Source organism: Sceloporus occidentalis, unplaced genomic scaffold (assembly GCF_023333645.1).
Source record: "Sceloporus occidentalis isolate IW3139 unplaced genomic scaffold, rSceOcc1.0.p SCAF_26, whole genome shotgun sequence".
Classification (NCBI taxonomy): domain Eukaryota; kingdom Metazoa; phylum Chordata; class Lepidosauria; order Squamata; family Phrynosomatidae; genus Sceloporus; species Sceloporus occidentalis.
In genome coordinates this window covers 14,209,319-14,322,500 of record NW_028317006.1, presented here as the reverse complement: position 1 = coordinate 14,322,500, position 113,182 = coordinate 14,209,319, and the positions used below count along the sequence as shown (strand labels likewise).

The 113,182-nt window shown below is 44.1% G+C and overlaps 6 protein-coding genes and 4 non-coding genes across 12 annotated transcripts in view; all 10 read left to right on the top strand.

The window, feature by feature from the left end:
• LOC149300230 (2-oxoglutarate dehydrogenase complex component E1) overlaps positions 1–5,238 on the top strand; it is a 27,610-nt gene extending 22,372 nt beyond the window's left edge. For both annotated transcript variants that reach the window (XM_089485622.1, XM_089485620.1), the window contains 8 exons: positions 561–688; positions 1,056–1,234; positions 1,366–1,437; positions 2,940–3,065; positions 3,333–3,405; positions 3,715–3,878; positions 4,530–4,684; positions 5,118–5,238. In XM_089485622.1, the coding sequence (XP_089341748.1) occupies positions 561–688; positions 1,056–1,234; positions 1,366–1,437; positions 2,940–3,065; positions 3,333–3,405; positions 3,715–3,878; positions 4,530–4,684; positions 5,118–5,238 (1,018 nt within the window). The remainder of the gene's footprint in view (positions 1–560; positions 689–1,055; positions 1,235–1,365; positions 1,438–2,939; positions 3,066–3,332; positions 3,406–3,714; positions 3,879–4,529; positions 4,685–5,117) is intronic.
• A 26,988-nt stretch (positions 5,239–32,226) lies between these two features.
• Positions 32,227–41,143, top strand: LOC149300229 (zinc finger MIZ domain-containing protein 2-like). 2 transcript variants are annotated; one of them, XM_089485692.1, is made up of 18 exons: positions 32,227–32,276; positions 32,421–32,535; positions 32,694–32,896; positions 34,057–34,243; positions 34,330–34,593; positions 34,716–34,889; positions 36,269–36,343; positions 36,586–36,757; positions 36,876–37,017; positions 37,127–37,337; positions 37,589–37,694; positions 37,845–38,002; positions 38,624–38,691; positions 39,082–39,150; positions 39,453–39,694; positions 39,818–39,996; positions 40,527–40,718; positions 41,036–41,143. In XM_089485692.1, the coding sequence occupies exons 1-18, from the start codon at positions 32,227–32,229 to the stop codon at positions 41,141–41,143; spliced, it is 2,715 nt and encodes a 904-aa protein (XP_089341818.1). The 2 variants fall into 2 exon arrangements, with proteins under 2 accessions (XP_089341818.1, XP_089341819.1); XM_089485693.1 differs by lacking the exon at positions 36,269–36,343.
• Positions 41,144–51,206: 10,063 nt separating this feature from the next.
• On the top strand, positions 51,207–51,279 carry TRNAK-UUU (transfer RNA lysine (anticodon UUU)). Its single transcript has one exon. It is a non-coding gene; the product is annotated as a tRNA-Lys (tRNA).
• A 1,882-nt stretch (positions 51,280–53,161) lies between these two features.
• On the top strand, positions 53,162–53,234 carry TRNAK-UUU (transfer RNA lysine (anticodon UUU)). The gene has a single exon. It is a non-coding gene; the product is annotated as a tRNA-Lys (tRNA).
• A 1,519-nt stretch (positions 53,235–54,753) lies between these two features.
• Positions 54,754–54,826, top strand: TRNAK-UUU (transfer RNA lysine (anticodon UUU)). Its single transcript has one exon. It is a non-coding gene; the product is annotated as a tRNA-Lys (tRNA).
• A 617-nt stretch (positions 54,827–55,443) lies between these two features.
• TRNAK-UUU (transfer RNA lysine (anticodon UUU)) lies at positions 55,444–55,516 on the top strand. The gene has a single exon. It is a non-coding gene; the product is annotated as a tRNA-Lys (tRNA).
• Positions 55,517–70,613: 15,097 nt separating this feature from the next.
• Positions 70,614–75,632, top strand: LOC149300224 (peptidyl-prolyl cis-trans isomerase-like). Its single transcript, XM_089485591.1, has 5 exons — positions 70,614–70,682; positions 73,959–73,989; positions 74,278–74,366; positions 74,861–75,033; positions 75,277–75,632. Exons 1-5 carry the CDS (start codon positions 70,614–70,616, stop codon positions 75,407–75,409), a joined length of 495 nt encoding a protein of 164 aa, XP_089341717.1. The 3' UTR covers positions 75,410–75,632.
• A 3,110-nt stretch (positions 75,633–78,742) lies between these two features.
• LOC149300223 (peptidyl-prolyl cis-trans isomerase-like) lies at positions 78,743–89,407 on the top strand. Its single transcript, XM_089485665.1, has 6 exons — positions 78,743–78,916; positions 81,202–81,285; positions 87,268–87,298; positions 87,592–87,680; positions 88,482–88,654; positions 89,257–89,407. The coding sequence occupies exons 1-6, from the start codon at positions 78,743–78,745 to the stop codon at positions 89,405–89,407; spliced, it is 702 nt and encodes a 233-aa protein (XP_089341791.1).
• Positions 89,408–93,109: 3,702 nt separating this feature from the next.
• LOC149300222 (phosphoglycerate mutase 2-like) lies at positions 93,110–97,255 on the top strand. The gene is made up of 3 exons (XM_089485714.1): positions 93,110–93,520; positions 94,628–94,808; positions 97,086–97,255. The coding sequence occupies exons 1-3, from the start codon at positions 93,110–93,112 to the stop codon at positions 97,253–97,255; spliced, it is 762 nt and encodes a 253-aa protein (XP_089341840.1).
• A 4,971-nt stretch (positions 97,256–102,226) lies between these two features.
• Positions 102,227–112,703, top strand: LOC149300221 (melanin-concentrating hormone receptor 1-like). Its single transcript, XM_089485709.1, has 3 exons — positions 102,227–102,585; positions 110,148–110,699; positions 112,487–112,703. The coding sequence occupies exons 1-3, from the start codon at positions 102,227–102,229 to the stop codon at positions 112,701–112,703; spliced, it is 1,128 nt and encodes a 375-aa protein (XP_089341835.1).
• The last annotated feature ends 479 nt before the right edge of the window (positions 112,704–113,182 follow it).

Genomic DNA, 113,182 nt, shown 5'->3' with positions numbered 1-113,182 from the left:
GCGTTCTACACTGACAGTGGACTCAAAGGGCAAAGTGAGCTGTCCTAGAGGTTTGGTGTGCTCCTCTAGAGCCACCACCTGGCTCTTTGCATCCAAGGCCTTTAGCCACTGCCATGGAACATGATTCTGTCTGCCCTCCGGGGGGGGGGGGGGGGGCTCTTGAATTTGATCAGGATAGGTAACAGCCAGATGATTTTCTCCCATCTCCCCAACCAAAAGCTCATATCTTGATGAGCTGAACAAAAAAATCACTAGGCCCTAACTCTGCTTCCAGTAAAGCGAAAAATGTGAATGTGACGAGCTCGGGTACATGGCCAGGACGGGGGGGGGGGGTTGAATGATCTGTGCTTGTTCACCTAGTTAGGATCACTCCTGGGAGCTCAGGTTAAGCCCCAGTCTTCAGCTCCTATCTGCCTTCTGGCCAGATAACGAAGTATTATGCAACGACTAAATGAATTTTAACGATTTGTTTGACGTAATACACAAAGGGGTACAGATCTGTGTGCACTAGTTTTAAACAAGTTGTCTTCTACTCACCCTGGTTGTTTTTTCTCTATTAGCCATCGTCACCACGTGTTGCATGACCAGAACGTGGATAAGAGGACTTGTATCCCTATGAACCACCTGTGGCCAAACCAGGCTCCTTACACCGTTTGTAACAGTTCTCTGTCTGAATACGGGGTCCTGGGTGAGTTTGGGAAACGGGTGTCGCAGGATGTATGTGTTGTGGATGGGGGTGTTTGATAAATAGTAGTTTTACGGAGATGATTGAATGGTTTAGATATGTGTCAGGAGATCTATGGGTGCCTGGAGATGGAGCTTTTGAAAGTGACCGTTGGGTACTGGGGATAAACTCATCGGAGAGCAGACTGAAACAGTGTTTTTAATAGGAAGGAGCGTTTAGTAAGCTGAAGTTCTAGGTCAGAATGTGGCTAGAGTATTTTATCCAAGTTGCGGGGGAGGGGGGTTATACTTGTCCCTATTCTTCAATTGCCTTCTGTATGCTTGCTACACCGGCCCACCTCTTCAATGTCTATGGCCTTCTCTGTTATCAGGTTTTGAGTTGGGCTTTGCCATGGCCAGCCCAAATGCCTTGGTTCTGTGGGAGGCCCAGTTTGGAGATTTCCATAACACGGCTCAGTGCATCATCGATCAGTTCATCTGCCCGGGACAAGCTAAGTGGGTGCGGCAGAACGGAATCGTATTGCTCCTGCCCCACGGCATGGAGGGCATGGTAAGCAGAGACTGCGTTCATTAATAGAGTAAAGTGACGGTAGTTTGTGTAATTCTCCAGTGTTCAGCCATGTGTTGTGTGCGGTTTATCCGCTATGGGAATTCACGCACCTCCTTGTTCTCTTTTCTCAGGGTCCTGAACATTCCTCTGCCAGACCTGAACGCTTCCTGCAGATGTGCAACGATGACCCCGATGAGTGGCCTGTAAGATTATTTTTGTAATTATTTGTGTCTTATGGTTTTGGACCAAGGCAGCAAATATTTTAAACGCGCCTCTGTATTTTATTTTATTTTTTGTCGATGTATTGGGCTGTAGCGTTGGGGGAGGTGTTGGAGAGTTCAAATTGGTAGACCTCGACTACAGAGTGAATTAGACAGGGGAATTCACAAAATAGACATGGCTTTCCATCATTATACCGTATTTGCTCGATTATAAGACGACCCCCCAAAATCTATATATTAATTAGGGAAAAAACAAAGCCTGAATATAAGACTACCCTATAGGAAAAAAAGTTTTACTAGTAAATATTAATTCATGTAAACAATTTTTTCATATTTAATAAAAGCTATGATTGAGAAATTTTTTTATTTCCTTTTATTTGCCAGCCTGCCCCCCCCCCCCCCCGTTATGCACATCTGCCCCCAGGGTTGCCACTCTGCCCCCAGAAATGCCTTATACCCCCTATTTGCCACTCTGCCCCATGATGTGCCTTTTAACCCTCTATATGCCACTCTGCCTCCAGAAATGTCTTATACCCTCCTATATGCCACTCTGCCCCATGATATGCCTTTTAACCTCCTATATGCCAGAGTGGCATATAGGGGGTTAAAAGGCATATCATGAGGCAGAGTGGCATATAGGGGGTTAAAAGGCATTTCTGGAGATATATATATCTATCTAACAGCAATCACACTCCTATCAAGCCAAGGCAGCCAGTACATTCTGGAACCTGGGGATGATGGGAGTGTGAGTACAGCCTCCCTATGCCATGCTACCACCACCACCCCCCTTACACATCCATGCTATCACACACACACTCAAACATTTAAATACTCATTCATTCCATACTTGGTCAAAAACCCTCCCCCGCCCCCTTACCTGAACTGCAGATCTCTCACTCGAAGACTTCTGCAGGGGCCCGGCTGTGCGAGCAACTTCTCTGGCCCCGCCCCCAGAGGAAGGGGGGGGGGCAGAATTATGTGACACTCTACTAGCTTCCTGTTCTGCTGCTGCTAGCAGAAGAAACGCTGCTAGCGACCAAAGCACCGGTAAGCAGCCTGGCCCCAGCGGACATTTTTTTGAGGTCTGATTAGAAGACAACCTCGATTATAAGACGAGGGGTACTTTTCAGAGCATTTGCTCTGAAAAAAACCTTGTCTTATAATCGAGCAAATACGGTATTTGTGCCCGTTAGTTATGTATAGCCTCTATTTCTAATATTTTTTGCTGGGATTTTACGTTGTATCTTGGTGCACTGTATCTTAAAAGCGCACAGCACCTTATTGAAGTCTATGAAGGATAATGTAAATGGGTTGGTTGGGGAGATCGAAGGTCTGCCTTTTAACCGGCACATTGTTTGGTGGGACACTGGGGGGCTTGATTGCTGGGCCTGTGCTGGGATACGCCACCGGTTTTAGATAGTGCTAATAATTGAGGTATTGCTTTCTCTTGGTCAATCCATGACGCTTTGCCGTTCTTTGTTTAGAAAAACTCCGAGGATTTTGCTGTCCGTCAGCTTTATGACTGCAACTGGATTGTTGTGAACTGCTCCACTCCAGCCAACTTCTTCCATGTCCTCCGCAGACAGATCCTGCTGCCTTTCCGTAAACCGGTATGTTAAAGTACATGTACACAAAATGTAAAGTCATGAGTGTGGGAACAAGAAAATAAGCTAAGGAGCTGTACATGTAATGGTCATTTATTAAGGAAATTTGTGCAAAATAAAGTACCAGTTGACAAGATCTGTATGACCCAGAAATATTTCAAGATACACTGCAGCTCTCGTATGCACTCCAATGCACATGATTCAAATAAACTGAATACAATTAAAAGTTAATCTGTCAGTTGAGTCTTAACATTTTTTTTTCTTTTTTATTAGTTGATTGTATTCACTCCAAAGTCCCTTCTGCGTCACCCTGAAGCCAGGTCGAGTTTTGATGACATGATAGCAGGTAAGAGTTCCGCTGCGGCTAACCTAGTAACTGCGTGTTATTTAATGTTCCGTACCTGCAGACAAGGTTATACATTCTAGAGAATAACTGCATAGGTAGTAATGGAATAATATTATAACGATTAAATGTCTACAGCTCTGCGATGCAGCAAACGAGCAGAATAAATCATTTTCTCATGCTTTGGGGAAAAAAAAACACTTCAGAGCAGTCGTAGGAATCGGTCGTGCGGCTGGTACTGGAGTATTAGGTCAGAACTGTATTACGTCATGATCTTTTCTTCTGTGTGACATAATGGTGTATCCCTTACAGGAACCCACTTTAAAAGAGTGATTCCTGATGATGGGCCAGCTTCCCAAAATCCTGAAGGGGTGAAGCGCATCGTGTTTTGCACAGGGAAGATTTACTATGACCTCACGAAGGAGCGCAGCACCCGAGGAATGGACGCCGACGTGGCCATCACAAGGGTAGAGCAGGTAGGTAGATGGGCTGGGTGGTGAAATGATGCCACGTTCTGTGTACCCTGCCAGTAATTGGAGTACATGATGCCATTTCATTTGTTTATCTGAAGGAGCAGGCAAGGGTTCTCTGGATTTGGAATTGCCTCTTTCCAGCATCATATTGATGCTTTTCTACCCATCTGAGAACCTGGGTGTTTACAAATTGAGATTCTGTTTATAGAACCCGGGCACATCAGAGACAGTGGCTGCTTGGACGAGGGTAGCCGTTTCAGCTCCCCGATTTCATTATGTATGATCGGGGGGCAAGTTCTGGCAGGTTTGAAAGGGGTCTTTGTGTTTTAAATTTTTATGGGGCCCCTAGTGTTGGAGAATCTTGCTGTGTTTGGCCCATCAGAATACATTGTGAAATGAAGACCCTTAAATGGCAACTTGCCTGTAAACATGCAAAATAAACATGATCTGTTCATCAAAGCATTCGTTAGACAATAATCAGGCAATGTGGATAACATGGTTGGTTTCTGACCTGTAGGTCACATATGATGTGGCTCAGACTGCATTTTTTAGATTTTAGAATGTTTTAATTAATAGTGCTGTAGGGAAAAGAATCCCTTAATGTACGATACAAGCGGTATGACGAAATAACCCCCGCTGCTCTCTTCGTTGTAGTTGTCCCCCTTCCCATTTGACCTCCTGGAACAGGAGGTGCAAAAGTATCCAAATGCCGATCTGGTTTGGTGTCAGGAGGAGCACAAGAATCAGGGTTATTACGACTACGTGAAGCCTCGGTTACGCACCACCATCCACCGCTCTAAACCAGTTTGGTGAGTACTGCATGCATCCGGTTTGCCGCCCTGTACTGTTGTCCTAGAGGTTGTCTGGTTTGAGAAGAAAAAAAAAATGGAATGTTTTTAAGAGCTTGTGCTTAAGACTATGCAGGGTTCGTAATTGAATAATTCATTGTTTGCAATTTTTATTTATGCAAATGATGTGAACGGCAGCAGAAAAATCTAGCTAGGTCATGTGATCCAAAGTGAGTTACACTACCAATCCTACTGACTATTAGTTTCATTTTATTTGGGGGTATTGTGCCATATTTTGATGTGTTTTCATTAATAATCTTATAACCCTTGCCCCATAGTCACCCACAGTGACCGTGCTTGCGGAGAGACACTGGAAAGGCATTGTTTTAATCCTTAGGGCAGGATTAGGAAGAGGTTTGCGATACCAGCCTTTATTGACGCTCCTCTCGTTTAGGTACGCTGGCCGTGATCCCGCTGCCGCACCAGCCACCGGCAACAAGAAAACTCACACAACCGAACTGAAACGTCTCCTGGACGCCGCATTCAACCTGGAGGCATACAAGGGCCTGTTCTAGACTACTCCCATCCGCTTATTCTTCCCCTGCTACACTCCCCACCCTCCATCCATACACTCTCACGGGGCTCCTCCTCGGCCTCTCCGTGTCTATGCTTTACCGCGGCAGAGAAAGTTTTACTACACACTTTATGTGAGGCAGACTTTTGTTTTTGTTTTTTCCTTGCCGCTGTCGGCCATTTTCCCCCTTTAAAACTTTTACTGAAGATGAGCAAAACTTTTCTACCAAAGGGGAATCAAAGTTCCTTTTAAAATGTTTCATATATTGGAAAACAGAAAATTAAGGAAACCGTAAGCAATCCATCATAGGTATGCCACTGGCACAGAAGTATCCTAGTGGTTTCGCCCGGCTTATTTAGATGTAAAGACCGCCGGGTTCCCTGTAAGGGCATTACACTAGAGCCCCCATTTTTGCTCTTGCTAAGCTGTGTGGTGGGGTTTCCACACCCGCTAAACGTCTGCTCTTAGCGTGAAGCCCCCGCTATTCCTGGCTCACAGACAGACTGCCAACAGTTTGTCGGCGGCGTAAAGGAAGGTCACCAAAATATCTTGCAAGCCGGATTATGAAATGCTCAGTTCTCTTGTCATTGCGTAGAATTTCCCTGTGTTTTTGGGGAGCAAAGGTCAGCAATTTGATAAATTCTTTTATCTTTATAGCATCAACAGTTTATAGCATCCGCATGACTTCTTCCGGTCCATAGATTGAAAGACAAACAATACATTAGATAAAGAGAGCCCGGCTCATGCGCTTAATGCCTAGAGAGTATGGGGTGAAAACAAGCATAAGGTAGGGAGAAAGGGGGGGGGGGGGATGCTGCTTATAAAAGGTCTAAACATATCTTTTATATACTTGGAAACCATTGGAGTTCAATCACTCAAGGAAGAGGCTGCAGGAGAGCTGCAGTTTCTGCTACCTAACCTCGCTATGCATCAGGAATGGTCAATCCTTATTAAGTGTCTTCTAGAAGAAGAGCTTGGTTGACTGCGTATTGTGCTGTGAGGTCTACGATTCCCTGGTGGCAGCATTCAGGGCCAGCTCGCCCCTGTGTACCGTGAGATAAAATCACAGCTTGAATTGCTGAATAAACCCCCGTACCTCCTTTGATGTAAGTTTTCTATGTATTGCAAAGGTATGTTTTAACATTATGGCTTCCTCATTAGGATTCTGACAATTGTAGAAAAATGTTGGGTTTTTTTTTGTTTTTTTTTTTTAGTGCAAAGCCATATTTTTATCAAATATTTTTTAGGGAAGGGGAAGATGCAGGTAGCAAAAAATACACTAAAGCTGCAGGGATGATATTTTTTATTCCGTGTCATTTTAAATTCTTTATCTGCTGACCCCCACTAGAGCACATATTGGAGGATGCTGGGTAATAGTTCAATAAGATATGTATAACTAAGGGGGGGGCAGAGACGATTTAAAACAAACCACTCTTACCTCTTTTCCTAAAGTCCCTCTATTATTAATGCAGGCAAAGGGTTCTGGGTAATACCTGTAAACAACATGATCACTTTAGCTTTTTTTTTTTTTCTCCATATTTTTCTTTACCAAGTAATCCTGTGCTGTTTTTAGCTTTTAACCCATTCTCTGCCACCTGTTACATAAATGACGGTCTTCTAAGAGGTGTGTCCCTAAGAGAGGTCAAAACTTCCATCGAACGTATAACCCTATTGTAGTTGCATGTGCCAAATTCTGTACCCCGCCGGCAGGAGGGTGAGGATGATGAGAACGAGGAACCAAACGGGAAAATTGATTTGACGATGAGGCCACTGACGCAAAAAACCAAACTTATTTATTTTGTTAAATAAATAAAAAAAAATTATATATATACATAAAAAAAAAATGTGTAACGCAAACTCTTTCCATGTGTGTCTAACACCGAACTCAAACTCGAGAACGAATCTTAAAGATTACAAGCAATAAATGGCAAAGTGTGCAAATAGTGAGATGTATTCGTAGCGGCCTTGTGTTCTGTTATCTGTACCCTAGCGATTATATAATAGTTGTTATGGCAGCCAACGTGGGGGGGGGGGAATATATTGTAGGTGAGTTGGTGGTACAGGGCAGGGGCCAACCCTTGCCCACAAATCTCACCTGGGTCGCTGAATACTTCATACACAGTCCATTCTTGTATAAAGCTTAATGGAGTGACACTTGGGGGCTTTGGCAGGTGTTCGCTGGGGGTCGCTCCCATAAGCAGACCCACGGGGGAACCTAGGACGTAAATCAATAAATGCCCATGCAGATTATATTTGATTCATTGTCCTTTGTACATGAATAAAGTTAGGAGGCCCACCAAATCTATAGTAGATTTAATTTCACGACACAAACTCCACATAGAACCACCATGTATTACGTAGATGTGAGGCTGTAGAAGAATATTATCTCTGTATTCGTTTATATACAGTCACAGAGTAAAGGTGGTGTTCCAATAGACAGACCAGCAGGCAGGGACTGAAAGGTTTTATCGAGCTCCACCGAATACCCCTAAAGATCTTTGGGTTATTACCCCAGCCCGATTTCATGTTGGTTACTTGCTGCATTCAGTCTGTATTGAGATCATTTTAGGAGCCGGCCCGGTTCTGGCAGTTTTGGAGTCCTGCTGTTCAAAGATATCGCACGGGGCTTCAACGCGGTGCGGAGCGACGACCCAAAAGCGAGAGATCCTTTTATAACAAATTTAAAATACGTCAATCCCGCCGCTCCAAATAAAATGCCGAGATGACGTCGCAGTAATGAAATGCAAGCAGCAGGGGGCAGACAGCGGGTAGGTTTCTGGATGTCTCGGCTTTCCGCAGAACACTTTAGGATTTACACAATTTTGGTTCATGGATTAGCGAGCATCAGAAACAGCCGTGGAGGTTTTTTTAATTTTGAAATTTTTTTTATCGTAATAAGTTTTCACTTTCGACCAAAGACCCCGTCTTGTCTTGGACCAATTCTACTGTGCTGATGAGAGAAAGCCTTAATGGCAGATTAATGAAAGAGGGGAATGTGCATTGCTCCTGATAGCCACACGGCGGCGCACACACTCAAGCAGATCACTGTAGGAGTCTTTGCAGTGATCTGCTGCACATCGGCGGAAGTAGAGATACAGTTATTTTTGTCATGATACCCTATTTATCTGGGGCAGCCTTGATTTACCCCTCAGCAGTTTGGTTTCCATCAGGGCTGATACCCCTGAGGTCACGGGGAATAAGCTGTGTGTTTATATCCAAACGGGGGTAGTTTTAGGGTACAGGGGTGATGTAAGTTCATCAGAGATCTATAACTTTATTATTTCAAATACCATTATTTATACGGTCACATTCCCTGTCCAGGGAAACTCCTGTGTCCGAGTCTTCGCGGCGTGCGTGGCGATACACACAATGTAATGTTTCCGCTGGGACGTCGGTGGTCAATTGTATTCCACCTGAACAGGAGACCCCCGAGTTCCTGAAAGCTTGTGTAATTGTACATCTTTTTCTATGTTTGCCGAGTAAAGGGTATCAACTTCAACTATAGACTGTATATTCTTTCGGGTAATAGAAATATATCAATTTTTAAGATCAGAGGGCAAAATCTGCCGTTTACCCCCACATCCACAGTTACCATGGAAGCAGACGAAAAGGCCCGGTCTTGGCAGCAACTCCTGCAAATGCATTTTATTATAATTCACCCAATCCTGCCTTTTAGTTCCCGCAGGGCAATGTCTTAATCTCCATGCTCAAATTGGGGGTTAACGGAAGAATGTGTTGCAGGTCTCTGGCCAGTAATGGGTTAACGCATATAAGACTGTATCTAGGAGAGGTTTAACTCCTTCCAGCCCCCCCCGGGGTCAGCATAACTGCATTGCAGGCTTTCCAATGGTTAAAAGTTGAACAGGCTGATGGTTGCCATGGAAACACCTGGCAGTGCAGAGGCTGTGGGGGAGGAGTTGCCAGGCACTCAACCCTTCAGCCACTCACCCCCCCTCCCCTCACACGCCATAAGCCAGCCCCAGACTGTGTCACACTGCGCCCCCCCCCGCCTCTCTCCACATTCCCTGACTTCATTGTTCTGATATTCAGTTGCCCTCCTCCCTTCCTCTCCTTCTCCCTTTCCTCACCCCACCCTCCTTCCTTCCCACCTCCTCCCCTTCCATTGTTCTCAGCTGTCTCTCCAACTCATATACCCCCCCCACCTCTTTCTCTCCCTCCCAAACCTGTAGTCTCCCTCCTTTTTCCCTCTCATTATCTCCTCCACTCACCCCCTCCTGGGCTGCATCTTTTCTTAGTTACACCCTTGGATGTGTTAAGGTGGATCCCAGCCTTACAAACGACATTAACCCCTTCCCTACCAGACCTTTCAAACTCACCCCTCAGACATTAACCACAGTAGAGTACCCCCCCAGGCAGATTTTCCGAACCCCATACCCAAGTCTGAAAATGCACTGACCCCCCTTCACCCCCAACTACCACCTCTTTGCCCATCTCACCCCCGTTACTCTTTTCAGTCACCTGTTTTACCCTTTTGTTTAATGTTAATTGTACGTAAACTGCCTCTCATATTGTACACCTCTGCAGAATATGTTGGCGCTATATACAATAATATTCATTGTATTGGCATTTCTCCTACAGGGGCAGTTACGCTCGGTGTACACGGCGTGACGTGTCAATAGACTTCACACTCACTTTGTTATACGGCAGTTAGCGTGTCGTTTTAGCCACCTTGCCTTGTAATTCCAGCAGGTTACATTTACATTGTTAACGTGACAAGCACGCTTGGTTACACGCTAATTGCACGGTGTTCAAACGTGTGTTACCCTTAAACGGGCATCAGTTAAACTGCGCCCCTCATGTGCCCCCTCCCTCCTGTTATAAGGTAACATTACTGTCTGTATCCATGGCAACAGGAGTCTGTTAAGGCATGGAGACGGAGAGGGCTGGACGCACATTTGGCAATGAATCTCCACTCTCTGTCTCTCTTACACCCTTTATCATCAACAATACCTTAAACAATACCCCCATATATATATAAAAAAAAATATATATATATTATACCCTCATATGTATATTATACCCTCATATTACATATATATTATACCCTCCTATATATATTATACCCTCATATATATATATATATGTATATTATACCCTCATTTTATATATATATTATACCTTCATGTTATATATAATTTACTCTGTTTATTCTTCCTCCCCTATTCTTCTCCTCTATCAGTATGAATGCATAATGGATGCCAAGTTTTATGTAGATTATATGTATAATGGCCACCGTGAAGTAGAGTAGCAGGGTTGGGGGAGTCACAGGCTCGAGCTACCCGCATTTTTTCTCGGCTGCGGCCCTCTTTGTCCTGCATTAAAGACGATCGTCCTAAACACTCGCACCCTAATTCACCCCCCCCATTACAATACCCGACCTACCCACTATTTACCTCAGCCAACTTCTGATGGCCTAGTAACCTCATCTGAGTTCAGCATCATTACTACCAAGCGAGGCGGCTACAAGATGCCCAGAATCACCAAGCCTTTAGAATTATGTGAGCTTCTGGGACGTCAGATGTCCCTTCTCCAAATGGAATCCGTTTTAAGAAGAGACGGTTGTGGTCCTGTAAGCTTGTGTAACGTCACCTCTTTTTCTATTTTGGCCAAATAAACGGAACCAACTTGACATAAATACTCTGTTTTCTCTTGGGCTAATATTCATTTTTCAGATCATCCCACTTTTGTTGAGAGTGAGGAGGCTAAGTGACTTCTAGAAGTTCTAAAATGCATCAATACTCCAATAACTTTGCTGTCCATCTATAGAGTGTTCATGCGGGGAGTGGGCACCCTGACCTAGAAACGCATCCAATAAAGCTTTTCTATACAGAGAGAACCAAATCCCAGGGGCCAATGCAAGCTGTGTGTGTCGGGGGCTCCTCCTAATGCATGTATCCTGATTCGGATCTAATTGGCCGGGTCTGGGGTCACTTTACACGCCTGAAACCAGTTGTTACCGTCGGGTTATACCATGGTGCAATTAAACGCAGGGTGGCAGATTTGCGCAAACAGTTAGGGATGTTATAGCCCAGCCGATAAATAATTGCAAATGTCAAATAATTATTTTAATGCGTCAACAAGATCTTGTTAGTATCTATGAAGATGTCGGGATGCGGCGTTTTGTTTATGCCAAAAAAGGAAACAATGTTCCGGGAAAGTCTTTTATTTTTTTATTTTTCTGCAGCTGTGGGCAGCAGAGGAGCCCAAAAGTCAAAACTGGCACGTGGCGCGGGGCTTGTTCTTGCCACTTTCTGTAATGGGTGATGGATTAAGTCATGCCTTGGCATCCATCATCACTGCAAGGGAGGCTGAGAAAGGCTGGTGCCATGATGGGCACAGATCCTTCCACTGGACCACCAGGCCATGAGGGCAATGGGTCCACGTGGATTTATTCACTTAACTTGCTCATAGTAAGATGGACTATAAAAGTCCAATCCTATTAAGCCTATCCAGTAATGAGAGCCTGGTTGGCCCTGTGTAATACATAGGTCTATCAGTGCAGAATTCACCCGACTAAATGTATTATTATTATACATTATGCAGGGCCAGCTGAGCCCCTTTAAAAGAGGAAATTGCCAGAGCAGGCCCTTTATAATATATAGTGAAGATTATAGGTTAAAAATTGCAAACTCCCATTTAGAGGATAAAGCCCGGGGTCAAACTGACGGGACATCCCTTTTTCGGAAGCATATATAACCTGGGCTGGCAGTCTAACACACTGGGCCAGAGACTACTAGAGGCACACACTTACCAATGACCGGCCATACATAACGTACAGCCACGCGTATATGGCCGGCACCGCGCATACATCACTCGGCGCCCGCTAACCTTAAAGTGCCTGGGCCGTCTAGTCATGGAGCTACATATACTGTTCACAAATTCCTTTGCAAAGCATAACCTTATATATACACAGAGACATTCTGGTACAATACAGAGAGAGGGGATTACTGTAATATACAGAGAGAGACATAAAACCCTGCAGCGGCACCCCTGCCCTTTTGGACTTATACCATTACACACCGGTAGATCACGGGGCAATAAGGAGAGAAGGAAACCCTGGGCCACAAAGTTCACTCTTTAATATACGGAGAGATAGCGGAACACGCCCTGCACTGGTTACCGCGTAATATCAAGGTATTTAAGTACAGAAGTCACCCCTGTACCGCAGAGCTTACGCTCTACATTATTTCCATGCAGCGGGAGATCTTTCTGTGTGTAATGTGCAGTCTAAAGAAATGTGGATTTGATGACTTTATTCAAGTAATTGGTTTGACTTGTCTGGGAAATATTTGGCATCCGCCGGGGTCCTGGCAGCAGGAGACAATGTCATGTTTCTGGAGGGCGAAGAGGTTCAAAGCAGGACACGGGGGATCCACCCTGAATGTTTACTGCAAGCTGGATTACTTGGGGGGGTCCGAAACTCACACGTGATGAGGATTCATTGCTTGAGATGGAGATTAGCACTCACACTGCCCGCAATGTACCGGCGCTGCGTATATTTGTTGAGATTTACATACTGTTTGAGAGATGCTGGCATTACCGTTGCCTGCAGTGTACACATCACTGTATTTAGGTTAGAAGCGGGGCGCTATCATGGCATTGTATCCGTGGCTGGCACTGCCATAGTGGCTGGAATCATATGGCGAATCGCCGTGGGCTTAAGGCAGAGGCTGTTATTACGCCATCTATAAGAGCTGCCATCATGATGCAAACGAAAAGATCCAAACATCCTGAGCTGCTCAGAGATACATCTATTTATACATCAAGCCCACAGAATGAGTTTGTCACCGCGCTGCGTGTTCCAGAGAGAGGAAGAGCCGCTGTAACCGGGCTGATTCAGAAATGCAGCGAAGAGGTTAATCTCTGCCCCCTCCGGTCTGTGCCAGGATTTAGCAAGAGAACATAATGTTCTGCGTATGCCTCCGAGCTCTGACCAAACAATATATACACCGCTTCTATATATACACAGCGTCTATCCCCTATACAGGGCTTCTATACGCTCCCAGGCACTGATGTACAGCGCCTAAACAGCGTACAAAAACCTATAAACTATACTCATCACCTATGTAACACTTATTCCACACTCGCACAACAAAAAAGCATGTATGTGCAGAGTCACTTATAGACGCATTTGGTGGGGTATAGGGCTACTGGGGCACCGGTGGCAGGAAGCACTGCTGATAACAGATCCCCGGCACCGGCTCACCTACACGGCTCATGTTGCTAGTGCAGTCACACAGGTGACCTGCGCTGGCCTCGTGTAATCGAGCACTAGCCCTCTAAGAAGGACATGCCATTTTTTTTGCGGTGGGATCTGGATTATTCCCACATGGCCTTTTGTTGCAGCATCTTCTTAAATCGTTGTCCACCCTTGACCTACATCCACACCACCATTTTTACCCGTGTAACCCTGTACATATCTCACGCGCAGCAACACGTACGCGCTCTATACCTCAGTCTCTGCCATATTGATTTAGCACTGATGGCTGGGGCCAGCCACAAGTAGGCCAAAAGCATGGTCGCCTTCCTGGCTTACCCAAATATTCTCAATGCTATTGTGACAAGGAAGCAAAGTGGGAGCTGCAATGATTTTTCACCTCCCTGGGTGGGTAATTGGAGATCAGAGAATCTCCCAAACCAGCCCATGCCCCTCACTGGAAAAATGGGACGGTGGGGCAGTACTTAGGACAGTGCCTGAAAATCAAGACTGTCTCACGACAAAAAACGGGACTGCTAGGCAGTGTGCTGTATAGTTAAAGTAAGATGTCTTGAAAGTCACTGAACCCTGCATTAAACAATCTGTCCCACAAATACCCGCTTTCGTGAATAAACACCACAGAGGTGCTACTCCTTACACCTTGTTTGAATTTCCATTTATCCCCGACCTTCTACTTGACCTTTTCCACGGTGGGGTGGATTCACTAAACTTAAATGAGTTTTAATTTGATACATAATACAGCACACACAAAAAAATGAGGGGGCAATGCAGCCCTTCTTAGAGGGAAGAGGCTTGGAGGTTGTTGGAGATCCCTACAGGTTTCACCTGAAACACAGGCCCTTTTTAATGTTGACCTCATGCGGAGAGTTTATGAATGAACGCCTGGTGTGTTTAGAGCTCCCTCTACTTCTCCTGGAATTTCTTAGTGTACCTCCATTCTAATCACTTCTGTTACGGAGTCCTATGGATGTGCGTACTTTTCTTCCTTCCTGCCTACTCTGACATTTCTCTGGTGCTGACTCACAGTGAGTCACTTTCACTCAGAGCTGCAATGCGCGTACACACACACACCAAACCACACACACACACACATCACACACACACGCACACACATCTCACACACGCACCTCCATTGATCTCATGGGCCTTGCAAGTCACGTTCATACATACATTTTATTATATACGTCGTTGGATAATGTGCACGATAACTTTGTTTTCTTCTCTGAGAACGTTCATGTTTTCAGGGTAAACAGCCAGCCGGGAGCTGACATTCTCATATTCCGCAATGATTTAATGACATTGAAGATACTAATTACTAATATGTCCTGATGGAAATCCCCCAACACAGCTGACTCTGTTAAAGACGCAGTAATGCCTTTTTCTCAAGATTGTCATGAAATCCGAGAATATGTTTCAATGAGAGATTCTGTTCATTCTGTTACCTGGTGACTTTATAAGTCGAATCACTAAAAGGGGGTACATAGAACACGCAATTTTTATGTATTAACCTAGATTTTGAGGCTTTAAAAAACTGCACTGAATTTCTTGGTTTATGTTGATGTTATAATACATATAAATCAGTCGGGACAGGGCAGATTGGTTGACATTCCTAGTAACCGGTTGCGTACATTGGAATCGGTGACTGCCCCATATGGGGTAATACAGCCATCCTAGTTTAAAGTCTACGAGGACAGCCGATGTGCAAAGTTCCCACGTATGACTGGGTTTAGGCCACATCAACATCCAGTGTTTTTGCAATCCTTGCAGGAGTTACAGGGTTATTATGCCCTGTGCAGTGTGCACTGCATTCCTGAACCACTGGAATGTACCATTACATGTGTAGGGGTCAGTATGTCCATATTATTATAATGTTTTCCCTGTCACGCTGGGCGTGAGTGAATTCGACATTAAATATTTCGGATGCACTCATTTCCAAGAAGTAGAATGCGTTGGTCATCTAGAGAATGTGATCCCGATTCATGTGACATAAAGAGTAGAATGCAAAGAACCGGAACCCTCAACTGCTTAAAAAGAAAATTGATTTGGAAAATAAAAAATAAAAAGGTAGTTAAAGCGAATTAAAATATGGTATTAATTTCACTTATCCACTTTAAAGAGAATTTAATACTTACCAGGAACATTCAATTCTGTATTTGACGGCAGGCAAGAACCATTTGTCTAGTCTGCCCGTTTTTCCTGCTGTAAAGACTCAGACCTTAATCAGTCTCTGGAGTCATGTTAGATTCAGGATAGCCCTCACTGTGTTAATCTTTACCACGGCTACTGAGAAGCTGTTCCGCTTATCTACCACCTGCTTTGTAAAGTAAAACTTTGTCCTTATGTTACAGCTAAATAAACATGTCATAATGTATTGTCCACTGAACCCTACATTCACAAAGGGGTGCAAACATATAAATGGGACGTGATTGTCTGCAAACCAATATTATATTACTGCTGATTGCCTCCAAAAGACTCGTATCTAGGCCCGTACTGAGTATAAAAAAGAAATAATGGCCACATGTATGCAGCTGGGCATGGCACATCAGTTGGCGGCCACTGGCTTTAGAGAGCCAGGGCCCTTAAGTCATCCCCAGTCCGGCCATTTATTGTATTGCAATGGGGCGTGAAGATATCCCAGGTCACTTTGTGGTTAGGAAGCATGTTTCCCGGTAGACAAGGAGAAGAACACCAGTCGCAGCTGATAGACGAACGCGTTCTCTATTTTTTTAATTTCATTTTTTCTGTCTACCGACTACAGATTAAAGACGTTTTCCCCGCACAGTCTGTCCTCGGGTTTTAATCATGTTGATGGACAAATTTAAGAGAAGATGCATCTTTTATAAGCCTCAAGAACAGCGTTCTGAAAGCTGTAGTTGTGTTTTATTTAATCGCAGCAAGAAATAGGGTCGCTTGCAAAGAAATAATGCAAACTGGGATATTTAAATCCATTTTTACCCTTATAGAGGGCAGTTCCTCATACCCCAAGCATCCAAATACCACAAACCTATTTTAAAAGAGACGATATAGCGTCCCTGACAGCCCTACTAAAGGAGAATTATATATAGGTACTACGCAGCTGTCCTCCTGCACTGTGGTCTGATGATCCTTGCCACTGATTGGCTGCTTGAAATCAATGGAAGCGCTATCCACGAACGAGCATGGGGGTCTCGCCGCTCTCCGAGCCAGCACTATTGCTGACTGGGGTAAGTACATCACGTACGGGGAGATGTGTTTGACCTGTGTAGCAAATAGCATGGGAAGGGGGTAAATGGATATGGGGGATTCTGCAGAGGGGACACAGTGAAAATTGAAAGGGACCTCGCAGCTATCATATGCATTAAAGTGCACGATGTCCAGAGCTTCCCCGATTCTATAACCACAGAACTAGTTAACTGAAAAATGTTCTTTTGGAAACATTACATCATTTTTAATTGATTATTTTTATGACGTCATATGGTAGACGCCAAGTAGAACGGAGAGGGCCGCACTCGGCATTGCCCTGGGTACGCCTAGAGCAGTGCTGAAGGTAAGTATGGCATTGCCTATAATTTATTGTGTACTATTACCTACACAGGTTTGGGGCTATATACATACTGTATTTTTGATAAACGAAGGGCTTTTCAGAAAAAAAAATTGTTTTCTTGTTACTATTATTATTAGAATGGGCATATGTCGGGGCTTTTTTTCTGCATCTGTACAATTGCAACATTAGTTGCCAACATTTGGAAAAAAAATTCCAGGGACACTTAGCAGCGCAGCTTGAAAATTTACCACACCCACTGCACAGATGATATCACTGGGTTCCCACCAACACTACCATAACTCCTTGTTATGCAGTGGATACATTTGCAGCGCAGCATCTACAGTATATCAGGCAGGTACATTTTATCACCTTTAATTTAGAATTTGATTATGCAAGTTAAAGGGCAATAAGCACAAGTAGCGTTTAGCTATTTCAAAACCACTTGTTTTCAAATCTGGTAATCGTACCCCCATGTCCTATTTGGGAAATCTTTGAAGCCGCCTAACTCAAGTTACCCCATCATATATGTTGGAAAACTAGACACCCCAGCGTATTTCAAATGCTGGCATTTTGACTCTTTCCATGCACTAATTCTACCACCAGCTTTTGTCAAACCTCAGGTGTGAATTTACAGGTCCTGGTATATGTCTCTGTCACATAACATATCTGTTCAGCAACATCTCCTGAATGCAGTGATACCAATATGGGGCTAAAGGGTGATATTTGGGACATGCATTTTAAACCTGGAATTTTGACATCTGATCATTCAAAATTCTAATATTTGATTTGGCATTTATGGGGGGGAGGAATTGAAATAAATTATGTTGTGGTTTTTTTTGGATGGAGTCAATAGCTTAACTTGTTCTGGGGGGAAAAAAAATATATATATTATATATATAGGTTTTCCTAGTTTAAGTGTAAGGTGTTTAGTAGGCTCCCCTCTATATCTTACAGGCACTCCATGGGTTAACCCTTTACATGCTTCAGACAGGCCTGCGTATGCACTCTAAAGATTAAATGCATATTTATTGTCACGCATGACACGCACATGGTGAGTATATGATCATGTTACTGTACAATGGACTAAATATGTTAATAAAACATTGGTGACACAGTGGGGGGGAATGTTAATTGTGTGCTGATAACATTCATTTATTGGCTTCCCTCCATTATTACATTATATTTATTTATGTACTGCCAGCAGATTTCATAGTGTTGTTACAGGGTGTCCAGATAACACTCCCAATTTTAATTTCACAAGTGGGTTTTTTCACCCCATAAAGACATTTAGCCAGACCACTTGTGCTTTCCACGATTCTATAGCAAACCCAAGAGCTATAAAGTGTGGGGCATCAAGAATGGACTGGGGGTATAAATCAACCCCGAGGCCAATTTAAGGCCAGAGGTGGTTAAATATCAGTAAATATAGGATGACCTCTGCAGGTACCGTGGGTAGCAATGCATGTATCTTTCTGTTCACCAATCTGACCGTGGTGAAGATGAGTAAAATAACCACATAAAAAATTAATGACTTTTTTTGGAGTCATATGTAGTATGGAAGACACCATAAAGGAATGCACTGTGACACATTTGTATGACATGGAATCTAAGAGCGGACAAATCTCTGCCACGGGTACGGAAATCTGCACAGACCGGTTTTCTCTGTTCCGGGTCAGAGGTCTTGTGTCAGTAGCCGTGTCCGCTCATGACCATTGCTGTTGCAAAATAAAGTACCGAAAATTACCCCTCATCTTATATTCTTTGTCGTCTTATAATCAGACCTCAAATAGAGGTCTGACTACAAGACTAAGATCCAGATCCCCTGCAGCGCTGCAGGGGACGCGGATCCTCTTCTCTGGCAGCCGGTGAACGCTTGCGCGATGTGCGCAGACAACATCCGCTGCTGCCGGCACTTCCGCCGGGGCTTCTATGACAAAGCTCAGTCATAGAAGCCCCGGCGGAAGTACTGTTCAGCAGCAACGTCGCGCAAATGTTCACCGGCTGCCCCACTAGACACCAGGGAGTCTGACGCACGGGGTTCAAGTATAGGGATTCATCGGTAAGTCGGGGGGAGGGGTAAGAGTGGCATATGGGGGGTATAAGGGATTTTTGGAGGCATAGTGGCATATAGGGAGTTAAAAGGCATATCTGGGAGGCAGAGTGGCATATAGGGGGGTATAAGGCATAGCTGGGGGGCAGATTGGCAAATAAAAGGAAATAAAAACAAAAATAATCATCTTTCTCAGTTTTTTTTAAATGTGAAAAAATAGTTTACATGTGAATTAATGTTTACTAGTAAAACTTTTTACCTATAGGGTAGTCTTATATTCAGGCTTTTTCTTTTTTTCCTAAATTAATATTCAAATTTGGGGGGGGGTCATCTTATGATCAGGGTCGTCTTATAATTGAGCAAATACGGTAATTTCAATATTAATATATGTCCCAATTAATTCGCCCACTGGTGTACAGCTCACTCAACGCTGCTGAAATAGTTGTCCAAGAACAGGCTCTACGTTTCAGTATGTGTGTATTCCGGAGATCATTTTAACCACCATGTTTTTACAGCCACCATCAGGCTGTAAGTCGTGTCCCTCGCTTTGCTTCTTAAAGTCCCCTGACACTTTGCTTCATTACACTGTTCTTCCAGGAGCTCACTTGCCCATGTTTAAAACTCACTTCACTCCTTGATACATGAACAACGTTTTGGAAGGGCCCAGCCAGAGCCCAGACCTGAATCCAATTGAACATCTGTGGGGATATCTGAAGAGGGCTGTGCACTGGAGATGTCCTCGCAATCTCAAAGATTTGGAGCGCTTTTGCAAAGAAGAGTGGGCAAATATTGCTGCGTCAAGATGTGCCATGCTAACAGACTCCTACCCAAAAATACTGGATGCTGTAATAAAATCAAAGGGTGCTTCAACAAAGTATTAGTTTAAGGGTGTGCACACTTATGCAACCAGGTTATTGTGAGGTTTTTTGTGTGTCCCCCCTCAAAGATTTCAGCTTGTTTTACAATTGAATTGTTCACGTTATCGGTCACATTAAAGGTGGGAAAAGTTCTGACATTATTTATCTTTGTCTCATTCTTTAACATCACAAGAACCTGGCATTCTAACAGGGGTGTGTAGACTTTTATATCCACTGTAAGTAAGGTTTGATTAATTGCTTTCTTAATAAAAGTTTTGGGGGTCTTCAACCTATACTTATATTATACCTAGTTTCCAAGAAGCCCACCCTCCCACATCATATAGCAACTTATGACATCGTAGACCCAAAAACAATCCCGTGCCTGTGTGTGGATCTTCTGTAATGGGACGTTATCATGAGACTGACCGTAAAATATGGCGGCCTCCCTGAAATGTATTTAAGTGTTTATTGTCTGGTTAGTTTGTTCCTTAATTTTAAATGTAGTTATTTCCTGTAATCAGTTCCTTCGCCACTTATTCCAGGGGACGGGGATCTGCAGACATCATGGCCACATCCGGATCTCTGAAACCTTGCCCGGCTCCATAAATCTCAGTCTGTATTTCGAAATAAAAGCCGGCATGTTAACGTACAAATGACAAATATAGGGCATTGTGCGAAAAAAAGTGTCTTTTCACCATAGCAACTGGTTGACTGTGATACTCCCCCTCCCCCAATATTTTAACAGCACTGACCACTTTACTGCCCCGGCGGACCTACAATCCCCACCGTCTACAAACGCTGAACAGCGGGGCAACTACATGTGAATGCCAGTTACCAAAAAGTTACGGGTCTAGCCTCATAAAAAAAGGGGTACTCGGGACATGGAGCCTTACCCCTCTGTGCCTACCTATTGCCCAATGCGCAGAGCCGTGCCAGCAGCAGGAAGTGCATTATAATGCTCAGCGCAGTCTTCAGCAGCGCCATGGTGACATCACACGTATTACCTCACGCTTCCCGCCGCTGGGCCCTGTGCTACACATCAGACCCATAGCAAGTATGGAAGGTAGCCATGGAGGGCTATTTAGAGGGGGGCTGGGAACAGGAATGTATTGGCAAAGAAAAGGTAGGCACAAAAAGATGGACACTGGAGAGCGAGGGGGCAGGTGGGTATAAACACTGAGGGGGAGGCAGAGGGGCATGAACACCGAGTAAGGGGGTAGAGGGGTATGGACGCTGAGGGGGGGGCAGAGGGGTATGAACACCGAGTAAGTGGGTAGAGGGGTATGGACGCTGTGGGGGGGGGGGGCAGAGGGGTATGGACGTTGGGTATAGAGAAATAGGCAAAATTACACGTTTTGTTGATTTTCTGCATGAATAAAACCTCCGCAGCGAACACATAAGCTTTTTAATCACCTGAAGATGAGACCTCCGAGCTCCCCAAAAGCTGTTGTAACTTTACATCTTTTTCTGTTAACCCAATATAAGGTATCAACTTCAACTAAAGACTCCGCGTCTTCCTGCAGATTGTAAGGTAGTTATTATTTACTGAACAAATGTTTCTGCGCACAGCTATGAAAACACACGGAGCTCGCTAACCTCCTACTCGTGTTAATTCAGCACAAGCACCACTTATGTTAAAATGGCAGCCGTGGCCAGGAAATGACATCTCCTTCGCAGTAAGAAACGCAGCCGTCTGGCACGGAGGGGGTTAATGTTCTGCACTCCAGATACACAGTGTCACCCTTCCCCCCCTCGTACTGTACGTCTAGTTCCCGGCTCGATGGCATCGGTGTTCGTTTGCTCATGCCTAGTAGACGTCGGGCCTGGAATGAGGGCTGGCTTCCAGCGAAGGAGGTATGGCCAGGAGCTCAGCGAGTACGAGGAAGCTCCTGAATATTAATGAGCAGCGTTGTGCAATTGGAGACCAGGCAGAAAAGCGAAGGACAGGGAAAGAGCGCGGAGACACGAGCCGGGTGCCCAGAAGGTAGCAGCGCGCCCCAGATAAGCTGAGAGCCAAAGAGCTTTCCCCGTTCCCTTATCGTTAATTCGCCTGCCCTCCACCGCTTCCCTCCTGCCTCCCCACTGAATACGCTCCCCGTGTCCCTCGCTGCATGCACTGCACCTATCTCTGCACTGCCCCTTTTCACCCTGCCCCCTCGCCTTCCCATTCCTGCACCTCCTTCCTCACCTTCTCTGCACCTCCTCCTCCCCGCTCTCGGTCAGGGGCAGAGGATTGGCAGTGTCCCCCCCACCCCTTGCAATTCCTGCCTGGTTTATTTTGGGGCAGCGGCTCCGGGCTCAGAGAGAGGACCGTGCGTAGCATGGGGAGGTGAGAGACAGCCCGACTCACACTGCTGCTGGGCAAGGTAAGAGACTGCCCCCCCTCCCCCTTCTAGCGGCCGTTCATCAGCATTGGAGGGAGAGACAGTGCCAGGCGCATAAAACCTGATCTATGGCGGGCTCTGTGTATGTGTTTAGTGATCTTCTCGGTTGCACAACAAGGAGGAGACTCATGTGTCCTGATCTTAACCCCGGCTATGTGATCTGGACCTTAGCAGATCGGATTGTGTGTTGGGATCAGTCCATGCTGTATGTGTGATGATTGCTTATTCCTTGATCATGGCTGTGCATACATGTGGGGACCTCTTTGTAACTAGCGGGGGGATCGGTGGGGATCCATGTTCTGTATCGGTGATGGGATTTTATTGGGGGGGTTTTAGTCTGAACTGGTGGGATCTTAAACTTTGTTGCGGTAAAGCACCGACGGCCAGATTTACTTTGTGAGGAATCCCCGGCAGGATTTGGTAATCTGTTGGTTATCGACCGGTTTGGTTATTTACCGGTTGCTTTCGGGGATCTGATTGGATACGTGATGTCGGCTTGGCTTTGGCCAGGAGGATCTGGTTATGTATGGCTAACAGGTTCCCTTTTCACCGGGGGGGGATCTAGTTATGTGTTCCAGGTCAGCCATGACTCCTGTCCGGAGAGATTTTATTTATAGGTATCAGGCGTGACTCTCCCGAGAGGAATCAGGCATGTATGGGCAGCTGTCCGGCTCGTATGTAAGAGTTACAGGCTTGGCTCCGGAAGATGTGGTTATGGTTGGCATGGTCGGGTAATGTACGGGTCGCTGGCCTGTAGGACTCTATAGCCAAATCATATGTTTTCATTATGTGTGAATAGCTAGCTTTGGTTCTGTCTGAAGGGGTAATCGGGTTGTCTCCATTGGAATCCGGTAAATTGTGTACAAGGTTTGCCTGTCCGGTGAGATTTGGTGAGTGCGGTTAGCTTGATTCTCCCGGACTATAACCGGTGGGAGCCGGTTATTTATGGGTTGCTGGGTAAGCCGGGGTAAGGGAGTGTTGATAACTCAATACTGTTCAGTAGGATCTGGATAAATATAGGTAGTCGCCACGACTCTCTCCGCTGTGGTCGGATCTTTGTCTGTCTGGTGGTTGGCTTTTTGTGGGTAGCTAATCGGTCTGTCCAAAATCGTCTCTAGTGAATGTCTCAGATAGAATGTTGAATGGAATTGGGTTATCGGTGGTTAGGATGCTGAAATCTAAGTCTGGCTCGATGAGCAGGCTTGGCTTTGCCCAGTTGGGTCTGGCTGGGTAGATGTACATAGGGTAATGTATTGGCCAAGGCTCAGGTTTGGGCACCATGGGAACCGACTCTGCATAAATAATTTCTTGAGCGGAAAGGTAATGATGTCTCTTGGAATAATATTGCGAGTGTTTATTGAAGCAGAGTTACCTGGTTTTGCACCTTTTTTACATCAACACTTCAGCCAGCGAGTCTTATCTTCTGCAGATTCATTAATTATAAAAATGTCACGTTTTATAGGTCAGGTAAGGTGATACCTGCAACAGGTAGATGTCAGGATATCCCGAGGGCCCAGTTGCATCAGTAAAAATAGAAAACTGTTGTGATATTCCACATGTGAGTCAGTAACGTGCGGTTTTGTGCCTCCTAAAAGCTACACTGTAGGTCTCTTATGATCATGACCTGCTCACCTTACCGGAGAAGAACCTTGTAGATGGTTGTCTACTCCAGCTGGTTGTCTATGTTCTGGACACCTTCTACAGGAGGGGGTGTAATGGTGCATTACGCCGGGTGTCCTCACACTGAGTGGGGTTATGTATAGTGAGTCAGAGGTACTACGGCTCGTAGTTTAGTAAATAGACCAACCGACCCTCTATAGTAAATCGTTGCTTATTGTCCGCGTTGATCTTCTCCTGTGGAATGTGGTTTGCTTCTGATGGTGTAGCTTGTGTGTCTGGACCTGATTGTGGATCCGTTTTTAGATGCCGTTGGGAGGACGGTTTTGGGGGCTGGTTATGTTTTGAACGTCAGCTTCATTTTTTATTTTTTTTTATTTTTTTTTTTTACTGTTGTCTCGTCATTCAGAACATTTTTGTTTTGGTAAAACCGTACAAAATAGAACTCCGTGAGGCTACCAAACAAGCAAGCACAAAGAGGAAATCTGTCTGTGTCGGTTAGAAGTAGGAGGAAGATGGGGGAGCAGCGTATGTTAAGTTTCGAAGACTGACGGGATCTGCCAGGTTCTCATCGTGCAGCTGCCCAGCGAATTGATTTTGGGGAGAGAGAGGACACCTCTTTAGCTCTTCTTGTTAGAAGCCGCACACTCTGGCTTCTACTGTTTTAAGACCCAGGTACCCGTGGTTCCTCCTGTTTACGTTTCTGTGGCCGTATAGGCGTTTATTCACTAAACAACAAGTTGAAACATAATTTCACGTGCATTACGAAGATCCAGCCCCAGCAGGTTCCTCCTGTAACAAGGGCTGGGGCCATCCTGAGTAATGATAACTAATAGCCGTAGAGGTTGCCTGGGATTAGCACAAGTGACTGTGTTATCTACTTTGACCCACGGAGCGGAGTTTTGGACGTACTGCATTTTGTTGTATCTTAGGTTTCGTGACTTCATTTGAAAGCCTCAGAAACCAGTTTCCGTGTAAATAAACCTCAAAGTGAATTGGCTCATACAGCGAATTCCGAAGTGAAATATCCGTTTTTATTTTGATCTGTACATTTGCAATAAACGTGTAAAAGTTTTAAGGGGGGTCGGGGATGGGCAGTTAATGGCAGAGTAACGCAGCCATCGGAGGGCTTGCAGAACGCAACCCTTTCAAATTTGTGTAAATGTTGCCGACCTTCACCTTTTTTGATGCATTTTTGGCTCAGATGTGTCGTTGTGTGGTTGCGTCTGTTTTGTGCTGGTGGTAGACAAGGCCTTATCTGTGCTAGCGATTTGTGTATTAATAGGCCAGGTGCCGAGCATATTTTGATGCCTTTGTGTTAAATCCAAGTAAGGTGCTGCAGCGTATGATGCCGCTACATAAATCAATAAATATATATTTTCTGTAGAGTGTTAGATATTTGACATTTCCTTTACTCGGAGACGGATGTAATAATGATTATACACGCTTTCTATGGATTTGCCTAGCACAGGAGGAAGATCAGGTCGACGTGTGGAGGAATATGAATTGAAGACACGTTGGAGGGGAAAGGTTAATGTCGTGGGCACTGTGACATTAACATTAACCCTTTTCCTTTGCAAAATAGAAAAACATGTTAATATTCATGACTAGAGTGACTACCTGAGCGTTTTAAAACTCCCATGAGTTGTAAGTCTAGATAATACCCAGCAGTATGAACTCATACCCTTCACACTCGTCACATGCAGTGTTTGGATTGTACATATTGCCGGGCAGCAATTGTCAGACTTACCTGCGTTGCATGTTTAAGTATTGGGTTTGAAATGGTAAAGATGGCAATTCTACTTATACTAGCTGGGCCATAAATCGCAGCATTCAAAAGGTCTCCAATAGTTAAATCACATGCTGTCGCGTAAGACCATGTTGTTATGTGGAGGCACGTGTGGCCGTTCTTGTAGTACATTTAAGACTAGGTGGCTTCCCAAAAAGATTGGGGGGGCATACAGAAGCCCCACAATGCTGTATCCTACCCCCTTGCCGCCATTCGATCCTCAATATTACATAATTAGTTGTTTAAGCACCCTGTTATGCGTTATTTTATAAATAGGGATAGGCTTAAAACTGTGGTTTTGTGTAATGGTGAAGTGTTGGGTTTTATATTGATGGTAACCTTGGCTGCACTCCAACAAAAGGGATTGATGAATGTTAATAGCCACATGCAATATTTATATTATATTATATATATATATATATTTTGTATGGTTGAGCTGTATTTTGTATGTCCAGCTGTTGCACCAACCCTGTGATTGCCTTCTGCCATCCAGAAAGCAAAATTTTAGGTTGATCAACTTTTGGCGAACCTAATGTTAAAGTGTCTTAAATTCTACATTGTACGTTTTTTAATAAAAGTTAATGAGATCAGAGCTGAAACTGTGCCACATTGTCTCCAAGTTTGGGGTCAGACAAATGTACGTAGACTTTAGAAGAGAGGAGCCAAAAAAGCCCTGTGTAAAGCTTCAGGGGTTATATTTCTGTAGCCCGACAAATGGATACGTTTACTTTAGACAATGGAACAGACTAGCCGACACGGAACGCTGCATTAAGTGTTTGTTCTTTTAACAGGACTCGGTGTAAATGTTTTGGGCTACATGTTAGTCGTAGCTTCTTCTTGGTAGGTACTGGTGAAAGACCTGCTTCCTTCTTCTGGATCGACAGGGAGGTTGAACCTGATGGACTTCTAAAGGTCCATGTTACGTTGGCAGTGTTTTCCCAGGACCGCTGAGAGGAGGCAGCCATGGTTGTTGGTGAAATTATCATAGGATCTGCGTTTATCTTGTCTGTGTGTTCTGCAGTTGATGGATCTTCTGTGTTTAACTGAGGTAAAGGTTGGTAATTACAGATTTCTTATACTAGAAGTCCGGGGGGGGGAGTATGTTGTGAAGTCATTGAAGTGCTTGTCGGTCCTATAGCGAGAGCCCCAATGTTCCGTTGGGTGTCGTATGATTTAGAAAGCTAGATCTTAGCGTTGTCTGGTTGTGTATTGGCCCTCGCCTCTGGGTTAGTTTGCATCAAGGACTAGATATAAGTAGCCCGAGCTGGACGCGCAACAAACAAGTTTGTTTCTTAAGAGCCACGGAAATGTGCGTTTTTGTGGCCAATACCAAAACTTTAACTGGAGTCGTCCCCGCTCCCGGGTGAAGTATTGGGAGTGTAACAGTGGGGTTCTTTGACAGTTTGCACATCTCTACAGATCCTGGTGGGTTGTTAAAGGTTTTGTGGCCTGGTCAAACACCGCACCACGCGTGGGGAGTTACATCCCGTGGCGACCGGCGTGTTTTGTGGTCATCTTTCCTTGCCCGGTCCCTTCGGATATATCGGCTCTAGGGCGACGTTTTCTGTAACCTTCCGTGGCAGAAGTGAATGGCTGTCCGTGGGATTGGTGCCACGTGGTTTAGAAAAGGAAACCACATGTTATTCAGAGAAGAAGTGTAGGAGGAAGAGCAGAGGTAGCAGGTCCCCCTCTCACATGCTATATCAAGGCTTCTCTGCAGGTGCAAAGCATGTGCCGGCATTCTGCCCCTCTGCGTATAGAAATGTACATTATGTGACGCTTACAGGGCATAGTCCTGCTTTTACTTGGCTCTACTCTGCGAGGGTCTTGCTCTTTACCGTGTCTTTGTCCTGATTGGACACTTTGGATGTTTCACGTGTTGCTGACCAGCTTATGTACAGCGCAGCCCTGCAGAATGCATAACAGATTACTTACATGTGAAAGGGTCCTGGGAAAAAACGGACGATGTGGTCACCCTGTCCACGTCGCCGTGTAATTACAATAAACAGGTTCCATACCCCATAGTGACAAACTGGAGACCTCACCGATGGCCACTGACGCCTCTGTTTGTCACCGTATATAACTGCTGTGGGAGAGGCAGTTAATTGCTTTCTCCTGCCCGCCCTGGTGTGGAAGGGAGAGGCTAAAGTTCTCATATTTATTTCGCCCCTGTGGTAGTAGATGACTAGGATAGTCTGTCCCACCTATTGGTCTTGCCCAGTGTAGGAAGGACAGGGATGGAAATTTCAAATGTTTCAGTGGTCAGATATTCAGGATTGTTACCGACTGGTTCTGGCTGCCTTTGTAGCTGCCGAGATGGGAGAGAACTTCAACATAGGACGTTTGTTAGCTAATGCTAGTTGTGGCCCTCGCCCGCTACACTACTCGGCTACCTGGTGTACACTAACGGCCAACAAAACAATTGCATTGATTGTAGTAGTCAATGGAAAGTTCACCTTTTAAATATGCAGCTTGCAGGGCCGCCATCACTGGGTACAGTCAATGCGGCCGTAGGGCCCCGGGCTCCTCATGGAGCGTCACTGTCCCTGCCCCTCCGTGCCGCATCGGGCCGGCGGCAAGTATGAAAGGGGTGGCACAGAGGGGTGATGGGGACGGTGTGGGGATGGACAGTAAAGGGCAAATATGCATGGACCATGGGGTGAGATGGGGTAAATGGGTATGGACGCTAGGGGGAGATAGCAGTATAAAGACACTGGTGGGGAGGAAGGTAGAGGGGTATCAGCAGTAGAGACAGGGGCAAGAAAATGAACATTTGGTACTAGGAAAGAGGCATGGGGGGGGGCAGTCATCGGTACTGAGCCCCAAAATTCCTGGCCAATGCCGTGACGATGAATTCCCTGCTGTTACACGGCACATAGATGATGGAGGCTGCGGAGCGCTCGTCTTTGTAGGGGTTAAGTGTGTTCCAAAAATCTTCTGTCTTTGTTTTCAGATCAGAAAATCCATAGGCTGGCGAGACAAAGCGGCAGGGATAGACGATGAGGGGCAGTGCAGGAATGGGTAAAAATCATAGATTTGGCAGCAGCTCGCATGCTGTTTGAAACCCCTATGACCCTTGGCCATCCTTTGGGATCCTTTTTAGCAGGTCTAGCAGTATTAACACCTGGCTGAGATCCACAAGATGTGGTCCAGCAGCAGCAGCTATGAGCGAGAGCTGTGTAAATCCGCCATGTACTGTAGCATTACTGTGTTATTCAGATGATAGGCCCCGTTACCTGAATAATTCTATATATCCTTTAAATACGCTGCATTTCTTAGCCGCTTCTGTTCCGGAAAACCATTGGAAGGAGGCGTCTCCGAGAATAATTCCGCTCGCCGGCGTATTTTAATTCACCATCTATGTGATGCACAAAACCAGCGTCCCATCTGCTACCTGGAGCTCTGTCAAGATGACGAAACACGGAGAAGGTTGATTTCTCTGGATACATACGTGTGCGGTTTTATTTCTGTGACTTAGAAACAGAATCTGATGGCCGTCTAGTCTGCACGTTTTTCCTGATGTAGAGACTCGGATCTTAATCAGTCCTCGGCCTCGTCTTAGATTCAGGATAGCTTTATGTCTATTCAGATACATACATGTCAACCTGTGTGTGTGTGTGTGTGTGTGTGGGGAGTCTGACGCTGGTTGTGTTTAAATGTTGTAGATTCTGTGTATATATTGTGTATATAAATGTTGCATCACTGAGTGCTTTCTTTCCACTTTGGCGATCTTGCCCTCGCTACCGCATGATGATCCACTCACAGCGTGTATGTAAGTGTGTGTCACTGAATGCGTGTGCCGTGTTACAGCCGTGTTACAGACCGTGCGGGTGTTGTGGTCGGGGAGGCATTAAGGCAGGCTTGGGAGCGGATTGCGTCATGACGTTTCGTCAGGATGGGGTCAGATGTCCATCAGTCACATGGATGTGAGCGCTTGTGATGTCATGTGACTGATGCCGCAGTCGCCCAATTAAATGAACACGCAATTAACGCAGTGGAGATAATGGCAAGCTGTAGGCTTGTGTGTTTGGAGGGGGTATTTTTGCACACTTGAGATGGGGCCGGGGCTAATGTATGAAGGATGGGTTTTTGTGGAGTGTATTTATGCACGGCGGTCACTGGAAGAGGGGCTGACGGTCACTGGAAGAGGGGCTGACGGAATGAAGGTGTGTGGGAGGTGTGATCAGCAGCAGGGGCCGCTTGTAACGTTATGTTAGGATTCTGTGAGTTGGGGGGGGGCATGCATTTTTTTTGTGTTTGGGTTGGACACAGAGATCCTGGAGTGCAGGAACAAGACAGAACCCGATGTTCCAGGGACACGATGGGAGGCGGGGAGGAGCGAGCGGAGGGAGGGAAGCAGCATGAGGAGGATTTGTGTGATAATGCCAGGTTCTCTACACTGTACCGCATTCATTAACCCTGTCTTGGAATCACGTAGTCAGTGATCTTGTGATTTTCTGCCCCATTGCCCTGCTTATTGCTTGTTTTTTGTTATGTATTCTCCGCTATTTCTGCTCCATTCTGTTTTAACCTCTGCTGCCGGTTCTTTGAATCTTGTCCCCTTTTTTGTGTTTTTGGTTTTTCCTCCCCCTTTTGATAGATTAGATAGATAGATATACATATATGTGGACTGAGCTTGCAGCATTCCAACTGCTGTTAACTACCATCATCCTCAGCCTGTGACTATGTCTGCCAGATCGTGACCTAAACCATCACGTGTCTTGTATGTTTAAAACCCAACCTGTCAATCTTTATTCCGCCCCTCTGTTTGTCCCAAATTGCCAAATGGAGCAGCGTGGCAGCCAGACACACAGACTATCAGACGATGGCTCCTGAGCTTCCCCTCTTATCGCCATCATTTTGCTCTGAACCCCCTGATTCAGCCTAAATCACAGACTGCCAGCCATTGGTTATTTACCCCTATACCCTCCGCCTATATACCCTCTCCCTATACACCCCCCACACACACACAAGGTCCCCCATGAAGTTTTGGGACTTTCCATGAGTCTTGCGGAAGGAGTGGGAGCTCGAGCCTTGTTAATAATAATAATAACTCCGTTAAGGCGTCTGTCGGTGCGTAATGAGGGGGTTCCCGTCACTTAGGGTTAGGCTGTAGCGGTGTGTATGAGGGCAGAGTGGCACCTGTCACCCCCGTTGTCCTGAGCGCTAACTGCTCCACCCCGCTAATCTGTGCCCCCGCTCGCTCCTCTGCTTGTTCCGTTCCCTCCCCGCTCGTTTCCTTCCTGTCCCCTGTGTGCACTCTCGTTTCTGTGACTCCCCCTGACTATTTTTTTGGGGGGGGGCCCTCCGTTTTGCCCGTGCCATGATGTACCCTGTATCTTCCATGCCATCTTCCAGCAGCCCCCGTGTGGCGGCCCTGGCACGCTATGATGGGCTTTAGTCCATGCGTTAAGCGGTTCCGAGGGCACGTATGTCGCTCCCGCTGGCCGTGTGACGTTTTGGAGCATTGACGTTGCTGAGACGGTTTTAGGGCCTTATCTGCCTGTTGCAGTTGGCAGTTAAGAGCGGTATCTTTGCCCAGGTGCCTGAATAAAAAGACCCGCCGTTTGCACCGTGCGCTTCCATTCGCGCTCCCAGGACCCTCACCGGGGGGCAGCCAAGGTCGCCGTGTTCCCACCTTCCCTGCATGCCGGGGTGGCGGTGTGTACGTGATGCGTATATAAATATATAAATAAGAAACCCTATCCACACTTTGAGAAGAAAAGCAAATGGTTGTTTGTTTATTCGATTTCCTGATATCCTGCATACCTGGCAGGGGTACAAATGCCTACTCTGCCAGGTGGCGGAATACTCCTTCATGTGTCCGGTTTATGCTTGGTTGTTAGCGTGTCTCCAGGTAGGGGCAGATATGTTGTGCAGGGCAGAGTTTTTGCCCCCACACCCCCCCTTTGGGTGGGGGATGGTTTATCAAGGGGTGTCTGTGTAGCCAGTGCCAGATACAGGCAGCGTGCCAACTTCCACGTCCTGTGTACAGAATGTGATGATCATGTGACCGAGGGGGGCGTCTGTGCGTAGATAAGCGGTGTGTTAACCCCTTCCGTGTCATACATTCCACTTAACAAATGTAGCATCTCGCATAAATAACCGGTGGGTTTGTTTCGTACCTAAAGCCTGTCTGCGTTGAGCCAGACCACGATATTAAAGCTGATTATTTCAGCTCTTTTACGAAGAATTGTGAAACGTTCTTTCCGATAAATCGAATTATAAAGCAAAGTGCGGACAAATCGTTCCTGTGTGCTCTTATTTATACGCTCTTCAGCTAAGTGTGTGTGTGTGTGTGTGTGTGTGTGTATATATATATATATTACAAGCATGGAATATTCAGGAACATCAAATTCTATTTGCTTTATACCAGATAGTTACTTGCTACGGGGCGTAGTGACCGAGAGCTCTAGGGGCCCACGGGGCTTTATGAAGGTGTGTGCGTGTTTAATGAGCGAGGTGTGACGTGACTCTCATACACATGATCATCTCTGTCTCTACAGCCATTTATACCAAGTCACCTGCAAATGAACTCCATGAACCCCATGAAACCATCACACGCAGGCACAGGGCACAGGTGAGTGACCCCCCCCTATTCCTGCGCGCCCCCATCTCGTTTTATGTGGCTCTTTGCCCCGTTCTCCTGGCCTGCCCTGTTTCTCCGTTTGCCCGCGTTCAGGCTGTGCACACGCAGCTAACTCCCCGCTTCTCTCCTGAACAGTGATGGTTCATTTGCATACGAGTCTGTTCCCTGGCAACAAAGCACCAATCAGGCAGGAGGATCGCTCTCTGTGGTAACAACCGTCTGGGGTCTCAGCAACACGTCGCAGAGCCAGGTAACATGATGTCATCGAGTCAGCAGAGCGCCACGGGATTAACGCTTACCCTGCTGCCGACAGCACATTCATTAACCCCTTATGTTGCAGTATTAGTTAACCCTCCCCGGTGGACTGGTTTTTGAGCGTTATTTTTACCTTTCTCTCTGTACCAGCAGGTCTTCGGGAATCCCATGGTGCCGAGCGGCGGCCCCACCGGGGGTGGAGTCATGCCGGGTCTGGCAGGCAATAGCGGAGCAATGGGGAGCCCTCCATTCATTAGCCAGCAAGGGTACTCGGAAGCCGGGGCTGGAAAAAACTACCTGCAGCAGAGCGTGTACGGGCGAGGTGGATACCCCGGAGGCAACGCGTATCCCAATAGGTAAAATAAACGGTGTCCACCGCTAGAGCAAAAGGGAAAGTAGTCCCATTACTGGCGTCTGCCGCCATCTTCCTGTCTCATCTTGTCTCATGTCCAGGATAGCGATACTCCTCGCCCATAACTATATTTACCTGGACTGCTTCTGCTGAAAGTCTGTTCCGCTAATCTACCACTATTTTAGTGGAGTAAAACCTCATTTCATTACAGCTAAGCTCTGACCCTTTAGTTTTAGATTATTACCACCTAACATGCCTCCTCCTGCAAAATAAATTTCCATCGTATACTTATACGATCAATTTAATGTATTTTAAAGGGGGATTCATTGCCTGGACCCATCCACAGGTGCCAGTAATGCTACGGTTCCAGAATTATTCTAGCAATGTATAAAAATTCAATTTAAAATTAGACTTCACTGGGTTTTCTCTTTGTTTTTTTATTTATCCTTTTGCACTTTGTTGTATGTACATATTGGGCATCTCAGCAGCACCCAAAACCTGTATGTGTATAGTGTGTTATTATTGTACAGCGTTGTGAAATATGATGGCGATATATAAAACAATAGATATATCGTTCATTTATATGGCGCCATGTAGTAGCCTATCATGTTACACTTTAACAGTATAAGTATATATCACATTGGACTGGGCTCCTAAATTATAGTACTTTGAAATATAAGCCGCGTGATAAGTGACGGGCTAAAGTCAGGGCCGTCATTGTTCTAGACTACGACTCCTGTGAAGGTCGGCCCTTGAACTGGCTGCCTGAGCATCATAGGAGTTTGCTGTCTATCATGGTAACGGTTTTCTTTTTTTTTTTTTTTTGTCCGATTCATGTCCCAAGCAATACTTCTTGTAGACGCTACTGACAGCTGCCGTTTTAATGTTTGGGGACGTCCACAGTTATCTTTTTCTTTTACCAAACACCGTGGTGACCTTTCTACCTCCACAAATCACACGGGAAGTCACGAGGGGCTCGGTTTGCCGATATTTCTGGCTAAATTGTATATATATATATATATATATATATATATATATATATATATATATATATATATATATATATAATTTTTTTTAATCATTTCTCTGTTATTTGTGCTGTAAGAGGGGTAGGCTTGTTCATATTGCTAATACTTTTTTTTTTTCTCTCTCTCTGAACCCCAGTTACCCCGGAGGACCCCCCAGTGCTGGTGGGATGGGAATGCCGCAGCACTCGGGCCGCGGGCCAGCCGACTTCACGCAGGCTGCAGCTGCAGCGGCCGTGGCAGCAGCTACCGCAACGGCAACAGCTACTGCTACTGTAGCTGCCCTGCAAGAGAAGCAAAGCCAGGAGCTCAACCAGTACGGGGCGGTAAGGCCATTTATAAATCACTCGTCTGCTTGTACATGTAATGCCACCCCACTTCCCGGCTGTAACGTGTGCGTTTCATTTTATAGGTTGGACCATCTCATGGTTATGGGGGTCAGTACATGCAACACGCAGGCCCACGAGGTCCCACCATGCAGGGCGGAATGAATTCTGGGGGGCTTGGGTCTGTGATGGGTAACACAGGAATGTCCCAAATGGGCATGAACTCTGCCAGGGCCCCTGGCATGAACCCTGTTTATACTGGCCAAAGGATACCCCCCCATGGTTACCCTGGGCAGCTACAGAGTCAGCAGATGCCTCGACAAGGGGTCAAAAGGACATACTCCAATGACGTGAGTCCCTGTGTTTGTGATTTACCATCCATACCACGTAGCAATGTATACGTATGTGAGTGATGCGTGCCTTCCCACTCGTTTTATCTGTATTGTGTAATGTTCTATTTTGTTGTTCTTAGGGCTACACAACTCAACAGTACATGCAGAGTGGGCAATACCCGCCTCACGCAGCTCAATACGCTCAAGCAGCACAGCAGCAATCTGCCCCATCGCCTTCTTACCCTGGGCACCGTGTGCAGCAGAACATGTCGCAGTACCTGTCGCAGAGTGGTCCTGGGGGGCATTATTACAAGGTAACTTATAGCCAACAAATCACTTTAATCATTAGCTTTTACCTTCTATATCAAACCTTTCAGTGTTGTGTTGCTGTTTTGTTCAGATGGAATTTTTTTAATTGATTTTGTTATAAAACAATCGGTTCCTGGGTGTTGCTAGATCACAGATGTCTGCTTTTGATTATTTCGTTTATTTTCCCTGGGCGTTTACTTCTTGTTTAATGATCTCCTATTCCCTGGCTGTTTCCCTTTTCGAGAAAGATAAGTTGCCATCTGATTTTTACTATTCTTTGGACTTCTGGCCAAGGTGCTGATGTTCCCAGCCTTTGTTTCCTTCCCCTGTATTTTGCGTCCCTAGAGGGGTATTTAAATGGAAGATATATTCCCTGCGCTTGGTGTATGCCCCGTCAGGAAGAAGGTAGGGCGCTTATCTGCTGCACATCACGATATATATCACGGTGTTGTTGGTAGCAGATAATCCAGAAAGGTCCATGAAAAGCTGGGTAGTAGTATCTATTTTCATGCATAGATAGATAATGGTAAAGATCTTCTCCATACTTAGCTTCCCATGGAAAATACTGGCAGATTTGTTGTTTTTTTTTCCAGCTTCCCAAAGACCCCGAATTTCAGACATTGGTAAACATCCTATTTATTGATGTTTTTGTGAAAGCCTTTATTTTTTCCCGTAATGTGCTTTTATACAGGGAAATGTACCCTGTCCGGAGCGGCTGAGCAGATGAAAGCCCCAGAGAGCAGGCAAAACCAAATGAATGAATCTATGAAATGCTTAGGCCAGGGAGTGCCTGAACATTCTGAGATTCATAGCGCAGGTGGAGGAAAGCTCCGTGCAGCAGATCCTCCGGGGACCCTTTCTTTAAATACTCGCTATGGCACTTCAAGAAATTGATTCTTGGAAACATTTCTGCTGCACATACAAAGGTCAAAGCGTATTTTCAGAGTCCCAAGACACATAGGCCTTCCTTTACTGGGTATCGGATGTATGAGTGCTTGTAGTCGCATTCACGTTAATGCTACGTAGCGAGGACAATGGTGGCTGTGATCTGTGTGTGGGAATAACCCAAGCTCTATATGCTTAAATATTTATAAATGCGTCGTATTGGAACCAGATTAATTAATGTCATCGCAAAACCATCATGGTTTCTGCAAGTGTTCTGGTGTAGGGCGGTGGGGTTTTGGGCAGATTATCACCAAGCCACTTCTTGATTGGCTGCATTTTTATTTTTTAACAAAGGTATATTGGCAGGTAAGTCACCTACCCCCAGCCCCTGCCTCTCAGCGTCTCCCTGATGCTCTTGACTGTATGTAAAGTTTTTTGATGGTAAATATAGGTGATTTTTTTTTAGTACTCTAACCTAGGTAATATATTTTTTTCTCAGCTGACAGACCAGTACGGTGGACAGAGCAATAACTACAATGGAGGAAATTTTACCTACAGTCAGCCTATAAGCGGGGTAAGAAAACTGAACATAAGCGGAACACGTGTGAGGTCAGCCATAGGGTGCTGGGAATTGATTATTGCAGGACAGAAAGTTTGCAGATTTGATGGATCAAAAAAAAAAACAACTCACAATGGTGTTTTATAAGGTGGGGTAATGGGGTGTGTTGATAGGCGTTAAGGAAGATTTTCTAGGTGGCGATAAAGATTATGATGTGGAATTCCTAAGTAACCATATGTTCTTTCTCTACTGCCCAGCCTGGTCGCACAATGCCTGGGTATCCCAGCTCCCCGCTGCCTGGAAATCCTACTCCCCCCATGACCCCTGGAAGCAGTGCTCCACCTTACATGTCCCCAAATCAGGATGTGAAGTCTCCTTTTATGCCAGATGTCAAGCCTGCGCACAACACTTTGCACCCGTCTCCACCAGGTTAGTCACTATAGAGGGTCGCCTCCTGGTGGCTTCTGCTATAATCCAAGCCCTTTGCATGATGATATTTGTGTGTAGTGTATATTTTAGGCCTCATTCTCGTATCTGTGCCTCATAGCTGCCTCCAATGATGAGTTGCGGCTGACTTTTCCCGTCCGCGATGGAATCGTCCTGGAACCTTTCAGGCTGCAGCACAACCTGGCTGTTAGCAACCACGTGTACCATTTGCGGGAGTCCGTCTACAAGACGCTCATGATGAGGTGTGTGCGTGTGGACAGGCCAGCAGTAAATCGTTGGATTGTTGTTGGGACTGTTCCCTTTTTATCATCTGTAACCAAGCTAAACAGCTGATCTTTCTATTTCCTTTAGGCCTGATCTGGAGCTGCAATTCAAGTGCTATCATCATGAAGATCGACAGATGAATACTAACTGGCCGTGCTCTGTGCAAGTTAGCGTGAACTCAACTCCGCTAAGTATCGAGCGCGGAGATAACAAGACCTCCCACAAACCCCTCTACCTGAAAAATGTGTGCCAGCCTGGCAGGAACAGCATCCAGATAACCGTCAGCGCTTGTTGCTGCGTAAGTACCTTTATTGCAAAAAGAGCTGGAGAGAAACAGGGGTGTAGAGTCGGTCCCCTGGAGTGCAGTGAAGGGGACTTAAAGCCTGATACACAGAGAGGCAGCGTTAGACTTGTCTAATAAACTGGAAAGGCGCTTCATTTTCTAGAAAATGAGTGGGATTCGGTATTCCTCCACATTATTATACATAGCTGATCGTTGGCAAGAATTGCAGTAATGCAGTCGTTGACTTACCTGTCTTTCTGTTTCAGTCTCACCTGTTTGTGCTGCAGTTAGTTCACCGACCATCCGTTAGATCCGTCCTCCAGGGACTAATCAAGAAAAGACTTCTCCCCGCTGAGCATTGCATCACCAAGAGTAAGATGAATATATATTTATATCATTGTCATATACCTTCTTACAGATTCTTTCCAACACTTTCTTCCCTGTCTCTGTCTGTCTCCTTAACCCGCAACTTTCATTGTGTCATTTTATTGCATATTTGCTCACCCTGAATGTATTTTCCAGTTAAAAGAAACTTCAGCAGTGGAAGCATCCCAGGAACCCCTGGTCCCAACGGAGAGGATGGTGTAGAGCAAACTGCTATCAAAGTCTCCCTGAAATGTCCGATCACCTTCCGGAGAATACAGCTTCCTGCCAGAGGCCACGATTGCCGGCATATCCAGGTACAGAAAAGGTTCACATTCAGATAAATCGAATTGGCACGGGTCTGATTTATGACAGTAACTGAACGAAAGGGATTTCCTTGGTGTTTCATTTCCCTGCACATCTGTATATGTATCAGAGGGATAACACAAAATGATGGATCCCCTTCATATTTTGTTAAGCAGACCCCCCTGTGTGTGCACCATTCGCTTATGCACGCTTATATCGTGTAACATATATGAAAGCTTCCAATTCTGCACGCTGTTAATAATTAGTCAATGAAACATGTTCTGTATTCGTGGTAATTTAATAATGACAGTAGGCGTAAGTGGCGGGTCTTTGTGGATTAAAGAACCCCATGTGAATTGGAAGCCACAGTGCAAAACCCTGCACCGCCAGGAGCTTGTTTAACACCCGCACATCATCTACAAAATGACCTGCATGGTCGATCTGTACAGTGCTGCGGACTATGGTAGCGCTATATAAAACGATAAATAATAATCTGTCCGTTACTCGTCTCTCTGGGTCTCTTCGCAACACAGCTTTTTTTTTTGTCCCAATTATTTCCTTCTCTTTTATCCCCATACCCTTTATTCCGCAACTTTTTGTGTCTCATGATTTTTTCTTCATTGCCTCCTCAGTGCTTCGATCTGGAATCTTATCTGCAGCTGAATTGTGAGCGAGGGACATGGAGGTGCCCTGTGTGCAAGTAAGTGACTGGATGTAGCCTCTTCCCTAATCCATACAAAGACTTAAACATAGAATCCACAAAGAACCCCCGTGTTAATGCAGAACCAGATAAACGGATGGTCCTTAATTGTCCATTCAGAAAAGGTTCAGGTCATTTCTCTATTTCATCTTTATCCAGCAATAGAATGCTTTCGCCTGTAGAGAATATCATTTCTGATTATCATAACAAGACAGCTGAATTAATGGTTAAATAATATTAGGGGCATATTCTTGAAGATTTAGCAGCCAGGCAAAAAAGTTCTAGTAGCCAACGTGATTTTTTACTTTTTGTTTAGGAATTAGGATGCCAAATATCACTTTTGTTAATTGAAGTTTATATGACTTTTCACTCTTTTTTTTTTCTTATTAGTAAAACTGCCCTGTTGGAGGGGCTTGAAGTTGACCAATACATGTTGGGGACCCTGGTGTATATCCAGAAGTGAGTAGAGGATCTGCGGTAACGTATGATGGGGACGTTATGCTGGATGGTAGACAAGTGTATGTGTACGGGCCTGAAAAATCTGTGCCTCGGGCTTAATAAATGGCACAACATTTTATAAGGTTTTACCAATTTGTAGTTTAAGAGCAGACAGAATTTTGCTACTTGTCTGCTGGGTTTTCTCAACACGGATAAGCGGACTAGTGGAAATGTCCAAGACAAGTCCTGTTCATGTATTATTGCTTTGGCTTAATATATCTGTTACTGATTCAACGACCCCTAACTATTTGTCTAATCAACAGCACTGATTACGAAGAGATCACGATTGATCCGACCTGCAGCTGGAAGCCAGTACCAATTAAGCCCGACACCCATGTGAAGGAGGAGTCGGACGGGCCGGTTCTGAAGCGCTGCCGGAGTCTGAGTCCAACTCACATGGTAATGCCGAACGTCATGGAGATGATAGCGGCGCTTGGACCAAGCTCCTCCCCCTTCAACAATGTCCAATCAGCTGGGAGTGTTGGCGCTGATTACAACAGCCCAGGTGAGTTATCTCAGTTTGGGCTATATCTTAAATGTACCGTAAACAATATCTTAATTCTCTTTTTCGTGCTCCTTTTTTTCTTAACTCTGTTTTTTTTTGTTTTTTGGTTTTTTTTTATGCCAGGTTCTGGTTTTCAGAATCCAGGTGGATATTCTGAAGGGGGTTTCCCTTCCTCCAACCCGGGCACCCCAACTATGAATGATTTCACCCCCAACGCTCCTCCGCCCATCTCCTACCAGTCTGACATTCCCAGTTCCTTGCTGGGTCCCGAGAAGCCAGGCGGACCCTCAATGGCTGGACAGGTGAGTGTCTGTCAAAAGTTAAAAGGTGTTTGGATAGGAACTTTTTTTTTTATAGTTGCTCATGACTTCCTATGCAGGCAAAACCTAAAAATCCCTATGGGGAGCCTATGCAGAGCTGATATCTAAATTACCTCAACAGTCCCTGTTTAAAAGCAGGATTGCCGTCAACATGTAGGTGGCTGCCTAGGGTGTCCAGTCGGTGTCCCGCTATTCTGTGAGCAGATTCACACACGGTTAACACGACTCCATCCTTGCCAAAAAAGAACTCGATCTATTGTTTTACGTTGAAAATCGATGGGTTAAGCTAGTTTTCACGTATTTTGTCACAATTCTCTACTCCCCAAGGTAAAAATAGTCACTTCACAGATACTTTCAGAAACACATGGTTGAAAAGTACAAACCAGGTAGTTTTTAATAAATGAAGTTTTGTTAAAAGCAACAGAGCCAACACCTCCCTCTACCACCGTTTTAAGTTTTGGTTTTAGTTTTTTTTTTTTATACAAACCTTGAGTATTCTTTCGTCTTTGCAGGTCCCTCCCTCTGGACGGATAGACCCGTCACATAACCCCAACCAAACACTTCACTCTTCCAGCCTCAGCAGCCAATCTCCGCAGCAGCTCCACCACCGTAACCCTTCCCGGCAGCAAATGGCACAACCGCCCAACGACCTGGCTTTTAACCCCATGCAAGGTGCTGGTGATGTGGCGGAGCCATCTTTGGATGTAAGAGCTCTTACTTTTGTATTAACCTCTTATTGCTCAAATTCTTTCTTTTTCTCCATTTGTTCCTTTTTGCCCTCTCCTGTGTGCTGTTCTTTTCCACTTCTTCCTCTTGACATCCTTTCTTCGCTATTCACTACTTTATCACCATTGTTGCTGGCAATACAGGTACCATTCCCCAGCTGTCTCTGTTTCCACATTGCCATTTGATTTAGATGGGCACTTTTTAGTTTTTTTTCTGATTTACTTTTGTTCCTCCCGTTTTTTGTTTTAATCTACTCCAACTATGTACTTATTCTCCCTTGTCCTGCCTTATCCAGCTTCTCCCTGAACTGACAAACCCAGAGGAACTGCTCTCGTACCTTGGACCCCCGGACCTCCCAAGCAGTGGCAATGATGATCTTCTATCCCTCTTTGAAAACAACTGAAGCTTCCACTTTGACACAGGTGGTTTGCCAACCAAATTCCTGTGTACGGCCTTCCAAAAACTTGCACATGAAGGAGCCCAGTGACATTATGGAGCACAAGAGACCTACATACAACTGCACCGGTGCATGGCATGGTGGACTGCAATGCAGCGCTCTGCCAAATATACGTACAGAGCATCACATCAGAGACTTGCGGATCATTGCACTATTTATCTTTACCTGTAGCAGATATCCTGCAGTGTTGCCCTGTATGCCCAAAAGAACATTTCTGCAGAGCACTGTACTATCGGCCTATTTTTCTTTTTAATAAACTCTAGTCTCTCTAGACTGCTGATGAGATGAGACCTACAGAGTGTTCAGCTTTATTTGTTAAGAGAACCAGCAGAGCGTCCGCCATTAATGACCCCACTGAGAGACAGCTTTTGTTCTGCAAGCGTTGAGCAGAATGTTGAGCCGTCATCGGAATGATTCTGCTATTGAGCAGCAGCCTGTGATCTGTGAGGAGGTTAGGCCTCGGGATTGACCTGACCGTATATAAATATACATATATTTTTTTTTTTGCTCCTGGATTTCCAACCAGGAATGCAAGGTTAAGAGCACAAGATGGCTGGGCGTGTGTATGTGTATATACATTGTAATGTAGTCGAAATCCACACATATGTATCTGTGTGTGTGTGTAATTAATAAATGTGTATATATATAGACACACGCACAAATATATATATATATATATATATATATATATATATATATATATATATATATATTAGTGTGTGTGCCATTTTTAATATATGTATATTTGCGGTTTTCTGCATTAAACTTTTTCTTATACCTAATTCCATTGTGGAGGGTGGGTATTTGGGCCATGTGATGCACCAAGACCCCATGCCTCAGTCTCCATATTTATCAACCATTTTCAGCTTGGACTAAATTTACAATATTTTCAGGATCCCTGACCTACAGGAGAATACTTTTCCAAATGCTGTGGTTTTCCATGTTTCATCACATGCAGTAATAAGGAGGTCTTCAGCAGTACAATACCAGTTTGTAAAGAAGGAACAGGAAAGTAATTAGTTACCCTGAGCGTGGAAACAAGTACATTTATATGTGTGTGTGTGTGTGAATGTATACATTTCTTGGCAAAGAAAAGGAGTAAGGAGCTGTATACCCCATGAAACAGAGATAGAAATTGGCCAGAGTGGGTTTATTTCGGGTGGGCCGGGTTAATTTATTTTTTATTTTATTAATGCACATTCCCCTATTTTCATATAATACATAAAAATAAAATAAAACACGGAGTGCAATTTATAAGAGGGACCAACAATTAAAATCCTCCCTAGTCAAGTTGTTAGGCCACTTATTGGACTCACCTCAGTGTTGGGTCAGGGTGTTTCTTTTTATTTTTAAAATAATATAAAGCCTATTCAATTCACCGCCAGATGAGTCTTTAAGATTGTGAGGATTGTTGGTTTGTGTGTGTATATATAAATATATGGGTTGTGCTCTGTGCTGGAAAATGTGCATTTTACAAAAATAAAGAAAAATCATTTGAATTTCTTTTTGTTTTCTTAAATCTGTATATTCAAATGATACATGGGTAACCTTCCCAAGAAACACAGGCAAAATATATATACGCTATATCACAGATACAACAGATCGAGAGACATTGTGGAACTGTTTTTTGTTTTTATATACACGGTCAGTTGTGGTGGATTAAGTAACACTTTTTTAATGCCCAAAGGGCACCTGCATGTCATTTATTAAACCTACAATAATGACTCAATCCCAGATTACATTCATTCCGTTGTGTCCTTTTGATCAACATCAGTAAAACTTTAAACTGAATCTGCAATCCTAAAATGTCACGGTTCATTTTAGGCAGTCTAGCTCAATTGCTAGGAGGTGCTCAGTTTATTTTAATATTTTTTTGTTAGTGCACACAGATTATTCCCAATGCATTGCGTGGCCCTGTAGAGCGCTCATTGGCACAAAGGAATTTGCACCCAGAAATTCTGCTAGTCTATTGCAAAGATCGCAGGTCACAAACCTGTAATGCTACATCCATGGACTGTACATCCTGTATAAATGACTGGCTGAACTTCATGGGAGTTGTATTTCTACAAATATTCTTGCTGGCAAGAGAACCCTAATAGAACAATGGTCGGAAAGCTACAGGTTAGCCGTCACAGAGAATGATATGACTAAAAGTGTCGCAGAGGATGCTACTTAGGCTGAGGCCCGGAGTCTCTAGGGTCTTCTGTAACTCCTTTCAAGGTGTCTAGCAGTCAATCAGGGATATCTGGACCTACATTAACTATATATATACATATACATATATGTATCCATCCAACGTGTTGGTCCGTGCTTCTGTGATATGTTTTGACTGACGTGGCATTTAAAACCAAAAATGAAAAGTGCACATCAGGACCACTGGGACTAGAGAATCTGGAAGAGCAAGAGGTCACATCCATGTTCTGTCCAAGCCATGGCAAGTGTGTGGACTAGAATATTTTCCTTTTCCTGTCTCTCTCCCGTATTCTTCACTTCCTCCACATCTTCATATCTTTCCTTCCTTCATTTTTGTTCTCTTGATTCCTTCAGCTGGAATTATCAGGCCAAATATTTTTTTCCTGTTTTTTTCAGCCAAGGTTGATTCCCTGCTGGTTCCGATGTGTACTCAGGTTAAGGAGCTCAGTTTGTGCTGCAAATCCTGCCACGCCAGTTGTGTTGTCTTGTAATAAGGAATGACGTTGGACCTTCAAACCCATGATGAAGATTGTGAAATTTGTTCAAAGCAAATATTGACGGTGTCAGCATCTCCCAATTTTAATACAGATTTTCTTTGTTCTCTGGCTCTTCCTTTTTTCATTTATGTATACTGTCACGGAGCTGGCTAGTCCGACCGACTACCTCCGCTGTCTTGTGCTCCCTTAGCCTGGGACAACACACTTTCCCCGGTTCCCCAGTCACTAGCCGAGACTCAGTGTAGGGTAAACCCAAACGAAGACTGATTTATTTCTCACACACAGGACTGGATATATCCAGCAAAACACACATTTACATAAAACAAGATATTGGGACACAAACCGCCCCCTTAATCTGCCTCCCAGAGACAACAGGGGCAGTAATGAGATTAACAATACAATAGGGGGGGAGACTGATTTATACAACATTAAACTGAAAGAATGGTGGTCACTCCCTGGTGGCAGATCCTGGCTGCCTGCTGGAGATAATCCCCTCAACCAGTGATGAGATGATACTGCTGGGGGTAGCCACAGAAGCCTTTACAAACCCAGGGCCCATAGTCAATAGGGAGGAGGCTGGCAGTCAGGCTTCTCCAGTGGTCCCAGTGATGGAGGCTTCCGTCACATATACCTTGTTAGAGTTCTTTTGTGCAACAATATTATCTCTCCAAGCTGGAATTCAGGTGAATGTTTGTTTCCCCTTCCAGATTTCATGATATAAGCCGGGATAAGGTAATGGAATATGAACGGAAACCTCCTGCCACACTTTCTGGAGATGCCTAAAATACCAATTTCATGCCATTCCATATAGGGCCAGAAATCGAGAGGAAGCTTTATAGTTGTTCACATTAGGCTATGATTAGACATGGCATAGAGGGGATTATATATTAGATTTTAATATAGAGACAAAATTTAAGCATCCATGTGATAGACTTAAGGCTGTCCTGAATATAAGATAAGACAGTGGAGAAAAACACAAAAATATAGACAATCTAGAATAATTAGGGATTAACCTAGCCTTGGTGTAGAGTTAATCTAAATTTTATTAAAGACAGGAGGCGAGTATTTTGCATAACCTTCTTTACTGATTACCTCCAGCAGCAAAGGAGTTAACAACAAACAATAAAAATAACCAATCAGAAACAAGTAAAGTCTATATCAATCTCAGCAAACTACAGCTCCTCCTCTTTCTTTGCGAAGATGCCGAACAGGAACAGAACGAGAATGGAACCGGAACCATCGGAAAAGGAAGGAAAAATCCTCAGCATCCCGCAGTCAGCAAACTAAGTCGCAGAAGGACGTCCTGAAAGGAGAAGTGCAGAATGAGAGCACCAAGCGAACTGAATAGCAGCGCATGCATAAATACCGACACAAGTACAATCACGTAAAAATATGAACACAGCCCCCACAAAACGAGATAAGAAAATATACACGTGAAACACACACAATAAATACCAATAACAGAGCTATAAGGGCAGGGCAGAGCAAGTAAAGGGGGGGAAATACTCGCCTCCTGTCTTTAATAAAATTTAGATTAACTCTACACCAAGGCTAGGTTAATCCCTAATTTTATAGCAAGACAGGAGGCTTCATATTTTGCATTTTTAACGCCCCGAAAGAAGAGAAAAAGTGGCATGCGCAGCGGGGTGAAAGTAAAAGGTTCGGAACGTAGATTCCCGAGACCAGTCCGCCGCCGCCAAAACGTCCGACAGGGAAGAGCCTGCAGAGAAAGCAGCCGAGGCTGCTGCGCCCCGGACTGAATGCGCCCCAAAAGCCCAGTCGATTCCGGCGAGACTAAGGATCCACCGGATCCACCTAGCGAGAGTAGGTGAGGAAACCGGCTTAAAAGGGCCAATGTAGGAGATGAACAGAGGGCCGCAAGAAGAGGAACGAAACGGAAGAGAGACGGCAAGATAGGACTGGACACAGTTAGCGACACAAAGACGCGGACGATCCGGAAACAATGGGTAAGGGACCGAAAAAGAACGAGACTTGGTCCGGCGCCGGACCGAAACCAGGACGCCATCCGGGGAAAAAGAAAACGAATTAACGTCAAAAGCGCGGATGTCCGACACCCGCCGGAAAGACACGAGACATAAGAGAAGCGCCGTTTTAGCGGAGAGTTGTCTGAAGGACAGGCGGTCGTTATCCGGCCAACCCTCCAGAAAGTCGAGAACCCGCGAGACGTCCCAAAAGGTGGACTACCGAGCAGATGGAGGGGGCGAAACGCGAATGCCGCGAAGGAGGCGGCAAACTGACGGGTCCTTGCCAACCCCGATACCGTGCAACGGAACATGAGCCGCAGAGATGGCCGAGCGAAATAAGCGACAAGACTTGCCCTGAGAAAACAGATGGGCAAAGAAATTTAACACCGCAACTATAGGTGCCGTAAAGGGATCGTGGTGCTGCACCACACACCAGCGACACCAGACGCCCCAAGCTTGGAGATAAGACCTCCTGGTGCCTGGAGCCCAGGATCCCCAGAGTAGGTCACGAGCTGTTGACGATAAGCCTGACACCTGCCAGGAACCCCTGAAACAGTCCAGGCCACGAGAAGCAACCGGTCCTGAAGGACGAGGGGATGAGGGTTCCCCTCGGGATCCAGAAGCAGGTCCCAAGAGCACGGAAGAATCAGAGGATCCTCGCAAGACATCTCCAACAAGAGGGGAAACCAAGGTTGAGACCTCCAAAGCGGAGTCACCAAAACAATCGTCACCCCTGCCGGCGGAGAGCGTGGAGAGTCCGAAGGATCATGGCAAATGGAGGAAAAGCGTAAGCTCCCTGGGGAGGCCAGGGCTGGAGAAACGCGTCCACTGCTAGGGAGAGAGGATCCGGCAGCCAGCTGAAGAAAGCGTCGGTCTGCCTGTTGGCCCGAGACGCAAAAAGGTCTAAGTGGAGAGGACCGCGAGAGAGGTGAAGGGAGTGAAACACGCTGGGAAGGAGACGCCAGTCGCTCGCATCCCTCCAGTGCCGGGAGAACCAGTCCACCACCTGGTTGTCCTTGCCGGGAAGGTATTCCGCCCTTATGGACAAGTGGTTGTCCAGGCAGTATTGGTAAAGGTCCTTGGTAAGCTCCTGGGACCCCCAAGGTGGCTGATATAACGCACCGCAGACACGTTGTCCATGCGAAGGACAAGGTAACAGTGGGTAATGTTCTTTGTGAAACTGCGCACCGCGAAAGTCCCAGCCAGCAACTCCAGGCAGTTGATGTGCAAGTCTCGCTCCTCGGGGGTCCAGAAACCCCCGGTAGCCGAGTCGCCGCAAGCCGCCCCACAGCCTGGCGTCTGAATTGAGGACGAAGTCTGGGGATGACCCGAAAATGGCCCTGCCGTTCCAGGCATCCATGTGAGTCAACCACCAACGAAGCTCCCAGCGGGCCTCGTCCGACAGAGGAATCACACGGTCGAAGGAAAGGGACTCCCGAAGGCGCCGTGTCTTTAGACGTTGAAGGGCCCTGTAGTGCAACGGTCCCGGGAAGATGGCCTGAATGGACGCTGAAAGTAAACCTATTACCCTGGCCAGGTCCCGGAGGGACACAAGGGGGCGCCTGAGTAGCTGCCGAATCTCCTTCTTGATGGAGATGACCTTGGAAGGAGGAAGCCTGAGCACCGTCGCCACCGAGTCTACGGTGAAGCCGAGGAACTGAATGGTCTGAGTGGGGACCAAGACAGATTTCGCCTGGTCCTGAAAGAGCTGGACCGTGAGGGAGGTGTCCCGCCGAAGAGTATCCACGTTGCGAGCCATAAGGAGCACGTCGTTGAGATGGAGCGAACGCCGTGGGCGCGGAGGGACTCCATGACCGGCTTGAGGAGTTTGGTAAAACACCAGGGGGCGGAACTCAGGCCGAAGGGGAGGCACGTGAACTGCCAAAGCCGGCCCGACCAACGGAACTGGAGGAATCTCCGGTCGTCTACATGAATGGGCACTGTAAGGTAAGCAATCGTTTTCCCTGAGGATGTCGCGCAACAGATGGATGCCCTCCATCTTGAAATGCCTGTACACTATGTGCGAGTTGAGGGAGCGCAGGTTGATGACAGGGCGGAACTCGCCCGACTTCCTGCGCACAAGAAAGACGTTGCTGAGGAAGCATGGGGGCCCCGCAACCCGTTCTATCGCCCCCTTGGCGCGCAGGGAAGCAAGCTCTGCGTGCACTAGCGCCGCCGCGTCACGAGAAAGCCTGGGGAAAGTTGGAGGGGAGGACTGAAAAGGAGCCAAAAGGAACTCGAAAAGAAAACCCGCCACGGTCTGAAGGACCCAAGGATCCGAGGTGAGGGAAGACCATACATGAGAGAAATGAGCCAGACGGCCCGCGACAGGTATATGAGGGAGGAAGGGAACAAAGCTTACCAGCTGATGATCTCCCGCGGAAGGGCGTGTAGCCTCGTCCTCTGTAGGCACCACGGGTATCAGGATAGCGGTACTGCGTGCGGTACGAGGTGGAAGCCTCCGTCTGGAAACGGGGTCTTGCGCCGAATGAGGCTGCTCTGCTGGCGGCACGACCCCTCTGCCGACCAGCCTTGGGGGAAAAACGATTCCCAGACCGGAAAACTCGCCGCATGGACACCTGCGCCTTGTTGAGAGACGTAAACGCGTTCACGTGTTGGTTAAGGTCCTTGAGGAAACGTTCGCCAAACAGGCCGTTGGCATCGGGACCCAACTCCTTGGGAGCCAGTTCTGCTAACTTGGCATCCATCTTAAAAAGGGCCGCCCTTCGCCGTTCAGTCGAGATGGCGCAGTTGGCGTTCCCCAACAAGCAAACAGCGCGTTGGATCCAGTCGCAGACCAGGCCCGGGTCGAGCGGCGAACCATCAGTCAACGCTTGGGTGAGCGGACCCGCTACATCCAGGAGTTTGTCCTGCGCGGTACGCAGGCCCAATTCAATCCCCTTGCGGGGGTCTTTGCCGTTCCTGGTCAGGAAGGTCACAAAGGTCTGGTCAAATTCAGGTGTGTTAGACACCTTGGCCGGGATGGTCGGGCGCGGGCACTCAGCCCGGAGCCTCTGACGAACCTCTTTGTCGAGCGGACGGCGGAGCCAATACTTGAGGAACTCGGCGATGTGTGAAGAAGGGGTCCACTCCGCTGAACGAGGGTGGCGTAGCTCTCGAGGATCAAATAAGGGCAAGCCAGCCTCATCCGTGATGTTGAAAGGTTGATCCTGAACAGCCGTAGAGGGACCGGCGCGTTCCGGAACGGGAACCTTGGCTGGATCCGCAATAGAAGGGGAGGCGAGGACCGAGGAACCCGCATGATATTCATCGAGGGTCTCATATTCCGCGGCCAGGTCATGGAATGGCGAGGCATCGGGCTCCTGGTAGGAGGGAAGAGCTACGCTCCTGACTTTCTTTAAAGGGGCCTTGCCCTTCTCTGCAGTGGGAGGAATGTCATTCCAGGCCCTTTTGCGGGAGCCCTCTGGGTCTGCTGGGAAGAGAGAGGAGTCCGCCTCAAAACCATCGCCCCGAGCGGGGGAGGCAAGTGCGTGATCCGTGCGTGAAGACTGAACTTCAGCCAAAGCGGCGGGCAGAGAGGCAGCCAAGGCAGAGTGGAGCCAGGCCTGAAAGGCGGCAGGAATCTGTGTGTTGGATTCCTCAGACATAATGCACGTATTTAAATGTGTCTCTGTTGGAAAAAAACACAAACAGAACACATGGTTAATGGATGAATCTTGGGGGTTCACACCTGAAGCGTGCGTGGGGTTCACCCAGGAGAAAAGCACGTGGCAGACAACAAAAAAGGGGGGGTTCACCCCTGTAACATTTCAGTAGGACAGGAATAAATGGCTGCAGATAAACAGAGGGAATCACCCAATGGTAACGTGGTGCAAGCTAGGCCAAAGCCCAGACACATACAGGGGTATAGGGTTCACCTATATCCATGAAAAGGCAGACATGTAGGTTGATAGAAAAATAAATACAGTAAAAAAGCCTAAAGGAAAAAAGCAAAAACCTTCAAAGGCAAAAGAAAAAAACAAAAAACTAAGTAACAGCCCCATTAAACGGGTCTGATAAGACCACGTGGGGCGAGGGCCTAAGAAAAAACGGGAGCGCAAGGCGGCAGATAAGCCAGAATGAGGCCCAGACACGCGGCGCGGTGGCGGGAACGAACGCACGATGTGCAGCAACAAGGGATACGGCCGCGCGACGGGCGAGGAAGCAACGGTGCCGGCGCGGTTTAGAAAAAAAAACGCGCGGCACCGAGCTAGACAGGAGGAACTACCAGGGCAGAGCACTGCCCACGCGAGGGAAAGTGAGGGAAAGGGAGAAAACTCACCGCCGGACGGATAAGAGCCGCCGCGGGAGGAGAGAGGAAGGCAGCAAAACACGTGGGCCGACGAGGTGGGACCACGGGGAGACAGATAACGGATAGGATTGTATCGGTAAGAATAAAGTATATGGCAAAAGAAAAAACAATAGAATGAGTATGTAAAAATAAAACAAAGAATGATTTAAAGTCAGAAATAAGTTGGTAAAACACACAGAAAGAATACAATATTCGCAATCTGGAAGATATTAATAATATAATAACATGGAAAGTTCTCACCTTTGGAGGCAAGCAGCAAAGAAAGAGGATGAGCTGCAGTTTGCTGAGATTAATATAGACTTTACTTGTTTCTGATTGGTTATTTTTATTGTTTGTTGTTAACTCCTTTGCTGCTGGAGGTAATCAGTAAAGAAGGTTATGAAAAATATGAAGCCTCCTGTCTTGCTATAAAATTCTTATTCTTTGGTTAATGTATGTTCTGTTAATACTCTCTATAAGTCCTATTGAATTGACAATGTACTAATATAGACATGTAGAGGGTACATAATGGGTAAAAAATTAATTTATTTGATATAATTCCACTTAACCCATTTCTTTCCATCTATATATATATTTCAATTATTGTGTTACTAGTCTAAGCATTACACTCGCTTAAGGAACACTCAAGCCACAATCTACTCTTTTATGGGCATGATGGCCCCCATAGCAGGCAGCTTCTCTAAAGCTTATGAGTCAGGTGCACATCTTGTCACAGAAAGAAACTTCTGCTAACATTGTAAACCAAAGGTGCCAATAGGGAAAATCAACTGAGATGAGGTGTATAATCTATCCTCCTCCTTTTACCTATCTTGCTCTGCAGCTTCTCTTTCACTAATAAGGTCAAGACTGAAAGTTTTTACTTTACATCTCTAGTTGGGAGACAAGAAGCCTTAGGTGCCCTTACCCAGCCTTGAGACTTTTCACTGGTTTATGTATCACCACCAGTCCTGCTGAGAGATAATCAGAAGATCAGAGTAGACAATACATCAGAGATTCTGAGAGCACCCCTGGCTTCTCAGCGAGCCTGGATAGCTCAGTCGGTAGAGCATCAGACTTTTAATCTGAGGGTCCAGGGTTCAAGTCCCTGTTCGGGCGCTTGTGTCATTTTAAGTAAATTTAAAAAATGGCAGAGAATATGGCAGCTACAATATAATATTGATAAATGCAAAATAATTCAATTGGAACATAAAGCTCCTAGGCCACGATATAGTATTGGGGCACTCTTCCGGCAGTCACGACAGAAGAGTTTTAAGCGTTGGAAAATGCAAGCATGGTGCTGGCTTGTAGAGCTAAAGGCATTAGTGGTAGGAAGAGGGAGGCAGTTTTGTCTCTTTACAGATCTCTGGTAAGACCTCACCTAGAGTATAGTGCATAGTTTAGGAGATTCCGTCTCTAGAAGGCGATACTAGATGGGTTGAATGGTTCTTAGCCGTCATATTACCGTATTTGCTCGATTATAAGACGAGGTTTTTTTCAGAGCAAATGCTCTGAAAAATACTCCTTTTCTTATAATTAGGGTAGTCTTATAATCAGACCTCAAAAAGGTCTGACTATGAGACGACTAAGATCCAGATCCCCCACAGCTGCAGGGGACCTGGATCCTCCTGTCTACCCCCCCCCCCCCGCCCCACTTACTGGTACTTCTGAGCCCCCGGTGTGTAGCTGGGGCAGCGTGTAGAGGTCTACGCGATTCGCATAGACAACTTCCGCTGCAGCAGGAAGGAGGCGTGGCTAGCAGCGGGGGTTGTCTGCGTCCATCGCGCAGACCTTCCCCGGCTGTCAGAGATCAGAGTTCCCCGCACTGATCTCTGACAGCCGGCTGCAGCGTAAGTGCGTGGGATCTACACGCTGCCCCGGCTACATGACAGGGAAGTCAGAAGCACCGGTAAGTTTGGAGGAGGGCGGGGGAGGGAGTGTTAAATGGGGGGCATAAGGCATTTCTGGAGGCAGAGTGCTCTGTGAAATGCCTTTTAACCCCCTTAATGCCACTCTGCCTCCAGAAATGCCTTTTTAACCCTCTATACGCCACTGCCTCCTGAATGCCTTAAACCTCCCTATATGCCACTCTTCCCCATAATATGCCTTTTAACCCTCTAGATGCCAGAGTGGCATATAGGGGTATAAGGCATTTCTGGAGGCAGAGTGGCACATAGGGGGTCAAAAGGCATATCATGGGGCACAGTGGCATATAGGGTTAAAAGGCATATCACGGGGCAGAGTGGCATTTAGAGGGTTAAAAGGCATATCATGGGGCACAGTGGCATATAGGGGGTATAAGGCATTTCTGGGGCAGATGTGCATAACTGGGGGGCAGGTTGGAAAATAGAAGGAAATAAAACCAAAATATTTTTCTCAATCATAGCTTTTATTAAAAAAAAATAGTTTAGATGAATTAACATTTACTGGTAAAACTTTTTTCCTATAGGGTCGTCTTATATTCAGGCTTTTTCTTTTTTTCCTAAATTAATATTCAGATTTGGGGGGTCGTCTTATAATCAAGCAAATATGGTATATGTTTCTATTCTGGTATATACATTAATACACCTTAAAATTAAATATAATTTACTAATTCAAAGTATAGATTAGTTACCACACACTTTTACATGAAAGAGATGTCCCCCAGAGCAGGCAGCTTCTCTGAAGCTTATGACCCAAGTGCACATCTTGTCACAGAAATAAACTTCTGCTAACATTATAAACCAAAGGTGCCAATAGGGAAAATCAACTGAGATGAGGTGTAGAATCTATTCTCCTCCGTTTTACCTATCTTTCTCTGAAGCTTCTCTTTCACTAATAAGGCCAAGACTGAAAGTTTTTACTTTACATCTCTAGTTGGGAGACAAGAAGCCTTAGGTGCCATCACCCAGCCTTGAGACTTTTCACTGGTTTATGTATCACCACAAGTCCTGCTGAGAAATAATCAGATCAGAGTAGACAATACATCAGAGATTCTGAGAGCACCAATGACTTTCAACGAGCCCGGATAGCTCAGTCGGTAGAGCATCAGACTTTTAATCTGAGGGTCCAGGGTTCAAGTCCCTGTTCGGGTGCTTGTGTCATTTTAAGTCAATTTGAAAAATGGCAGAGAATATGGCAGCTACAATATAATATTGATAAATGCAAAATAATTTAATTGGAACATAAAGCTCCTAGGCCACGATATAGTATTGGGGCACTCTTCCGTCAGTCACAACAGAAGAGTTTTAAGCGTCAGAAAATGCAAGCATGGTGCTGGCTTGTAGAGCTAAAGGCATTAGTAGTAGGTAGAGGGAGGCAGTTTTGTCTCTTTACAGATCTCTGGTAAGACCTCACCTAGAGTATAGTGCATAGTTTAGGAGATTCCGTCTCTAGAAGGCGATACTAGATGGGTTGAATGGTTCTTAGCCGTCATATTAAATGCTTCCATTCTGGTATACACATTAATACGCCTTAAAATTAAGTATAGTGTAGGAGATGAACAGAGGACCGCAAGAAGAGGAACAAAACAGAAGAGAGACGGCAAGATAGGACTGGACACAGTTAGCGACACAAAGACGCGGACGATCCGGAAAGTACGGGTAAGGGACCGAAAAAGAACGAGACTTGGTCCGGCGCCGGACCGAAACTAGGACGCCCTCCGGGGAAAAAGAAAACGAATTAACGTCAAAAGCGCGGATGTCCGACACCCGCCGGAAAGACGGTATATAGGGGTATAAGGCATTTCTGGAGGCAGAGTGGCACATAGGGGGTCAAAAGGCATATCATGGGGCACAGTGGCATATAGGGTTAAAAGGCATATCATGGGGCAGAGTGGCATTTGGAGGGTTAAAAGGCATATCATGGGGAACAGTGGCATATAGCGGGTATAAGGCATTTCTGGGGCAGATGTGCATAACTGGGGGGCAGGTTGGAAAATAGAAGGAAATAAAACCAAAATATTTTTCTCAATCATAGCTTTTATTAAAAAAAATAGTTTAGATGAATTAACATTTACTGGTAAAACTTTTTTCCTATAGGGTCATCTTATATTCAGGCTTTTTCTTTTTTTCCTAAATTAATATTCAGATTTGGGGGGTCGTCTTATAATCAGGGTCGTCTTATAATCGAGCAACTATGGTATATGTTTCTATTCTGGTATATACATTAATACACCTTAAAATTAAATATAATTTACTAATTCAAAGTATAGATTAGTTACCCACACACTTTTACATGAAAGAGATGTCCCCCATAGCAGGCAGCTTCTCTGAAGCTTATGAGCCAGGTTCACATCTTGTCACAGAAATAAACTTCTGCTAACATTATAAACCAAAGGTGCCAATAGGGAAAATCAACTGAGATGAGGTATAGAATCTATTCTCCTCCGTTTTACCTATCTTTCTCTGCAGCTTCTCTTTCACTAATAAGGCCAAGACTGAAAGTTTTTATTTTACATCTCTAGTTGGGAGACAAGAAGCCTTAGGTGCCATCACCCAGCCTTGAGACTTTTCACTGGTTTATGTATCACCACAAGTCCTGCTGAGAGATAATCAGAAGATCAGAGTAGACAATACATCAGAGATTCTGAGAGCACCCATGACTTCTCAATGAGCCCGGATAGCTCAGTCGGTAGAGCATCAGACTTTTAATCTGAGGGTCCAGGGTTCAAGTCCCTGTTCGGGCGCTTGTGTCATTTTAAGTCAATTTAAAAAATGGCAGAGAATATGGCAGCTACAATATAATATTGATAAATGCAAAATAATTTAATTGGAACATAAAGCTCCTAGGCCACGATATAGTATTGGGGCACTCTTCCGTCAGTCACAACAGAAGAGTTTTAAGCGTCAGAAAATGCAAGCATGGTGCTGGCTTGTAGAGCTAAAGGCATTAGTAGTAGGAAGAGGGAGGCAGTTTTATCTCTTTACAGATCTCTGGTAAGACCTCACCTAGAGTATGTCTGCGTCCATCACGCAGACCTTCCCCGGCTGTCAGAGATCAGAGTTCCCCGCACTGATCTCTGACAGCCGGCTGCAGCGTAGGGAAAATCAACTGAGATGAGGTATAGAATCTATTCTCCTCCGTTTTACCTATCTTTCTCTGCAGCTTCTCTTTCACTAATAAGGCCAAGACTGAAAGTTTTTATTTTACATCTCTAGTTGGGAGACAAGAAGCCTTAGGTGCCATCACCCAGCCTTGAGACTTTTCACTGGTTTATGTATCACCACCAGTCCTGCTGAGAGATAATCAGATCAGAGTAGACAATACATCAGAGATTCTGAGAGCACCCTTGACTTTCAACGAACCTGGATAGCTCAGTCGGTAGAGCATCAGACTTTTAATCTGAGGGTCCAGGGTTCAAGTCCCTGTTTGGGCGCTTGTGTCATTTTAAGTCAATTTAAAAAATGGCAGAGAATATGGCAGCTACAATATAATATTGATAAATGCAAAATAATTTAATTGGAACATAAAGCTCCTAGGCCACGATATAGTATTGGGGCACTCTTCCGTCAGTCACAACAGAAGAGTTTTAAGCGTCAGAAAATGCAAGCATGGTGCTGGCTTGTAGAGCTAAAGGCTACTATTAGTAGTAGGTAGAGTTTTGTCTCTTTACAGATCCATGTGGGGGGATGCCATGTCCTCGGCGGCATCCCTTCGGGAGTATTTTCGCCCCCCAGCGGTGTTGGCCTCGCAGGCCCTTGAAGACCACGAGGACAGGCAGGAGGATATAGCTACGGGGGTGCCAGATGTACCTACCTGTTCCACGGATGTTCGCCAGCTCTTTTCCTCGGCTCCATGGCGAGAGGACTTTAGCAAGTTGCTGTCGGAGCTGAAACAAACCGTGACCGACGCCGTGGCAGGCATTCGGGCCGACCTGGATGGGTTGGACCGTCGCCTTGCGCTCCGGGAGGCGGAATCTGCTCAACAGGCTCAGAGAACATCTGCCCTGGAGTCCTCTTCTGCCCACCATGCCTATTATCTGGCCGAGTATCGGAGGAGATTGGAGGACCTCGACAACAGGGGCCGACGCCACAATGTGCGCATTCGGGGTCTTCCTGAGGAGACTACCCATACACCTGAAGATGTTGGGGGTCTTGTGGTCCGCCTGTTTAACAGCCTCTTGGGGAGACCTCCCGAGGCTGTGGTCTCTTTGGATCGTGCTCACAGAGCTCCGAGACCTAGGGGTCCCCCGACAGCATCACCGAGGGATATCATATGTTGCGTTACCGACTTCCAGCTGAAAGAGCAGATTATGCGGCGTGCACGGGAGGTGGGCTCCTGGACTTACAATGGCTCTGCGGTCACCCTATTCCAGGATCTCTCCGATATCACGCCGGATATCGGAGAGTGCTACGACCTCTTACAGCTGAGCTCCGGAGCCGTGGCATTCCGTACCATTGGGGTTACCCCTTCAGCCAGAATCGGAGAGTGCTACGACCTCTTACAGCTGAGCTCCGGAGCCGTGGCATTCCGTACCATTGGGGTTACCCCTTCAGCTTTAATGTGCGATCTGGAGGATCTACTTATTCGCTCCGCTTCCATCGCGAGTTGTCGGCGTTCCTCCGAGACCTCCACCTACCTGCGCTTCGGATCCCGGATTGGAATATGCCTCCTGTCCCGGCGGATCGTGGTTCTGGCAGCGGAGCTGCGGGTTCTTCGCGTCGTGGGGAGAGGATGCTTGGCCGTGCTCCGCGCACCGGGCGTCTGAGTGCTAGGGTTCCAGAGGCGACGGATCCTGAGGAGTAAGCGCCCTGTGGTGTGTCCCTGCTGTTCTGTCCGGTGGCGGCCGTTAACACGGCTCCGTTGGTGTACCTCCTGGTCGCCTGCGCCTGGAACATTTCTCCCCCTGAAATTGCCTTTGGACCTGGGCTCCTGCCTTACCCTTTTGAGCCCTGCTTGGTGACTTTGATCGGGGCGTCCTGCTCCCTCCTGCCTCCCTTGTGGACGCTATCCTGCGTCGAGATGTTTGCACCCCCGCCGGCCAGGTTGCCGTGCGGAACTGTTTATGTTTTGGGGGGTTTTGTTTGTTTTCTTTTTCTCTACGGGTCGGAGGGGGGATGTGGCTCAGATTTACCCCACCCCTTACATTGGGTGGGGGGCGGCTTGGGTTTTCTGTTCTTGTTTATTTTCCTTTGCACTGATTCCTCAGTATTGCCCTTTGCCCAATGATGTACTACCTCAATGCGAGTGCAGAGTTTTGCGCTTGCACACTTTTGTACTGGGGTACATTTTTTCATTTACGATGGCCTTCTCCTGTCGGATGTTCCCCTCCGTTTGCGTCTATGTGGCGATTTTCGTTCCGCTATCTGGCCGTGATTCCATTTCATTCATTTGGAGACATCTCCCTCGACTGCTGACCGTGCCTTCTTTTGGTTTTGGGGGTGGGGCTGTTCTGGGTGGGGGGGGTTTGCATTGATGCTGCGATGAGCTACCTTGCATACCGGGGACCGGTGGTTGGTCTCATGTTCTCTTTGGTTACTTTTGAAGTTTTTGTTTTGTCTTTTTGCCGGATTCTTTTTTCGGTTGTCACTCCGCCTCTTACCGTAGGCATCGTGCAGTGCTGGTGGAACGCTGTGGTCCTGCTGTTTCTGGGCCTTCCAGTGTACCCTCTTCCAGCTGACGCCCTAGGTATTCATCTGGAGGGTGTTTGTTCAGTTGTACCTACTACCTTTCCTTGTCTTCGTCTCCTGGTGTTTGTCTTTACCCCCCCCCCCTCCCTGTTTGTTTATTTGTCTGTCTGTTTGGTTATAGGTTGATTTGTACCTACCACTTTCTTTGTTTTTGTCTTCCCCTCCTGGTGTCTGTTTCTCCCTGCCCCCTCTCCCCTTTTTGCTGTGTTTCTCTCTCCTTTTCCTCTTCCTTTTCCCTTCTCCCTTTACCTGGGGGATCCTGACTCAAGCTTTGGGGGACGATTTACCTCCCATTGATTTCATCCTGCGCTATGACTTCTCGACCTGCCGATCTTGTTGTGCTCTCGATCAATGCCAAGGGGCTTAATGTCCCTGAGAAACATTCAATTCTGCTTAGGGATTTTAAGCATCAATGTGCTTCTATTGCGTTTATTCAGGAGACTCATTTTCAAGATGGGTCTCATCCTCACCTGAGGTCACGGGATTACCCTGTGGCCTATTTCAGTAACAATCCGCACTCTAAGTAGGAAGGGGTTGCTATTTTGTTTTCTAACCATGTCCCGCTTACTGATGTCACTCATTTAGCGGACCCGGAGGGTAGATTCCTCTTTGTGAAGGGTAAGCTTGCCGATGCCTGGTACACGTTTGCTAATGTCTATGTCCCTAATACTGGGCAGCACTTGTGGCTTTCTAAAACATTTCGAGCCTTGCGCCGATTTCAAGAGGGGCTGTTAATTTTCGGTGGGGATCTCAATGTAGCTCTGTCTCCTCGTTTGGATACGTCGGCGGGGGTGTCTCGGACCCCCTCTCATGTCTTAAAACGTATCCATTCTTTGCTCACGTCTGAGCAATTGGTGGATTGTTGGAGGGCCCTTCATCCTTCTGACAAAGATTTTAGCTTTTACTCTATTCCGCACAACAGGTATTCTCGCATTGACTGTCTGTTTATTACTCACTATAATCTCCCTCTCCTGCTTGCTGCTCGCTATGGAGCCATTACGTGGTATGACCATGCTCCCCTGTCCTTGTCGCTTAAATCCCCCCTGTCTCGACCTACCCAGAGCTCTTGGAGGCTGAATGAGTCTTTGCTTACTGATACCCTTGCCTCGGAGGATACTGCCGAGGCCTTACGCAACTATTTTTTGTCCAATGTGACTCCAGATCTGCCTCTTCCTACAATTTGGGAAGCACATAAATGTGTTGTCCGTGGTCAGCTTATTAGATTGGGAGCTGCTAAGAACAGAGCCCATGCTCAAAAGCTTAGCACTTTATATCTGCAGATAGAGAGGTTGGAGAGGGTTCACAAGGACACGATGGTGGCTGCTGACTTTGCGCGTCTGCTTGCGCTTCGTACGGAACTCACTGCTATCCTCAATTCCCAGGCTCAGGAGATCTTTCATTCGTTTTAAGGCCCTCTTTTATGAACAGGGGAACAAGCCGGGGAAATACTTAGCCCGCGCTTTACGCAAGAGGAGACAACTTTCCTATATACCCAGAATTCGTTCCGCTGGGGGTGTCTTGCGATACCTTCCGTCGGAAATAGCGCACAAATTTGTGGCCTTCTATTCTACCCTCTACAATCACTCTCCTACACACGACTCCTGGAGATACGGAGACTCGTAGATTGGCTATTGCTCAATATTTATCCCGATACTTACCCCGTCGGACTCTGCGCGGTTGGAGGTTCCGATCTCTCTGGACTAATTGTCCGGGGCGATTAAGCTTTCTAAATCTGGTAAATGTCCGGGTCCAGACGGTCTCTCTCTCTGGCCTATTATAAAAAGTTTTTTTGATATTTTGGGTCCCCAATTGGTCTCTGTGTTTAATTCTATTTTGAAGGGGGAATGCTTCCATCCCCATACTTTGGCGGCTACGATAGCTGTGATTCCGAAGGAGGGTAGAGATGCTGATCTCTGCGGTAGCTACAGGCCTATCTCCCTGTTGAACGTGGATATAAAACTATTCTCCAAAATTTTGGCTTTGCGTTTGGGTCGATTTCTCCCGGCTTTGATTCATCCTGATCAGTCGGGCTTTGTGCCTGGTAGGGAATGCAGAGATGGGACTATCCGTGCATTGAATCTTATCCACTTGGCTGGGCTTTCAGGGGCCAGGTCTATTTTGCTTTCTACAGATGCCGAGAAGGCTTTTGACCGGCTTGACTGGACGTTTATGCTCGCAGTGCTTCGGGAGGTGGGTCTTGGTCCTCATATGATGGGTTGGGTATCGGCTTTGTACTCTGGGCCTTCTGCCAGGGTTCGCATTAATGGTGCTCTCTCCCCCTCGTTCCCTATCTCCAACGGCACTAGGCAGGGCTGTCCGCTCTCACCGCTGCTCTTTGTCCTCTCCCTGGAACCCTTTTTGGAGGCGGTGCGTACTAACCCGGATATTTCAGGGGTGATATGTGAAGGTTTACAGCACAAAACGGTGGCTTTTGCGGATGATATGCTATTCGCACTTACGACTCCCCACGTTTCGCTACCCGTGCTCCTCGAGGAATTTCGGCTTTATGGTTGTCTAATTTAAAAATTAATTTCGCAAAATCTGAGATATTAAACATTTCCTTGCCTAGGGCGGAGGTGGACTCCTTGACCTCCTCCTTTCCCTTCCGTTGGTGCGCTCAAGCACTACGTCATCTGGGGATCTGGTTGACTGCAGACTTATCTCTTTTGTATCGGTTTAATTTTCCCCCGCTGCTTGATGAGATTCGAGGGGACCTTCGCACATGGGGGTCCTTGGTTGTCTCTTGGGTTGGTAGGGTTAATGCCCTTAAAATGAACGTTCTTCCCCGCATATTGTTTCTTTTGCAGGCCTTACCTATAGTTCTACCGAAGGCCTTTTTCTCGACGGTGCGCTCGATGTTCCTGTCCTTTATTTGGGCCAAGAAATCCCCTAGATTGGCCAAGGCGCTATTGCAGAGACCTAAGGGGAAGGGTGGTCTGGGGTTGCCTTGCCTCCGTACTTATTATTTTGCTTGTCATCTCTTGCGGTCTTTGGAGTGGACATATCGCCCTTCCCATAAGTTGTGGGTGCCTTTGGAGGCGTGTGCTTGTTTGGTACCGATCCAGGTACTCACCTGGTTGGCTCCGTCGGTGGCTCGGAGGCAGGTGGAGGGTAATCCTTTTGTATTAGCCACCTTGAAGGTGTTACACTCTGTCTCTCGCAAGTGCTGGATGCTGACTTACCCTTTCCCCCGGGTGTGTCTGGAGGTGCTTTCTTGGGGTCGCCATCACATGATTCTCCCACGTTGAGCTCCTTTATGCAGGGTCACACGCTCCGGCCCATATCTAGCCTTTTCCCTGGGGTTGCCTCTACCGCTCTTCAAGTTCTCCAGTACCTGCAGTTGCGAGATTATGTTGCTTCCATTCCACAGAAACATCACCTTATTAGAGACCTTACCCCCTTTGAGGCTTTGCACTCTAGGGATTGCCTTGCCTCCCCATGGTGTTTCTTTGTTGTATCAGCTACTATTGTGCGTCGATGATATCCCTCTACCAGCTTATGTGGGTAAATGGGAAACAGAGCTTGCTGTCTCGCTGACTGCGGCGCAGTGGGGCAAGATTTTTACTTTGACACATGGCTGTTCCCTAAACTCTAGGTCGCAGATGTCCTTCAAATTTTTATCGCGTTGGTACCGCACGCCGGTCAGATTGCATGCTATGTTCCCAGAGAGCTCGAATATATGTTGGCATTGTGGACAGTCGGTGGGGACGGTGCTTCACATCTGGTGGGATTGTCCTCTGATTGTCCCTTTTTGGAAAACTATCCATGGTATCCTTCCTCGTTTCACCGACTCCCCACCTCCTTTCGCCCCTGCTAACTATTTGCTAAATCTTACCTCCCGACCCGTCTCCGTGTACCGGCGCTCGGTGGTTCGACACCTGCTGAATGAAGCTAAAGCTCTGATTCCCCTTCATTGGGGTGCGTCATCTCCGCCCTCTATACGGGAATGGGTGTTGCGGGTTGAACATGTTCGTGAAATGGAGGAGCTGGTGGCCAGGTCTGATAGTCTTAGCGAGCGGCATTGTCGTACCTGGTTCTACTGGTCCCAGTTCCTGGCGGGTCCCTCTTCTCAACTTCTGTTTGGCTGATGCTCTCTTTATTATTTGTTTCCTGTACTCCCCTCCAAGCTGCAGGTGCTGAGTCGTCTATGCACCTTATTAGGGATACCCGGTAACTTCTCCCCGTGTTCAGCGCTTCAAGGAGCTAACCGCTTTAAGTGCATTCCGTTGTTCTACCCACACTGTTCCCTGGGGGCGTCTTCCTTTTACGTTGTCGCTCTCCGGGGTTTTTGATGGCCGTATTTACCGTACCTCTTGGTGCCAGGGTATTTATTATAGAGTTCCTGTTCCGGCGCTCTGGCAATCTGGCCAGACTAGGCTGGGGGGCGCGGGTATTGCTTATTGTTTCTGTCTATCAGTGTTGCTCTCTATTATGTCATCCTTGTGTGCAACGCTGTCATAATTACTGTCATTGTTATATGCACTTTCCTGCTGTGTCAGGATTTTGAGATTTATTACTAATCTTCTCAGTGATGTCCCCCCCTCCTGTTTTGTATAACTTGCTGTAAAATTATAAACTTTGATTTATAAAAAAAAAAAATACAAATATCCACCCTTAATTAACTATAATGATATAACAAATATCAAAATAATGCTGCCACCACCAAGACAATTTAGAAATGGGGTGTCTTGGTACCCCACATGAATCAGACTAAAAACCCACACAGTATATTATAACACAATAATTACGTGATTTAAAATTACCGATAAAATGGTCTAATCAGGTAACGCGAGTCTTTACCAGACAAAGGCAGAACTTAATAAAGGAATATTTATTATGAACAAAAAAATCACAGTGCATACAAAAAAGATGATAAACAGATTATTTACACCAACAGTTAAAAATAAAAAGGAGAAAATTACAGAAAACCTAACTACTCACTTGAATGGTAAAGTAACAGGTTTTTCTGTCCGCAGGGCTCCGGCAAGGTAAGATGGCGACTTACTCAAAATTATATCTTGGCCCCCAGTAAGCACAACAACCGATCTTCTCTCATTAACTTTATACTCTTTCCCAGTTCATCTCGAGTTTCCAAGCCAGCCCAGAGGTGGTATAAGCGGAGGGAAGGTGTACCATAAGTGACCTCCCCCTTGTGTTGTGGAAACATATCAGTCCAAATAATTTATTTTCATTTTATCGTCCCTCCTGTGCTCGCCACAGCCATAATTCATGCATTTATGGATTTCCTGTAAATTGTGAAGTCCATAGATATGTCACACTTGCTACTTATGACTGAACATTCACAATTCCTTCCAAACTGTTTAAGTGGCGCTGTCATGTTTGTACTCTTTTTTGTAGGGTGCGCTGTCCCCGTTCTAGGTATGCACACAAGGAGGTATGATAATGAATCTATGAGTTATTATTGATATGTGTTGGATATGACCTGGATATGAAATGGTTTTCCTGACTGCTAGTTGTCACTTAGCATATCAAAGAATCCAGTATCTATGAGGGGATACAGGCATATGGTCGTCTACATTTGAACCTGGACAAAGCGGCAGCTCGACTGTAGGATTTCACACCTTCTAGAAGGCCCTGGTTGGAGTCAGAGCTTCAAAAGACAACTTTATCTTATAAGACCTTTTGGCACCACATGCCTATACAATCGAATTAACCCCTCTCATACTGAAATTGGCCATACCATCTCTACCAGGTAGCAAGTCCATGTATGCACTACACAAGTTGGTGTGACAGGTAGAGCATCAGACTTTTAATCTGAGGGTCCAGGGTTCAAGTCCCTGTTTGGGCGCTCATGTCATTTTAAGTCAATTTGAAAAATGGCAGAGAATATGGCAGCTACAATATAATATTGATAAATGCAAAATAATTCAATTGGAACATAAAGGCCCTAGGCCACAATACAGTATTGGCACTCTCTTCTGTCAGTCACGACAGAGTTTTAAGCGTCAGAAAATGCAAGCATGGTGCTGGCTTGTAGAGCTAAAGGCATTAGTAGTAGAAAGAGGGAGGCAGTTTTGTTTTACAGATCTCTGGTAAGACCTCACCTAGAGTATAGTGCATAGTTTAGGAGACTCCGTCTCTAGAAGGCTATACTACAGGGGGGTCCAAGTTTTTTCTGCAGTTGGCCACTTCATCAGAATTGTATACGTGCGCGGGCCACACTCATTTTTCACTGTGAGAAAATATGGCCTTTAATAAGATATGCAGATTAAAAAAAAGCAAATGACACAAAACCTTTACTTTTCCTCTCACTGATTTCTGGGCCTAGAAAGTTTTGTGACTACAAATTCAGGATTCTGGATAAGTAAAAATAAAATAGTTCTATTTATTTTAGCGATGCACTAAAATGAAAATCTGGACCAAAACCGAAAATTCAGGGTTCACTTAGCCGAAACTGAAAATGACCCCCCACACACTTTTTTAATAAAAGTAAGTTACACACCAAAATTGTACAAAAAATTATATATTATGATTGTTAACAGCAATCTCAGGCATACCCAGATTCCAGCATGTACTGGTTGGCTGGGCATTGTATTTTTTGTCCAATTTTAGTGTGTAACCACACTTTTATTAAAAGTAACACACTACAATTGGACAAAAAAAATCAACAATATGACTTGGCATGATAGGAGTGTGATTGCTAACAGCAAACACGCTCTTTTTATACCCAGGCAACCAGTAAATGCTGGAACCTAGGCATGATGGGACTGTGATTGCCGTTAGAAATCACACTCCTATCATCCCAAGTCAGCCAGTACATGCTGGTACAGGGTGGCTGTAAGTGCAGACCACATACTGCTGGCAGCATCAATACACAAGGGGGGCAGCTAGCCAGGTTTCAGCATGTACTGGCTGACTTGGCATGATAGGAGTGTGATTGCTAACAGCAAACACACTGTTTTTATACCCAGGCAACCAGTAAATGCTGGAACCTAGGCATGATGGGACTGTGATTGCTGTTAGCAATCACACTCCTATCATCCCAATAGGGGGATTGTTAACAGTAATCACAGTCCCATCATGCCTAGGTTCCAGCACTTACACATCCATGCTATCACACACACACAAATTCATTCATTCACAGATTCATTCCCTCAATCAGACATACTCATTCACACAACCTCCCCCACCCCCTTACCTGCACTACAGCTCTCTCAATGCCGCTCACAGACTTCAGCAGGGGGCGCGGCCTCCCTCGTTCTCCCCACAGAGGAGGCAGGACTGGAGCAGAGAATAGCCCCTCCCACAAGTAAGCAGCAGGGCTCTTGTGATCCTGGCTGCCGATCTCACGCGGGCCGCACCTCGAGGTCCCGCATGTTGGACGCCCCTGCTATACTAGATGGGTTGAATGGTTCTTAAACCTCATATTATAGTTTACTAACTCGAAGTACACTTTAATTACCCCTGGACTTCTACATGAAAGACATTAGCGTTGGAAAAGGAAACCAAGGTATTAGTAATAGGAAGAGAGAGCTAAAGAGAGTTTAAATCAATGGTTTTGGAGTCTAAGGATTCCCAATATGGAGGAAAGAAGAGAAGGATGAGATGTGATGGAAACATTTAAATACATAAAGGGATTTAAAATAGTACAAGAGGGAAGTTTGTTTGAAAGTAACCTCGCAAGAGTTTGTTATTGTATGTGTTTCTAAATTGTTCTACTGACTGTAACAGCACTACGGAATCTGCCGGCGCTTTATAAATACATGTAATGTAATGTTAGCACACAGGGGCAGTATATAAGTGAAACAGCCTCCCAGCAGAAGTGTCAGCTCACACACTTTCACCTACATGCTCACACACACATATACATACATGCACATACACTTTCCCTCCTTCCACCACACCCCCCCTCTCCCTCTTTCCAATACTCACCCCATTCTCTCAGCAGCAGACTTTCTTGGCTGCTTACCTGCTGTCCGAGCAGCCTCACGTTTAATTACGGGGTCATGTAATGTTAGGTAATGTGACACACAGTGTACGAGCAGCAAAAAAAAATCTACCTCTGCCTCCTCAACTGACCCACAGCCCGAATGGAAACTCCACTTTTGGAGTGGCAGGTTTTCAAGGTTTTAGTCGGAAACTGGATCTGGCTACCTCCATGTAATCTTTATCAACAAGTATACAGATATCCCTAAACTTCCTGTTTAACATGTCTCTGTAACCAGAACACAGGATGCACACGTTTTCCTACCTCCAAAATACCCTACTTAATTCTTTAAAGTTTCTGCTCTAATGTGCGTATCCATGAGGCAATGAAGTGGAAGGGTTAATTAAACTGGACCTATCGCTCAGTGGGGATTGCAATATATTTTTACATTAGCTTCTTGCTGTTCAATCAATGTGGCCTAAGTACTTTTGATTATTTCCTTGCCTGGGTAGTGCATGTAGCCTTTAGCCTTTTTAAGTTTGACTACATGCTGACTGAAGAAGAGCATAATAAATAGAAGAAAGTCATATCACTGAAATATCTCCCTGCCATTCTTTGTCAAAACGCATACGGTGTCATGCCATAAGTGTTATGAACGCACTCCAAAACAGTATAGCTATGAACTTGGAGTGGATTATAAAAATTCTAAATTTTAAATAAGATCTGGACACTAGAGACAATCTTTTCTATATTGAATACAAATCATTCAAACTTTCATAATGTGTGTTGGAAAATGTACCTGCATGAAAACATCATCCTAACGGTGAAGTATTGTGGAGGGAGCATCATAATTTAGGGCTGCTTTGCTACCCCAGTGCCTAGGCAGCTTGCCATCTCCGTGTGGAGAACGAATCCCCAATTTTATCAAAGGTATCATACAGGATAATGTCAGGGTGACTGTCCACCGTCTGAAGCTCAATAAAAGTTGGGTGATGCAGCAGGACAGTAATCATCAAAGTAAATCTACTACAGAATTGCTTAAAAAGGGAAATTTGCCTTTTGGTGGGGGGCAAAGTCAGAGCCCAGACCTTAACTCATAAGAGCTGTTCTCACCTGACATCCTAGTAATATTGCTTAGCTACAGTTCTGTATTAAAGAACGGTCTAAAATTCCTCCTGAAGGTTGTGAAGATCTGATCTGCAGCTACCAGAAGAACTTGTTTGAAGTCATTGTTTTGAAGTCAAAAGGTTCGACCAGTTATTTAGAATTCAGCACAGCTAAAGGTTTTTGGTCTCTTTAAACAATTAAAACATTGAGCTATCTATCCATCATGAGGTGCCCACTCTACTAGTTTCTACTCCAAGGAAGACCAAGTTGGACTCATATAAAACCCTGTCAAATGAACATTCATGTTCAAAATTTGAGTTCCATAGCCTTCCTATACTCTGCTGAGTACATCTATGACAGGGGTGTCCAAGTTTTTTCTGCAGTGGGCCACTTCATCAGAATTGTATACGTGCGAGGGCCGCACTCATTTTTCACTGAGAGAAAATATGGCCTTTAATAAAATATGCAGATTAAAATAAAGTAAATGACACAAAACCTTTACTTTTCCTCTCACTGATTTCTGGGCCTACAAATTCAGGATTCTGGATAAGTAAAAATAAAATAGTTCTATTTATTTTAGGGATGCACTAAAATGAAAATTCTGGACCAAAACCGAAAATTCAGGGTTCACTTAGCCGAAACTGAAAGTGACCCCCCCACACACTTTTAATAAAAGTAAGTTATAAAGCAAAATTGTACAAAAAAATTATATATTATGATTGTTAATAGCAATCTCAGGCATACCCAGATTCCAGCATGTACTGGTTGGCTGGGCATTGTATTTTTTGTCCAATTTTAGTGTGTAATCACACTTTTATTAAAAGTAACACAACAATATGACTTGGCATGATAGGAGTGTGATTGCTAACAGCAAACACACTCTTTTTATACCCAGGCAACCAGTGAATGCTGGAACCTAGGCATGATGGGACTGTGATTGCTGTTAGCAGATTGCTGTTAGCTGTTAGCAATCACACTCCTATCATCCCAAGTCAGCCAATACGTGCTGGCACAGGGTGGCTGTAAGTGCAGACCCCATACTGCTGGCAGCATCAATACACAAGGGGGGCAGCTAGCCAGGTTTCAGCATGTACTGGCTGACTTGGCATGATAGGAGTGTGATTGCTAACAGCAATCACAGTCCCATCATGCCTAGGTTCCAGCACTTACACATCCATGCTATCACACACACACAAATTCATTCATTCACAGATTCATTCCCTCATTCAGACATACTCATTCACACAACCTCCCCCACCCCCTTACCTGCTCTACAGCTCTCGATGCCGCTCACAGACTTCAGCAGGGGGCGCGGCCTCCCTCGTTCTCCCCACAGAGGAGGCAGGACTGGAGCAGAGAATAGCACCTCCCACAAATAAGCAGCAGGGCTCTTGTGATCCTGGCTGCCGATCTCACGCGGGCCGCACCTCGAGGTTCCGCGGGCCGCATGTTGGACGCCCCTGATCTATGAGAAACTACTGGGCCCTGCCTGTTTCAGTAAAACTCATATCTGTTAACTCCCCATGTTTTGGCCGGAGACTCCAGCTGAAGCGCTGCTTCTCTGGGTCACCACCGGGAAACTCAGGGTCACAGGAGGTTTCTCATTGTGGTATGCTCCACTCTCCCTCCAACAATGACAGTTGTCCAGTGAGGTCAGCGGGACCACCTGCAATGACAGCGGGGCCTCATATTTACATCCCGCAAAGGGGGGCTCTGGGTAGCCGGAGCTTAAAGGTTCCCAGGTGTGGTAATATGGTCTACCTGCAGCTTCCACGGCCCGGAGCCTCTCTGTGGCAAAAACTAATTTCACCTCCCTTCCTTGGGTCTGCCCCTTGGGGCAGAGTCATATGAGTGCATCAGGCATGTGACCCCTGTCCTACACTTTGACTGTACCTACATTGCAGGCATAGGTCGCACTCCCCAAAAGGCCAGCCCTGGCACCCATATTGCACAGATAGGACTTGTCCAGTACCAGGCATAGGACTTGCCCCCGCACTGAGATTGTATCCACAGAGCTGCTTAGCACCCATAGGACTGGCCGAGCACCCAGTGTGCACACATAGGTCTTGTCCCAGCATCTCCACCCATCTCTCTCTTCATTTATCACCTTCTCATTATCTCTCCTCTTTACCTTGCCCTTTTCCCGATCTCTCACTAACATACTGGTATACAGACATATACTAACATACATAGCTAGACACACACTAACATATATACCCATACTAATATACATATCTAGACACACTAACAGACATGCCCAGACACACACTTGCATATTCAGACATACAGACGCTGACCTGTATACCCAGGCAGGCAGACACACACTAAAATGCCCAGACACAAACTTGCATACCAAGGCAGACAGACACACATACACGCAGATCCTCCAAGAAGCCTCAGTCTGCCTTTTAATGCAGCTTGGCCTGAGAGCTACCCCGCAGGGTAAGCAATGCTTTCTCCTCTGTAGCCTATCTCCCCCAAAGAGCAACTTTCTCATTTCTTTCCTCCCTTCTCAGCTGGCTCTCCCGGTGTGCTGAGCGCCCGCATATCACCAATCTTTGTCATTGCGACTTACAAGGTAGAATCACCAGAGGGCTCCTCTAATCAATGACGGCACCAATGAACTTAATAACTCCCTACAGTATACAGTACATTGGAATGAAACATCTAATCATCCTACCACAAGGAGACTATCCAACAGGTCCTTTACTACTGTAATCCATCACCAATATTCTAGAACTCGCAGATTTTTTAAAATATAGACATTCCAGCTGTGGAAACTATTTGTTTACCATCTTTTACATTTTTATCCAATGTTTCTGTTTTATGGCGTTCAGTCCTGTTTGGGAGAAAAGTATTACACAAAGTTATATTATCATAGCAAAAGGTATTACAATATATTCATTAACGAGGGGTTTTGGTGCGGTCTACAACCAGGTGCAGTTGCGTTACCTTTTAAATGCTTCAGAACCAACATCCAGGGGGATAATTACTTCATCTGAATTATAATAAATAAATAAAAAACACAAAAAATAGTGTTTTCACCAGGCCCTAAAATTACCAGCTTTGTCATCCCAGACCTGAAATATCAGACTACAGGGCAGCCAAGGAAAAGGGAAATGGTTCTGGATTTTAGTCCACCTGATGCCGATGAGTTCCAAACATAGTAACATCTGGAGGCATACAGTTATACTAATATATATATATATATATATAATAACAGCATTTCCCCTAAGCATTATGATGCGCTGTAGTGGATCATTTATGAAGAAATATCCTGCACTGTGGATGCCTCATGTTAAAGAAGAATGCAGCATAGTACTTCTGACACCGCAAGGGTTAGGTTTCTTCAATTTATAAGATTAGTTACCGCGCTGTCAAGGCGCCATACTGCATGCATAAACCGGAGCGTATACACGAGGCCTTTTATTTCAGCAAGATCCTACAGGCTTCAAAATGAAAAATCTTTAATAAAATGTCTAAACGGGCAGACACTTCTACCGCTACAGGAATAAATCAATCAACCAAAAATATGCCCGCCATGCACGTCACTAGCTGCCCATCCCATACCGCGCCTTTTCAGGCCCAACCCAATTATGCTTCTCCCTTGCATTGTCCCGCCAACCAGCCTCTCCTTCTCAGCTATTGGCTCGCGGAGCCGTCCGTCTGTCTGTTGCACATTCCTGATTGCTAATCGCCTAGGCTTGCGATGGGCGTGGCCTGTCTGCTCATATAACCGTGGATGCGCTTCCGTTATTAGGTTCTTTTCGGTTGTTCTCTTGGAACGAGTAGGGCTGTGAGCTGGTTTTGGCAACGTATCTTGCGTGTTCTCTAAACCTTCTGCAATTATGGCACGTGTGAGAGTCTTCTTCGATGTCGCCGCTGATGGGCAATCTCTGGGCCGCGTAATTATGGAGGTAATTGATGGAGTTCTCTTCCTGAATGGGTTTGGCGACGTTTCAGGGTAACCTCAAACATTGTGTGCTACAAAGACAGGCTAGAAGTGTGGCCTTCTAATGGCGGGCTGGCTAGCATCACATGGCTTTCAGTGTAGCTCTTTCCTAGTATCATCTCTAACATTTGTATGCTTTGTTGTATTTGTCTGTTAATGGCTAATTATGTGATATACATGTCCTCCAGGTAGCTGAATGTAAACTGGTCTCCACCCTTATCTAATAAAATAGATGAGTAATTTGCATTAACGATTCGGTAGAATCATTAACTGATTCACCTCTAAATTGCGTTTATTTTATACTCCATCAAATTGATGTATCATAAGCCCTAAGAGCAGCCTCCTCTCCTCCCTCTCCACTAGCAAGTCGTGTGTTCTCCCCTGTGTAATGCTGCTATGGGGCTTCATAAATACAATGTAACACTTCAGTGGGAATATCTACTTCCTGAATATTAATGATCTGGCATAAGGGGGTGGATAGTCCTCTGCAGGGTTAGTAAAATGGTTACCAGGCTGTATGGCGGTCTGTGACTTGCATAGATTGCCCGCCTCCTGTTCCTGTCAAGTTTGCTGTGGGGTGGAGGACTCCATTTTATGAAGAATCAAGGAATGTGCAGATTTCTCCTCCCTCAAAATGTCTGCGCTTGGCGGTGCCCGTACACTGCTGGCCAGTGCTTGATGCGTGGTTTGCATTGGTTCCTTGTCGTTAGCTTTCCTGTCCTATACTTAAAGGGTTAAGCTATCTCCAGGGTGCATAGAATGAAGCCGTCTGCATGCAGTGCCCACTGCACGGGGGGGGGGCACTGCTGTCAGTGCCGCAAAGAGCAGCACATGGCTTGAATCGCTATGGCCCCCTCTAGTGCCTGGTTAGTTGCAGTGCAATAAGGCAACATAACGCAGTCAGTCTATGCCGTGGGGGTTCCTGTCCCTTCCATGGCTGGTTTCTAAGTCCTATTCTGAGAGGGTTCTGGAATCCGTCACCTGTTAACTTTAAACGTAGGCATTTTCTATATCGAGCCACGAAATTGCTGATCCATGGTGTTCTGACACTTGCTTGGGTAGTAACGCAGTTCTGGTGTTCTCCATTAGAGGGCACTGTTGCGCCTAATTGTGACACTTCAACTTGACCTCTAGGGTGCAGTACTCGATTAAATCCGGGTACTTCTTTGCAGATCTAAAACTGGGTGCCAAAATCTTGAGTTGCCTAATGTTAGAGTATGGTAAGCAAACCTACTGGCACGTTGGGGTATTCCTGACGCATCTGTCTTGCCCCAAATTAAATGTGTCCCTTTCTGTGATGTCTGCTCTTTAAGAAAATGGGTGTTTAGACATAGTGTTGCCGTTGAAGTACTCGGGGTGACAGTTGTGTTTTTGTATAGCTGAATGGTCAATTGGGTTTTGCTTCAGTGGTGTGCTTGGAGTAACCCCCCAAACGCAGAGGCATATTGTTCTAGAGCTCCAAATCCTCCTCCGGGATGTGCCTCTCTGACTTACAAAATTGCATCCGAGTCAGATGCAGTAACACCCTCACAGCAACCTAAAATTCAACTTAAGTGATTGGCCCTCAAATTCAGTTCTACAGGTACAAACATTTGTATTCCCTGATCTGAAGACTGGTGTTCTAGCTGTAGCGTAGCTTGCCTTCCTGACATCTTTACAAACCTATCAACCAAAGATGGTGGTTCTCCCCCTTGCCATCCTCAAGCAGAGGTTGGGATTGACGGTCAGATTTAACTGACCTTATACAAAACACAAATATGCCCTATGGGTGGAATGCTTCACACTAATGGGCTTTTTTTTTGTTTTTAAACATATCAGGGTGGTATGTTATGTACATATAGATTCTAAAATAAACATATATGCACGTGCCCTCCTACACACTGCAGGAGCAAAGCACCACAGTGTGAAGATAGGATTGAATAATATTCAAGAGGGTGATTGGATGCAGTGTAACCATGGTAAAATCTAACCAATCACTGGCTCTGCTCATAGACAGCCCAAATTCTTAATATGACTGCAGACACCAGCATTACTGTGGACTAGCAGGTGACTTTAACAGGCTGGGTTCTAAGTCAATCTGTATGGAGGGGGATCTAGTGCTTTAGTGAGACCCTGTCCCGCGAGTAGCTCTTCATACTCTGGCGCACAACGAGGATCCTGGATGCTGCTGATGCTGAGACCCTGCAGGGCTTCTTTGTGAGCTTCTGCTTTGGAGAGACTGCTGATCTGTGATCATGTTCTCTGCATCTTGGATCTGTCTTAATGACATCTGTTGGCATCCGCTTGAGTGCTCAGTGTGTTATGAATGAGATGGCTGTAAGTGCTGGCGTGACTGCAATTCCCTCTTTAATCCTGAAGTCTGCTGTAATGTGCGGGGGGGCTTCAGACTTGCCCTGTTTTGTATGACAAGGTTTAAAAGCTGCTGCCCCATGACTTGTCAGCCATTATCTATAAATTTTCTAAATTTTAAACATGCCTTTAGTTACAGAATTGCTCATATAACTCCATGTACTATGATATGCATTTCATGACATTGCACATGTTGGTACAAAACTGGGCCCTGTCTTGTGCACTTATTGAGGCAACCACCTTTTAAACCTCTGACAATCTTAATTTTATTCAGCTTGTCTCCCTTAATTTTTATTAAAGTAGTGATGTTTATGTAATTATATAAATAGATATATATAATGGGATAAATACTGACCCTTTCTAAATCTGGCACGTATATTCTTGCCAGGCTGTTTTTGTCATGTTAAATACCATGGATTACCACAGCTGTCATACAAACTTTAATCACTTGGTGCCAATGCTATACCCTTTAAACCACATAATGTGACAGCAATCCTTAAAGATCTCCTCAGACTAGCCTCATATAAATGCCTTTTAATAGTGTCTGTATATCCTCCATAAAGCAGCCACACGCATATCTCTTGAATCTACTCATAAATGGGCAAGTGCCAGTGAGTGATGCTACTGGGGTATGAACGCTAATCTTAAAACTTATCCTGCACATGTGCGTGTCTTTAATGTTTAAACTGCTGTAGACTTTGGCTTTAGTGTTGAGTTTACTCCTGACCTCCAGTGTAAAGCGTGTGATGCATACCGGCATCAACACACAGGTAAGCAGAACGCCTGACACCGCCAGCACTACTTCACCAGCCGTCCTTTACCTCTGCATATTTACTGAGCATCGAAGCGCATTACGTTTCTATATTTGCTTAATTGTTTTTTCTTTCCACAGCTGAGGCCGGATGTTGTCCCCAAAACTGCCGGTGAGTCTTTAAAATGTTCCTTGGGTAGCATCAGCTCATATCTACAGATGACAGATGGCTTTTTGGGTTTCATCAGTGAATACCTACCTCATACTGTAGTTTGCAGTCTTTGGCTATTTGTCTTCTACTGGCCGAAAAATGATTTGGTTTCATCCTGTCTGTAGCTGTATCCCATGGTCAAACTGCTTGGGTGCTAGGATGCTCTCTTGTTGGGATATCGGTCTCTGCAACTTATGTACAAATGACTTTCCTCCTAACACTTTTTTTTTTTTTTTTTTTTCTTCTCAGAGAACTTCCGTGCTCTTTGTACTGGAGAGAAAGGCTTTGGCTACAAAGGGTCCACCTTCCACAGAATTATTCCTGGCTTCATGTGCCAGGTATGGCATGGTCTGCCTTTACTTTTTGAAACTGCCTCTAATTTTAATGGCTTCTTGGCAGGGCTCGTGTTTCTAGAAGCAGTTTAAAATACACTAACTAGTATTTGAATCGGTTAAGTTTAACAAAGAATTGCTTAAGTTTGTTTATATAAAAAAAAAAAAAAAAACCCCTATGCTGTTAAGCTCGCCACTCTCACACTTAATGGAATTATCAAATATGTGCAGAATGTAGCTATAACTAAATTTAAGACTGTAAAGTCTGACATTTATTGCCTTAAAAAAGTGCTTCTGATTAGTCGCCCCCTCTCAACTGAATTAGTAAATTTAAACTTGCAATGGCCTCAATATGAAGGCAGTCTCCTGTCCCCAACTAGCACATGTCTGTAGTGCCATAATGGAGCCTTCAGTATGGAGCACTTGCATAAAATCAATATTGAAATCTTGTATGCGCTTAGTGTCTGAAGACTTGTAGGTTTTGGTTTTTTTTTTGTTAGGGAGGAGACTTTACCAACCACAATGGAACTGGTGGCAAATCCATCTATGGAAACAAGTTTGCTGATGAGAACTTCAACCTGAAGCACACCGGCCCAGGAATCCTGTCCATGGCCAATGCAGGCCCTAATACAAACGGTTCTCAATTCTTTATCTGCACTGAAAAGACCAGCTGGTAAGTAGCTTCTTGCAGAGAAGGATCTACTGGTGGGTATAGACATGACTGGATATGGCCAGCTGGGGTCTTTAAGCAGATATATCAGTTGAAGATTTTTCGTGGCTACCCCTCGAAATGGGGCTTGAATATTGTAAGAAGGAGCAAAAAGCTGCTTCTGACTATTGCTAAGTGAATTGCTAAGCGACCTAAATTCTGCTACCTGATCTGGCTGTAACCACAACACTCTGCTCTTTTCCTCAGGCTGGATGGTAAACATGTTGTGTTCGGCAGTGTTGTTGAAGGCATTGAGGTCGTGAAAGCAATGGAAAAATACGGCTCTCAAAGTGGGAAAACCAGCAAAAAGATCACCGTTGAAAACTCTGGCCAGCTTTAAAGGCGTTCTCTAGGCCCTCTTGTTTTTTTTGCATTTTTCCCTTGTTTTGGGGTATCTTCCTCTGGTCTTAACACAACAAGCATTCCCTTCCTGTTAGATGGCAGAATCACCCAGTTCAGTGCTAAAAATGCAATTTGAACTGCTGCATTTCTGCGGTGCTTATCCCTCTGCTCTTCTGTCCTTCAGATTTTCTTTACCAATCCCATTCCCTTAAAGTTCTATGTGGACCGCAGAGCTGCATCTGAGATAAAATGAAATCACCTCAAACTGTCTCCTGTACTTTGTTTCATACCAACTTGTGTTACTGTATATAATACAATTATATTTCTACAAAGATCACAGGTAAAAGCCACTAAAACTTGTGTACTTCACAACTGTTTACATCAAAATCATTAATTTTTCTTTATTTTTTTTTGTGGTCATCCATACCCATAATGGGTTAGACATAAGAATGGGTGGTCTTATGGCAGCCAATGAAATGATTCAGCTGACTGGATATATAATATACCATTATCAAGATTCAATCTCATGACGTTTACAATGCTTGTCGGAACAGAACTACACTTACAATGGTCTTTGTACCATGATCAGTTTGTTGGGAGTGCATTATCCCAAAACATATCAGTGGTATAATATTACAAGTTATGGATATTAGATTAATAGGGACAGAACGTTGATCCAGGGATTTATTCTGATTGCCATATTTGGAGTCGGGAAGGAATTTTCCCCCTGGTATGGGGCAATTGGCATCTGCTTCATAAGGGTTTTTTGCCTTCCTCTGGATCAACACAGTAGGGACACAATATGTATATAGGTTGAACTTGATGGACTTTGGTCTTTTTTCAACCTTATGAACTATGTTACTATGTATGTAACGCTGTCAGTCACACATTAACCAGAATGTTACATGGATAATGCTGAAATAAGCATGTCCTAACAAACTAGGTTTGCAGCTAGTATAGCTATATGTTCTATGGTCACTGCCCAGTATCAAGTTGCTTACATTCTTGGCTTTTTTTTTGACTTTGGATGCTTGAGTATCACATTGACTTTATTACAATTTACTCCTACAATTTATAATTCATGCAAGACCCTTTTTGTACTGCCTGAACTACAGTTGGGCTTAAAAAAAGGCACAGCATTAAGAACAAATACACTCATTAGCAGATGATGTGAAATACGGTATTGATTCAGAATAGCATTACAGTATTCACTTTCACTTCTGTTTGGGGGTTGCTACATTTATCTACTGCTATCTCTGTAAAAACATCCCCATTACATCAAAGCTTCTGAATTAACCCCTTAATGCCAAAGCCTGTACATGTACAGGCTCAAAATGCATTGGTTTCAATGGGTTTAGGGACCACCCATTGTCCTTAAGGGGTTAAGGTTATGATCTATTAAAATGACATTTGAAGCAAAATATTTCATATCTTCTCCAAGCTATGCAGATAGTCATGCAAGCCACCATTTTACTATATTTCACCTGGACTTGACTGACATGTTTAACTTTGACTTGTTGTTGAAAGATACACGCAGGGATATCAACTGCAACATACTGGTAGCAAAAGCACCATTTGGGAGTATAGTATATGCTCACACAATTCAGATTAGGCAGGAGTTGGTTCCAGACTGACCCTGCGCATCTGCCCTTTCACTCTGAAACTAGGGCAAAAACCCTTAGACTTCCAAGGTATACCTGTAACCAAGCCATTGAGCACTGGAGTGCTTACCTAGAAATAATTACTCCTAAATTCTCTTATTTCTGTTGAAGAGGAATGTTGTATTGCGCCTTGGGCTTTTTACATCCCAAGTGTATTGGTTTACATTTATCAATATTGAACTGGCAGAGGTTGCCAGAGGGAGGAGGATCCAGGTCTCCTGCAGCGCTGCGGAGTTAGATCTCTATTTGAGGTCTGAATATAAGACAAGGGCTATTTTTCAGAGCATTTGCTCTATGAAGAAGAAAAAAAAACACAAACAAAACAACTTGTCTTATAATCGAGCAAATATGGGACTTAAAGGATGAGCCCCCGAACAGGGACTTAAACCCTGGACACTCTACAAACAGCTATCCGGGCTCTTTCCAGTGCTGCCAGGCATCTTCACATCGGGTTTTCTGAATAACTGCGTAGAGACGGAGGAAATATGTAGGCAAGTAGAAAGTCTGAAGGCTGGGTGATGGCATCTAAGGACGGTAGGACTTTGAAAGTGACGAGCACTGATTGCTCCCCTGCTGTCTGATCTCACACATTGCAATTAATGCAAGGCTGTGCTCCACAGTGTGATCAATGCAGGGGAGATCAGAGGAAAGAGAGCATGAAACAAAGTTTGTCTGTTTTTCAAGAAATGGAAAAAAGTAAAATAAAAAATTATGCAGGAGCTCAGCGGTGTACTGAAGGGTCTAAACAGTGCAATCAAATTTCTAGCTTTTGTTATGAACAAGAACTGAAAAGGTTTGAACTTGTAGGCGTCTCACCTTTAGAAATGTTTTCACCAACGCTACATTTTAATATGTTTTATTATATTTGCTATATCAGCCTTTACTTTTAATGGAATTTTACAGCTTCAGGGCCCCGACAGGGTGAGGCACTTTACTGCCTGTACCTCACGCGTGTGCCAGGTGTTGGTCAATATTATGCTCTTTCCGTGCAGAACGCATACTTGAGCAATTGTTTAAATGAGGTTGGGTAGTAAGGCATGTGTGTAAAATACAATGGGTCCGGTTTTACTTTGTGCCGAAGGAGCCCGTTAAAGATTTCCATTGCATGATGCAGGCAATGATTGCAATCCAGCCATGCGGCTGTAATAGAATTTAGTTATTATTAAACCATGACTGCAATACTACTAACCGTAAGGATTTTAAGAGAACATACAGGCCTAATTCACTAAAAGTAGAGTCGGTGGGAGATTTTCCAGGAAAGTTGTGGTTTCGAATGCCTCAGTTTACCGTTCATTATGAAGGGGCAACCCTAACAAGTTTCTCCAGCAAGAAGGGCTGAGGCGGTCCTCTATGATAGACTTGCGCATTATGATACATACGAATTGCAATTTTATTATAATTGTTTTCTATAGCACATCATATTCCACAGCACTGTACAATGGGCAAACAGTACATAGCAAGTAGTATATAAGAATTTGATTTACAGAGGGTAAGGAGGGCCCTGCCCAAACACGCTTACAATCTAGAGTTTTAACAAGTTTTCCAAATTTCAGGAATTCTTACGAACAAGGAGATTCCCTCAAAGAAACGTAGCAAAAAGCTCAGAATTTCCATTTGAATTTTGTTGGTGCTCTCATTTTTTTCTTTCTTCGTCCACTTCTCTGTGGACAATGGGGCATGACCTCACAGTGAACTTTTGCAAAATGGCAGAGTTTCCAGCCAGCCTGGAGGAACGTGGGAGAGAGTGTACCTTGAGGCGCACACCTTTTGCAGAAGTTCGCTGTGTTCCTCCAATCGGCGGAGATGATGTGCCCGGAAGTGCTGCCATTTTGTGGAAATTCACTGTGAGGTTTTTTAAGGCAAAAGGCAGAGCCTCCCCCTCGTTCCTCCAATCAGGGGAGATGATGTGCCCAGAAGGTCTGTCATTTTGTGGAAGTTGACTGTGAGGGTAGAGATTTTTCAGGCACGCACTCTCCCCCGTTCCTCCAATCGGGGGAGAAGCTCCGCCATTTTGCAGAAGTTTGCAGGAGGTCATGTTCACAGAGGAGTGAACGAAGAAATTTATTTTCTGAATGAATAGGATACAAAAACAAAATGACAAATCTGTCCATAACTTTTTTGGTCTCCTTGTATAATTCAGTGTCTAAGGAGGCATTGAAGAAATCTTCCTGATTTAACAATGCATTATAGGGGGTCAAACAAGCTCTTATTTGAGGTTGGTGCTTCACGGTGAATTGTGAAGTCAAGAAGTTGAAACCCAACTCAAATCTTCCCTTTAGTGAAAAGACCTCATTATTTCAATTTGCCAACAGTGGACACATTTAATTTAAGGGCTGTCCTCGGAGGTGCAGATACAAGGTTGAGATTTACTTAATTTGGTTTTGTGACCTACTAATAGCCTTTGTCACTTTAGAGTGATGAGCAGACCTTCTTTAGTCAAAGTGGTGTGGAAATACCCAACATCATGTTCTTCACCTGGTATTGAAGTGCAACTACCATCATCATCATGCAGCTGGTGTTTTCTAGTGAGTGAACAATAAATAACAGAGCCGGTGAGTTTTAAAGGATGGCTAAAAAGAACCAAATTTTGTGAGCGCTTTATCCCCGGCTGCCCTCACCTCCCTTTGCTACAGAGAGTTGGCTACAATACAAGAAAGACTAAGCCGTTAACAGGGGGTCGCTGTTCGGATCGTCTGTCAAACATTCTTACAAACTTAATTCACCGGACAGAGCTGAGAAGAATGCCATTGTTTATTTTTGGAATTAGCTGCTTTACGCACCATGCAAAAAATCTGCAAAAGGGCTGCTCATATTTTATTTTCATGATAACAGTTTCTGAATGTAATTGATAACCTGGTTATAGATTCTGTAGAGGAATGAAGGGCAGTAAAGTTGGGGAATACACTTGTAAGGAATCCAAGAAAATTGATTAAAAGATAGAATAAGGTAACACAAGCCTAGTTATTTATTGGACTTTAGGTCAGGAAAATCATCCCATTTATATGATTTACCCCACAAAAATGTCTGTATACAGTATATTTGGGTTCCAACAAAAGGGGCTTATTCACTAAAGAGAGAGTTGTCATGAGAGCTGTTTTTTTTTTTTGTTTTTTTTTTAACTCCCTCACTTCATTAAGCATGAAAGGCTGAAGAGCTGAGCTGGCCGTGCATAATGTATAATTTTAATAGATGATGAGATTTTGAGGAAATCTCACTGAGTTAACTACACATTATTCAGGGCCAACCAAGCTCTTCCTGCAGCAGAAGCTTACTGGGTTTTTCTCTTCATAATATATAGGGGAGTCAATGAGCTAAAAAACAAAACACAGGAAGCAGACAGGTCTCTGTGGAGGCATAAAATAAAAATTCCTAAATCCCAATGATTGTAATGGCGTCATTTATTGTAGCGTGAAACGCGTCAGGTGTTGCATTTCCATCCCCCTGTCGTTGGGGTGAGCCCTCCTGCTGTATTGCCATCTGATGAAATGCTGATATACAATAAATGGAGCATTGTGTCCTGGTGAGAGAGGTGAAAGTTTGCCTTTTGGGGTCCTGATTGTTTTATACCAAGTCAAGCAGCTGAAACACAACTCCCCTGTTAATTAACCTTTCATAAATAAACCCCAAAATGTTGTTATAGGGAACACTATCGGTTGCTGAAATTTCACTGCATATTATGTTCCTCCACTTCTTTATATTGGGGTGGTGTGAATAGGGCGACCATAACGGCCATGGCGGGGTAACGAGACCACGCTGGGTTGACGTGTTTATCGGGAATACAACAGTTTATACTAAACAAAGAAGCGAACAATAAATTTTCCCTGCTATGAGATGTTACTGAAATAGCATTGTGTTCATTGTACTTTCTCCCGCAGCATAATCACACAGCATTTGGTGCTACCCACAGCATATCCAAGGAGATTAGAGGGGCGAATAATACACTGAGCTGGTATCAAATATTCTGGGGATTTGTGCTCTGGAGGGGAATCTGAGTGCCCTGGCGTGTCTGGCCTCCTGCATAGTCTTATCAGCTATTCAGCATGATTGGCAGGACAACCAGGGGTATGTTTCGGTATATAAGGCGCATGTTGTAGAACGCTCCTATGCAGCATCCCTCTGGTTCTACCAGGTCACTAGCTTTGCCATGGAAAACAAACGGGTCTTCTTTGACATCACAGCTGATGGAATTACCCTTGGCCGTGTGGTGATAGAGGTAAGATACTCTGATCTGTAAGGTACCCCCTTGGGTGAGTTTGCAACAGATAAACCCCCGCCTGCACTTGTCACTAACCACGCCACTCCAGTAGCACTCAAAAGGTTATAAGGTTATATTTGTCCAAAATTCAATTTCTTTGTTCTAAAAGATTTCAACTTACTGACTCTTTCATGAGTTACTGTGAGTTGTTTCGGTTCACTGTAACAATTTTGTAAACTTTCTTTTTGATGAATAGGACCCCTTTATGAAAAAGCATTAGCTGACATTGATAGAAATACATAAGTAAATATTACGTATAATGTTCATCATTGCATAGGATGTTGGGGGAAACATTTTTCCTTTGCACATGCTCATGGGATGGAAGTCGGGGAAGTTGGGTGTTGGAGTCCCATATTATTTGGTTAAATACAATTAGTGCGCTGCTGCATACCAGTGCTGTTTTGTAAATATATATATATATATATATATAAATATGGTAAAATTATATTTCCCAAGTGTCCAGCTTTAGGAGACACAGTCCCATTTTAGGACCCAAATAATTCTGTCCCTATTCCTACCCCGGTGTCTCTCTTTTATAGGAGCTCAGAATGTTTGCTGGGTATGAGTGTATCACAGTGTTCACCATCCTAAAATGTCACATAGAGAACAGAAAATATAAACTGCTCTGTGAAAATAAAATACTTAATTTTTCTTCTAAACACCTCACTAAAGAACACAAATAAAGTCACATTTAACCACAACCACTGAGCCACAAGTGTCCCTTTAAAATGTTGAGAAGTAAATGGGTAAAATAGTTGTGAGGATAGAAAGCAAACAACATTGTGACATTAGGAGTGGAGAAACCATATGGGAGAAATTAGTGAATTCACTTAACTCCCAATGTTTCAATTGGTTACAGGGAGACCCTTTTGTTTTAGGGGAGATGGTCATTGGCGTACTACAAACAACAGGGCCGTAGTGCAAACACTTCACCAAGCAACATGTCCCACAGTGCCACCTTTGCCCCTAAGTAGCTTATCAGTGCCATTGTAAATCTTAAACACCCTGGTCATGCCATATTTGCCCCCAAACAGCTTGTCTGTGCCATCTTTTCCCCTTGCAACATACACTCTGCCCCACATGCATAAAAAGACTTACACACATTTACACATGCTAACACACATACACATGCTTACTCATACACTTATTCATACTCACCGACACCCACGTTCACACTCATTCTAACAAAAAAGACTTACACACATTTACACATGCTAACACACATACACATGCTTACTCATACACTTATTCATACTCACCGACACCCACGTTCACACTCATTCTAACACAACTCTATGATTCCTCTCACACCACTTATATATACACATTCATGCTAACACAAACTCCATCTCACACCACTTACACATTCATGCTCGCACATACAAATGCTTGCACACACAGATTCTTGTTAACTCACAGTTATACATAGACATTCATGCTCACGTACAAACAATCATACATACTCCCTCCCTCCTGTCTGCACCCCCTTACCTCTCCTGCATATTTCAGTCCTCTGCAGCCTTGGTTCCACTGCGGGGTCATGTAACATTATACCGACGGGTTTCTGTCTCCTTGCACCGGTTCAAAATTGTTTAGAAATGGCCCATCTCACCTGGACCGTAAAGACATGGCTTAGGCCAAGAGACCCCTGTGAGGAGACAAAAGAAGTGGTTTCAGGGGTCTGTAGTTACGCCACTGGATGTGGTTTGACGTGTGAATAGATGGACGAGCTTTCTAGAGGCTTTTACGTGACTTTATGGCCAGTTTATAGCTATTTATGTAACTGACTATAGAGGGATACTTGGGAGGTATGCATATGAGATTATGACATGGGACAGGAAATTAAATCGGATATTAAGGCACGGTTGGAGTTTGCCATGACGAAGTGGACAGGGATTATTGCATCCGACAATTATAGAAATGATGGCATGTAATAAGTAAAGGGGTTATGGCATACCCATGGATATGGCACATGTCCATGGAGTATTAGTCTGGCTTTGATAGAAGCAGAAAAGAGATGAAAGCAGGCGGGTAAGGGAATGGGGCACAAAGCCAGGAGATCAGCAGCGTATTCTGGTTTAGACCAATGCCAGGTCTCAAGAAGGAAGGTTTTGAGCACCTGTGTCATTAAAATAGGGAGAGATCGGGATCCACAGTGTGCCGCTGCTCAATGGCCTGGTTACTCTCTGATAATAAAACAGCCCAAAAGTCTACACACAAAATGTTTCCTGGAAAAACACATTTATAAAAAATACATACAAAACACATAAAAGAAACACAAACAGAATTCAGCCATTATGTAAATACTGCTTAGAGTCCTGGTCACTGGTGGCTTTATGTGGAACTGCCAGTAATATACAAGACATATTCCGACAGTGGCCAAAAATCTTTAAATCTGTATACCACATAGGACAATTACCTGCTAGTCCTCCCCTTTTAACATTATGTATCTAAAAGGTATTTTTTTTACATTGTTTCTCCTACTACTTCTGCGAAACGGCAGACCCAGCGCAGCCCTTTGTCTCGTTTCATCTCACTATCACACAGTGCATCTACTGTTCTTTCACCTCAGGCTATGTCTTCCCCCTCCCCTATTTGTCCTGTATCCACCACCCTACTTTCCATTCATCCATGGTGCTTGTTCCCCCTGCTTAATTCCTAACCTTACTTTTCTATTCTGCCTCTCATCCACCACCCACACTCCCTTCCTCTGCCTGTCCCAACTCATCTCCCTCTCATTGTTTGTCTACTATCTTAATTTTTTTGGTCATCACATTATAAGCTTCTACAAAAAATGACGGGAATGTTTTAACAAATGTTGAAGGGAGGAAGGCATATAGTCTATGCCGGTTAGTACAAAGGTTTAGGAACAGATGCCATCTGATTAAGCAAAGCGACAGTGGAATTACAACCGAGATCTGATTAATCTCCTTCCAGCCACACTGGAGCCACAGTAAACACCATATCTATCCCTCTAAACTAACCCCCACAAATGTCATTAGCACTGTCCTTCCAGCCTTACATGGGTTAAATATCTTCCTTTGGCTGGGATTTTAACTGGCTTTGCTATATTACAGGATATAGAGTTAGTCCTACCATAACAATGCAGATTAAAACAATAGCTGTCTCATTACTCTACAGACATTCCATAAGAGGACAGGTCCACCTGCAAGTATCGGTCAGAATGTTCAATGAACACAACGTATCTGTGCTTTCTAGAACAAAAATGTGTGATTTAAGTTCTGCAATTAAATTAGAGGGGGTAATAGTTTTCATAGTGGTAATATTCCCCCCTTCAATTCTATTAGCATAGGGCCACAAAATCCTAGAGCCACCCTTATAGGGTAGATGGTCTACTTGTGGTTCTTCCATTCCAGCCATATGGATTGATCTCGAAAGAGGGAATTTAAATTGGAATGATTCTTCGTTCTCAGTCTTGCGGCTCAGTGTCTATGGCAATAAATGAGAGAGGGTGGTTTATCCGTAGCTCCGGAGATGTTAGTGGGGAGGAGCAGTGGGTGATGTCACCCTGCGTGGGTGCAGGACACAGAACAGAATGATGTTTGCAGATTCTCTGCCAATTCTTCACAGTGTCACAGCCATCCGCAGTGTCACTCAAAGCCATGTAAATAACGGGGTAAATTTACCAGGAGGTGAAAATCTCGAGTGCGAAGAATAAACAAACAAAAAACTCTCTAATGTTATCAGAATTTCATTGACGGATGAAAAGATTTCTTACAGTAAATTAAGCCTTTTTGTTGGCAAAAGCGTGTTATTGAATGGGTATTGAATGGACTCTGATGCAAGAGTTGAGTTAGAGTTAGCATTGGAATCAGAGAACTCAGGGGTTAAAGAGGTAATACGATCCTAGGCAGGGTTTTACCCTCTGGGCAGCGCTCTAATTTTTGGGTGTGACCATCACTTTCAGCTTTACTAGAGAAGGTGGTAGATAAATGAAACAGTCTCCTAGCAAATGTGGTGGAGGCTAATACAGTGACAGAGTTTAAACATATACAGGAAAGGCATATGGTTACCCTAGATCTAAGACAAAATCAAGGACTGATTAAGGTTTCAGTCTGTGATTCAGCAGCTAGGCGAAACGCGTTAGACACTGATGTCCTTTTACGCTTATGATTTTTGGAACGTTAATAAAGATTTACATCTTATATCGTATCAGACTCATATGGACGTGATTTTCAATATGGCAGTCAGGTGATTGCGCTGCTTACCTGATTGCTTTATTTTTGTTCTATTTGCGATGGTGGGGAAACACGTTGCGGCGGCACCCGACTGACCGCTTCACTTTTGGGGCGCTGGAAGAATTGATGGGTATGATGATGCCTAATCCGTTTGGATCTAATTCTATATAAGGTTTGAGTTTTTACATTGGGAAAAATGGGCAGACTAGATGGGCCAGATGGTTCTTTGACTGGAACATTTCTATGTTTGTTCCGTGTTCTTTCAACGTCCTTTGGTTATTGTTAGACATGAATAGCCAGTGTGATTTAAGTTTGCTGCATAACATATTTGTGTCTAGTATTAAACTTCACAACAATAACGTTAACACAATACCAACTGGGAGAAAAAAAAATCTAATGAATAGAACAAATGTACTTCTCCTTTAATGTCCACCAGGAATGGAATCCTGTTAGTACATGGTGCCTTATGAAAATCTGTATTAATTATTAATACCACTAAATCTATAGTTCCTATCTGAAATTCTCAGTAAATCCCCACACTCTTTTTCCATATGTGTTTATAGTTGAATCATTTTGAGGAAGGTTAAGAATTAACTAGTAAGAATGCTCTTGATTCTAGCAGGTTGGTGGGTATTAGTAGCTGGTGATTTCCTGCTGAGATGACCAGTAGGATTTAGGGACATAAGAGATCAAATAAAGGGATTTACCCCCTCTATATTCTGCTGTCAATCATACCCTGAAACAAATTTGATTTCAAGAGTCACATACAGGCTTCCAAAAGGGTGGCGGAGCCATACCATCCGTGTACTGATCAAAGCTATCGCGTGATCTAACAAATGTGACCCCCATCACCTGACAATAATACCATTAAATGCAAATCTTCATAACGTACGACCTTTTCCAACAACTGATGCTCAACACATTTTGCTGTTGGAAAAGTGTTTCAGTGTTTTGAATTGTCAGGGAAATTGTTCCTAAAAATACACCCAGAGGGACAATCACCATCCAGACATTATCTGTTGTCCAATACAGATAAAAGTATCTTTTAGGATTGGATTTAAGCCCATGCTCAAAAGACACAAAGCAACGTACACTTTGCGGAAAAGCATTTTCATGAGCAGGTAGATGGTGTATGGGGACTATAGTGAAATGGACAAGACGTGAGTGGGAGTGGGTGATCTGATAAACCCCTTTACTGGAACGTGCTTAGTCTCCCAAATGGGAAATCTGGCCCCCTCTCAGCCATGTGTGCTGTGTATGGAGGCAACACATAGCCCTGCAGCTGTTTTAAAGTCCAGTGATCCCAGCCAGCCATCCACTGGATATTCAAATTTCACAGGAATTCAAGTTTACAAAGCAGCTGGAGAGACGTCTTAGAATACTTTTGATTTGTAGATTATATTGTGCAGCCTCTCAAATTGTATTCGTTCTAAAATTATTATATTTAATATGAGTATATTTATTCACCCTTGTAGTTATTCAATGTTCTGTTGTTGTATAAGTGTGCATACTATGGGGGAAACCAACAGGTAGCGTTCCATCTGTATATGAAATGCAATTCACAAGATCCTCAGCCAAATGGCAAGAATCATGGGATTGTTTGGTTTCCTTCAGCTGGAGAGCTTTCCGTTATCTACATCTGTGTGTGGTGTATAGTATGAAAATATTCCGCTGCATGAGTATATCCTTTGCATTTGTTTTTTTAAGCTGTTTGTGATTTTTCTTTTTGTTCCTCCGCCAGCTCCGGTTTGATGTGGTTCCCAAAACTGCAGGTGTGCAGGTTACTCTGGATCTCCAAGGACTCCAACCTCATCTCTTGTTGTATCTCCTCTCGCCTGCTCTATTGTCCTTTCACTAATGCCAGTTTTATATTGTTCATCCTTTCTTCCCGTCACCTCTTCTATGCCTGCTTCCTAACTTCTGTTTCTAATCTTATCTGCCTTAGGACTTCCTTCTTCTGTCATGTAGCCCTTCTTCACTCACAGAACTCTACCTACACTGTTTTCTCCTCTTGCATCTTTTCTCCATTAATCAGCCACACACATTTATTTATTTTTCTCTGCAGAAAACTTCCTCAAACTATGCACAGGAGAGGTTGGCTATGGATACAAGGGATGCACTTTTCACCGTATAATCCCAAACTTCATGTGCCAGGTGAGTGTGTGCTAGAGGTGAGTGATCTGGCCAGTGGTGTGACATGAGTTGAGCCAGACCCTGGGCTTGACTTCTTGAGTCATACACAAGCTGAGCTGGACTTGAACAACACATGCAAAAATACTTGCATGTATGTCTAAAGAACAAAATATCAATGGTATTGTAGCTGTATCGAGTCCTGAACATAATCTTCCCCTCAAGGCCGTCTTTAATATAGGCAAAAGGGGCAGCTGCCCCAGGTCCAGTCATTCCTGGGGCCCCTTACAAAGCAGCTGCCCCTTGCCTCTTGAACAACATATTCACTTACTATGTGATCGGCCACATGTACATGTATATAAATACTTGCGTCCAGAAGTATGGTTGGGCAACTGGCACACACTTGGCTGACCAGTCGCCCACTACTAGCAAGCAAGTAAGCCTGTTCCATCCATCTATGCTGTTGGGAGCGCAGGGTCCTACCTCTTCTTTTTACAAGCCAGACTGCGCTCAGCACTGGCCTTTAGCCCATGGCTTCTTGCCAAGGTGTTTTCTCAAACATTCTAGATCAGCCTCGCAAAATGCAATATACAGGTCTATCATTTTCCATGGAGGGTCTTCTTAATTTCTTAGAAAATTTTCTATTACAATCTCTCACATCTGATTTTGTTCTTAGGCCAAACCTAACTTAGCTTGTATTTTAGCTTTATTTTGTTGGTTTCTTCTTTACTAGCCTACATTCTTCTCTCTCTCTCGCTCTTTTAGTAGCCATCCTTGACACTTCATTTACCTCTTATGATTATTATTATTTTTTTTTTATTTGAGGGAGGTGATTTTACTAACCACAACGGCACAGGAGGTAAATCCATTTTTGGCGGTAAATTTGAAGATGAGAATTTTATCTTGAAGCACAGTACCCCGGGTGTCATCTCTATGGCTAACGCTGGACCCAACAGCAATGGCTCCCAGTTCTTCATTTCAACCATCAAGGCTGACTGGTAAGAACTTCATAAAGGTAGAATTTAAAAAAAATAGAGATTAAAGTAGGATATAGACTTAAACTGATGTTCTAATTAGCATAATAATGAAGTGAACACTCTAGCGTGTTAAGAAAATAAACAATAGCAGATCTGTCACTTTGGTTTTTTTTCTCTCCGAAGGATTAGTCACATAAAATCAACAAGCTATTTCAATTTCTATGGCAACAGTGCCTGCCTTTGTGTCACGTGACAATTAAATGTTCCCAGTAAAAATTATGAATGTAGGCAAGATGTTACCTGATTGGATAAATATTTCTGTGAGGGCTCGGGACATGCAGAACTACTAGTTATAATGTTTGTAATGCTACACTTAAATTCAGCAGAGTAGGTGGAACAGCACCTTTAAAGTTTAGGAATCTGTGAAACAAAGATGGAGTGTGGGAGGAGGCAAGAAGATATGGACAGAGTCAAATACTATAACTGAGCAGCATCCAAGTTGTTAAGATATAGACTTCTCCTACTATCTCAGCAATGGCCTTAACAGCCTTCAACTGATGTCTTGATGTCCCTCTTTTCCTGAGTCTGTCATCTTGATTTCTTCTCATTCTCTCCATGACCAGGCTCAATGGGAAGCATGTGGTGTTTGGTCATGTTGTTGAAGGAATGGAAGTTGTGAAAAAGATGGAAAGTTATGGATCGAATAGCGGGAAGACCAGCAAGAAGATTGTTATAGATGAGTGCGGGATCCTAAATGATACTCCTGCTGTTTGACAACACTCTCCTTTTCTCATCCACAACACGATCATAACCCCTGCTAGTTTCTGCCCATATTAGCTATCCTATCATATAATAACCCTCAAAATTCCATTCATGCTCATTGTGGCCAAGTCCTTACAACCCTCGCTACTCTCAGCCCCTGGTAAAATATGTTCTTGCATGCCAAACACTAGTAACTTCTTCTTACGAACCCCCATTTACCCTGTAATCATGTCCATTATCTATCAATGCACATTGGTCATAATAGTGGCCGACTACTACAATGGTGCACAACCCCAGTCCTAGTGGGCCACAAACAGGACAGGAATTCTTTGAATGCTTGTTTGAGCATAAGTTGTTTAATTAATTTTTAATGGGGATGCCTGTGCTCAAACCGGCATATCCCTAAATTCTGGCCTGTTTGAGGCCCTTAATGACTGGAGTTAGATGACCAAGTAATTACTTTCTATTCTACACCCCTCTTAGTCCAGGTTAGATCTCAATGTGTCTCCACATTGGTCATCAGATGTCCCACATTATGGGGATCTATAGTCTTTCTATGTATAAGAAGAGAAGGTTCTTTCATTGGACAGATCATCCTGCAAAACATCCACTGTTGGGAGTTCCGAAAGATAAAATGTATTATTATTATTATTACCTACATTATGTGTCCGGAAACGTATATCAAAGTGCTTTGCAACATCCAGACGTTAGGGCACGCACCCAGGCAGCCAGGAACCTGCACCAGGAACGTTTTATATATACATTTGCTAGCCATTTCACTAGCACAATGTGTATATAATGATATTTACTAGAAGTGGAATTATTTTAGATGACAGGTTCACTTTATTTATTTTTGGGCAACTGCCTGGAGTGTTTTTGACCAGGCAAATTATGAGTGTTGCCTAGGGCAGCTTTATTACTAGGCCACTAGGATGGACTTGTAAACTAGACTGAATAATGCCATAGCTGTTGAAAGCTATTCCCTACATCTCTAATCCAGGCTTGTGCGATTGTAGCACCTAACATCCCATGTTTGGAAGTTGCTGGAGACCTCCACTTACCCAAACTTACTTCTACTATGACTGTACGCTGTAAGCAGGTCCCTAATATTCTTTTGTAACTGTATGTTTACATTTTGTATGGACATCAAACCTCAGTGTGCGCACCTCTGTACATAACGTAAATGTGTCTGTGCTTTATAAATAAAACATAATTATAGATACTGTAATAATGCCCTTCTTCAGTACGTCGTCAACAGCAGATGTCAGCTGCGGACAGCAGGGGGTGCTGTAACAACAAGAACCAAGTCAGCTCCTTCCTCAATCAACATTCCTGTCTGTACTGGTTTTACTGGATCAAGGGAGGGCAGAGTCCCAAGGGCTGACAATATACCATAATGAAGACATAGAAAACACATTGGATAAAATAAACACAAAGCTATATGCCTTTACAGGTATTGTCTTACGATGCTTGGGCAAACTATGTTTTAACACCTGCCGCAGTCACACAAAGGGAAGCAGCTACACAAACATTTTCTGCTAAACCAAAATAGAGCTGCAGCTTTTATGAGAGCCAACGGTTAGCTGAGCATTGTGTGAGTTGAAGTTCCACAACAATAGAGATGGTCCAGCTGGATTTTGGCACGGAGTAAATCAGACTCTCTCGCAGAGATTGTCATGATCATGAGTGTCTGTACTGATGCTTGCAAGGACCAAAATCATAAACAATAAGAAGACTTTGAGTCTACTTGTCTCCATCTCGCGTGCCTTCACTGAGCGACCTGGGCTGAGCTGATTAAAGTCAGTGCTTGCCGATTACCTGCTGACTACTCCTGCTGTAATATAATACATATGGTTCTAATTACACATAGTGTGGCTATATAGAGGGCCAGACTGGGGATAAAATGGCACTCTAAGGCTGGAAGCTGCCTAATGATGTATGTGTGGCCGGCGACTGGATATGACAGGCTGCACCTTATGTATTTAGGCTGGATATATCCAGTTGGTGGCCATACATTGGAGCACCTGATCTGCCGCTGGACTGACAAGTGAGTATGGCTGCGTATGGGTAGCAACACAACTCCCCTGCCCCTGAGGAAGAAGAGGGTGACTCCAGGTCAAACCTGGAGATTTCTCAAGTATGGAGCCGTCTCACAACAGAGGTTACAGGGGAGCCCCAGGATTGTGTGAGGAAAGGGATTTAGGGGTAATTATTTCTGAGGATTTAAAGATAGGCAGACAATGCAGTAGAGCAGCAGGTAATGCGAGCAGAATGCTGGGTTGTATAGCGAGAGGTATTAGCAGTAGAAAGAGGGAAGAGCTCACGCCGTTGTACAGATCACTGGTGAGACCTCACTTGGAGTATTGTGTACAGGACTGGAGACCGTATCTCCAGAAGGATATAGAAATGTTGGAGAACGTGCAGAGAAGAGCTACTAAAATGGTTTATGGATTACAAGATAAACCTTACCAGGACAGGTTAAAGGATCTTAACCTATATAGCCTGGAAAAAAGATGTGACAGGGGGATATGATAGAAACATTTAAATACTTAAAGGGAATCAACAAGGTAAAGGAAGAGAGTTTATTTAAAAGGAGAAATACTACCATAAACTAGAGGGGCAAAGGTTTAATGGTAACATCAGAAAATATTACTTTACGGAAAGGGTAGTGGACGCATGGAATAGCCTTCCAGCAGAAGTGGTAGATGTTAATACAGTAAAGTCATTTAAGCAAGCATGGGATAGGCATAAGGCCAAGCTAGATATAGGATAAGGGCAAGTACTAAAGGAAAGTACTCAGAGGTTGGGCAGACTGGATGGGCCTACTGGTTCTTATCTGCCGTCACTTTCTATGTTTCTATGTGTGTTTCTCTGCTGCTCAGAGATTTTACACTTTACTTGTAAGGAGAGGATCAGCTGGAGTATTTAGTAGGAATCAAATCTTTATAGAGTCAATATAAGAGGAAAAGTAATATATCTGTGTTATTATAATATTCATGTCCAGGCAGCCTTATTAACACAGATTCCAGCATCACATCTCCCTGTGGAGCTGAGTGACCTTTAGCTGCTGACCTCTCCGTGACCCTATTAAAGGTCAGGCCCAGCTGTCACTATGTGGGGAACGGGCTATTTTTAGCATCAAGCCATTTATCTTCTGCTCCTATTGGTCACTTTTCTTCTTCTGGCTGATTGGGCATGAAGTGGAGTGACACGACTATATGAGAAGGACATTCTCAGTGCGACTGCGGATAATCCCAGGGACCAGGAGATCAAGCAGATCACTCTAAGGTGGGCTTTGTCTGTCTGTCTGTCTGTCTGTCTTGCTAGACACCTCCCATATGCCATCACACTCTCAATTCACAATCTCTGTATCATTGTACTGTATAAATGTATGAGTGATTCCAGCTCCAATATGCCTGAAGTAGCCTTGAAAGCTTGCAATCTAATGTAGGTGTATTTAGCCAATAGTTATAGGCACTGAACCACCTTTTATTGACCTTTAGATACAAAAACCCAGCCCAAGGCCACAAATAAGTAACAGTGTACTTAAGTTGCCATGGACTGCAACACTTGTCATGATCAGTCAATAGTTGGAAGGGTGGTTGTAAGAATGTAAGGGGTAGTCTTATAAAAGCTTATAAACCACAAATATGATTCTGCTATTCATGTATGATATGACTATTCTCTTTTATCACGCAACAGCATATCGCCATCATGCCTCACCGCCTAGTCATTGTCCGCCATGGGGAGAGCTCATGGAACCAGGAGAACCGCTTCTGTGGCTGGTTTGATGCTGAACTGAGCGAAAAGGGCATTGAAGAAGCTAAACGGGGGGCCCAGGCCGTGCATGAAGCTGGGATGCAGTTTGACATCTGTTACACCTCAGTGCTCAAAAGGGCAGTGCGCACCCTGTGGTATATATTGGATGGCACTGACCAGATGTGGGTGCCTGTAGTCAGATCCTGGAGGCTCAATGAGCGACACTATGGTGGATTGACAGGACTCAACAAGGCAGAGACCGCTGAGAAGCATGGAGAAGAACAGGTGAAGATCTGGAGAAGATCTTATGATATTCCACCACCTCCCATGGGAGAAGACCATCCTTACTACAAGCTCATCAGCAAGGTGATGGCTGCACACATTTCTCTTTCTATCTGTTTTAATGCAAGTGGTTATAATGTAAGATTACGTACGTAACCGTATTTTTATATAACACATGAAAACCCATTGTTATGCTAAATATGAAGTGCCCATATGCTACTGAAGTGACAGAAGGGAATCAATTACGCAGTTCTAAATGCCACATACTGCAGATAACAATACATATGTGCTGGTCAGTATGTATATCCTGGCAAATATAACCAATAATGAACCCTAAAAACACTTTAGTTGATTTACTATTCTGTAGTCTGGCCAGATTAACTACTTTTCTCTTTTAGTAAATTCTAGCTTCTTTTGGGCGAAGCACATAAGAAAAGGCTATTTGCCACGGGACCTAACTATGGGAGCTAATGCAGGCTAGAGGATACTTTGGTAATGCACTGCAATAAAGGGGTGATCTACACAACACATGGTCCTTTGATTGCAGTTACTTAATAATCTAAAATATAATGACATAATGTGGTGCCCCTTTCAACCAACCATATAACTGAAGTTTAGACACAGTTCAGGATACAACAAAGTTATACGAAGATAAGACTATGAAGTAATCACTGTGATGCACTACCGTTAAAATGTTTGGTGTCACTTTCATGGAAAACAAGGACATTTCTAGTTGTAACATAATGGCTAAAAGGTTTTCTAATTTAACCCCTTAAGGACAATGGGTGGTCCTTAAACCCATTGAAAATAATGCATTTTGAGCTTTGTCATTAAGGGGTTAAACTTGGATTAGCAAATACAACGTGCCAAAACATTTCCAAGTGACCCAAAACAGTAGTGTACATGTTAGCACGTAGACAGAAATTTTGGGTACATTTTTTTTTAGGTGGGATAAATGATGGGCTCTAGAACAGCGAAACATCTACATACAGAGCCCTTAAATTGATCACAGCGTGTCTTCAGATAACTGTACTATACAAGATTGGAAACCCATGGAAGATTGTTGCAAAGTCCATTATTGGCTACAGTATGCCTTGATATCATTGACTGCTTGCTGACATGTTATCTTTTAGAATGATGCAAATTGAGAAATTAGCACCCTTACAATGTTCAACCCACTTGCACCCACAGGACCGCCGATACTCATCTCTTACCCCTGCCGAGCTGCCCTCTTGTGAAAGTTTGAAGGACACTATTGCCCGTGCCCTCCCCTTCTGGAACGACGAGATTGCCCCCCAGATTCGTGCTGGAAAGAGGGTCCTTATTGCTGCACATGGCAACAGCCTGAGGGGAATCGTCAAGCACTTGGAAGGTGAGGCTTGGTTATTGGAGACTACTACAAAATGAGTAAATTAGTATTTTAGGGCCACGTACCAACACAATATCACTGGCTTGGCCACCATTGCCTCTGTATCCACTCTATAGGGAACTTAAAGTAGGTTGAAAATATAAATATTGCAGATTTAAAGCTGCAAGGTATAGACTGGTTGGTGAAAAGTATGACTGTTCTAAACTCAAACTGTAAATTTAACTCAGGTGCTGAAAATGCTAAATGTGATCTGTAACATGCAGCGGTGAATTCTATCTGCCCTAGGTATGACCTATCTGCCCCGTGTTAGCTCAACTGCCACTCATAAGCACTTACCTTTGTGGCCCCTATGCTGTGAACCGGGATCTGATCTGGTGCATCTGGGAGCCTAAATCATCCATTAGAGCAATCAGATCCAGGCCACGCAGCAGAAGGTACTGCCACCCTAACCCAGAATTTGCCATATGGAACACACGTGCAGAATTTCTCTATTCTGACACCTCCTATCCATAAGCAAATCAAGATTCAACCACATCCCAGGAAAGGAAAATAATCTGTTCTAACATGAACTCTTCTGTCTACTTTTCATTCTTCTCCTGCTGAAACAGCAAGCACATTAGTGGTTGCCAGCTCAACTCTCATACATGCAAGTTAAGCTCTCATACACAGTTTATGGTTGTTCAAGTCACATACTTGGGACCTGCGTGTAAGACACTCACATGTATACGAATTGAACTTCCATAGATTTCAAAGGCACAGTTGGCAAGTGAAAATCACTTGTGTGGGAAGCGTACATACTTATGAATGCTTTCTGCTTCAGCAAAACCAGAGAGAGGTGGAAGACAATGAGAAGAAGTCTAATTATCTATCCCGAATAATGAAGAAGAAATTAACTGTTTTGCATGCAGTAAAAGACATGAAATCAGACTGCGGTATACTGTTTACCTATTAGGAGCTGTTGTGTTTAATGAAATATGTATAGCTAGTCTTTTGGCCTTACCTCCTCCCCACCTTCTGCCTGCACTCACACTGACAGCTGGCGGGATACATTACTGTGACCTTTTCATATGGCCTTAGAGTGACATTTCCCAAAATTACCCCTAGCAAAATGTTTGCAGAGCTGTACCTCTGATCCTTTATTAGTTACTTGGCCACAGACTGCCTGCAGGAGTTGATGTCCTCACTTGATGGGAAAGGTGATTAGATGCTTCAGTTGTTCTGGGTCACTCTCAGCACCTCCAGCCACTCACAAATTGTATAATGGTTGCGACCTACATAAGCACTAATTGGGTCAAGTGGTAAAGGTTGCCCACCGCTGTGATTTAGTCTCATTTTCAGTTTTTTTACCATCCTGACATTCCAATCACCTCTTGGCAAAATATAGTTATTCTAATCTTTAAGGTTTTCAATTTTCTCTTCCGCCCTCATCCTCATACCCTTTCAAACTGTTCCCTTCTAGTTTACATCCTTGATACCCTCCTTTTTGCCCCCTGCGCAGCTCAACCTCATCCCCTAAAGGTCACCCTGTTACTATTCTTGATCACATTTCCAATTACAAGAAGCACTGTATATCCACCCCTAACTACCCTCAGCTGCTCATTCCTGTCCTTGTATCCTTGTCATTCTGCCACCTTGTGGATACTTGGGTTTATGGCATTTATACTTACAGTTCCAAACATGAAGTACACACAACATAAATTGTGGCGGGGTAAACGTTATGGAAAACCCTCTGATTAACAATTATTGGTTTAAAGATCCCATTGCATGGAAAAGGTCCTTGTGGACGACCCAACTGTAGTGATATCCTTGATGCAGAATTGCACACCAACAACAAGTATCATCTGAAATTACTATTTTTTCTTTTTTAGAGTGGTGAAGAACCATCTTGCTTTTTATAGTTACATTATATTTATACTGCTAAATCCTTTTTGTTAATGAAATGCTTTTGAGTAACACCACCTGCTCTTTGTACATATTATGAGGGATTTCTGCCATATACATTATCATTAGTCAGATGGAGCCCAAATACTTAAGATCAATTCATTAGAAAGCCTAATGGTTCTGGTGGAACAACATGAAAACTGGCCTTCCTTTTCATTTAGAGGACAATCTTATCCACCAGAACTTACACTCTGCTACATACAGAATTTAAAAAACAGAATAGAAAGGCATATATATATATATAACAAATTCAACTTTAACATATGTTGTGACAGATCATGTGTCTTGTTTAGTGTTTCACTAGGCATTCAATCTCCAATGCTTGTTTTCTTTCTGCAGGGATGTCTGATGCGGCCATCATGGAATTAAATCTCCCTACTGGAATCCCAATTGTGTATGAGCTGGACGACAACTTGAAACCAACAAAACCCATGACCTTCCTTGGGGATGAAGAGACCGTGAAGAAAGCTATGGAAGCCGTGGCTGCCCAGGGCAAAGCCAAGAAGTAGAGCTGAGACAACATGAGGGACAGATTAAAGGAAATGGGGGCACTAAAGCAAAACTGGGACAAAACAGAGCTCTAAGAGAAAAATAACAACAAAGGGACAAAGATAAGAAAGCAGAATAAAGGGGCAGGATGTGGATTCCGGGGGCTAAAAGTCAGGGTGTATAAGAGTAAGAACACGAAACAGGGTTTCCATGTAACCAAAAACACTCTGGAATATCTAGTGTGATTGCACAACACATAAACCTGCTATTCTAGAAATCAGACAGACATTGGTCCCCTTATTTATACACACATACACTGGTTGTCACACATGTCCTTTTGACCACACACTCATCTGCTTCTCTTTTGGACACACAGACACAACATGTCCTAATGACTACACACACATACATATGTCCCAGTGATTACACACGTGCATACCGTCTCCATAATTACACACAATCTACACATCTTCTGTCCCAGTGAAAACATATACATATTCCATCAATTCACATACACACTATCTTATTCATTGCATATGCTGTCCAGGTCATCCTATACAGTCTTAAGTTTCACTTATGAGCCCTACGGTACATATGCCATAGCAATTTTCATTCAAGTATAATTTATTTTGATCTCTTTGTTAGAAAATCCATAATTATGTTCTTATTTCCAAATAAAGAAGTAATACAGCCGGTTATGTTTGTGACTATTTATACTAACATGAAGACAAAGCCAAGCAGGCCCAGGTAGTCTCCATACTGTGGTGTCAGGTATATCAAAAGGTTGCTACTCTACTGGCAATTCTTTGGTATATGCAACCTGTGATCGAGTGATTCAAATCTAATAGTGACCACTAGATCCCACTGGTAATCTCCCAATAAAGATTACTTACTCGTAGGAGTTAAGAGTGGCATAGTTATGATTCTGCTGCTAAACACCCACCGGTGACAATGTTACCAACTAGTGACATATACTATCCACTGGTGACAACGCCCACCAGTGACAAAAAACACCCACTGCTGACGCACGCTTCCCACCAGTAATACACACATTACTGGCATGAAGCCTGCGGCAGTGTGCCCTGGTGATCACAGTGTTTTTATACGGTGACAATAGATCCTAAACTTTTTCTTGTTCCTTCCTAATTAAACTTTATATGATAAATACCCAACTTCCTAACACCTTTCTCCATTAATCAACCTGTTCGTTGAAATTAATCATCCATTTAACCTCTTCCTGTAACTTCTACTGCTCCATAAAACATCTACATACAACAAATCCTCTTGTTTCAGAAAATATGAAATTAATGTTTCCTAAAGTTTTAACTGCTAGAAAAAAAAAATTACACTCGCTATTTTGGCATCAAGGTACAGGCCAGGATTGGCCATCTGGCACACTGGACAAATGCCCCGTGGTCATCCCAGACAATTTTACTTTTTATGTCCTTTTGTAACCTTCTTAGTATCTATTTAGGCAATCAAGTGCCTCATTTAAAAGGCTAATTTTTTTTTGTTTTATTCACCCAAACTTGACCTGTAGGTATTTATGGTTCTAGAGTTCTTTCTACGGTTCTCTTTAGGTCTGCGGTGGGTGGTGAAGAAGTGACCTAAACTGGATTAGATTTAACTCCTTTGACACATGGAGTAAAATAAAATTATGAATAGTCCAGGGACATTTTGGGCAGGGGAAGGCTGTAATTTTACATTCCTGTGGGCTACTCCAGACCAATATACAGTCTACTATATTTTTATTTGTTTGGCATAGTCCACAGCGATGGAATGTTTCTGATCATATATCGGCATATGGCGGAACAAATATTAATGTATTTTTTGTATTCTTATTTATATTCTAGGGCAGATTAGTATGGGATCCACCATCTACCATTCCTTAATCCAGCACTGTTTCTATTACATAAATATTTAAAGGGACTCCAGTGATATCATTATGACATCATCAGTTGGTTACAAGAATACCTAGGGCCCATGCTATGAGTGATCAGCATATAATCAGTGAAAAGTGTTGGTTTTCTGCCTCTGTACAACTCAAAAGAGAGAGGCTGGTGTTAAAACCAATTGTCCCCGCAATCAAAATACACTGTTCCTTTTCATAATGACAAGAATACTCGGCAGACGGTAGAAATCTCCAGGTTTTAATGATGAGTATACTCATCGTTTGCCGTCAGTGGGTTTACATATGGTAAGAGAAAGGTATACATATCACACTAGTGCCTTAAGAACTTCTTTATAACTTGTGGTAGCCAAAGTCCATAGAATAAGATATAGAGTTGCGTAAGCTCTCAAGACCTCAGAGGTCCTTTTTTCAGAGAGTCTACCTTCTCTAGGACTAATATGAGAATATCCATTTTACAATATCAGATGATAAAACGTAGAAAATGAGGAAAAACCTAATTTTTGGCACAAATTGCTAGACCCATAGACAGAGTGTAAGTCATCTGTTTAATATATGGCTATAACAATACTTTCAAAAAAGAATAATGCTGCATTGTGGATAACCTATCTCCATGAGACAATATTGTACGCATCAGGTGAGTGTAGACCATGTGTCCGTGTGTAGGTGGGACAACCAGCAATGGCAAACAATAAATGATTACAGGTATCCATAAACGGGCTCTGTCACCCAAAACAAACATGCCAATGAAAGAAAGACACAACTTCTGATTGTGGGTGGTGGGTGATCAGCATATCTGGGAACTCTGCGGGTCCTTGGGTCTCTAAAGGAAAACTTTGTGTCGCAGGAGAAACGTTTTTCGTGTTCGTTTGTCTCTTCATTTCCTTCCAGTTTTCTAGCAGGGGTTAATACGGGGTTAAGAGTTAAAGGTCCATAAGAGTGACTCTATTGGTCGTCGGAAGGGGGCTCCTCGGGCATCAACCAATGAAGGGCAGTTTGTAATAGGCACTTTGGCACTGGCTCCAAAAGGGTCAGGTATGACCATTTGGCAATTTTAAAGATATTTGCAATCGCAGCTTTGCACTAACAATGTACGATGATGTATCCCAGGATGACCTCCTCATGTAACAAACTTGATGAGAAGTGCATTCAAGGAGCCCCATATTAGTGCCCTATGTGCCCAAAGCATGCAAACGGTAAGTTGTATTACAAATATCTTAAAAATTGCTAAATGGACCAAAATGACATAGGCTGCATAAATTAATTAGAAGTTTATTTTGATGACAAAACAACATGAAGGAAGATTATCTGCTTCTATGGTGACAAAAGACCAGACTTGCTCTGGGGAGAGAGAAAAGAAAATGTAAAAGGTGACAGCGGGAGGAGGAAAGAGGGGACATCACAAGAAGAATGATGAAAGTCAACAAACTTCAGAAAAGATGACCGTAGGAAGAAACGAAAGCCTGGGTTATAGAGAGCAGATACAGCAACAGGAAGCTATAAAAGAGAAAAAACAAAACAAAAGCGGAAGCAAATAATGAAATGTTTATAATGGGCACTGGGGCTATAATATAAGAAAGGAGAAAGGGAGACAAAACTATAGGAAACCAACAGACAGAAAACCTGAAAGAGAGGGAACTGCAGGAGGGAGAGAAGGAGGAAAGTCATAGACAGAATGGCAGAGAGGAGGTAAAGACAGAACTGGGCATGGGAAACATTAATAGAGTAAAGGAGAGGGAATGGAGAGAAAGAAGCATAGAGAGATGGGTTTATTAAAAGGGGAGGAGAAGAACTCAGATGCAGAGATGTAAGTAGATTAGGGAAGCATATTTCTTACCTATTAGCTTTCTCTCTCCCTCTCTCTCTCTCTCTCTCTCTCTCTCCCTCTCCCTCTCTCTCTCTCTCTCTCTCTCTCTTTCTCTCTCCCTCTTTTTTCTCTTTTACATCCAATCAACAAGTCGCAGGTATAGTAACAGGGAGCTGGAGCCAGCCACACACACACAGCTGGGGGAGGTAAGATGCTGAAAATGCCTCTCAATGTGGGAACCGTGGTCGCTGAGGTTGCGGAACCTTGTGTGTATGTGTGTGTGCATGGTATGTACTTGTGCTCTCCTTTGGCGTGTTAATGTAGTGTAATGTGTTAAGAGCTGTATGGGCAGCGTCTGTTTATACAGCAGTCTGAGTGAGTGGTGTTGCCTGAGATACAGGGTATTGTGCATTGTGTTAAACGGTTACTGGAGCAGTGTCTAGTGCTATACAGTTTGCGTGCATATCCTCATTATCCTTCTTTTTCCGTTCAAACTAACCCAATGCAGTGTGCGTCTGTGTGAAGAGCTGCAGTGTTCAGTGTTTAGGTACATGCTTGTGGAAGAAGTGGCATGTCTTCACACACACATATATGTGGTTTAACATACCCACAATATTTGTACAGTATACGTTATTTTAATTGTGACGTGTGAATATTACGTATAGGTGGTCACTATATACATGCATTGTCTGTGCTCTGTACGAATGCAGTGTGAGCGATATGAGTATATTTTAATGTGCAGCTTGTCTATATGGAATGTAAGTGCATTGAAGCATTACACTTCTGATGGTGCATGGTGTTTTCTGTGAGACCTTACGTGCATTAAGTGGACAGAGGGAACATAATTCTAACCTTTTGTCGTTTGTGTTCTTCGTTTAGATTACAGATCTTGAGAGAACTGAACACACAACCTCCATCAACTCATCCGGGCAAGAGGAGAGAAAGAGACAGACAGTGGGAGATCAGGGCGAGCGAGAAAAGAAAGGACGATGGAATATAATATAGAGTTATGTGGGGAGTAAAGAGGAAACTATATGTGAGCTGGAAAAAAAGAGATAGGGTCATAATGTCCTCCTTGTAACATTCAGAGACACAAGAACAGAGGACAGTAAGAATGAGGGGTTCTCTTTGTATGTACGTATCTTTAGTTTGCTAACAACATATAATTAATGCAGAATGGAATGTATTTTAGGAAGACAGGCAGCTTAAAAATCCCCCAAAATAGCACCATTACATTTTCAGTTTGCTCTTTGTCACCAATAACCTCCAGGCAAAATGACGCCTTCCCTTCCATGGATACCTACTAATATGCCCCCTGCCACAGGGTCTGTGTCCCTGCGTGGTCCAGGTTGGGGAATAGTGTATGGGGTAATCTGTGGTTGTGGAGTCCTTTGTAACTGTCTGGTCCTAGTGGTGCTTCTGAGCTGCCGGCACACCTTGGTGTCGGATCTGTATGTTGTGAACCTGGCGTTGGCCGACCTATTGTCTTTACTTGGGATGCCTCTTCTCATCCACCAACTGCTCCATGATAGAGGCTGGGTCTTTGGAGACCTCCTTTGCCGTGCCGTCACAGCCTTGGACCTCAACAACCAGATTACAGGAGTAGGCATCATCACTGCCCTCTGCGTTGACAGGTAAACTTTGGATAGGTGTCAAGGTCTTTGTGATGAAAGAAAATCTAACTGTTGATGTCTGAGAATGAGTAATTATTTGGTTCTAATGTCAATCCAGGGTAAGATGTAGCTAATGGTGCATATTTAGTGGAAGGACTAGTGGGGTGCCTCAGGGATCACCCATACTTATATGGCATACATATTTTTATGACTAATATTACAGAATGTCTTAACTGTAAGGTATATATTTTTGCAGATAATATAAAGTTCTGCAACAGTGTAGTTAGTTCAGGTGGAACAAGTCAAATTGCAAATGACTGAAGTAAATGAGAAGAATGGTCGAGAGTGTGGCAGCTGCAGCTTAATGTTGATAAATTTATAATAATGCACTAGGGATGTAAAAATTCCAAGGCAGTTTATAGCATTGGCAGCACTGTACCATCAGTGACAAAAGAAAGAGAGGGATTTACGAATAAGTATTTATGATGACTTAAATGTAAGCAGGCAATGCAATAAAGCATCACAAAAAGCAAGCAGGAGACTGGGTTATATGGTGAGAGGCATTAATACCAAGTAGAGAGGGGTGGTTTTGCCACTTTACAGATCTCTGGTCAGGCCTCACCTAGAGTATTGCATACAGTCCTGGAGACCCCCATCTCCAGAAGGATATTAAGATTTTGGAGAGAGTTCTTAGGAGGGCTACAAAAATGGTGAATGGTTAGCACTAGACTTGGGCGCCGGACAACTTGGCCTGTCTCCTTACTACAAGAGTTAAAGGTCTTTAACTCCTGACGGCGAACCTACAGATTTCCGCTCCGTTATCTACAAATGCATTGCAGGGGTTAAAGGGGGCGGAAATCTGTAGGTTCGCCTTCAGGAGTTAGAGGGCCATAAGAACGACTTTATTGGTCATCTACAGGGGCCTCCTCTGGCATCAACCAATTGGTTGCGGGATGCGCACAGACAACCTCCGCTGCTACCGGCACTTCCACCGGGGCTTCTATGGTGGAGCACCGGAAGGTGATGTGATGCCGGAGCTCAGTCATAGAAGCCAGCCAGCAGCAGCGGAGGTTTGCATCGCACAGACACCCACCAGCTGCCCCACTAGACACCAGGGAGTCTGAACATGGGTCACAAGTAAAGTAAAGGGATGCACTGGTAAATCAGGGGGGTTAAGAGTGGTATTGGGGGGTGGAGTTCAAATAGTTTACATGTTAATTAATATTTACTAGTAAAACATTTTTCCTATAGGGTAGTCTTGTGAAGCGAGCCAGCTATTGATGCTAAGCGCCTGGATATGATGTCATATCCTGTTGCTCAGCACTGAAGCTGCACACACTGCGATGGAGCAGTGAAACAAAGGTCTGTGGGAACAGACCTCTCACGACAGGATTTAGAAAGGGTAAGAGATAGGGAGACGTGGGAGAACTGAGAAATGAGTACCGGGAGATAATCAGCGAGAAGAAAGATGGGAAGAAATTGAGAGATTATGAGATTATTGAGATGAGATATGGGGAAAAGCAGGATAGACAGGATAAAAGAGGAAAGATAATGAGAGATGAGGAGAGATGATGAGAAATGGGGAGATAATGAAGTGATAATGAGAAAAGGGAAGGAAAAGGAGAAAAGTGACGATGACGTGCATGTGCGTTATGCTGGGCCGGGGGGCAGGGGGGCAATTGCCCCCCAGGCTGCCCTGAATCCGGGCCGGCGGGCTGGCCAGGTGGCCGGCAGACGAACATTCATGGCAGCCGCAAAGTTAAAAACTAAGCGGCTGCCACCGGGACTGTCCGCCGTGCCGGTAGCGTACCTGGCGGGGCCTATCATGCTAAGTCAGCCAGTACATGCTAGAACCTGGGCATGATAGGATTGTGATTGCTGTTAATTATATATATATATATATATATGTATATATATATATATAGGTATATATATATTAATATTGTTATTGATTTTTTTTGCCTAATTTTGCTGTGTTACTTTTAATAAAGTATTTTAAAAGTTTTTGGCCAAATGAATGCAGAATTTTCAGTTTCGGTCCAGAATTTTCATTTCGGTGCATCCCTACTATGTACTAAGCCAGTCACTGAAGTGTTAGGCCTACACCACATCAATGTTTGGCTTAGTAAATAGTGATAGGGGTTGTACTGCAGAATTGTCAGTGTCTGGCTCAAAGTATAGGCACACATTGACGGTGGTACAGCGTAATCCCTAAGTATATAATGATAACAGTTATGGTGTACCACCGTCAATGTGTGCCTCAGTATATAATGATAAAAATTTTGCTGTACCCCTGTCAATGTTTGCCTAACCATAGAAACTATTCAGTTTGAAAGTGTGTATGTGTGTGTGTGTGTGGGTGGGGGTGCCACATACAGGATCTGCCACAGGTGCCAAATACTCTAGGTACGCCCTTGCGTCGTGCGGCAGTCAGGCCCAATGGCCATTCCTCAGCTCTTCGTCCCACGTCTTAAAAGGGGTGGGATAAAGACCTGAGGCACGGCTATTGGGCGGCGCGGTGCGTGCTTTAATTTCATTAGGCGCCGGTGGAGTGACTGCCGCTCGACGGCCGCTTTCAATGTCGCTCACAGCCGCTTTGGTGGCGCAATGGGCCACTTGACTAGACTTGCCCCCCAGGCCTTAGGCTGCCAGCCCTCCCCTGGCGTTATGGGTTACTCGGCAGACCTGCACCATTTATTGATTGGCATAATATTGTGCTCCTTCCCTGGACGTCAGTGCAGCAAGCACACAAAACCCCTGCATTGACCTCCCCCCCAGCCACATATTAAGCTCCTTCAGCCACATATTTTATATTATACAAATAAATACTTGCCTGGTCCATCCATAGATGCTACTAGGAAGCACGGGGGTGGGGTGGGGAGAAATTCTTGTAAAGGATCCAATCAGTATGAAGGATGGCCTTATTTCTGACAAATAACTTGGGATATCACCATGAGTCTATCGAATCCTTGTAGTAAAACACCCCTAAAGAGTGAATTCCCAAATAAAGATTACCCTGCAGACAGGGATACCCCATAATGTACCTTGACCAGAGCGTCATTGTTTTTATTGTTACTATTACCATGTACATTTGGTTCAGGGTTTTCTTTCAATACTTTCCTCAAAAGGAAACTTTTAAAGAGCTTTTTCAGTTTCTGTGGCAACAATGACATTGTCACGTGACAGTTCAGAGTTCCCTTCAAAATTATAGAATTAAATATTAAAGAATCATTTCTGTAAAGCAGTTGGCCATTCAAGAGTACGAGGAATGGTGTTTTTAATGCGGTATTTTGGTATAGAAATGTTAAATTCAGTAGAATTGTTGGAATCGCACGTTTACATTTAGAGTAGGTGGAACAGCGCGTTTAAGTACTTACTGGGGCTTTCTATTAAGACACGGACCCCAGGTATGGAATGGGTAATATGAATCTATTGATGACACCTGGGAAAGAATGTGATACTCAAGTAAGCATATTAATAATGTTTTGAGAGCATGAAAGCATTGATGTGTCTGTAATGTCATGGGAAAATAAGGGAAATTTAGATTTATTAGAGATTGTAGCCATCAGAACTGAAAACGATGAAAACTGTCAGGAATGTTTTCAACGGAAAATAATATAAAGAGATAAAAAGAAAGGAATGCAGAAAATGTATCAATGCTGTTTGTTAAAGTACTCGTGAAATCAAATGCCAGAAATAAATTCAATGAGGCCAAGGGATAAATTATAGATTGTGGCTGTGAGTCATTGTATAGTAAAATTAGGCCTATAGTTGCATTGAGTGCGCCACTCCATTTAGAAAAGATGGGGGTGGAGATGACCTTTATATGAGAGTAGATAAAAAAAATGATTAAAACTGGAAAGGTGTTATTCATGCCAGGATAATCTATATAACTTCTGAAGGAGACAGGAAAATAACAAGGGGGTCGGTAGAGAAAATCACTGATATGGCAGTGGAGAACGATTTGCGGTGTCTCCTGCGTACATACAATGTTATGTCTATACGTATATATATAGTTACTAGTGCTTTGGTAGTAGAGCCATTGTGCTCATATGAGTGGTGCCTGTTTAAAGAGAGAATAAGCAAAGCATTCAGGGCCAGCATGCAGCTTCCACTTTGGGAAGGTTTTTGCACAAGAATGTTTCTGTGGTACTTTTTGCCCATTTATCCAGCAGAACATTTGTGAGGTCGGCACTGATGTTAGATGAGAAGGCCTGGCTCACAATCTGCATTCCAGTTCATTCCAAAGGTGTTCGATGGGGCTGAGGTCAGGGCTCTGTGCGGCCGGTCAAGTTTCCCACAATAAACGGATCCATCCATGTCTTTGTGGACCTTGCTTTGTGTGCTGGGGTCACAGTCATGCTGAAACAGGAAAGGGCCTTTCCTTTTCTTGTATGCCAGAAAGTTGGTGGCATACAATTGTCTAAAATGTTTGCTGTAGCATTTACATTACCCTTCACTGGAACTGAGGGGGCTCAAACACTGAAAAACAACCCCATAACATTATCCTTCCTCAACCAAACTTCGGCTTATGTGCAGCTGCTCGGCCATCGAAACCCATTTCAACTACGCACTTCAGCACTCGGTGGTCCCGCTCTGTGAGTGTGACTGGTGTACCGCTTCATGGCTGAGCTGCTGTTACTCCTAGACACTTTCATTTAACAACAATAGCACAGTGGACCGGGGCAAATCTATCAGGGCAGAAATTTTACAAACTGGCTTGTGGCAAAGGTGGCATTCTATGACAGTGCCACATTTAGAATCACTGAGCTCCCCATTCTGCTGCCAGTGTGCTTGATTTTATCCACGTGTTAGCAATGAGCGTGGCTGAAGCACCTAAACGCAATAACTCCGAAAGAGCATTCCTGGGAAGTTCTGAGATTTGGGAATAGGTTTAGCATGTACCAAAACAAAAACCTCACAGAAAAAAAGCCTTAGAGCTAAATAGTTATTGATTTATTCATTTCCTAGCATTTCCTTTTTTTATTCTGGGCATGAAGCGGACCCTGACATCCACTCATGAAGATAACAGATCCACTTTAACAGGAGACACTTATGAAACACATGATAAAGCAATGCATTCATTTCCGACACTGTTACACAGAAATCAGGGCACAAATGGTAATTACAGAATTTATCACTTGTTTATAGGACCGAGGTTCGTTTCTTTAGATAAATAGTGTAGGTTTCTGGCAAAGTGTAGTTCTCCTTCTTAAAGCAGATTATTATTATTACCCTGCTGGCAGTCTGGCTTTTTTACCTTCTAGAAAAACAATCACATTCATAATACAGGGCAAGTAAAATATTGATCTTCAACGCTTATTGAAATATATTCCCAAAAAGCATCTGTCTGCCGCTTGCTTTCCATAATTCGCTAACATCTGAAGGGCTGCATTTGAATGGCTTGAATGGCAGGGTACCCCTGCAGAGAAATGTTCCTAATATAATACCTGGTGATGCATACCAAGGTTATTTTGTATGCCTGTCAGCATCCTGTTCTTCTCTATCTACACCTCCTCTCTCGGTAAACTAATAGCTTCTTTTGGATTTCGGTACCACTTTTATGCTGATGACACACTAATCTTCTGCTTCTCTCCTGACCTCTCACCCCCTCTTCTAATTTGCCTCACAAATTGTCTCTCTGAAATTCCTTTCTGCATGGCACCTCACTAACTAAAGCTTAATATCACAAAAGAGTTATTTGTCATCTGCTCTTCCATGTCCTTCACAAATCACATTTCCGCAACCAACTCAACAGCCCGAGGTTGCTGGCTTTGTGTTCTACTTAACCTTAAAATCTACCAAAATCATACTGCCCTTACCTATGAAATATCTCTCATATTCATCCATTCCTCACGCAACATGTAATTAAAATTATAATTCATTCCCTATTCAAATCCCATTTGGATGATATCATTTTAAATGGCCTCCCCTCTACTGCCTTTTGGATTCCAATCCATTCTGAACGCCTCTGCCAGACCACTTATCCAGTTGCTCTTCATCTGCTGCCCAGCTGTGCCAGTATCTCCATTGTCTCGCCATACATGCCAGATTAAAATGTAAGCCCCCTGACCCTAACATTAGAGTGATTGAACAAACAAAAAAATGCATATTTGTAGCTTCCCACCTCTACTGTGGTCTGACAATTCTCAACACTTATTGGCTGTTGAAACAGCCAATGAGTGGCAGGAAAAAGCTTCCATCTTAATAGCTAACTGTCTTCCGTGTTCTGCTCACAACTTGCGCCACTCTTCATCTATTATCTCCTCCTGTTATTTCTGGAATGCCTTACGTTGTTTTGTCTTTTCTACTTATTCTAGCTTCGAATGCTCACTAAATAATCTGTTCAAAGAAGCATACACTCGGTCTTCTTAATACTCCACAATCTATAGTCTGGAAAGAAACCGTTCCCCTATCCTGCAAGATTTTAAAGCCTTAAAGATTTTAATCTTCTCTGTGTGACCTTTGCTACAAACAAATCATTCCCGTTAAAATAGACCTTCATATCTTCACTTCATGTATCTTCACTATCTTCGCTTCACAAAGAACAGAAGTAACTCAGGATTAAGTTTCAAATTGAGGTAGCAAACGAACAGGCAGGAGATGTAGTAGAGCTGGTCCAATGGTCAGAGCAAGTGTATTTGGTTCAGGAATGAGTAGACAAACCAAAGAAGGTGGGAAAGAATTTGTAAAGATGTCTCCTGTTGGCTTTAGGCCAGTTTTGCAGTGTGATGGGAATCGGACAGATACAGTGATTGTAATGGCAGCATGTTGGGACATCCTAATCAAAATGTGACTGTTAACAAGTAAGCATTGTTGTAGCTATGTGTGCATTCTAGAGCAAAACCAAGAATGGGAGTTTTTTACTGTTCTCCATCATGAAGGGGATCTGAGAGTACCATGATCTACAAGTTAGGGCCCAGGAGAGTCTTTCGTAACTCTGTGCTATCCATGACACAGCAGCCTGTGCAGAATCATGAAAGAGACAAAAAGTCACATACAAAAAGAAAAACCTAAAATTGATTCCTAAATCAATGGTTAAACTCAAGGCACCAAGATTATGGTTTAACATAATTTATTACAAGAATAGAAAGTGCTGATAGCTGAGTAGCTCACAGCAGGGGGTCAAACTATGTATTAGACAATGGGCTTGTCTGCCAAAGGCTTTTCAACAGTACTGAAGCATGGAAATGTACTAAAGACCAAAGTATAGCTGAGGCTATCGCTACAAATTTATATGAGAGCTAGCTAATAAGTCTCTGGTCTCATTGGTGAAAAAAATGTACATTAATGTTATATCCGACTTGAATTTCTCAATGATGTGTGAGAAATAATAATGTTTTAAAAGAATATTCTAAAATACACAGAATTCCGCTTTTTGGATCGCTCGTTTTTTTTTTTTTTAACAATAGAACGATTAACCATTTAAGAATGAAAATATACAAACCAATTTTACAACAAGGGCCTGTGTACACTCTTGATGAAAACATGGATGCATTGTACATATGTTTTTTTTTTACATATTATATTGTGGAATGACAGGTATTAAAAATAATAGCGATGTTTATCCCCTCTCTTGACAGGTACGTAGCCGTAGTGCATTCGGCCACGTTTGGCCAGCGTCGTAGTGTGCGTTGCACTTGGATAGTGACAGGATGTGTCTGGCTGTGCTCACTCCTCCTTAGCACGCCTGCTTTGCTGTACTCCGGAGTGCGGTGGGGTGATGGTGTAGCCTTGTGCGTCCTGGATTTGCCAGGGGCTCCGCCATCCCTCTATTGGTATACATTGGTGCACAGCATTCTGACATTCCTTCTGCCTCTATGCGTCATTGTGGTGCTATACTCCCTCACCCTTCATCACCTTTCCCGTGTTATGAGGAGAGTCCAACGTGCGCCATCTCAACGCAGCCGCAGAGTTACCCGGATGGCTCTGGCCATTGTGACTGCTTTCTTTCTGTGCTGGGCTCCTTTCCACGCTGTGCAGCTGGTGAACCTGGTGTCTCCAGGACCTCCTTCCACCTCTTCTTTCTACCTCAATCAGGCTGCCATTTGCCTGGGATATGCACACAGCTGTGTCAGTCCTCTTCTTGTCATCTGTTGCACTGAGGGCTTTCGGGAACGACTTCCACATGCACGGTAAGTGTGACAAGCTTTCTGATATGTTTAATACTGATAACCCCTTCCGAAACGTTAACCTTTTGGATATGAGGCCCTCTCTTTCTTGTTTTACTAACTCACCTCATTATAAAATCTTTCACCATGATCCAATTCTATACTTTAAACCAGATACAATGTATGAGTCATAATAAAAGAAGATAAAGTGAGTGCATTTTATTGTTGAATTACATTAGTGTGAAAGCTTCTGGATGACCTTAGATGACTTTTTTTGGTCATTGGACATGATGGAAGCACGAATGTACAGACAGTCACACAGTACAGATACTTCTCCCTGGTGTTCCAAAACATTAGATTTTTCTGTATTATTTTTGTATAATAAAATGAAACCCATGATGCTGGCATGTTAGATTCCACGCACAAGAATACAAAGCTTTGTCTATTAGTCCAAGGAATTTTCTTTGACATTTAAAGTTGATCTATCATGCTCCCAAAGCCTACAACCCAAAAAACCCAACCAGTATAGTGAGAAACATGTACCTGTAAGAAGAAAAACTACAATACATTCAGCTCCAGAAGCGCATGAACATAGTCCAACATGTCCTGTTCTATCAAGGCTTACTGGTACAATGTTACTATGTAATGATTTCAGATACCAGTCTATGAAATGAAAATTCCAAACTTCCTTTCAAAAACCTGATCTTCAAAAAAGGAAGGTAACCTAGCTACGGACAGACTCCATTAGAAATTCAATTCTCAAAGCAATTTCCATCAATTACTCCAATTTTGCACATTTTATCGACTTGTTCCGCAGAACTCCATTCCCATAACACTTTGGACAACAGGATTGGTACTTTGGGTTCATTGCAAGCAACAACAAAAGAAAATCAGTGCCTAGTAGTTCGGGAGACATAAATCTGTATCTATATAGTAGCTGGAGTTCTTTTGGGTAAAAGATGTTATCATGTTCCCGTTACATGGGACCTCTAGAAACATTAACTGTCTGCTACAAATCTGTGTAATGTTACAGATATCTGAAATTGTTTAAAGATATAAAGCATTATGCAGAATTAACCATATTTATTAAATATATATATAAATTTGGGGACATCTGGTTTACAAAAGGACTATTTTACTTCAGCCTTAATCTGTTTCAAACCCAAATAACTAACTCTTTTTCTGACCCCAGCTCTTCTCTCTTTTCTTCATTACTCTCTCTCAGTCCTCCCGGTAATAGTAGAGGAGGAACGATCACTCCTACACACACATATTGGTTATTTGACCATTAGATTGCTTTATGGAGTATACTAACTATACATTTCTGGATATGGGTTAGTTAGAGGTCCACTTTAATCAGCGCCAATGTGTACAATACTTTGTGCTCTGATAATACTCACAATGAAGCTGATTAAACATTTGCATACTACAATGTAAAGTGATTAAATGAATACTTATGAATAATAGTCTGCTGCCACACAGATCACGTGAGGCTCTGGAAATCCTCATCTTGGACAATTAAAAGGATTTTAAATAGTCTGCGTTATGATCGCTAAAAGGTGGGCTGGGAAGGACTTTTAAATCTGGTGACTTTTTTTTTTTACTCTGTTTTGCATTCAGCCTTTTGAAAATGGAAGTTGAAGGCAGATAAGAACCATTCTGCCCGTCTAGTCGCCCATTTTCCCTGATGTAAAGACGCAATCCTTAATCAGCCTTTGATCTTGTCTTAGATTCAGGATAGCTTTATCCCCGTCCCATGCATGTTTAAATCCCATAACAAATAAAATGGATTTTTTTTTTTGCTTCCCCAGATGCTGCCGCTTTCTCTTCCGCCGCTGGGCTGGCTTCTGGCCAGTGTCAGCCTTGCCTCCACAGGGCCCAAGCTCAGCCATCAACAGTCCCCCAGAAGGTGGGGTTTTCTCTGCCCAGCACCGGAGAAGGACTATCAGTTTAGAGACCCCTGGATGCTCAGTGACGGACACAACCAGGATAAGCCTGGGAGTGAGAGATGAGAGCAGCGTTCTGTGACTTCCTGAGGATGGACAAATACATTGTATCATGGATTGTTTTATTGGTTCCTGTGTTCAAATCAGGGTGTTTACATATATATACCGTATGTATATATATATATATATATATATATATATATATATATATATAATTATATATATAATTATATATATGATATTTGATAATATTTTCAGTACACAGTTCTGTTAAAATACATGGTGGCACGAATGAGCAAAGCTTCACAGTCATCATCCAAGGAAAACTTCTGTCCTTTCACTTATTAATAATCAGCCCTAATTATTTGGGATTGATGTCCGGTATTTGTGTTTGATTAATCTAGCCATGTGGTCATCATCCATAATAGGCCTTCAATTGCCATAACATAAACTAATTCTCACATCAGAAACTGTTATGCAAAAAAATATCAAATTATATTTAGACCGCTGCAAGATGTAATTTTCCCCCAAAACCACATATTGCAGTTGGAATGTTTGAAA

What these genes read in the sequence shown, in the direction of transcription:
- LOC149300224 (XM_089485591.1), top strand. Translation starts at nt 70,614, where the DNA reads ATGGCACGTGTGAGAGTCTTCTTCGATGTCGCCGCTGATGGGCAATCT. An exon ending in TTCCTGGCTTCATGTGCCAG is followed by an intron (nt 74,367 to 74,860) that starts GTATGGCATGGT and finishes TTTTTTTGTTAG; the next exon opens with GGAGGAGACTTTACCAACCA. An exon ending in TGCACTGAAAAGACCAGCTG is followed by an intron (nt 75,034 to 75,276) that starts GTAAGTAGCTTC and finishes TCTTTTCCTCAG; the next exon opens with GCTGGATGGTAAACATGTTG.
- LOC149300221 (XM_089485709.1), top strand. Translation starts at nt 102,227, where the DNA reads ATGACGCCTTCCCTTCCATGGATACCTACTAATATGCCCCCTGCCACA. An exon ending in ACTGCCCTCTGCGTTGACAG is followed by an intron (nt 102,586 to 110,147) that starts GTAAACTTTGGA and finishes CTCTCTTGACAG; the next exon opens with GTACGTAGCCGTAGTGCATT. An exon ending in GAACGACTTCCACATGCACG is followed by an intron (nt 110,700 to 112,486) that starts GTAAGTGTGACA and finishes TTGCTTCCCCAG; the next exon opens with ATGCTGCCGCTTTCTCTTCC.
- LOC149300223 (XM_089485665.1), top strand. Translation starts at nt 78,743, where the DNA reads ATGGGGCATGACCTCACAGTGAACTTTTGCAAAATGGCAGAGTTTCCA. An exon ending in CCATTTTGTGGAAATTCACT is followed by an intron (nt 78,917 to 81,201) that starts GTGAGGTTTTTT and finishes TGGTTCTACCAG; the next exon opens with GTCACTAGCTTTGCCATGGA. An exon ending in TCCCAAACTTCATGTGCCAG is followed by an intron (nt 87,681 to 88,481) that starts GTGAGTGTGTGC and finishes TTTTTATTTGAG; the next exon opens with GGAGGTGATTTTACTAACCA.
- LOC149300229 (XM_089485692.1), top strand. Translation starts at nt 32,227, where the DNA reads ATGAACTCCATGAACCCCATGAAACCATCACACGCAGGCACAGGGCAC. An exon ending in TTTGCACCCGTCTCCACCAG is followed by an intron (nt 36,758 to 36,875) that starts GTTAGTCACTAT and finishes TGTGCCTCATAG; the next exon opens with CTGCCTCCAATGATGAGTTG. An exon ending in TGAGCATTGCATCACCAAGA is followed by an intron (nt 37,695 to 37,844) that starts GTAAGATGAATA and finishes TGTATTTTCCAG; the next exon opens with TTAAAAGAAACTTCAGCAGT.
- LOC149300222 (XM_089485714.1), top strand. Translation starts at nt 93,110, where the DNA reads ATGCCTCACCGCCTAGTCATTGTCCGCCATGGGGAGAGCTCATGGAAC. An exon ending in ACTACAAGCTCATCAGCAAG is followed by an intron (nt 93,521 to 94,627) that starts GTGATGGCTGCA and finishes TTGCACCCACAG; the next exon opens with GACCGCCGATACTCATCTCT. An exon ending in AATCGTCAAGCACTTGGAAG is followed by an intron (nt 94,809 to 97,085) that starts GTGAGGCTTGGT and finishes TTCTTTCTGCAG; the next exon opens with GGATGTCTGATGCGGCCATC.